Genomic DNA, 117573 nt, shown 5'->3' with positions numbered 1-117573 from the left:
AATTTTGTGAACAAAGACGCAAATTTTTTTTCAAACAGACTTCGTATTATAAAAATGGATGTACGTATGTACACTGCACAACAGAATTAAATGATCACTTTTTCGAAACTTCTTAATTGTCTTCCACTACTTCGCAGAAGTTTGAAATTTGGGTCAAGTGTACCTTCATCGTTCTCTGTAATGGCGCAAAATCATGACGCTCTGCGACATCACCCTCGGGTTCGACAACGCTTCTAACAGCAAGGTGTCAACACATCTAAGAAAAGGCCAGAGCTCAGAACTTCGTGTGACGTGTAAGGTGGAATAAGGATGTCATATTGGCCCCAAATTTCACTACAATTCTGTCAATCACAACGTTGGATGGGCCACACGTGGGAAGGTGGTCACATCCCTTTTTACCCACATTTCGCCCCTTCTTCTGACGTTCCTGTGAGGGAGTTCAGAACGGCAATACCCTGCGTTTAACTCACGTGGTTTTCTTACTGATCGCTGAGGAAAAGATTTCAGACACATAGCTGCTCAGAATCGGTCCAAAAAGGTTTCAGGCAATGGCATAAAGCACTCCGTCTTCAGGCCACAAGTGGCCCATCGGGACCACCCGACCTCAGAGTCATCCTCAATTGAGGATGTGGATAGGAGGGGCGTGTGGTCAGCACACCGCTCTCCCGGTCGTTATGATGGTTTTCTTTGACCGGAGCCGCTACTGTTCGGTCGAGTAGCTCCTCAATTGGCATCACGAGGCTGAGTGCACCCCGAAAAATGGCAACAGCGCATGGCGGCTGAATGGTCACCCATCCAAGTGCCGGCCACTCCCGACAGCGCTTAACTTCGGTGATCTCACGGGAACCGGTGTTTCCACTGCGGCAAGGCCGTTGCCTAACGGCATAAAGGGCGTCAACTAAATCATCTCTTTCCTCCGGGTGACAGTTCCCAGATATTTCGAGGTCGAAAACGATAGTTCTCAGTGGGATGAGCAACAGGACAACATTTTGGCAAACCTGTGACATTCCTGACACCCCTGGAGGCTTCATCCCCTCTCTAAGGAGATGTGGGGCTGCATCGTCGTTAAAGGTGATCACATCTCTTTGGGGTACAGTGAGCCATAATTTTTGCTCTCATGTACAGGTTGGAATCACTACGAACCATCCAAAACCATACAACGAAATTTAAACGTGACTGAAAGCAGCAAAGGGTGCATACATTTTTTCAGCCCTCCTGCTTCACGCTCATCTGCCACAAGATCACAGAGCAGTACAACATTGAAAAACACTTGAATCCAGTGGCATAGGGTCCCTATAAGACCTCTCTGTTCGCAGTACCGTCGGTGGCACCTGTTCACATTTGCTGATAATTTAAAAAATGTGCCTTTACAGAGAAAAACTGTGAAGTAGCCCTAGGTCCCTGCAGGTAGGCAACTAGCATTGTGGGGCTATCAAGTGGACCCTTTGCCGTTGCATTCACGTGTATGTCAGTGTCGCACACCTCTTAATCACACCACAGGACGTGAAACTGGATGGCTGAAAAAGCATAAGGACCCTTTGCTGCTTCCGATCACGTTCAAATTTCGTACAATGATTTTGGATGATCCCATGTAGTTCTAACCTGTACACGAGAGCAAAAATTGCGGTCTTGCTGCACTCCAAAGGGGTGAGTTCATGTTCAGTGGGGATGGAGCCCCACAGTATTCTAAGAGAGGGGTTTAAAACGACAAGGGTGTCAGGTTGTCAAGAATGTCATCCTGTTGCTTATCGCACTATGAACTATTGGTGTCGGTCGCGAAATGTTCCGGAATCAACCCCCCAAGAAATGGGATGGTTTCACTGACGTCCTTTAAGCCACATAGGTCAGGAGATGTGGCATCAAGTGCTGAAATGCGTGAAAAACTGTCGGATCATGTGTGATGTTTAAATTTAGTACGTATTTGCTACTAACTCTATTCCCAACACATTCTGCAGACATTACTTGTATATACCACTGAATATACATAGAAAAATAAATCATTTTATGACCTGTAGTTCAGACAATATGATGTCATGACTAGCATGAAAAATTTAAGCGTAATGCATGACGTTTTAATTTATTATTTCTTTACTACTAGCTCTGTGCGTAATGCATGACGTTTTAATTTATTATTTCTTTACTACTAGCTCTGTTCATAAAAATTTCAGAGGCAGAGTGGGGGAATTTAGACACAGATAGTGGGGATGAGGGATGGATAGAGAGACACATGGGAGAAATAGACAGAGAGAGGGGGAAGAAGGAAATGGACAGAGAAAGGCAAGAGAGACAGAGAGGAGGGGGGAGGAACAAATTGACAGAGAGAGAAGGAAGGAACTGATGCACAGAGAGGGGTAGGAGGAAATGAACAGAGAATGGAGAGAAGATGAGGAGAGAGAAGGGAGAGGAGGAGATGAACAGAGGAAGAGATGTACAAAGAGAGGATGGAGGAGGAGATGGACAGAGAGACAGACGGAAGGAGAGGATGGACTAACAGAAGACAGGAATATATACATACCTGGACAACGATGGGTGCTCCACTAGTAAGTGTATAATATCCAATGGGGACTATTTTGAAGAGGGTAACATTGATGTAGACGAAAATATAAAATTCTTTCTTTTGTATCTAAACCGGATAATCACATCTATTCCGCCGAGGAATTATCAGGGCAGCTCATGATGGTGGGGTTACCAGCGAGTCACCTCAGCATGCTACCTAAAGGCCATTGCCTTTATAAGCAGCTGCTGGTCATATCATTCGCCGACTGAAGACTGTACTTGTCATTTTCTAGACATACTATTAGAACCTTGCTACCTTCTACTAGACTAGACTCTGGATTGTTCTAAGGATTTTTTACTGCTGTCTAGATAACGACTTTGCGACGACTTTTGTACTTTCTTGTATAATTCTTCCACCACCTAGATTACTCACGCATGGCGACGCAGCTCATCCAGGTTTTTTTAGTAAACAGTAAACTGTCCTGTAGCTATGTTATTTTATGTTAATAAATGCAGTGATAGTTGGTCGCAGCGCATACAAGGATTTCCAAAGTACAAAAACTCCTGTTATTTTCTGCAAACATTTCGTATCTAAAAACAGAAAATTTCTCCAAAAAGAAGGGGTTTTTCATGGCTCCCCATGACCTCGCCATTGGATCCGTGCCATAGAGTTCCTCATGATCATCACATTTTTCAACTCCATTAACAGGCAAGTGTTGTGCCTCTGCTAAATAACTGGTCCATTTCTCTTCTGACACCATTCTCAAAAATAATAGAATCAATTATGAAGCACAGTCTTGAATAACTACAAAGTGTTAAGTTAATCACAGCTTGGTTTGCAAAGCTGTGGAAGTAAGGAATCAGCTGTAGTGGAATTCACAAAAGTTGAAAGGTGGCTACACTGAGCCACAGCGCCAGAGATTGCGCCAAAGAGTATTATTCAGCCGCCTCCACTGGCACTGCTTGGGTAGAACTCGTGGTAGTAAGTGCTTGATGAGATGTGGTAGTAGCTACTCGGTATGGTGATATATTGTAATGTTTAGAGTGCTTTTCATCAATATAAACGAAGGTAAAAAAAAAATTTTTTTTCTTTTCTCTCTCATTATTTCAGTGTCCTAAATAATGCGTCATTACAGGTTCAGTCAACAAAGCATCTGGCGTGTGTTCTTGTATTAGAGTGTAATTCTGGGTTTCTTGCGCAATTATAGTATTTCTAATTTTTTTTATCACGTCAGTATAAATGGTATTTGAGATTTCTTGTCTTGTTGAAGAAGAACCGTGCCAGATGTGTACGTTGAGTCACACTCCCACATACAGAACAATTACACTCGTGCTTTGGTTTCGTAGGTTTTATAGTTGCTGGGGACTTAATTAATTAATTGTGTTAACGAAAATTTTCATTTCATTGTTTGTTGTTGTTCTATGCAGTCAGATTGCGTAATAATACTAGTCAGGGCCTACCGTTTACGAGACACAGCGTAATCGGATATACAGTTATGGCTACTAAAAATATTTGCATTTTATAATAATTAAGCCCCCATGCACGTGGCGACCCTGCCAGGATCGTCCCTTGGAATTCTTCTGATTGGAAAAATAGTAGACAGTAGTATTGTTGTAGTAATTTGTAGTTTAGTAATTGTAGTCTATTTTGCATGTGTAGATTTGGTAATTAGCATTCTTCTAATGGTATTTTTCAAAATTTAATTTTTATTACCTTGTATACGCGTTTGACGATTTAGGGCAATTATTTCATTTGTTCGTTAATCGTGTTTGAAGGAAACATTTCGTGTGAATGGTATTGTTGGAGATAAAGAGTCATTGTGTGTAATTTTCGTATTGTGACGAATTTTTTATGTTTTGTAAAGGATTACGCGATAAATGAAACAGGCAAAATTGATGAATAGTCAGAATAGCGAAATTGTTAACATGGCGAACTCGCCAACACAGAAGAACAGTGTTATGAATAATGAAGTGGAAAACAATTTAATAAGTCGGGAAAATAGTCCGGAACCATTTCAAAATTTTTCTCAATCAGAAAATTCACAGAATACGAGATTAACGATAGAAGATTCTGTAATAGTATCGAACAAAGATAGCTTTACAGCTATGACGAAAGAAGTCGATTTCGTGGGAAATGTTAGGGGTGAAAAGAGTTTCGAACCAGTTACTATGGAGCAGTTGATGAGTGCTATATTAAATTTGGGATCACGAATGGAAACACTGTTAGATTCACAGTTAGGAACAATTAGAACTGAGATGAAAGCAATGACAACACGGTTAGACTCACGAATAGGGACGTGTTTCAAAAACATGAAAGATGAATCAAAGAAAGAAAGTAGAGAAGAAGTACAACCGATTTGAATGCTGACAATAATAGTTTAATTTCAACAGAAATTAGACAAGAGGAACAGGACAGAGAACAGGAAGAAAAAGATCGTGTGATAGTACAAAAATTTTCAGAATTAAATTTACAACGCGCACACGATAAGGAAGAAATAATTGAAAGAATCGAGGAATCCGTACCAAATGACAGAATAAATAACTTAACGCAACAGTGTGAACAGTTAACTACTAAATGTGACAATACCGAAACCCGAGTCGCGACACTAATGGAAGATGTAAATAAACAGAAAGAACAATTAGGTGACTCATCGGAAAGAGTTGAGAAGATTCTAAGAATGACATACATCCATGTGCATGGTTAGATCAATTTATGTACGCACTTCCGCCAAGTTTGCCACTAAGTCACAAACTGGAAATTATGTGCGGCTATTAAAGTCCTCAGGGGATTCACTACTCTAAGTGAATATGTGCCGTAGCGAGCATAGGGGCCCGAGCTGTAGTGGTGCTATTTCCCTTTTAGTTTTCTGCACCGCTGCCTACTCTTTTACTATTCTTTGCATCTGTCAAAACAACTCTTCGACTATCAATCTATCTAGAGAGTAAGTAAACAATAACCTGATATGACTAATTTACCCAAAAGTGACTTCGGAAATTACCGTTTGGACTTACTATATTTTCTGTAGCATTTATTCCTAGGTTAAACGAAATTTTACCTGTTTATCTTCGTGACAATATTACTTCATGTGTTGACGATATTCTTATTGCTAAACGTTCTTGCAGTGAGCATAACAAAATTTTGGATTCATTATTACGTATTTTTGCAAGGGTTGGCATTAAAGTGAACTTAGAAAAATCTGAATTTGGTCGTTCTCAGGTGAAATTTCTCGGTCACATTATTTCTACAGAAGGTATTCTTCCTGATCCAGAGAAATTAGATGCTATTCGTAATTATGCTGTTCCTGCCACAAAACGTGAGTTTCGTAGTTTGCAAAATTTTTGAGGAATGATATACTTTTGAAAAATTTTTGTGGAGTGACATACTTTAGAGAAACTAATAGCTAGATGTAAACATACGGAGGGTACAAGGATACCGCGCTGTGTTTTGGCGGCGGCATATACTCAAAGCAACAGTCAAGTCTGCGCGCCGCACAAGGCAGTCGTTGACCGCAAACAATTGCTTCCTACGTCACGCGCCTACAGCTGATCGAGCGCTCAGTGCGAATGCACTGACAGCCGTAAACAAACACACAGTCTAATTTCTCCGACTAAATTCAGTATAAAGCTATAGTGAGTTGATGAATTATGTTATTAACATTCAGTATTTTTCAGGATACGGTTGTATAAGATATTTAAGAACTTCAGGTAAATTCTGTGTGTCTCCGACGTTAAGAGGACTTGCTATCGAGAAAATTTCAGAAAGAATGTAATTTCCAAGAAGAAACTAATAAACTAAAAAGGTAACTATTAATTGAGTTCATTTTTCAGATAACATATTTCCACTTAGGTACGTACTTTAGACGTAATTTGCTGCTCGCGATTACGTGATTCATACTTTGTGCTAAATTTCATGTTCTATGAAATTACTTGTGAAGCGACGTGCTTGCGTGCGTTAACTGATTTTGACAATGATTATTAATGAACTGGGTTGTAACTTGTATATATTATGCATCGCTTGGCTGCACTGCTTTTTCACGGATGTCATATTTTTCTATTATGTGCATGCTGTGCTCATTTATTTAAATTATAATTGTCACCTGATTAGTTGTGCTGATATGTATGTAAGTTATACTTTGTGATTTATCTGCTTGCGCCTTCATGTTTACTTATTAAGATGACATATGAATACTTATTTGCTTATGCTGATATGATGCTAATGACCTGTTTATTACGTAAGATATATGTTTACTGCTATGCGTATGGATTGCATATTTTACTCGCTATTGCATGTTTTGCTTACGCTCAGTGCCTTATATTTTTAAAATATGAAAATGAACTGCTATAATTCGACATAAACGACGTTAGAACAAGAAACTTCATAGAAGTCACATGAGCTGGAGGTTTTATGGAAGCTGTATAAATTTATGCTAATAGGAAGGAAGCTAACGACATGACATACCAAAACTAGGTTTAGACCATTGACAGTTATTACACTGCATTTTTCGTGAGCAATTGAAATAGGAAGTGACACTTGACACAAGAAATACTCCACATGTTTGCTTCTGTTTGCCATAATTCTTGAAGTGGTGTACACACTGTGAAATATTATGATCATTCACACTCTGTAATCGTACTTAATTACTGAGAGTTATTCGAACTAAGTCTGTTAGTGGGCATGTATGCATTTCTTTGTTTATAATTCATAATGAGTAGAAGATTTGGCTCAGATGGATTACACAGGGGTTGTGTGTTGACAATGTGTCTTCGGATTGTATGGGATGATGAGGTTTGCATTAGGATTTTATCTGTACTTGTTCGAGGAGACTGACTAGAGGAAAGAGTTGTTATGGAAGTGAAATGATATTGGTGCTAAGGTTTATATGTATCGACGCATTGAAGAGGTATTATTGAGGTATTGAGATTATGTGAAGAGGTATTATTGAGGTATTGAGATTGTGTGAAGTTGATGATTATTGGAGTTTTTGTGGACAAGAGGTAAGGTAAATGATATTGATGAAGGTTTATATGTATCGACGTAAGAGGTATTATTGAAGTATTGAGATAATGTGATGCTGATGACTATTGGAGTTTTGGTGTATAAGAGGCAAAGTAAGTGAGGTGCATATTTTTTTTTTTTTTTTTTTTTTTTTTTGTTGGTCTATATGGAACAAAGAGGATGAAGATAGCAGACTAGAACACTCAAGTAGAAGGAAGATTGTCTACACACACTTTGTTAAATCACTAAGCAGTATATACTTTTTTTTTGAAGAGAGGAAGTATTTGCATATCTTGGCTCACTGACAGTTGTTCAGCAACAGTACATTTTGATCTGGCTTGGCAAATATTGGTCTTGACCTGATGACTATGACGTTGACTAACTATTATTGACTGTTATACATTGCTGCCACTACTACTTGATACACAAGATGAACATCAAATTTTGACAGAATTGCATTTACACAGTTAACACTATTCAATTACACAGTAGTACTTAATGTGGATGAAAGATGAGTGAGTGTGTTTTGTGTGTTTCCCTTTCCTAATCCCAAATAATTAGTCCCAACCTATCTCCTAAATATTATTTTATTTGTTTGTAGTGGCTTGCACTGACACCCATAAATATTATAGGTTTACTGATATTTGAGTATTTGTAATAGTTCATATGACAATTATCTGATATCATTTGTGTGTTTATTAGAATTTGTATGTTTATTGTAAAAGCATTTGTATGTGGATTCAAACTATTGTTCATGCCTGAACTGTCTGATTAGTGATGGTGAATATTATGAACTGTTACCTGCACTTGTTCAACATTGATGTGTGACACTTATAAATGTTTAATTTCTGCTGATGAACTGTGTGATTAGTGATGGTGAATATTATGTACTGTTACCTGCACTTTTTCAACATAATGGGTGCCACTTAGAAATGTTTAATTTCTGCTGATGAGCAGTGTGATCAGTGATAGTGAATATTATGGACTGTTACTTGTACTTTTTCTACATGATTGGTGCCACTAGGACATGTTTAATTTCTGCTTATAAACTCTGATGAACAGTGTGATCAGTGATAGTGAATATCATGGACTGCTCTCTGGACCTGCTCATCATTGCTAGGTGCAACTGATGGACTGCTTTTACTGAAATGAAGTCACTTGTTGGTGTCTGCACCTGTTCAACATTGCTGGGTGCCAATGATGAACTGCTTCTACTGAAATAATGTCACTTGTTGCTGTCTGCACCTGCTCAACATTACTGGGTGCCACTGATGGACTGTTTTTTACTGAAATAATGTGACTTGTTGCTGTGTGTACCTGTTCAACATTGCTGGGTGCCACAGATGGAACTGTTTCTACTGAAATAATGTCACTTGTTGGTGTCTGCACCTATTCAACATTACTGGGTGCCACTGATGGACTGCTGTCTGCATCTGCTCGACATTACTGGGTGCCACTAATGAACTGCTTCTACTGACATAATGTCACTTGTTGGTGTCTGCACCTGTTCAACATTGCTGGGTGCCAATGATGAACTGCTTCTACTGAAATAATGTCACTTGTTGCTGTCTGCACCTGCTCAACATTACTGGGTGCCACTGATGGACTGTTTTTTACTGAAATAATGTGACTTGTTGCTGTGTGTACCTGTTCAACATTGCTGGGTGCCACAGATGGAACTGTTTCTACTGAAATAATGTCACTTGTTGGTGTCTGCACCTATTCAACATTACTGGGTGCCACTGATGGACTGCTGTCTGCATCTGCTCGACATTACTGGGTGCCACTAATGAACTGCTTCTACTGACATAATGTCACTTGTTGGTGTCTGCACCTGTTCAACATTGCTGGGTGCCACTGATGGACTGCTTTCTACTGAAATAATGTGACTTGTTGCTGTGTGTACCTGCTCAACATTACTGGGTGCCACTGATGGACTGTTTTTTACTGAAATAATGTGACTTGTTGCTGTGTGTACCTGTTCAACATTGCTGGGTGCCACAGATGGAACTGTTTCTACTGAGATAATGTCACTTGTTGGTGTCTGCACCTGCTCAACATTGTTGGGTGCCAAAGATGGAACTGCTTCTACTGAAATAATGTCACTTGTTGGTGTCTGCACCTGCTCAACATTACTGGGTGCCACTGATGGACTGTTTTTTTTTACTGAAATAATGTGACTTGTTGCTGTGTGTACCTGTTCAACATTGCTGGGTGCCACAGATGGAACTGCTTCTACTGAAATGAAGTCACTTGTTGGTGTCTGCACCTGTTCAACATTGCTGGGTGACACTGATGGACTGCTTCCACTGAAATGATGTCAGTTGTTGGTGTCTGCACCTGTTCAACATTGCTGGGTGCCACTAATGGAACTGCTTCTGCTGAGAAATGTGACTTGTTGCTGTGTGTACCTGTTCAACATTGCTGGGTGCCACTGATGGACTGCTTCTACTGACATAATGTCACTTGTTGGTGTCTGCACCTGCTCAACATTACTGGGTGCCACTGATGGACTGCTTCTATTGAAATGATGTTACTTCTTGCTGTCTGCACCTACTCAACATTCCTGGGTGCCACTGATGGATTGCTTCTACTGAAAAGATGTCACCTGATGGTGTCTTTTTTGTATAAACTGATTTTTTTGTGTATTGTGTGAACTCTTATGTAAAGTCACATGTATGAAAAGAAGTTGTATTGCTTGCTGTATTTCATATATTAGGTTATTGAAAGGTCAGTGCAAAGCCAAAATTTTAACTAATTATGTGATATTTAGGTATTAATATTATCTTTTATTTTTGTCTGTATTTTTGTGGACGAATTTGGTGGTATTTTCACCACCAATGCTGGCAAAAATACCATCAAATTCTGGCCCATGGTGGAGGGGCATATGAAAGGTAGCTACACTGAGCCACAGCGCCAGAGATTGCGCCAAAGAGTATTATTCAGCCGCCTCCACTGGCACTGCTTGAGTAGAACTCGTGGTAGTAAGTGCTTGATGAGATGTGGTAGTAGCGACTCGGTATGGTGATATATTGTAATGTTTAGAGTGCTTTTCATCAATATAAACGAAGGTAAAAAAAAAATTTTTTTCTTTTCTCTCTCATTATTTCAGTGTCCTAAATAATGCGTCATTACAGGTTCAGTCAACAAAGCACCTGGCGTGTGTTCTTGTATTAGAGTGTAATTCTGGGTTTCTTGCGCAATTATAGTATTTCTAATTTTTTTATCACGTCAGTATAAATGGTATTTGAGATTTCTTGTCTTGTTGAAGAAGAACCGTGCCAGATGTGTACGTTGAGTCACACTCCCACATACAGAACAATTACACTCGTGCTTTGGTTTCGTAGGTTTTATAGTTGCTGGGGACTTAATTAATTAATTGTGTTAACGAAAATTTTCATTTCATTGTTTGTTGTTGTTCTATGCAGTCAGATTGCGTAATAATACTAGTCAGGGCCTACCGTTTACGAGACACAGCGTAATCGGATATATAGTTACGGCTACTAAAAATATTTGCATTTTATAATAATTAAGCCCCCATGCAAAGTGGTACTCGATACTATTGGCAAAGATGCTCGTGTCAAAGGCATATTTTTAGATCTTTGCGAGGCTTTTGGTACTGTTGGCCAAAAGATTCTACTAAATAAGGTAGAAGCATTAGGAATAAGAGGGGTACCTAATGCCTGGTTCCGAACACACCTAGCAGACAGAATACAAAGAGCAGAGATAACATACTTCAAGTAAGTCTAAAGATTTAGTAAAATGCTTATCAGAGCCTAAACACGTTGAAATATGAGTTTGTCAGGGGAGAATTTTAGGACCAACTCCACTGGTGTTAGTCATGGAGAAAAAATCTATATGTTGATGACACCAATTTTATAATCACTGAGAAAACAAGAGAACTTCTTGCAGAGAAAGCAAATCAAACCGTCAAGGCAGTTTACAATCGGTCAGCAAGCTATGAAGTGACACTGAACGTAAGGAAAACAAATGCCATGAATTTCAGTAGAAAAGAGAAAATGACCATATTCGTGGAATGCATTGTGTGTGTTCTTTCTGACATTTCCGAAAGAACAGACACCACGTGGAATCCGCAGCTGTGGAACATATTATGAAACGCATCAGGACTTTATGTAGCATCAGTGACGACGAGTGAAAATGTGTTTCAGACCAGAATTGAAACCTGGGGTCTCGGGCTCACTCTAGGCAGCTGCATTAACCACTGTGCCACCCGGACACAGTGTTTATCGCAACTGCACGGACTACCTCAGCATGCCTTCGGCCAACCCAAATTCCCACATAGCGCCACCTATCTGCAAGCCCTGTCCACCACTTTCAGTGCAAATGCATAATTAAGTCTGTTCCCCTGTGGGGATCTCAAAGTAGCGACCATGGAGAAAATGGAGAGGGACCGCAGATAGTTGGCACTAGATGGACACGTGAGTCTGCTTAGAACCGTGCCGAAATAGTCGTTGCAGTTGCGATAAACGCTGTGGTCGGGTGGCACTATAGTTAACGCAGCTTCCTAGATAGCAGGAGATCCCGTGTCCGAATCCTGGTCCAACACATCTTTTCACTCATCGCCGCACGCCACACAGAGTCCTGATGCAGCTGATATCAACAATCTCTTCCCTTTCCTTTCCTTTCATCCCCTCAGTATTCAACTAAATATAGATGCACCTCTATCGACGATTTAACAAATGCAAAATTTCTCGGGATTAGTGTTGTCTCTCAACTGCCGTGGTGTGAACACACAAAGATACTTGCAAACAGAATTTCATCAGCATGTTATGCCCATAGAGTCCTGTCATCAGTGTGTAATGGCCAATGTCTTTTGATCACACACTGTTGATATCTGCACTCAGTTCTTAGCTGTGGCATTTTTTTTTTTCTGGGAAGCAAATGCACAAAATATGAACACAATTATCAAACTGCAGAAAAGCGTCATAAGAATAAGAACCAAAAATAGTAGTCGAGCTCATTGTTAAGATCCTTTCAAAACACTGGTGGATTTTAATTGCAACACCTGGATACATTTACCAAACAGTCGTACACAAAAAAATAACATTTGTAATTACTGCACTAACAGCTCTGTCCTTGACTGTGGAACAAGATGTGAACTGAACTTATATTTATCAAGAAATAATAAACAAAATCTCAAAACAGTATATTCTGCGAAGAAATAAAACTGTACAATAACTTATTTATTTAAAAAGGTTATTTAAAAACTTATTTTAAAAAATTTATTTAAGAAGCTTATTTAAAAAAACTTAAAAAGCACCTGTCAACCCAAACATTCTATATCCTTCAAGGTTACTTAGATACACATAGTAGGGATGTGTTAAAAATGTAACACAAGTAATAATAAAGATAATAAAACATCTAACGTTCCACATAACACTTTCACACTTTACTATTTCCTCCCTTTTTTCCTATTCTGGAAATACTTGCTGCCAAAGCTATGCAATTTATGATATTAACATCTTATCCTCTTTCTGAACTCGGCATCTCAGTCATTATAGAGGGACGCCGACTCCGTTTTCCAGGCTAACAAATGGGAGGTTGCGGTGAACACTAAACATCAATTGATAGCGTGTGCCACGTTATGAAAATAATGTCTTACAGTGTGTGTAGTGCTTGCAGTGACTGGTAGTGAAAAGTGAACAGTGTAACCTGATCCTTTCATCATCATTAAATAACTTACTGGTAAAACCGTATTTTACTTTAATAAACAGAATTAGGTAGCACTGTTTTAAGCAAAGTGACCTTGTATTCTGGAGGGTGCAGGCTCTATTCTTCATCCAGTCTCCCTGATTTAGGTTTACCGTGGTTTCCCTACAGTTTGAACGTGGTGTTATAGTCGGCGCACGAGTGATGGGAAACAGCATCTGCGAGGTAGCGATGAAGTGGGAATTTTTCCGTACGACCATTTCACGTGTGTACCGTGAATATCAGGAATCTGATAAAACATCAAATCTCCGACATGGCTGTGGCCGGGAAAAAAATCCTTCAAGAACGGGACCAACGACAACTGAAAAGAATTGTTCAACGTGACAGAAGGGCAACCCTTTGGCAAATTTCTGCAGATTTCAATGCTGGGGCATCAACAAGTATCAGCATGCGAACCGTTAAACGAAACACCACCGATATGGGCTTTTGGAGCCAAAATCCCACTCGTGTATCCTTGATGACTGCACAACACAACGCTTTACGCCTCGCATGGACCTGGCAACGCCGACATTGCACTGTTGACTGGAAACATGTTGCCTGGTCGCACGAGTCACGTTTCAAATTTTATCGATCAGACGGATATGTATGGGTATGGAGACAACCTCATGAATCCGTGGGCCCTTCATGTCAGCAGGGGATCTTCAAGCTGGTGAAGGCTCTGTAATGGTGTGGGGCGTGTGCAGCTCGAGTGATATAGTACCCCTGATACGTCTAGACACGACTCCGACAGGTGACATGCGTGTAAGAATCCTGTCTAATCACCTGCATCCATTCGTGTCCATTGTGCATTCCGACGGACTTGGGCAATTCCAGCAGGACAATGTGACACCCCACATGTCCAGAATTGCTAGAGTGGTTCCAGGAACACTCTTCTGAGTTTAAACACTTCCACTGGCCACCAAACTCCCCAGACATAAACATTATTGAGCGTATCTGGGATGCCTTGCAACGTATTGTTCAGAAGAGATCTCCCCCCCCCCTCCCCCCTACTGTTACGGATTTATGGACAGCGCTGCAGGATTCATGGTGTCCAGCACTATTTCAGATATTAGTCGACTCCAGGCCAGGTTGTGTCGCAGCACTTCTGCGTGCTTGCAGGGGCACTACACGATATAAGACAGGTCTACTAGTTTCTTTGGGAACTTCTTTTCCGGCGTGAAGTCAAGCGCCGGCACGCCAGGCGGGAACATTAGAGCAGAAAGGGCTGTGAGACAACGTCAGCCAATTGCACGCTGACCGACCCCTCTCCAGGATGACAACGCGAAGGCAGCGCCCTCTACAGGAAAAGTACATAAGCGCTGCGCCACCTGGTCACGGCCCAATTCTAGACTACCAGATCTACAGCATCAAGACTATTCATTTCGCTTCTATGTTGCACTGTCTATACTGAAGAGATTTCTTGTTTTTTCTGTAGCCCTTTCCTTGCGACACATCTGTTTAACTTATAGTTAAGTATTGTAATCATTTCCTTTTGTAATAAAATTCATTAATACGGTTTGCTTGAATTGTCTAGCGACCCGAGACACCCCATATTTGACAGCTAGGCAGGATACAACTTCTTCAGTGAATATTTCAGTGCTTTTGAAACACCAGTAACCAGCTGTGTTTTGAACACCAAGCAACGTTTTTTTTGGATTCACATATATGAAATTTGTCAGGAAACTGCTTCCATGCACTGGCAGACACGTGACCAATTCAGTTTGTACTTGGAATAATATCGTGTTGATGAATCTTCGAATGTGAACTGTTATCATTAAATCAAGTTTGCTTTCATAATTCACTGGGCGCTTAATAAGCTTATAACGTGGTCATCGGGGAGAGGGGAGCGGGGGGGTAAATTAAATGCAACGGTGGACCCGCTTCCCTCAGCAGACAAGCCATCTGCTAATTTTAAGTTACTCACTTGCCTCTTAATGTTGGTTCCCGTCACTGGAGTTTCATAAGCTCAGCAAGTGTTTATTGATTTACGCCATTTACCCGGTATGTTGCAAGCTATACTCTGGTCATCTAGGTTGTACGATCGTGTAAACAACGGAATGATTCTCCAATTGCATCTCGTGTCATAAGACCGTTGGAAAGAGGCCATATATTATAGGTATTTTGTTGTTGTTCTTGCGCGAATGAAGCTCTTTGTCTTATCTTATCCTGAAACATTTGCAGCTAATTTTGATGCCAAATATAGGAGAAAAACAAGGGAACTGTTAATGAAACAGCTGCTTTCACGTTCCAGGTCAAAGAGATGATGAAGCGTGTTGACGGCTTCCCATTTGGATCCTCTGAATGTTTTCTCAAACTGTGGTTTAAGATATGCTTATCTAAATAGCGTTGAAGGTATTTGTGACTGTGGTGTCACCGCCAGACACCACACTTGCTAGGTGGTAGTTTTAAATCGGCCGCGGTCCATTAGTACATGTCGGACCCGCGTGTCGCCACTGTGTGATCGCAGACCGAGCGCCACCACAAGGCAGGTCTCGAGATACGGAATAGCACTCGCCCCAGTTGTGCGGACGACTTTGCTAGCGACTAAACTGACGAAGCCTCGCTCCTTTGCCGAGCAGATAGTTAGAATAGCCTTCAGCTAAGTCCATGGCTACGACCTAGCAAGGCGCCATTAGCCTTACATAGCAATTGATGCTTATCGTATAAAGCATGTCTCATCAAGAACGATGTATACTACAAGGATGGATTAAAGTTAAGTATTCCAAAAGCTAAGTACTTTTCTTTATAGCATTCATTACGTATCCTGTTTCAGACCTCACGCCATCCTTCGTGTGTTTATAGCGTGCATTGCGGTCCCCTCAACTCACACTGCGTTGGCACTTCTGTCGACACATCAGTGACAATGCCAGTGACTCCAGAATCTGGAGAACGCAATTTCGGGAAATTAAAGACTATAGATAAATTACTTAAAATCGAGTGCGTAAAAGTAGACTGTCAAATTTTATCTTGTCGACAGGAAAACATACATGTGCTAAATGTAATAATGAATGAGTCTCCTTCGCTCAAAGCAAGGAAATTCAATGTAACATTACTATGGAAACACAATTCCTGGAAAACATATTTTCTCATTCTTAATTACAGCCCTTTGAAGAGCGAATGGAATCTGTTCTCCGTTGTTCATCATAGAGTAGCTGTCATAAATAATAAGATATCGACTTTGCTTCGTTTTCAATTCTTTTAGAAACTTTATAGAGCTTGTAATTTACTTACTAAAAAGATACAATTAATTTTTTGCTTGCAAGTTGTTTCATCAACTTAGTTCAGTTAAGTAGTATTTTTCAGTAATGCTTCATTTTCATTACACATCCTTAAAAAGTCATGAAATTTGCCAAATCTGCGTAGAAAAAACAGGAGGGGGAGTAGCACGTTGGCAGTTAGGTTATCAGTGCAGGATCACCTCATTATACGACTACGCTCGTCACAATGCGAAACTCGTTGCATCCATCTGGTTAGGCCAGCTCAGTTAGAACACTTCTGTGCAACACTTTCAATAATTACACTGGAAAATGCCTTTGAACTTCGCGGAGAAAGTCGAGCCCAATTAGCATCAGAACAAAACATAGCAAATAAATAGACTGTAAATAATATTCTGTGTCCTAGCAGTATTGTATGTAAGTAAAGCGACAGATTTAATTTAAAAAAAATAAACTTAAAGTAAAATAATGTAATCATTTACTGTTACAGCTGGTCAGAGTCCTACTGGTAAGTTTTACACACTCACCTTTCGACGCCTTCTTGGCACTGAGTTCGGTGAGTTGACTCTAATAAGTTCCATAGATGCTCTGTAATCGTTGCACACGTAAGTCTTGGATATGACTGTTTCTAAGTAAATGGAATTTGCGAAGTTTGCAGTGGTACTGAAGAACATATCAGTAATTTTGATTCAATGCAGTTTTAGTGAAGATATAAATAGGATGTTTTTTTCTAACTTCAGACAACTAAATATCGTACGAATAAATGAAGTAGGTGAACAAGTTAAATATTAATAAAGGGGACATGTTCAAATGGGAAAACACCTTATTTATTGCATATTCGAAATCTACGAAAAAAAATACGTAATGTTTACTTGCACCATTACTTCCCATTCGTGGCAGATGACGCTGTAATTGACAAATATCAAGTGTGACTATTTTTGCACTTAAGAACCGATGCATCTGATTATACATTTCATGTGCGATGTTAAACAAACTTTCGTGTTCTGACGGTTGATACTGATGTTCAAACTTGAGTGTTGGAAATGTGATTGTTGTTGTTGTTGTGGTCTTCAGTCCTGAGACTGGTTTGATGCAGCTCTCCATGCTACTCTATCCTGTGCAAGCTTTTTCATCTCCCAGTACCTACTGCAACCTACATCCTTCTGAATCTGCTTAGTGTATTCATCTCTTGGTCTCCCTCTACGATTTTTACCCTCCACGCTGCCTTCCAATACTAAATTGGTGATCCCCTGATGCCTCAGAACATGTCCTACCAACCGATCCCTTCTTTTGGTCAAGTTGTGCCACAAACTTCTCTTCTCCCCAATCCTATTCAATACTTCCTCATTAGTTATGTGATCTACCCATCTAATCTTCAGCATTCTTCTGTAGCACCACATTTCGAAAGCTTCTATTCTCTTCTTGTCCAAACTATTTATCGTCCATGTTTCACTTCCATACATGGCTACACTCCATACGAATACTTTCAGAAATGACTTCCTGACACTTAAATCTATACTCGATGTTAACAAATTTCTCTTCTTCAGAAACGCTTTCCTTGCCATTGCCAGCCTACATTTTATATCTTCTCTACTTCGACCATCATCAGTTATTTTGCTCCCCAAATAGCAAAACTCCTTTACTACTTTAAGTGCCTCATTTCCTAATCTAATTCCCTCAGCATCACCCGACTTAATTAGACTACATTCCACTACCCTTGTTTTGCTTTTGTTGATGTTCATCTTATATCCTCCTTTCAAGACACTGTCCATTCCATTCAACTGCTCTTCCAAGTCCTTTGCTGTCTCTGACAGAATTACAATGTCATCGGCGAACCTCAAAGTTTTTATTTCTTCTCCATGAATTTTAATACCTACTCCGAATTTCTCTTTTGTTTCCTTTACTGCTTGCTCAATATACAGATTGAACAACATCGGGGAGAGGCTACAACCCTGTCTTACTCCCTTCCCAACCACTGCTTCCCTTTCATGTCCCTCGACTCTTATAACTGCCATCTGGTTTCTGTACAAATTGTAAATAGCCTTTCGCTCCCTGTATTTTACCCCTGCCACCTTTAGAATTTGAAAGAGAGTATTCCAGTCAACATTGTCAAAAGCTTTCTCTAAGTCTACAAATGCTAGAAACGTAGGTTTGCCTTTCCTTAATCTTTCTTCTAAGATAAGTCGTAAGGTCAGTATTGCCTCACGTGTTCCAACATTTCTACGGAATCCAAACTGATCTTCCCCGAGGTTGGCTTCTACTAGTTTTTCCATTCGTCTGTAAAGAATTCGTGTTAGTATTTTGCAGCTGTGGCTTATTAAGCTGATAGTTCGGTAATTTTCACATCTGTCAACACCTGCTTTCTTTTGGATTGGAATTATTATATTCTTCTTGAAGTCTGAGGGTATTTCGCCTGTTTCATACATCTTGCTCACCAGATGGTAGAGTTTTGTCAGGACTGGCTCTCCCACGGCCGTCAGTAGTTCCAATGGAATATTGTCTACTCCGGGGGCCTTGTTTCGACTCAGGTCTTTCAGTGCTCTGTCAAACTCTTCATGCAGTATCATATCTCCCATTTCATCTTCATCTACATCCTCTTCCATTTCCATAATATTGTCCTCAAGTACATCGCCCTTGTATAGACCCTCTATATACTCCTTCCACCTTTCTGCTTTCCCTTCTTTGCTTAGAACTGGGTTTCCATCTGAGCTGTTGATATTCATACAAGTCGTTCTCTTATCTCCAAATGTCTCTTTAATTTTCCTGTAGGCGGTATCTATCTTACCCCTAGTGAGATAGGCCTCTACATCCTTACATTTGTCCTCTAGCAATCCCTGCTTAGCCATTTTGCACTTCCTGTCGATCTCATTTTTGAGACGTTTGTATTCCTTTTTGCCTGTTTCACTTACTGCATTTTTATATTTTCTCCTTTCATCAATTAAATTCAATATTTCTTCTGTTACCCAAGGATTTCTACTAGCCCTAGTCTTTTTACCTACTTGATCCTCTGCTGCCTTCACTACTTCATCCCTCAAAGCTGCCCATTCTTCTTCTACTGTATTTATTTCCCCCATTCCTGTCAATTGCTCGCTTATGCTCTCCCTGAATCTCTGTACAACCTCTGGTTCTTTTAGTTTATCCAGGTCCCATCTCCTTAAATTCCCACCTTTTTGCAGTTTCTTCAGTTTTAATCTACAGGTCATAACCAATAGATTGTGGTCAGAGTCCACATCTGCCCCTGGAAATGTCTTACAATTTAAGACCTGGTTCCTAAATCTCTGTCTGACCATTATATAATCTATCTGATACCTTTTAGTATCTCCAGGGTTCTTCCATGTATACAACCTTCTTTCATGATTCTTAAACCAAGTGTTAGTTATGATTATGTTGTGCTCTGTGCAAAATTCGACCAGGCGGCTTCCTCTTTCATTTCTGTCCCCCAATCCATATTCACCTACTACGTTTCCTTCCCTCCCTTTTCCTACACTCGAATTCCAGTCACCCATGACTATTAAATTTTCGTCTCCCTTCACAATCTGAATAATTTCGTTTATTTCATCATACATTTCTTCAATTTCTTCGTCATCTGCAGAGCTAGTTGGCATATAAACTTGTACTACTGTAGTAGGCGTGGGCTTCGTATCTATCTTGGCCACAATAATGCGTTCACTATGCTGTTTGTAGTAGCTTACCCGCATTCCTATTTTCCTATTCATTATTAAACCTACTCCTGCATTACCCCTATTTGATTTTGTGTTTATAACCCTGTAGTCACCTGACCAGAAGTCTTGTTCCTCCTGCCACCGAACTTCACTAATTCCCACTATATCTAACTTCAACCTATCCATTTCCCTTTTTAAATTTTCTAACCTACCTGCCCGATTAAGGGATCTGACATTCCACGCTCCGATCCGTAGAACGCCAGTTTTCTTTCTCCTGATAACGACATCCTCTTGAGTAGTCCCCGCCCGGAGATCCGAATGGGGGACTATTTTACCTCCGGAATATTTTACCCAAGAGGACGCCATCATCATGTAATCATACAGTAAAAGCTGCATGCCCTCGGGAAAAATTACGGCTGTAGTTTCCCCTTGCTTTCAGCCGTTCGCAGTACCAGCACAGCAAGGCCGTTTTGGTTATTGTTACAAGGCCAGATCAGTCAATCATCCAGACTGTTGCCCTTGCAACTACTGAAAAGGCTGCTGCCCCTCTTCAGGAACCACACGTTTGTCTGGCCTCTCAACAGATACCCCTCCGTTGTGGTTGCACCTACGGTACGGCTAACAGTACAAATAATGGTTAAAATGGCTCTAAGCACTATGGGGTTAAACTTCTGAGGTCATGACTCCCCTAGACTTAGAACCACATAAACCTAACTAACCTAAGGTCATCACACACATTCATGCCCGAGGCAGAATTCGAACCTGCGACCGTAGCAGCCGCGTGGTCCCGGACTGAAGCGCCTAGAACCACTCGACCACAGCGGCCGGCCAGTACAAATAATATCACTAGAGCAGGCGCGGCTCGTAATTAAAGGCTCTGAGGCGGAGCCGCCCCAAAATATATGTTAAAGTAAATTTCGAAAGAACGTATTACATAATTTAAATTATCAGGACGAATTTCGCATATTTCCCATTCCGATTAAAATTACGACGGTCAACGTTTTTGGAATTCTTTGTATCGATAGATGTTTTCCGAACGGTTAGTAGTGTTTAGGCTGCGCCTTGGAACGTCCGTAAGCTGCATGTAGTATCGGTTTGGGGGCGTGGCTTCTACATAGCTGAGCTGAGGGAACAGCCAATTCTCTAACATCTCCAGATACTGTAGTCCAGTTACAGTAGCACCTTCGAAGAAAAAGGGACCAAAAACTTTATTGGCTGAAATGGCGAACAAATGTACAACTAAATGAAACTTTATAGCTCCCTTAATTCGCCGACAGATAGTGCTTAGCTCTGCCTTTTGTCGTTGCAGAGTTTTAAATTCCTAAAGTTGTGGTATTCTTTTTGAATCACCCTGTATATATAAAGAAAAGATGTTATGTGGACATGTGTCCGGAAACGCTTAATTTCCATGTTAGAGCTCATTTTAGTTTCGACAGTATGTACTGTACTTCCTCGATTCACAATCAACATGTGTGGGCTGACGAGAATCCGCACGCAATTGTGCAATCACGTCATCAACACAGATTTTCTGTGAACGTTTGGGCAGGCATTGTTGGTGATGTCTTGATTGGGAGCACGTTATCATGATTGCATACGGGTTACTCTACCTGTGCTGCTAGAACATGTGCGTTTACAAGTACGACACAACATGTAGTTCATGCACGATGGAGCTCCTGCACATTTCAGTCGAAGTGTTCGTACGCTTCTCAACAACAGATTCGGTGACCGATGGATTGGTAGAGGCGGACCAATTCCATGGCCTCCACGCTCTCCTGACCTCAACCCTCTTGACTTTCATTTATGGAGGCATTTGAAAGCTCTTGTCTACGCAACCCCGGTACGAAATGTAGAGACTCTTCGTGCTCGTATTGTGGACGGCTGTCATACAATACGCCATTCTCCAGGGCTGCATCAGCGCATCAGGGATTCCATGCGACGGAGGGTGGATGCATGTATCCTCGCTAACGGGGGACATTTTGAACATCTCCTGTAACAAAGTGTTTGAAGTCACGCTGGTACGTTCTGTTGCTGTGTGCTTCCATTCCATGATTAATGTGATTTGAAGAGACGTAATAAAATGAGCTCAAACATGGAAAGTAAGCGTTTCCGGACACATGTCCACATAACATATTGTCTTTCTTTGTGTGTGAGGAATGTTTCCTGAAATTTTGGCCGTACCTTTTTGTAACACCCGATGTATGGCGGAGAGTACTTGATGTGAGATGTTCAGAGTTTTTGAAGCTTTTTGTGTGGTGTCGGCAATTTAAGTGATGGCAGGCCTACCCAAGCGATACGTCAGCTTAATTAGTTATTTGTTAATGGCACCTGGAGCAACTTAATCCACAACAATATATGAATCAGTTTTAAATGATGAAAAGAAAAAATATTCCATTCAGCACATAACTAAATGAACATGTATAATGCTTGTTTTAACTTTAGCATACCCTCTGAGATATGTCTTCACTTACCCATGGGGGTAGGACTACCGTCTGACAGTACAAGGTAGCACTGCTTTAATTCAACTGGTGGAAGTAATGCAGGCTGGTATGACTCAGAAGAATGAATATCAGTCAGTTAAAGCACTAAAAACTGGTTTCATCTGAGACAATGACTGCATGGTTCAGCCAACAGAAAAACTACCGTGCTCACTTGAAAAAAAAGAATGAATAATTCAGACAATGCGCAAAGCTACCAAACTGTCGAACGACTTATTTGATTGCTCCTACACACTGCTTTTACACGAAGAAAAATGAATAATAATTCGACCAAAACGTAAAACTACAACCAACTGACTCAACTGTTTCCATTCGGTTGTTCCCACAGATTGGTTTCACTCAAAAGATGAAGGAATAATTCAGCCGATAAGTAAAATTACAACCGAATTAGTTGGTTGTTTTCCAACAACTGAATGAATCGTTTGTTTTCATTCGGTTGTTCCCATCACTGATCTAACCATCATAACCCTTGCGCTGGCAACTACTTGGCTGAAACTTCCTGGCAGATTAAAACTGTGTGCCCGATCGAGACTCGAACTTGGGACCTTTACCTTTCGCGGGAAAGTGCTCTACCAACTGAGCTACCGAAGCACGACTCACGCCCGGTACTCACAGCTTTACTTCTGCCAGTATCTGGTCTCCCACCTTCCAAACTTTACAGAAGCTCTCCTGGGAACCTTGCAGAACTAGCACTCCTGAAAGAAAGGATATTGCGGAGACATGGCTTAGCCACAGCCTGGGGGATGTTTCCACAATGATATTTTCACTCTGCAGCGGAGTGTGCGCTGATATGAAACTTCCTGGCAGATTAAAACTGTATGCGCGACCGAGACTCGAACTCGGGACCTTTGCCTTTCGCGGGCAAGTGCTCTACCAACTGAGCTACCGAAGCACGATTCACGCCCGGTACTCACAGCTTTACTTCTGGCAGTATCTCATCTCCCACCTTCCAAACTTTACAGAAGCTCTCCTGCGAACCTTGCAGAACTAGCACTCCTGAAAGAAAGGATATTGCGGAGACATGGCTTCTGCAAGGTTCGCAGGAGAGCTTCTGTAAAGTTTGGAAGGTGGGAGACGAGTTACTGCCAGAAGTAAAGCTGTGAGTACCGGGCGTGAGTCGTGCTTCGGTAGCTCAGTTGGAAGAGCACTTGCCCGCGAAAGGCAAAGGTCCCGAGTTCGAGTCTCGCTCGGGCACACAGTTTTAATCTGCCAGGAAGTTTCATATCAGCGCACACTCCGCTGCAGAGTGAAAATCTCATTCTGGAACTACTTGGCTACCAGCAGAATACAGGCCATAACCATTGTAATAAGGTAAAATGTCCTTGAAGTGATACTGACAGACACGCCTGCCATGGATGCTCACCGAAATCAAGCACCCCAATGGTGAGGGGGAAGGCGACTCATCGAAATAGAGCATCCTGATGGGAGCAGAAGTTATTGCATCCACGTCTTCGTTCCTGGATCACGCTAAATGTAGTTTTCAACTCGACGTTGAAAGGGCTAACCATATTATACCGCACAATAAAATCTGCAACACTAAAGCAAATTTTGTACATCAGCTTCGACCGTTAGAACACAGAGGTTTACTTTTACATTGTACATGGAATGTAGAATCAGATGAGCCGGTTCTTAATTCAAAAACAGTCACACCTGATATTTGTCTACTACAGCGCCATCTCCCATGATTGGGAAACAATGGTTTGAGTAAACCCTACGTATTTTTTGGCATAGAATCCGAATATGTAATAAAAATGGGAGTTTCCTACTTGAAAATATAAAGCTGATCCCGCCCATGCAGGAGGGGTGGTTAGGAGGTGGCCATTTGTAGCACAGGCATGTGTCCCATTTACTACACTACTGGCCATTAAAATTGCTACACCACGGAGATGACGCGCTACAGACGCGAAATGTAACCGACAGGAAGAAGATGCTGTAATATGCAAATGATTAGCTTTTCAGAGCATTCACACAATCTTGGCGCCGGTGGCGACACCTACAACGTGCTGACATGAGCAAATTTTCCAAGCGATTCCTCATACACAAATAGCAGTTGACCGGCGTTGCCTGGTTAAACGTTGTTGTGATGCCTCTTGTAAGGAGGAGAAATGCGTACCATCACGTTTCCGACTTTGATAAAGGTCGGATTGTAGGCTATCGCGATTGCGGTTTATCGTATCGCGGCATTGCTGCTCGCGTTGGTCGAGATCCAAAGACTGTTAGCAAAATATGGTATCGGTGGGTTCAGGAGGGTAATACGGAACGCCGTGCTGGATCCCAACGGCCTCGTATCTCTAGCAATCGAGATGACAGACATCTTATCCGCATGACTGTAACGGATAGTGCAGCCACGTCTCGATCCCTGAGTCAACAGATGGGGTCGTTTGCAAGACAACAACCAACTGCACGAACAGTTCGACGACGTTTGCAGCAGCATGGATTATCAGCTCAGAGACAATGGCTGCGGTTGCCCTTGACGCTGCATCATAGACAGGAGCGCCTGCGATGGTGTACTCAACGACGAACCTGGGTGCACAAATGGCAAAACGCCATTTTTTTCGGATGAATCCAGGTTCTGTTTACAGCATCATGACGGTCGCATCCGTGTTTGGCGACATCGCGGTGAGCGCACATTGGAAGCGTGTGTTCGTCATCGCCATACTGGCGTGTCAACCGGCGTGATGGTATGGGGTGCCACTGGTTACACGTCTAGGTCACCTCTTGTTCGCACTGACGGCACTTACGTTTCAGATGTGTTACGACCCGTGGCTCTACCCTTCATTCGATCCCAGCGAAACCCTACATTTCAGCAGGATAATGCACGACCGCATGTTGCAGGTCCTGTACGGGCCTTTCTGGATACAGAAAATGTTCGACTGCTGCCCTGGCCAGCACATTCTCCAGATCTCTCACCAATTGGAAATGTCTGGTCAATGGTGGCCGAGCAACTGGCTCGTCACAATACGCCAGCCACTACTCTTGATGAACTGTGGTATCGTGTGGATGTTGCATGGGCAGCTGTACCTGTACACGCCATCCAAGCTCTGTTTTGACTCAATGCCCAGGCGTAACAAGTCCGTTATTACGGCGAGAGGTGGTTGTTCTGGGTACTGATTTCTCAGGATCTATGAACCCAAATTGCGTGAAAATGTAATCACATGTCTTCTTGGTGTAGCAATTTTAATGACCGGTAGTGTAATATTAATACTTCACTTAAAACATTTTTTTCGTATGATGCTTCGTTTCCGAGGTATTTAATTGTGTGAAATTAAAACAAATAACCATCGTAAGGTATAAAAATGGAATTCTGAAACATCGCTACACTTATCCCAGCGGACAAAAAAGCCCTACCAGAAAGTCTTTGGCTTTACGTGCCCAGTTTTTAAAGGTGTTACTGGCTTCCTTCCCTGTATATACAGCATAAGAAACGGCAACCATTTTTATCTCCGACACTAACACGTGCACAGCTGTTCTAGCCCACGGTGTTACGAGACGGAATACGCTTAGTTTGTGTTTGACTGTCAAAGAAGACAGCGTGGCGAGTCGGCATGTGTGTGCGCAGCTGCTTTGCGTGACCTTAATTCAGCTGCTCCGACAGGTCGCCGCCCCGTGATGGCTCCCCAAACTTCATGTTGCATTCCACTCACTCTGCTAATCGTTCGCCACTTTCTGATAATCTCTGTTGAACCATCGTGAATACGAGACAGCGGCTGGTCAGATATTTACCAAAGAAAAATTACCAAACAGCCGTATGTTTTCAGAAGATAATATTTTATTTAGACGACCAGTGTCGGCATCTCGTGAATGCCATCTTCAGGCCACTACGCATATCATGTATAGAAAATCAGGTAAATCTATGGATGCGTGACTGGAGCCATCACTACCTGGATTCAGTGAATTTTTTTGTGGAATGTATACTTCAAAGACTTGACAACGGATACTGATGGCTCCAGTTATGCATGGATCGATGTATCTGATTGTCTATACATGGAGTGCATAGGGGCCTGAAGATGGCATTCATGCCATGCGGAAACTGATCTTCTAAATAAAATAACAATTTCTGAAAACATACGGCGGTTTGGTGATTCTTCTTTGGTAAAAGTTTTCTGGTAATGAAACCTTCTCTAGCATTTGTTCTAACACTCTATTCTCCCGAAAAACGATCTGACTGGTGGTCTTTCTCTCTGTTCTTAACTTGTTGTGTGATTCAGGTTAATACAAAAATGTAGTGATACAGAAGTTGCACAGTACCACAGGGAACGCTTGCACAGTGCGCCATACTGTCTATAATTGATCTAATGAGTTTATTATAAAGATATGTTTGTTTAATGCAAATTACAAAGTGTTCTATTTGTTTTTACTTGATACAGGTACGTCGGGGAGTTCTGCTAAGTGCTGAAAGCTGTACTTGGCGCGCCGCGTGTTAATGCGTCGCCGAACACAGGAGCCAGCTGGTCGACCACAGGCCACTGCAAAAAGACACCTAATGGCTGTACAACATTTCCTGTGGCGATTATGATCGGATAATGAGATAATATAGCAAATATTCACTGTATTGTGTGTATGTAAAATTGTGTTCGACGTCTTCTCGCCGCGCGGGATTAGCCGAGCGGTCTGGGGCGCTGCAGTCATGGACTGTGTGGCTGATCCCGGTGGAGGTTCGAGTCCTCCCTCGGGCACGGGTGTGTGTGTTTGTCCTTAAGATAATTTAGGTTAAGTAGTGTGTAAGCTTAGGGACTGATGACCTTAGCAATTAAGTCCCATAAGATTTCACACACATTTGAACATTTGATGTCTTCTCCCCCATTTTAGAATCAAAATCATTATTATGAAATTAGTTATGACTTTTATTACTGGCCTACCACTGTATAGCATTGGTGACAACAAACGATTTGAACGAGTTTTATGTGAAACAACTAACATTAATTGAATGATACATGATACTTGACTGCTAGCATAAGAAACAATGAGTCACCGATTTTGTTGAGTGCTTGTTTAAACTGCATCGTTGGTTGCCTGAGAGACGACGAAAATCAGTTTGTGACCATAGACGTAAAAGAATTCCGGATATTGGTCAAACTGACGATATGCAGTCACCTAGTATGAGACAAAGATGTGGTAGTGACGCGGCGTCACACGGTCAAAACTATATTCTTTGCCCGTTTCGTAAGCAAAATGTGCATGTTAGCTCCTTATCTGTATAAATCGTTACAGTCGTATCCACTTTTAAACGTTACCAGAGTAAAGGTGTAACAAGACAAAAAATCTCACAGTTTGAATTGGGCTCCAGGACCAATGTCAGGACCATTGTCCGTATGGAGGGAAGAGCGCCTAACGTTTTCCACATGCTCTGCGCAAAAGGTTCTAACATATTCATCTTGATCCCTCTTAACTATGGTGTGCGATGTGAAGTAAGCAGCCTTTTTTAAAAAAAAAAATACTTAGAGCTCATCATGGCAGAGCTGTTGTAAATCTTCCATCATTTTGTATTGTACACATACTACCCAATTCAATGTCTTGTTGTTTTACCTGACATTACTAACAGGAATATCGTTATCTCTCTTGAACACTCTTCCAATGAAGTCTAGCATTGACGTTTCCGCGATTCTCTATGCGGTTCTCAATTTCCTCTTCGCAAATTCACTAGCGCGGGTAAAAGTCAAACAGGAATGTAACAAATGGTGTAAAAGTCTTTCGTTCAAGTCCACTGACGTTTTGACTCCAAGACAATCAATTTTTTTTCCAAACGACGTTTATCCCAGTTTTATACAACAGCAAATTTTAGCTATTGTTCACTAGCTCACGGAGGTATACATGCTCTTCAATTGTCACTTTGTGCCGATTGTCACATTTCCACTCCCCTCAGACTTACTGAGCTTCAGTTTCGACTCTAAGATGTTTATCTTAATCTCAGGTTCTCCTACTTTTTAGGCCTGAAAGTACAGATTGCAGTTCCTTAAATAAAAAGAAATACAAACAAAATGAGACACTGAAACTGAGTAGTACGTATAGCGTGAGAGGTGGTACCTAGATCTGCAGTCAAGAAGATGAACCAGACCTGTATCGAACCTCACACTGGTTTAACAAGGATACCACCTAGCTGAGATTTCGAACCGTTTATCGAGACACATTTTGGCGAATAGTTTGCTGCATCTCAGAAACGTAACGCGCAAGCATTAAAAAAGGTGTTACTCTACAAAGTGGTCAAGGCCAGGACAAGAAATGAATTTCCATTAGTTAAAAGTATGTGAGGCAAAACTTTATTATAAAGTTTACATCACTTCTTTTTCTTTTCCTGTTTCAATTTCTTCTTTTCCTCTCGCCTCCTTTCCTTCTCCACTTCACGCTGGAAGATCTTATACGCGAGGAACACTGTAAGAAAAGAAAGGTGAATAATTATATTACATCAACTACAACAAAGGGTGTAAACAAAAGGAATGCTCATACTAAACCAATTGAAATTTTTTCAAAACTAGGCTGGCTAAACCAGCAGCAGAATTGTGTAATGTCAACTGCCACACCACATTTAAAAAGAATGTGTCCTTCAGAGAAGTTTTCAGCTGTAAACTGCTGTAAACATTTGGAAACCGGTGATTCGAAGATGCAAATCTGACAATATATTCGGTCCCAGCGGAGGTTCAAGTCCTCCCTCGGGCATGGGTGTGTGTGTTTGTCCTTAGGATAATTTAGGTTACGTAGTGTGTAAGCTTAGGGACTGATGACCTTAGCAGTTAAGTCCCATAAGATTTCACACACATCTGAATATTTGACAATATATTCGAAGTACCAATCGTGATTCCCTCCCCCCCCCCCCTTTGTTTGTTTTCAAAGCAAATCACCCAGGAAATTAACATTTTTGTAGGATAATTAATTCTCATATACAGGGTGTATCATAATTAGTGGCGTAAATGCATACAGTTGAAAGTACACAATACTAGAAGCAAGTAAGTCTCCGTAAACACACGGTCGAAGCAGCATACTTTAAGAGCTATGAGCACTTTTTCATCTTCGCTACTTTGAAACACAGCTCTTCTAATGAACAAATGCTAATAAATTTTAAGTTTTAAGGTATGCATTTTAGAGCACATGTCTACTGGACTTTTTTTCTTGTTTTGGTCCATACTGACACTTCCCAAAGTATGGAAAGCAAAGAGCTTGCAGTAGAAGAGAGATGTTTCACAGCATCGAAGATGAAAAAATTGCTCGTAGCTCTTAAGGAATGAATTTTCGACCCTATGTTTACTCAGAATTTTTTTGCTTCTAGTATCGTGTACTTTCAACTGTATGCGTTTACACCATTAATTATGATGCACCCTATAAACCCTGTGGCAACGGCCTTGCCGCAGTGGATAATCCGGTTCCCGTGGGATCACCGAAGTTAAGCGCTGTCGGGAGTGGCCGGCACTTGGATGGGTGACCAACCAGTGGTCATGCGCTGTTGCCATTTTTCGGTGTGCACTCAGCCTCATGATACAAATTGAGGAGCTACTCGACCGATTAGCAGCGGCTCCGGTCAAAGAAAACCATCATAACGACTGGGAGAGCGGTGTGCTGACCACACGCCCCTCCTATCCACATCCTCCACTGAGGATGACACGGCGGTTGAATGGTCCCGATGGACGACTTCTGGCCTGAAGACGGAGTGCTATATACCATGGCGTTCCACATGTAAGTGCGGACAACTGTCTGACAAAGGAAGTACATCAGATCGAATGGCGAAAACACAATACAACTGATTTTAAAATATCTGTTCCACTAACAATCAAGGTAATTTACTTTTTTAAACTCTACAGCTGTGTACAAACCAGGTTTGAAGGTCAACGAATCCACAGATTACACAAACCCAAGCTCCTGAATAAAGTGTACCATGTTGCAAACAATTATGACCAGCAGATTCTACAGAGTCATACATGAGGTATTATTTGGCACAAAGCTGAACATTTGCTCGATATAATATAGGATACGTTAATAAGAAGTACTGTCGGAATTATATTTCCCTAAACAGAAGTTGCTGTTTTGTTGTACGTTCTTCCCTTATTCGTTACCGAAATGTACAAGTGGTCGATGATGTACTCACTGAGGCTTTTGATATTGGAGTACCTCTGTGCTTATACACCAAAAATGATATGGCAATACCACATGTTTTCCTTGTCAAGGGTGCATAGTGTTCCACTCCGCTGCGTTATAAACACTTCACTGAAACTCCGCATTTGCATTTCCATGACGAATAAGGGAAAAACATACGATAAAACAGCATCTTCCGTTTTGGAAAATATGAGTCATACGTAATTTGTGTGTAAACACATCTTGTTTCAAACAAATCTTCACTTTTTTCCAAATAATATGCCATGTACGACTCTTGTGAGTCTGCTGGCCATAATTGTCTGCTATTGTTCTTAAGTAACTCGTATTTCTGTAGACTTCAGACCCGATAATCTTCGAACATCTATTGCTCTCAGATACAAGTTTACAGAGAAATGATCTTGATGCGTAACAGAACAGGTACATCTCCGTATTTCAAACTACTTCTCTTGTGAGAATGAGAAAGCCGAACAATATAATTGGTTTCCAGTGCCATTTATGTGTTTTCAAATCACTAATTTATGGTAATATTGGTCACTGCAGCTAAAAAAAAGCACCCAAGAATTGTATGGATTCAGATGTCTCAGATATTAAAATTAATCTCGTAAACTTCGGGTTTCAGTAGTGAACAGATTTATAATTGCCTTTTGGGCATGTCACCAAGTTTTGTGAATTGACGTATTCAGGCATATATGTTTGAGTAGTAGCAGAAAGCGACTGAAAGACAGGGGCGACCTTTTGAAGATAACGAAAGAACGTAGCGTAGCGAAGAACTTATCAGATCAAAGGAAAAGACAGATTTCGAAGTGCCAAGACAAAAGGACGATCATTCATACTGCAACGCTTAACTGGTAGGAAGCGATAAATGCTGGTTGTGAAGAACAGTGTTTAATAAATTCGGTAACGAACAAAGCAGACGATTAGCTACTCAATTTAGAAGGTTTCGTGCAATGTGAAATCGAACATATGCGAGGCCATAAAGTGGTACAGACAATTAAAAATGTTTACTTACAACAGATGGGAGTAACAGCACCTAGAGTCCACGGTTTAGAAGAGAGTGACGGCGGCAATACTATAAAAAAACTGTGGGTGTAATCAGCGAATGCTCTAGGATTTTTGGCGAGTAGTTTATGGAATCCTCAGACCCCAAGATCGCACCACACAATCAGTCAAAAGCACCTGAAAAGGGGATCCCGAATCCCTATTCGCCCCTCAGCCCTGTTCTGACAAGGTTGCTGGTAGAATGAGAGTGACTTCTTACTCCGGTAGTCCTCGGCTGCAATAGCTGATGATTTTTCTTCGAAATCTAAGCAATGGCTGAGATACAGAAACTTCGGATTGGTGGTCAAAGAAACTACCCCCCCCCCCCCCCCCTTACCAGGACCCCAGTTCCGAGAGATTCGCTTCAGTTTACTTCCAAAAATGAGGCAGTCGTCGGCGATGTCATTATAGAAAAGATATACGCTCCGAGTGGACGTACACGTGGAAGGAAAGGTCTTGTACTGTTTCACAAGAACCGTACTGGAATTCGCTTCACTCAACATTGGGAAACCATTGAAAACCTAAATCTGGTGGGTTGGACGGGGATTTGAATCTTGCTTCTCACGAAAACAGTCCAATAACTTATCCATTACGCCTCTTCCGCCGTCGGAAACACACGTAACACGGATGCGGTGACGAAATAAGGTGCTGGAACAGTGTGAAAGCACGAATTGTAGAATGCTGTCACAGACGGAAGTGCTTGTCTGGTTGGTAGAGGAAGTACACTTACACAAATTTGAGAAACTTTTACGTTTACATCTGCACTCCGTAAGCCATGTTACTGCGTGTGGCAGATGGTACTTAGCGTACCAAAGCTATTTCTCACCTTTCTTGGTACAGTTGCGAATGGCTTGTGGGAAGAACAGTTGTTGGGAAGTCTCCGAATAAACTCAGATCTCTGATTTTACATTCATGGTCTTTTCTCGAGAAGTAATCAGGAAGATATTGGTTGACTTTTCCAGAAAAGTAAGCTCTTGTAACGTTAAAAATAAACAATACTGTGACGCAATACGCCTCTCTTGCGGCTTCTGCCTCTGGAGTTGGCTGATCATCTCTGCGACGCTTTCGCGCTTACGAAATGAACTGTAACCAAACGCGCTGCTCTCCTTTGTATTTTCTGTTTCGTCTATCAATCTGGTACTGATTCCAGATCGACTGGTGTCTATATTACCTGAGATTAGTTTTTTGTGGTCGTTCCGCATTAAATCGGTCCATGAGCAACCTACTTGATATTTTATGGATTTGACTGCTTCCAATGACTGTTCTGCAAAAGTATAATTAATCGACAATGCATCTTTCTTCCTTTTTATCCGCAACACGTAAAGTTTGTTAATGTAGAGGGACAAATCCCAATCCCTGCAGCTTCGGTCTTCTGCAGGTCTTCTTTGCATTTCTGTACAAATTCCTATCGTGGTTACTTCTCTGTATTCAACATCACCCGCAAAAGCCTCAGGGAACTTGTGACGTTGTCCACTAAGTCATTTATACATATGGTGACAAGTAACAGTCCTATAATGCTCCATTGGGGTACGCCCCAAGTTACTTTCACGTCGGAAGATTCCCTCCGTTGAGAATGACATGCTGTTTCCTAGGACATTTTCAATCCAGTCACACGACTGACTGCTAATCCGTATGATATTATTTTGTTCGTTAAGCAGCAGTGCGGAATAGTATCGAACGCTTTCCGGAAGTCAGGCAACACGGAATCAACCTCGGTGCTGGCTGCTTTCTGAGGGTAATGGACGGACAGAGCGAGCTGAGTTTCCACAGTCGTTGTTTCTGGAACCCATGTTCATTTCCACAGAAGAGTTTTTAAGTCTCCAGAAACGTACATGGTAAGAAGAGCTAATACCCATGCAAAAAAGGGTGTGAACAGATGTGAAGTAATGCACTCAGCCTCGTGATGCCAATTGAGGAGCTACTCGACCGAATAGTAGCGGCTTCGGTCAAGAATACCATCATAACGACCGAGAGAGCGGTGTGCTGACCCCACGCCCCTCCTATCCGCATCCTCCGCTGAGGATGACACGGCGGTCCGATGGTCCCGGTAGGCCACTCGCGGCCTGAAGACGGAGTACCTGTAAGTAAGTGAGGAGAGCTGGAAACTCAAACACATTCTACGAATGTCCGAAAGAACAGACACCAAGCAGCATCCGCAGATGTGAAACATATTTCTTAAACTGAAGAAGGACGAGGGAGAAAGAAATGGAAAGGGATAGGATTACTGATGTCAGATGTATTGGGACTTTAAACGGAATCAGTTGCGACGAGTGAAAATGTGTACCGGACTGGGATCCGAATCCGGGATCTCCCACTGCACTATGGAGTCTGCAGCTGCGATAGATTACATGTAAATTGAAGTAGGAGGGGGAGAAAAAAAAGGAAATGGGAGGGATTATTAGTGTCAGATGCTCTGGGACTTTGCCGCGGAATCAGCGACGTAGAGTGAAACTGTGCGCCGGACCGAGATCCGAACAGATGATTACACGCGTAAAGCTGAAATACTAAACACCTTTTTCCAAAGCTGTTTCACAGAGGAAGACCGCATTGCAGTTCCTTCGCTAAATCCTCGCACAAACGAAAAAATGGCTGACATCGAAATGAGTGTCCAAGGAATAGAAAAGCAACTGAAATCACTCAACAGAGGAAAGTCCACTGGACCTGACGGGATACCAATTCGATTCTAGACAGTGTACGCGAAAGAACTTGCCCCCCTTCTAACAGCCGTGTACCGCAAATCTCTAGAGGAACGGAAGGTTCCAAATGGTTGGAAAAGAGCACAGGTAGTCCCAGTCTTCAAGAAAGGTCGTCGAGCAGATGCGCAAAACTATAGACCTATATCTCTGACGTCGATCTGTTGTAGAATTTTAGAACATGTTTCTTGCTCGCGTATCATGTCGTTTCTGGAAACCCAGAACCTACTCTGTAGGAATCAACATTGATTCCGGAAACAGCGATCGTGTGAGACCCAACTCGCTTTATTTGTTCATGAGACCCAGAAAATATTAGGTACAGATTCCCAGGTAGATGCCATTTTCCTTGACTTTCGGAAGGCGTTCGATACAGTTCCGCACAGTCGCCTGATAAACAAAGTAAGAGCCTACGGAATATCAGACCAGTTGTGTGGCCGGATTGAAAAGTTTTTAGCAAACAGAGCACAGCATGTTGTTCTCAATGGAGAGACGTCTACATACGTTAAAGTACCCTCTGGCGTGCCACGGGGGAGCGTTATGGGACCATTGCTTTTCACAATATATATAAATGACCTAGTAGATAGTGTCGGAAGTTCCATGCGGCTTTTCGCGGATGATGCTGTAGTATACAGAGAAGTTGCAGCATTAGAAAATTGTAGTGAAATGCAGGAAGATCTTCAGCAGATAGGCACTTGGTGCAGGGAGTGGCAACTGACCCTTAACATAGACAAATGTAATGTATTGCGAATAGATAGAAAGAAGGATCCTTTATTGTATGATTATATGATAGCGGAACAAACACTGGTAGCAGTTACTTCTGTAAAATATCTGGGAGTATGCGTGCGGAACGATTTGAAGTGGAATGATCATATAAAATTAATTGTTGGTACGGCGGGTCCCAGGTTGAGATTCATTGGGAGAGTCCTCAGAAAATGTAGTCCATCAACAAAGCAGGTGGCTTACAAAACACTCGTTCAACCTATACTTGAGTATTGCTCATCAGTGTGGGATCCGTAGCAGGTCGGGTTGACGGAGGAGATAGAGAAGATCCAAAGAAGAGCGGCGCGTTTCGTCACAGGGTTATTTGGTAAGCGTGATAGCGTTACGGAGATGTTTAGCAAACTCAAGTGGCAGACTCTTCAAGAGAGGCGCTGTGCATCGCGGTGTAGCTTGCTGTCCAGGTTTCGAGAGTGTTGTGACTTGGCAAGACAGCCAAGCCACTAAGAGGTAGCCGAAAGGCACGCGTTTAAACTCACGCAGGCTGGCGTGAGGTCTGGAACAGTTAAAGGAGTTGAGTCTAGTAAAAAAAGTACGCGCTTCTGGAATACTTAACTTTAATCCATAATTGGTGAACATCGGTCTGACGGTACATGCATCACAAGATAAATAGCAATTGATAATGGCGCCTTGCTAGGTCGTAGCAAATGACGTAGCTGAAGGCTATGCTAACTATCGTCTCGGCAAACTAGAGCGTAATTTGTCTGTGAACCATCGCTAGCAAAGTCGGCTGTACAACTGGGGCGAGTGCTAGGAAGTCTCTCTATACCTGCCGTGTGGCGGCGCTCGGTCTGCAATCACTGATAGTGGCGACACGCGGGTCCGACTTATACTAACGGACCGCGGCCGATTTAAAGGCTACCACCTAGCAAGTGTGGTGTCTGGCGGTGACACCACAGAGAGGGTGCGTTTCTGGATGAGGTATCGAATATATTGCTTCTCCCTACTTATACCTCCCGAGGAGATCACGAATGTAAAAGTAGAGAGATTCGACCGCGCACGGAGGCTTTCCGGCGGTCGTTCTTCCCGCGAACCATACGCGACTGGAACAGGAAAGGGAGGTAATGACAGTGGCACGTAAAGTGCCCTCCGCCACACACCATTGGGTGGCTTGCGGAGTATAAATGTAGATGTAGAACTTCCTGGGCAGTTGCGTTAACCACTGCACCACCCGGGCAAAGTGTTTACCAGAACGCGCTCACTGTTTCGGCATCCCTCTCGGTCGACCCACAGTCCCACCTAGTGCCACCTATCGGCAGTCCCTGTCCATGTCCTCTGCAGCATAACGGCGCACAGCATTTCGCGGCCAGGAGTCGAACGGCGTTCAGCTCACTGCCGATAGCTGGCGGCACCACCGCCGCTTAACAGCGTAGGCGCAACCATCCCTAAGCCGCTTCTGCTGTAACCCCAGCAAGGCTGGGCGGCGAACATACGGAAAATACACTCATGCTCATAAGGATAATGCTGATGCATGGTGAAAAAACGCTCTGGTGGGCTGTTCGCGGGTTTAAATCACCTCGGGGTATGACCATGCAGTGCATTTGACCTGCAGTCGTCGCACGGTGGCGCTGGCAGCAGTCCACAAACACAGAGGTTTGTTGGTGCAGCGAGTTAGTGTGAAGACGTTTTCAGACGTGCTAGTTGTGACTGTGTGTTGAAAATGGCTCAAAGAACACACATTGATGACGTTATGGGGTAGAATACTAGGGCGACTGGAGGCTGGTCAAATACAGCACGGGCCCTCTGTGTGCCACAAAGTGTGATCTCAAGATTATGTCAAGCAGACAGAAAACGTGTCCAGCCGCTACAGTAGGGACGTCCACAGTGTACAACACCGCAAGAAGACCGATATCTCACCATCAGTGCCCGCAGACGGCCACCGAGTACTGCAGGTAGCCTTGCTCGGGACCTTACCGCAGCCACTGGAACAGTTGTCTCCAGACACACAGTCTACAGACTACTGAACAGACATGGTTTATTGGCCCGGAGACCTACAAGGTGCATTCCACTGACCCCTGGTCGCAGGAGAGCCCGTAAAGCCTGGTGTCAAGAACACAGTACATAGTCATTGGAACAGTGGTCCCAGGTTATGTTCAGGGACGAGTGCAGGTATAGTCTGAACAGTGATTCTCGCCGGATTTTCATCTGACTTGAACCAAGAACCAGATACCAACCCCTTAATGTCCTTGAAAGGGACATTTATGGAGGTCGCGGTTTGATGGTGTGGGATGGGATTATGATTGGTGCACGTATACCCCTACATGCCTTTTACAGAGGAACTGTAACAGGTCAGATGTATCGGGACGTCATTTTGCACCAGTATGTCCGCCTTTTCAGGGGTGCAATGGGTCCCACCTTCCTCGTGACGGATGATAACGCCGGCCCCACCGAGCTGCCATCGTGGAGGAGTACCTTGAAACAGAAGATATCAGGCGAATGGAGTGGCCTGCCTGTTCTCCAGACCTAAACCCCATCCAGCATGTCTGGGATACTCTCGGTCGACGTATCGCTGCACGTCTTCAAACCCCTACGGCACTTCAGGAACTCCGACAGGCAATGGTGCAAGAATGGGAGGCTATACCCCAGCAGCTGCTCGACCACCTGATCCAGAATATGCCAACCCTTTGTGCGGCCTGTGTACGTGTGCATGGTGACCATTTCCAATATTGATGTCGGGGTACATGCGCAGGAAACAGTGGCGTTTTGTAGCACATGTGTTTCGGGACGGTTTTCTCAACTTATCACCAATACCGTGGACTTACAGATCTGTGTCGTGACTGTTCCCTATGTGCCTATGCTATTAGCGCCAGTTTTGTGTAGTGCCACGTTGTGTGGCACCACATTCCGCAATTAGCCTTAATTTCTGAGCATGAGTGTAGCAAGTTACCGACTACGGGCCAATCATTCCATGCCACGCCACCGCGGGCTCAACGTCGACTTGTGTACTCCTGCGTCCCTGGACTAAAAAGCGCACGCCCCGCTGCGAACGGCAGTGTGAATTTAGGCTGCGCGAAGTGTTTGGACTCGCCGCTTGTAACTACGGGCATATACAGACTTAAGTGTCAGTGTTGCATGACAGTGATAAGCAGTCAGTGTACATTTCCGTCTGACAGTTTTTGTATCCGAACGAATAGAAAAATTGGTAGAAGCCGACCTCGGGGAAGATCAGTTTGGATTCCGTAGAAATGTTGGAACACGTGAGGCAATACTGACCGTACGACTTATCTCAGAAGAAAGATTAAGGAAAGGCAAACCTACGTTTCTAGCATTTGTAGACTTAGAGAAAGCTTTTGATAATGTTGAATGGAATACTCTCTTTAAAATTCTGAAGGTGGCAGGGGTAAAATACAGGGAGCGAAAGGCTATTTACAATTTGTACAGAAATCAGATGGCAGAGTCGAGGGACATGAAAGGGAAGCAGTGGTTGGGAAGGGAGTGAGACAGAGTTGTAGCCTCTCCCCGATGCTATTCAATCTGTATATTGAGCAAGCAGTACAGGAAACAAAAGAAAAATTCGGAGTAGGTACTAAAATCCATGGAGAAGAAATAAAAACTTTGAGGTTCGCCGATGACATTGTAATTCTGTCAGAGACAACAAAGGACTTGGAACAGCTGTTGAACGGAATGGACAGTGTCTTGAAAGGTGGGTATAAGATGAACATCAACAAAAGCAAAACAGGGATAATGGAATGTAGTCGAATTAAATCGGGTGATGCTGAGGGAATTAGATTAGGAAATGAGACACTTAAAGTAGTAAAGGAGTTTTGCTATTTGGGGAGCAAAATAACTGATGATGGTCGAAGTAGAGAGGATATAAAATGTAGACTGGCAATGGCAAGGTAAGCGTTTCTGAAGAAGAGAAGTATAGATTTAAGTGTCAGGAAGTTGTTTCTGAAAGTATTTGTATGGAGTGTGGGCACGTATGGAAGTGAAACATGGACGATAAATAGTTTAGACAAGAAGAGAATAGAAGCTTTCGAAATGTGGTGCTACAGAAGAACGCTGAAGATTAGATGGGTAGATCACATAACTAATGAGGAGGTATTGAATAGAACTGGGGAGAAGAGGAGTTTGTGGCACAGCTTGACCAGAAGAAGGGATCGGTTGGTAGGACACGTTCTGAGGCATCAAGGGATCACCAATGTAGTACTGGAGGGCAGCGTGGAGGGTAAAAGTCGTAGAGGGAGACCAAGAGATGAATACGCTAAGCAGATTCAGAAGGATGTAGGCTGCAGTAGATACTGGGTGATGAAGAAGCTTGAATAGGATGGAGTAGCATGGAGAGCTGCATCAAACCAGTCTCAGGAGTGAAGACCACAACAACAACAACAGTTTTTGTATTTATATCTTGTGTGAACTTCAATTGAGAGATTAAACTTGGTTTTCCGCTCACGTCTCCAGCCTTCGTTGTTCCGCACTTTCCGGATACATCCTCCAAGCTCACTATTTGAGATTCCCACAGGATGTCAGATGAAATTGTACATCCGCACTGAAGAAAGTGAATTCATTGCCCATTGAAGTGAATCAATTAGATGAATGCATAGTGTCTGTTCTTTCGGACATGTAAGAAACAACAGACACCACGAAGAAATGGCAGCTGTTACACATTATATGTAAACTGAATGAGTGTGGGTCGCACCGCCTAGTAAGTGGGAGATCCGGTTTCGGATGCCGATTTGGTGAAGATTTTCACTCGTCGCCGCTGATTCCCAGTAAAGTCTCGATGCAGTTGACATCAGTAGTCCCTTTCCTTCCCTTTCCTTTCTCCCCCGACCACCTCTACTTTCAATTTACATCAGATACATTCTATTACCACGTACGGGAGAGCCGATCACAGTGAGCAGGCTGTGGTATTACTATTTTTTTAAACTGAACAGCAATAGACGGAAAGGCCTAGAAATGAGTATTATGATCTAAAACCACTGAAGTAGAATATGGAATACAATGAGATTTTCACTCTGCAGCGGAGTGTGCTCTGATATGAAACTTCCTGGCAGATTAAAACTGTGTGCCGGACCAAGACTCGAACTCGGGAGCTTTGCCTTCCCCGTCCTCACAACTCGCAGGAGAGCTTCTGTAAAGTCTGGAAGGTAGGAGACGAGGTATTGGCAGATTTGGTGAAGGACGGGCCGTGAGTCGCGCTTGGATAGCTCAGTTGGTAGAGCGCTTGCCCGCGAAAGCCAAAGGTCCCGAGTTCGAGTCTCGGTCCGGCACCTGGTTTTAATCTGCCAGGAAGTTTCGGAATATGGAATAGTTTAAGCACCTATGTATCAAATTATATATTTTACAAAATTCAGTTTTCACAAAGTGGAAGAATGGCCCCTTCATCTGACTCAAAAATAAAGGGTAAAAAACTAAAAAAGAACTGAACAAACTTTATTGTGAAACATGATTAGAATTAAATTATTTACACTTTTCACAAACAAAAGCCGAACTGCGTTCCTCAATTTTAGCACAGAGTTCGTCGCCCAGAGGGAGCACAGGTGGCACTTAATGCACTGCTGGTCTGGCCTTGCAGTTGAAAATTTTTCTTCGCATTACATGCACTTTATGCGTTCACCTTCATCGTTAGCGCCAAAAAGAGCTCGACTAGGGTTGTTTTCTGCTATCTCTAATTTTTTTGTTGTCTTTCTTCTCTCCCTACTTCCTTCTTTTTATTTTATTTTTCTTCTCTTTCTTTATTTGCCGCTTTTAGGTCACTGTTGTAAGGATTTCGACTTAGTATCGCCACAGACACCATCTTTTCGGCCGCTGTTGTTACGTTTTGCCCCTACACAAAATCGCCAGAAGCCACCGATGAGATGGCCACTTTGCCTGCATTGACGCTATTACACAAAAGCTGCAGTACCTTTTAATAGCATGACCGAACTTTCAATAACTAGAATAAGATTATGGAGTTAAGATACGATAGTTTCAACACAATTTCATTAAAAAGACATAGGTCACATTCTCTCTCCACACTAAATACTCAAACTGACCATTTACCTTAAATCCGAACAACTGAAATCCACAAAAATTATTATAACCCCGAATAGCGGCGCAGCGAACAGGTTAGACTTCATGGGGTGATTGGACCCTACACGGATAATTAGTGAACGAATTTCTAGCTCCATGCCAGCACCTCATAAGCTTCCGGGACCCCAGTAGCCACTTTGCCTGCCATGACCACAATGCCTGATGCTCCCCTAATTTCGGATTTGTGGTTGATGGCAGGAAAATAAGTCCAAAATGGAATTAAAGAACTTCTGAAGGTATGCTCTACAGTACAGAAGTAAACATCAAACAATACTGAGTTTCGTTTAGTTCTGCGTCGCATATCATAAAAGTTTATCTCGTTATCCAATTTACAATTTAGTTCTGTGTGCTTGACAGTGGGTACTTTTTATAATATGCGACTGGCCAACAAGAGTTAGGTTTCCAGTGATTTCCCTAAATCGCTACAGGTAAATGTCGGTTGAAAGGGCATGACCGATTTCCATCGCCATCCGAGCTTGTCCTCCGTCTCTAATGACCTGGATGTCGCCGGGACGTTAAACGAAATCTTCCTTCCTTCCTTTTTATAACACCTTAGAGCTTCTTCTTATTCCATCGTGGAGTAAGGAAAGAGTAATTATTTACATGCATTTGTCTATGCCCGTATTAGTCTAATTTTATTTTCACTCTCCCCATGGAGACGAAAGGGAATGAATATTGTTTTTAGATTCTGTTCTGTTGGCCTGTTCTCGAAACATATTAACTTGACAATACTTAAACCGAGTTATAAACTGGTATGCAAGTGCAAGTTCTAATGGTGTAATATTCCTTGTCTCTTTCTTCTTTACCTACTACCATCTCCCTTTACCTTAACTTTTTAGCCTCAATTTAGTTTCAAAGACTAATAATGGTCATAAGAGACTCATGACTAACTGTTGGACGATTTTCCCTCGTCTCCACTTTATTTGTGCTGTAAAGGCACTAAGTACATTATGACATATGGTGTATTGGTATCTAGTCAGAACAGTTTGCTAATATGCCGTAACTTAAGCAGCTCGTGAGAATAAGTGAAGTCACTTTCCACTTTTCGTGAAGAAAATTCAGGTATCGGCAATTCTCATACTCAAAGACGTCATTCTCGACCGTAAAAACGATCGAATTATGATGATCATAATTATTCACAAATCTAAACGGACTGATACCATCATAGTCAAGAGCGGGGCATATTAAGTGGCACTAGCAAAGGGGACAGAATTGGATGACAATCAAGTAAGACGAAGACCTTTGTCCACCATACATTACATGTGTGTTTTAGTGTGTTTGATAAGATGATCAGAACATTCATAGCTGGATGATGAGCTATTCCGAAACCAGGTGCTGTATTATCTGAACACTGCCGTAAAGTGTGTCGAATTCAAGTAAGCCATAACGATTAAATATAACAATCGCTGTCTCAGATCCGCAGAAATGGATAATAACATTAAATTTCATCTGGCATTGTGTCAGCGTACAGCAGACCCACTTGAAAATACCGTATACCGCAATCAATGGAGGAATGAGTTGTTAGTTAGTTACATGTTCCATACATCATTTGAACAATTTTTTATCCAGACGATGTGGAACGAGTCGGTTTACGGGATATGTATACATGATTAGTTTTAACGTTAATGACCATACTGTTTTTAGTCTTACGAATGAAGCTACAAATTACACTTAAAAGTAGTTTTTTTTCTTTTTCGTCTATGAAATAGAAGTTTTTCAGAAGAAATGATTTTAGGTTACATTTAAAACTTGCTTTGCTTCCTGGCAAGTATTTTATGTTGTTGGACAAATGATTAAAAAATCTTGTTGATGCAAATAGAACTCCTATCTAAGCAATTTCAAGGTTTAATAATGGGTACGTAAAGGTCATTTTTATCTAGTGTTGTAGGTGTGGACATTACTATTCTTCTCAAATTATGATGGATAATTTATGAGGCATTCCATTAGCACACACACACACACACACACACACACACACATATATATATATATATATATATATATATATATATATATATTATATATATATATGTTCAGTTTAAACACCTAACACCCTGAAGAGGTACCTACAGTATAACTGTGGGTAAACACAACATATTACCCTCACTAATCGCTTCAGTGCAATTAATACTTTCTTTCTAATTGTAAGTGATGGGTTACACTAGAAAATTATTCTAACACAAATTATCGATTGGAAATAGGAAAAATATGTGAGGACGTTGATGCATTTATTTCCAACAATAGCAATTGTACGAATAGCAAAACTATTTGAACCTAATTATCTGAGCAGCAGAGTGATATGTTTCTTCCAGTTCAAGTTTTCATCAATAAGTACACGCAAAAATTTGGAGTATTCTACCTGTTTATTGACTCCTTTTCATGTGCTGCATCAGTTGTTGGTATGACTATTTGTTGTACAGAACTGAATATAGTGTTATGATATCGAAAACTGCCATTTTGAGACCATAGCTATGTACAAATTGTAAACTGATTCTTTCAAAGAAAAACACAGCAACCATCCGCTATTAATAATGCTGTTTATTGCAGTTTGTTTGAAGTTTACATAGGTTTTTTGCTCTTTTTGTTGTATAAAAAGACCTACGTAAAATTCAAACAAATGTGCATCTTGTGAATAGCCTTCTGGAGATGAACCTGTCGAAAGGTGCTAGTCATTGAAATAAACAGTATTATTAATAGAGGCTGGTTGCTGTCTTTTTCATTAAAAAAATTAACCTATACTAAGACAGTATGCTTTCTCAAAATTTAGGAAGTATCGATTGTCAGGGAAATATTTAATAATTCCTTGCTAAACATCATAAACAATTTCTTCTGTTGCTTTCTGTCTAATGGTATTTATTAAACCACTAGTATCGCTATATAAAATACCAACACGGTTCCATGAATGTTAAGAGGAAGGTCATCACACACACTGAATAGCCAAAGAAACTGGTACACCTGCCTAATACCGCGTAGGGCCCCCTGAGCACGCAGAAGTACCGCAACAGGACGTGGCGTGGACTTAACTACAGCCTGAAGTAGTGCTGGAGGAAATTGACACCATGAATCCTGCAGAGCTATCCATAAATACGTAAGAGTACGGAAGGTGGCGATCTCTTCTGAACAGCACGTTGTAAGACATTCCAGATATGCTCAATAATGCTCATGTCCCGGGAATTTGATAGCCAGCGGAAGCTTTTAAACTCAGAAGTGTGTTCCTGGAGGCACTCTGTAGCAATTCTGGACATGTTGTGGTGTCGCATTGTCCTGCTGGAATTACCAAAGTCCGTCGGAATGCATAATGGACATGAATGGATGCAGGTGATCAGACAGGGTACTTACGTACCTATCACCTGCCAGAGTCGTATCCAGACGTATCAGGGGTCCCATATCACTCCAACTGCACACGCTCTACACCATTACAGAGTCTCCACCAGCTTGAACGGTCCCCTGCTGACATGTAGGGCCCATGGATTCGTGAGGTTGTCTCCATACCCGTACACGTCCATCCGCACGATACAATTTGAAACGAGACTCGTCCAACCAGGCAACATATTTCCAGTCATCATCAAGGGTACATGAGTGGGCTATCGGTTCCGAAAGCCCATATCGATGATGTTTCATTGAATGGTTCGCACGCTGACACTTGTTGATGGCCCAGCATTGAAATCTGCAGCAGTCTGCGGAAGGGTTGCATTTTTGCCACGTTGAACGATTGTCTTCAGTCGTCTTTGGTCCGGTTCTTAGAGGCTCTTTCTCCTGCCGCAGCGATGTCGGAGATTTGATGTTTCACCGGATTCCTGATATTCACGATACACTCGTGAAATGGTCGTGCAGGAAAATCCCCACTTCATCGCTACCTCGGAGATGCTGTGAACTATCGTTCGTGCGCCGACTATAACACTACGTTCAAACTCACTTAAATCTTGATAACCTCATTGTAGCAGCACTAACCGATTTATCAACTGCGCCAGACACTTGTTATCTTATATAGTCGTTGCCGACAGCAGCGCCGTATTCTACCTTTGTACATATCTCAGAATACGCAGGCCTGTACCAGTTTCTCTGGCGCTTCACGTGTACAGAGAATAGAAGTGGACACAAAATTACATCCTGTGGGACTCCCTGATTTCTCCTTAGTCGCTAAAATTTTTTTCTCCTTCCAACATTGCCTGAATTATTTAGCACAATTCTATGTATTCTGTTTGTTAAGTATGAGTCAGACCAACTGTTTGTGAAGCAATTAATTCTATAAAACTTAGCCGCGCGGGGTAGCCGTGCGGTCTATGGCTCCTTGCGACGGTTCGCGCGGCTCTCCCCGTCGGAGGTTCGAGTCCTCCCTTGGGCATGGGTGTGTGTGTGTGTGTGTTGTCCTTACTGTAAGTTAAAGTTAGATAAAGTAGAGTGTAAGCCTAGGGATCGATGACCTCAGCAGTTTGGTCCCACAGAACTTACCACAAAATTCCATAAAATTTAAGGTTTTCCAAAGAGTGACATGGCCTACGCAATGAAGCGCCTTGAAAAGACGAGCAACCCTTCTAGAATCCAAATTTTGATGTGCTGAGTAAATTGTTTGTTCTTAATCGTTAGCCTCCTGTTGAGTATACAACCTTTTCGAATATTTTGGAAAAAGGTGTCGGTCAGGATGTCATATCCCTGTCTGGCAAACATGTTGACATTTCAGTAGATACTTGGTTCAGATCCAGCTGGCTATTACTACAAAGTTTATCAACCAAAGTGCGTTCGTTCTGCGCATCTGACGTCACAAAACACAGTCAGCCAATGAACAGAGAACGACGTTGCCAGAGCTCCACTGCAGTGCAGATCACGGACGAGTGTCTTCAGTTTTAGAAACGTTCAGTCATAAATAAAGTAATTGAACAAAAGCCATGTCTTGATAGCAGACTTACTTTTATAGAAAGTTTGGAAAAAGCATTCTTTATACCAATTGCTTCATAGTCTATTAATTAACTAAACCAAACAAGCAATAAGCCTAATTCAGGCGATAGCAAGGAAAGGTGTTTTTATCATTCCCACTAACCGCCTTTTCGCAATAAAGAACAGCGGTAATTGTTTATTTCCTATTGTACTTCGACGAAACGTCAGTAATTCATAGTCATACCAACAGTGTTTGTAGGTATTTTGCGTGACATTATAAAGTCCTCCGGGAGATCTATTGGATAACGAGCTGCGTTAGCGTAATGGTTAAAATGTTTGGCTATTAAGCAAAAGGTTCTGAATTCAAACCTTGTATGGTGCTTAATATTTTCTTTATTTGAAAACAATATCGAAGTGTCTTACTTCATGAATTTTATTCGTTTGAATGTAATTTTTTGAAATTTCTAATGGCAACTAAAATCGGTCATACGGAAAGTATACGCTATGGACTTTTACCTCTGCAAACTCTTGAAAATTTCGTGCAATGGTTTACTACATCTAATGCTGCACAATAACTGCGTTGAACATCGAAACAAAATTAAGTTATTTATGGGGGGAAGGTATCAGTCAAGAAGATTTGTAAAAATCAAATTTTTGGGCCAAATAGTTTTTGTGAAATCGAATGATAAAGTGTGTCAAAGACGTCGAAACACCATGTTTCTGCACAGGCGAGCAGTGCAGTGATGACAAAATCGATCACAGCGCGGAATGCTGGGAGCACGTCTTTGTAGCAGCGAAAGGGTTAATGCGGCCGTGATGGCTTTACTTCATAAACTGTGCGCTCCCCCCTAAACGTAAGTTTGCGTACTATAGCGCTGCTTCTCTTGGCGCGTGCAACTGGCAACGCAGCAATCTTCCGCGTCTGGGCGGGCATGCGCGAACCGCCAGGATAAAAGAATTGAACTATAATACTTTAGGACACACAACAGCGTCATTCTGTTGGAAGTCACATTTTTGCATGTCAAGTATAAATAAGATCACAGAGGCGTGGGCGAAAATGGAAGAGCTGCTTACGGAAGATCATGAGGACGATGGTGATGGCGACGATGACGAGGGTGTAGGGGGAGAGCAGGATGGCCCAGACGCCCTCTGGCTGCGCCTGCTGGTCCAGCAGCGACTTGAGCAGTTTGGCGCGCTTCTCGGCCGGCATGTCGGCCACCTTGGTGATGAGGTGCTTGAGCCGCTCCGCCAGCTGCTCCTTGTCCAGGTTCAGTCCTTCCAGCCCTTCCCTCGTCGCCTCTCCCAGCTCGTCCAGCGGCACGTCGGCCATCTCGTCCATGGTTCGGCGTCGCTGAAGCACAGACAGCCGCCCATTGCACCACACCGGCCACTAGGACTGTCGATATTTTTAAAAATATCGGGATTCCGACGTATCAGTTTTAAAAGAATATCATTATTGGCTCTCGATACATCTAGAAAAAAAGTCGATATATGGGCGTATAAAATAACGAAGTACCTACCTATAAAAATATACTGCCGGTTTTAGAGCTGTATTTTTACACTACTGGCCATTAAAATTGCTACACCAAGAAGGAATGCAGATGATAAACGGGTGTTTATTGGACAAATATATTATACTAAAACTGACATGTTATTACATTTTCACGCAATTTGGGTGCATAGATCATGAGAATCAGTACCCAGAACAACCACCCCTGGCCTTAAAAGGGACTCGATACGCCTGGGCATTGAGTCAGAGCTTGCATGGCGTGTACAGGTACAGTTGCCCATGCAGCTTCTACACGATACCACAGTTCATCAAGAGTAGTGACTGGCGTATTGTGACGAGCCAGTTGCTCGGCCACCATTTACAAGACGTTTTCAATTGGTGAGAGATCTGGAGAATGGGTTGGCCAAGGCAGCAGTCGAACATTTTCTGTATCCAGAAAGGGCCGTACAGGACCTGCAACATGCGGTCGTCTATTATCCTGCTGAAATGTAGGGTTTCGCAGGGATCGAATGAAGGGTAGAGCCACGGGTCGTAACACATCTGACATGTAACGTCCACTGTTGAAATTGGCGTCAATGCGAACAAGAGGTGACCGAGACGTGTAACCAATGGCACCCCATAACATCAAGTCGGGTGATACGCCAGTATGTCGATGACGAATACACGCTTCCAATGTGTGTTCACTGCGATGTCGCCAAACACGGATGCGACCACCATGATGGTGTAAACAGAACCTGGATTCATCCGAAAAAATGGCATTTTGCCATTCGTGCACCCAGGTTCGTCGTTGAGTGCACCATCGCAGACGCTCCTGTCTGTGATACAGCGTCGAGGGTAACCGCAGCCATGGTCTCCGAGCTGATAGTCCATGCTGCTGCAAACGCCGTCGAACTGTTCGTGCAGATGGTTGTTGTCTTGCAAACGACCCCATATGTTGACTCAGGGATCGAGACGTGGCTGCACTATCCGTTACATCCATGCGGATAAGGTGCCTGTCATCTCGACTGCTAGTCATACGAGGCCGTTGGGATCCAGCACGGCGTTCCGTATTACCCTCCTGAACCCACCGATTCCATATTCTGCTAACAGTCGTTGGATCTCGACCAACGCGAGCAGCAATGTCGTGATACGATAAACCGCAATCGCGATAGGCTACAATCCGACCTTTATCAAAGTCGGAAACGTGATGGTACGCATTTGTCCTACTTACACGAGGCATCACAACAACGTTTCACCAGGCAACGCCGGTCAACTGCTGTTTGTGTATGAGAAATCGGTTGGAAACTTTCCTCATGTCAGCACGTTGTAGTTGTCGCCACAGGCGCCAACCTTGTGTGAATGCTCTGAAAAGCTAATCATTTGCATATCACAGCATTTTCTTCCTGTCGGTTAAATTTATCGTCTGTAGCACGTCATCTTCGTGGTGTAGCAATTTTAATGGCCAGTAGTGTAAGTATTGATTCATTACTAGATATTCTGCACAAGCTAGCAACCCGCCAACCCCCTTTCGAGGAAGAACCGAGAGGAAAACGATGTGCGTTCGTCCTTGACGATAACCACTTTGCTAACAATGGTATAACTGCATGTAAGTGGCACAATAAAAAGGTGTCCAATGGGTCCATCGTTCGGTATCGTCACATATTGAATTTGTCTGGAACACTTCGTGCTGACTTGCCTGTTTTTTTTTTCTCATTTCTCCAATATCAACGACTTAGTAGCTGCAGTGTCAAAATTGCTTTGGTGAAGCTAAACGTTGCAGTTTCTGTAGGGTAGCGCCCAGCGACGATTACGTCAGCATTTCCCCTCACACGTCTATGGCCACCGCAAAGACCAAGCTCATCAGTGAGATTTTTTCTCATCGTTTGCCGCATCTGTTTTTAAATAATGCCAATGTGAAGAAATGGCATACCAGTTGCGTTAAAAACTGTTTTGTTTTCCATTTACACCGCCACCCCCCGCCCCTCCAACCCCTAGTGCAATCGGACTACTTCTGTTGTACCACACACAGTTGCTTCACAAAGTCAAAGACAAAGACTGGACGTCATGAAATCTCAAAAAGTCGTTGGTCTCCTCCACACAGTAAAACTAAAATTATGTTCTACTACAATTTCAAAAGAACAACTTCAAATATTTGTCGAAAACTGTGAAAAACTATAATATAAAATAACAATATCGGCACTCCATATTACCACTTTGATATCAATATATCGACATATCGGGGGAAAAATGACGCCGGTACGTATAGATACTTTCTGGAAGAATATCGCTACGCGCAGCGACAGTTTGTAAGCGTATTATACCTACTGAGGCCAAGTTTATTGGACACTTTTAAGTGCTGACATGTGGGGTTCCTGATTCGAACTCGTCAACATTATCGAGTCGTTAGAACCAGATAGAAGGTGAATGTAGTTCGAATTTTGAGGACCGATGTTATGTAGAGTATCAATAAATATGAACTGACAAGTGAAGCCATTAAAATGTGATGATAGGAAGAATATCAACTATACGAGGCCTGTTGAAAAAATCGCAATTTTGCGCCAATGGTGTGTTGGAGCGAAATGCTATTGTCATCCCTGCACACACGCCTGTCTTCAATGTGTGACTACCGGCGGTTTCATTCTTATATGTCTGTTAGTTATTGTATTGTAGTGAGTAGAATGTTGTGTCGCACAGTTTGCGTATCTCTAGATGGTAGAGTTAGAGGAGCACCGCGTCTGCATTAAATTTTGCTTGAAGCATAAGAAAACCTTTGCAGACGTATACCAAGTGATAAAGGAAGCCAGTGTTGATTACTCTGTGTTACGAAAGATTCACACGGTTCAAACATGGACGGACGGAAGTTAAAGATTACCCTCGTTCAGGACGCCATTCGACATATGCCGACGACGCTCATGTCAGGAACGTCAACGACATTACGCGTGCCTATCGAGGACTGATTGTCAGAGAGATTGCAGAAGAATGTAACATTTCAGTTGGATCACGCCACGAAATCCTGACACAACATCTGGAATGGATCATCTTGACGCCAGGTTCGTACCACGGCTCATGAGTCGAGACCAGAAAGACCTTTGCCTCGCAATATGTGAAGAGATTTTGGGTCGCGCGAATGAGAACGAGATGTTCCTTAAGAGAATCATAACTGGTGATGAGGCGTAGATCTACGGTTATGATGCTGAGACCAAGATTCAATCTTCACAATGGGTCGGGAAAGGTTCTCCAAGACCAAAAAAAAGCTAATCAGGTCAGATCAAATGTCAAAGCCATGCTAACAGTTTTCTTAGAAGAATTTGTTCATCACGAATTCGTATCACAGGGACAAATTGTTAATCGACGGTCCTATAAGGACATGTTGCGACGCCTGCTAGAAAATGTGAGGAGGAAACGGCCCGAAATGTGGCGAGGCAATTCATGGCTCTTGCATCACGATAACGCACCCGCAGTTTCATCCCGTTGGTGCGTGACTGTTGCACAAAAAACGAAGTCACTGTGATGTCTCAGCCTCTGTACTCATCGGACCTAGCCCCTGCGGACTTTTATTTATTTCCAAAGTTGGAAACCCCGTCAAAGGACGACGACTTGGAGCGACAGACGAGATAGAAGAAAATTCGCTGACAGCGCTTCGCCCGGTTTAACAAGAGTCCCACCAAGACTGATTCCGGAAGTGAAAACGGCGTTGGGAGCAATATATCGTTTGTGGAGGATAGTATTTCGACGGAGACCATGCACAGTAAGTAAAAGGTAAGCGTAGAAAAATTTTGTGAACAAAGTTCCGGATTTTTTTGAACAGACATCGTACCTGATAATAAAACAGTGATTGACAGCTAGTTGTTTACAGGATCGTTACAACAGCAGCAGCCAATCAGAAATGACCTTGATAAGTCACTATATATTGCCCACTGTTGTTATATCTGTCGTGTCACCGCCAGACACCACACTTGCTAGGTGGTAGCCTTTAAATCGGCCGCGGTCCGTTAGTATACGTCGGACCCGCGTGTCGCTACTATCAGTGATTGCAGACCGAGCGCCGCCACACGGCAGGTCTAGTCTAGAGAGACTCCCTAGCACTCGCCCCAGTTGTACAGCCGACTGCTAGAGATGGTTCACTGTATACAGACGCTCTCAATTGCAGAGACGACAGTTTAGCATAGCCTTCAGCTACGTCATTTGCTACGACCTAGCAAGGCGCCATATTCAGTTACTATGATTGTATTCTGAATAGATAATATTGTGAATCATGTACCGTCAAGAGCGACGCTCATCATTAATGGATTAAAGTTAAGTATGAAACTAATTACGTCCGCTTTCTGAATTCTAATTCCTTGTCATGTTCCAGACCTCACGTCAGTATAGTCCTTCCCTCCTCACGCCAGTGGCCGGAGTGGCCGAGCGGTTCTAGGCACTTCAGTCTGGAACCGCACGGCCGCTACGGTCGCAGGTTCGAATCCTGCCTCGGGCATGGATGTGTGTGATGTCCTTAGGTTAGTTAGGTTTAAGTAGTTCCAAGTTCTAGGGGACTTATGACCACAGCAGTTGAGTCCCATAGTGCTCAGAGCCATTTGAACCATTTCCTCACGCCAGCCTCCACTAGTAACACGGTGTTGGCTCGTCTGCCAACACAACAATATCTTCTCACATCGCTTTGCTTTCTCAGGAGCCAGTTGCAACAGTCAGCTGGAGACGACGCTTGCGGCTGGTAACGTAACAATTGTAATTCCTTTACGTTGTTTGCATTGTTTCGCGAGCAGCGTGTTTGTCTGTGCCACAGATAAGACCATTACCACATTGCTAAGTAAACCCAAAGCTGCATGTTTACGGGCAGCGTGTGAATGCATCTAAAATGGGACCGCCCAGCTGTTTCAACTGCAGCCATATTGTATGCCCAGACAACTGTCAACCGACAACATCACCCTCTGTTGTTCAACTATCGATCACTTTGTTATTTTGATCGAGGTATAGTCATATTAACTAGTAATGTACATGAAAAGATGGTAATAAGAAATAAAAGAAGTAATGTTCTAGTTTAAAGGGATTCACAAGCGATAAAATCAACATCTATATATTAATGATGAGAAACAGTAGCGTAATTGTCATACAGAATGATTCTTCCAAATATTTGTTCTTTTTCGTGGGGAACAATCTAGAATTTCACCGACCACAGTGAAAATGGTCCTGTAACAATAATGATCTACATCTACATCTACATAGATAACCCACAAACCACCTTACGGTGCGTGGCGGAGGGTACCCTGTACCACTACTTGTTTCCTTTCCCGTTCCACTCGTAAAAAGAGCGAGAGAAAAACGACTGTCTGAGCCCTCATTTCTCGTGTCTTATCTTCCTGGTCTTTACGCGCAATGTATGTTGGCGCCAGTAGAATCGTCCGACAGTCAGCATCAAACGCCGGTTCTCAAAATTTTCTAAATAGTGTTTCTCGAAAAGAACGTCGCCTCCCCTCCAAGGATTCCCATTTGAGTTCCATCTCCGTAACACGTGTTGTTCGAACCTACCGGTAACAAATCTAGCAGCCCGCCTCTGAACTGCTTCGATGTCTTCCTTCAATACGACCTGGTACGGATCTCAAAAGACTCGAGCAGTACTCCTTTACAGGTGAACTACTCTTTCCTAAAATTCTCCCAATGAACTGAAGTCGACCATTCGCTTTCCCTACCACAGTTATCACATGCTCGTACCACCTCAAATCGCTTTGGAACGTCACGCCCAGATGTTTAAACGACTTGGCCGTGAGACTAGGGCGCTAGTTCAAATGGTTCAAATGGCTCTGAGCACTATGGGACTCAACTGCTGTGGTCATAAGTCCCCTAGAACTTAGAACGACTTAAACCTAACTAACCTAAGGACAGCACACAACACCCAGCCATCACGAGGCAGAGAAAATCCCTGACCCCGCCGGGAATCGAACCCGGGAACCCGGGCGTGGGAAGCGAGAACGCTACCGCACGACCACGAGATGCGGGCAAGGGCGCTAGTAATACTGTCATACTGTACTGTAGTAATACTGTATTCGAACATTACTCATCCGCATTAACCAGTTAGGGCCAGCTGCCACTCATCACGCCAACTGAAAATTTTGTCTCAGTCGTCCTGTATCTTCCTACAGTCACTCGACTTCGACACCTTACCGTACACCACGGCATAAGCAGCGAACAACCGCATATTGCTGCCCTCCCTGTCCGCCATATCATTTATGTATGTGGAGAACAACAGCTGTCCTATCACACTTCCCTGGGGCACTCCTGAGGAGACCCTTGTCTCTGATGGACACTCGCCGACGAGCACAATATGCTGGGTTCTATTACTTAAGAAGTCTTCGAGCCACTCAAAAACCTGTGAACTTATTTCAGATGCTCGCACTTCGTTTTCAGCTTACGTTGGGGCACCGTGCCAAATGCTTCCCAGAAATCTAGAAATATGGAATCTGCGAGCGAGCGAGCGAGAATGCGGACTGAAACTGTCAGGTTTGAAATGTTTGACGAATAAATGGTGAGTATATTCGCGTATTTGTTCGTTCTCAGTTATATAAACTAAGCGCATAGTAGTGTCTAACTGAATTAAAATTAATAGCAATCAAACTTCATTTAAATCGAGTAGAGAAATGGGATGGGTAAAATGTGCACGAAATAACTTGGTCTGTATCTGCAGAGATAGCAAGGCATGGGAGGGGTCAGGAGGGGTCAGTGGCCCAGTGGCAGTGATGGTGGAGGTGGAAAGGGGGCGGGGGGGTTCCATTGTGGATGGCCATGGAGCTGCAGAGGAGGCGCAGTTCTACAGCTGAAGTCTGTGCACAAACTCATTTCTCGCATAACTTGTGAGTTACAGCTAACAAATCAGGAAATGATCATATTAAAAGATTATATCAGTACAGTCTACTATTAGACAAATAAAGATCCTCAAGCTCAATAATGTCACACTTGAGTACCGAATATAAGTAGTGAAATAAACAAAGAATCAACCAAAGCAAAAGGAATCCCACCATGCGCTGCAAAAGGGGAGTCTTCTCAAAAAAGTGAAGCCTTAGGAAGTACAGCTACTCACAGAGTTTCAGTGTGGGCTGTAATTATCGTATGGCAGCGAAACTTGGTAGATACGCTAATGCGTAAATGCGGAGCCATTTTATGCTGGAAAAACATTAGTTCCATTTGTGATCGCCAGGTGCAATCTGGTGCCGTACGCTGTTCGTATGACAGTATACATCCACGCTGTCATTTGACAAGCCATAATGTGAGTGAACAATATGGCTATCGAGAAGAGAGACCATGCGTTGTCAGCGAAGCCGTTGTTTGAATGTGAACGACAGCAATTACAGTGCTGCAGTGAGAGAGCGTCGCTGACTGAAAGGCTGGAGGACAGGCGTGAGGTCGTTAAATGGCTTAAAGAAAATGATAACGAAATTCCAAATCAAGGCTGAACTTGGTGCGGCATCTGGAAGGGGTAGGTGTCCTATCCGAGTGGAAGCTATTAACAAGGTTGCTGTTGATGGAAATGACCATTCAGCACAGGCTCAGGTAGTGCTTGTGCTCGTGTAGTGGCACGAGAATTGTCCATCCCTTGATCAACAGTACAGAAAGTTTTGCTGCCTATTTTACGAGATCCAGATGGTGCAGTAGCTGAAACCTCATGATCCGCAGCAGCGTTCTGAATTTGCTCTCCAGTTTCTAGCACGGATCGAAGCTGACGAAATGTGGCTGGGCAATATTCTATGGAGTGACAAGACACAGTTTATACCACAGGGTATAGCGAAAACACAGAACTGCCGAATTTTGGGATACTGTTAAACCATGTGTTGTGCACGAAGAGTCATTGCACTTGCCATATGTGACTGTGTGGTGTGGATCCAAAGGAAGGAAGAAAAAAAATTCCCTAATTCTCGGTCTGTTCTTCTTTGAAGGGAATACACGCAGGGCCTGCCATAGAGACCTCCCTGCACCTTTGGAACAGGGCACCTGTGTGGAAACCTCTGTTTTCATACAAGCTGGGACAACAGTTTCATGTCGCTCGCCCAGTGAAAGGTTTGCTTAATGTTGCTTTCCACAAATGTATTATCTCCAGAGGCTTCTAGGTGCATGGCCTTCAAGATTACCTGATTTGAATCCACGTGAGTTTTAACTCTAGGGATATGTAAAACAGCGCGTTTACAAGGAATACGTTCGGTTCCTACTTGATCTGAAGGACAGTATACAGGAACACATGCTCAGATTCCATCAGAACTGCTGCGAGCAACTGTTGATCACGTCGTTTTACGAATGCAGCATCTCGTTGACGTCTCTGGTGCTCAGAATCAACAAACTGTGTAAGTGGCAGTTGATAATTATGTCAAAATTATGCCTTTATCTCTTGTTTGACCTTTTCTGCCCACATTCCGCTCCTAATCCACTACATATGGAAACATTTATATGTGTCTTTCTTGCTTTCATGGCATCAGAGTTACATCTGGTGGCCAAAACTGGGACTAAGTTTATCCATCGTAAATCGATTCCGCATTAACGCATTAGAACATCTACCAAGTTTCACTGTCATACGATAATTACAACGCACACTGGACCTCTGTAAGTAGCTACATTTTAATTACAGCCAACCAGTACCTGCACTATGTTTCTCCCCTCCTTTCTTATTCTCTTTATTGTGCGACTTGAACAGGTAGCTGCTCTTGCAATCCTCTCAAGCACTATTTTTAATGAGATTTTTGTTACGCTGTCTGCCTCTTCTGCCCAAAACTTAATGGTTTTGCATACAGTCCCATATCCCTTACTGAGAAAAAGTTTCCCTGTATTTACGGTGCGTGAAGACTGTGATGCCACACTATGTGAGAAAGAGATGCTAACGATTGCGGTGGAAGCCCGCAGGTCGTCGGCGACAGTCAACCGTGCGGCCGCCCCTTCGGAACAACAGGATGGACTCGCCCAGCTCTCAACACGACACTGCGTTACTGTGCAACTGCCACGGTATTTTGTGTCAGAGCGCTATTAGGCACACAGTCACAGCTCTTAAGCCTTCCATGTTTAATCCAATGAAAAAGATTCCTGTTGCTTTAATTAAAACTGCGACTGGCAATGTGAATTGCGGTGGATGCTTACAAGTTTTGATACATACTACTGCAACACTGCCAACCACAGGAAAGTGTTACTCCTTTAATACTTATCAGCTGCCACCAGTTATTACTATGCAAAAATATTAATTATCCTCTAATAACTGGCTATTCACTTCCCAACCTACACTCCAGAGAAGTTACAATACTAGTTACTGGTCCAAAGACTATCGTTACTTAGTGGAGCTATAGAAAGGGTGACCCAAACCATTAGAGTCAAAATTACACTGCCAGTAAAAGGTAGAGGATTCAAAACAGAGTATTTTGAGACAGGGTAGCAGTGGTCGTCAATGAATACACTATCTGATCAGATGTCTCAAGATACCTATTAGTGATCATTAATATGTGGTGTCACCACCCTTTGCCTTTATGACAGCTTGAACTATGCTGGAAAAACTTTCAGTGAGGTAGCCATTGTGCTTGCTGTAATAATGGTAGCATTCAGAGGATGTCTGTTCACGAATAACAGCCCATTCTTCATCAAGAGCCGAAACTAGAAAAGGTAGTGATCCAGCAGCGGCAGACTAAAACTGCGTGCAGAACCGAGACTCGAACTCAGGACCGCTGCCTTTCGCGGGCAAGTCCTCTACCGTCTTTTTTTTCATTTTGTTCGTTGTTGATCGTTATGTTTGATCGTTGCGGACGACACATGACATCCGTTCAAGTTCGTCTGTTGATCCTTCCTCTCAGTTTTTTTATTACAGAGGCCAACCAGTTCTCTGACCGAACACGCTGAGCTACCGTGCCGCCATCCGAGCTACCCAAGCGCGGCTCACGGCCCGTCCTCACAGCTTTAATTCTAGCAGTACCTCGTCTCAGGCTTTCCAAACTTCACAGAAGCTCTCCTGCGAACCTTGCAGAACTTGCGCTCCTGTAAGAAAGGATATTGCGGAGGCATGGCTTAGACACGGCCTGGGGGATGTTTCCAGAATGAAAATTCTCACTCTGTAGCGGAGTGTGCGTTGATATGAAACTTCCTGGCAGATTAACACTGTGTGGACGGCTTCTGAGTCGTGCTTAGTTGGCTCAGACGGTAGAGAACTTGATTGCAAAAGCCAACTGTCCCGAGTTCGAGTCTCGATTTGCCACACAGTTTTAATCTGCCAGGAAGTTTCATACCAGCGCAAACTCGGCAGCAGAGTGAAAATTTCATTCTGGAAACATCCACCCCCTGTGGCTAAGCCATGTCTCCCCAATACACTTTCTTTCAGGAGCGCTAGCTCTGCAAGGTTCGTAGAGAGTTTCCGTGAAGTCTGGAAGGCAGAAGACGAGGCACTGGCAGAATTAAAGCTGTGAGGACGGGTCGTGAGTCGTCCTTGGATAGCTCAGTCGGTAGGGCACTTGCCCGCGAGAGGTAAAAGTCCCAAGTTCGAGTCTTGATCCGGAACACAGTTTTAATCTGCCAGGAAGTTTCAAACGCTGGCGTCTGAAGCAAAGCCAACGTTCTAACCCCTTCCAAGGGCGGCCCAGTGGGTTCAGGCCGGGACTCTGGCTAGGCCAGTACATTTCGGGAATGTTATTATCCACAAACCAGTGTCTCACAGATGCTGCTTTATGACAGGGTGCATTATCATGCTGATATAATCAATCATGCTCCGCGAAATTGTTCCTGTACTGTACTCAGTACACAGTACTGTAAAATGTGATCGTACCCTTCCGCATTTAGCGTTTCTTAAGCGCAGAAAGGGGACCACACCGCAAACACGAAAAATATACGTACAGTAACGCCATATCCTCCACACTTCTTATTTCACTATTGGCGTTACGTATAATGGCACGTAGCTTCCTCCAGGCATTCGCCAAACCCATATTCTCCCATCCAACAGCCACAGTCTACAGCGTGATTAATCGCTCCGAATCACTTTCCAGTCATCCACTGTCCAACGGCGTCATTCTTTACAGCACAAGTATCGCTTAGCACTGACTACATAAGCTATGTGATCAAAAATATCCGAATACCCCCAAAAACATATGTTTTCCATATTAGGTGCATTGTGCTGACACCTACTGCCAGGAACTCCATATCAGAGACTTCACTAGTCATTAGACAACGTGAGAGAGCAGAACGGGGCGGTCCGTGGAACTCACGGACTTCGAACATGGTCAGGTGATTGGGTATCACTTGCGTCATACATCTGCAAGCGAGATTTCACCACTCCTAAACATCCCTACGTCCACTATTTCCGATGTGGTAGTGAAGTGGAAACTTGAAGGGACACGTACTGCACAAAAGCTTACAGGCCGACCTCGTCTGGTGACTGACAGAGACCGCCGTCAGTTGAACACGGTCTATCCAGACCATCATACAGGAATTCCAAACTGCATCAGGATCCACTGCAAGTACTATGACAGTTAGGCGGGAGGTGAGAAAACTTGGATTTCATGGTCGAGCGGCCGCTCATAAGCTACACATTACGCCGGTAAATGCCAAACGACACCTCGCTAGGTGTAAGGAGCGTAAACATTGGACGTTTTAACAGTGGATAAACGTTGTCTGTAGTGACGAATCATGGTACACAATGTGGCGATTCGATGAGAGGGTGTGGGTATGGCGAATGCCAGGTGAACGTCATCTGCCAGCGTGTGTAGTGCCAACAGTAAAATTCGGAGTCTGTGGTGTTATGGTGTGGTCGTGGTTTTCATGGAGGGGGCTTGCACCTTTTATTATTTTGCGTGGCACTATCACAGCAAAGGCCTACATTGATGTTTTAAGCACCTTTTTGCTCACCACTGTTGAAGAACTATTCGAAGATGGCGATTGCATTTTTCAACACAATCGAGCACCTGCCTGTGGCGGAGTGGTTACATGACAATAACATCCCTGTAATGGATTGGCATGCACAGAATCCTGACCTGAATCCTATAGAACACCTTTGGGATGTTTTGGAACGCTGACTTCATGCCAGGCCTCACCGACCGACATCAGTACCTCTTCTCAGTGCAGCACTCCGTGAAGAATGGTGTGCCATTCCCCAAGATACCTTCCAGCACCTGATCGAACGTATGCCTGCGAGAGTGGAAGCTGTCATCAAGGCTAAGGGTCGGCCAACACGACACTGAATTTTAGCATTACCGATGTGGGGCGCCACGAACTTGTAAGTCATTTTCAGCCAGGTGTGTGTGTGTGTGTGTGTGTGTGTGCGCGTGTGAGTGTGTGAGCGTATGGCATTGGTGGCAGGGAGACCCCTCGCGGGGCGGTTCGGCCGCCGCTCCACAAGTTCTTTAACGCCACTACGGCGACTTGCGAGTGAATGAGGATGAAATGATGATGAAAGTCACACAACATCCAGTCATCTCGAGGCAGAGAAAATCCCTGCCCCAGCCGGGAATCGAACCCGGGACCCCGTGCGCCGGAAGCTGCGGACTTCAGCCAGGTGTCCGGATACTTTTGATCACATGGTGTATATCTATTGCTTATGCGAATATGCTCGACCATTGCGCCCCACTCATTTTAACTTCCCAGATACAGTCATTATGTAAGCTGGACTGCTTGCAGCACTTTTGAACTCACGAGTGATTCCTCCCGCTGATTTCCTGTTCAAATGTGTGTGAATTCCTAAGGGACCACACTGCTGAGGTCATCGGTCCCTAGATTTACACACTACTTAAAGTAACTTACACTAACTTATGCTAAGAACAACACACACACACACACACACACCCATGCTCGAGAGAGGACTCGAACCTCCGGCGGTAGGGGCCACGCAATCCGTGCATGTCGCCTTAAACCGCGCGGTTACTCCGCGCGGCGCTGATTTCATGCGAGCTTTCATAACCTCCCTCATTATGCAGTGAGTTGCAGATTATTGCAAACATTCCCGGATCATCTCGTAGATGTTAACAAGGCTGTCCGGACCATTGCTCCATTTCTTCAGCCGTATCAGTCGGACTGCTGTACACCTCAATTTTGAGATGACCGCGACAAAAAATGGCAAGGATTAGTGTTAAAAAGAGTAAATCTCCATTTGACTGTGTGTTACTATATTTATCTTTTATATTATCTAGATTTCGGCTTTTATGCCCTTATCAGGTACAATACTAAAAGTTGTTAGATCATCATGAAGTCATATCTGTTAAGGCAGTCAAAAACAGGTACACAAGAATAACACGTGTCAAATTCTTTGATAGTCACATCTTAAAGACATGTGTTAGTCTTGTTTACCTACTTCGGACTGCCTTAACAGATACGACGTAATGATGGTCTAATAACTTTTAGCGTTGTACTTGATAATGCTATAAAATCCGAAATCTAGACAGTACAAAATATAAAAATAGTAATACACAGTCAAATGACAGTTTACTCTTTTAAACAATATTGCATGACTGTGGCTCGACATCAGCGGAAATTTCGTAAGGATTGATGTCAGGTGACATTGGAGCCCAAGGTACAACCTCTCTCTCTGACATAGCTATCTTATACCACACTGGTGCGTCAGATGTCGGCTTAATATCGATACCAAATGTTCCTGTGTTCCATCATGCATGTACCACATTCACATTCATCAAATTTCGCAAGGTAATGTAGACCACGGGTGACATGTGCGCACAATTAGTTGGAGACTTAATTGGAAGCTTACATTCCAAATACACTTGTACTAACTAGGACAATATTTCATACTGAAGTCAGTAGCGGTCACGTAATCATTTATTCGCAATTATCCCGCAAACGGCTTGTTTGCTATCGCAAATGTTACCAAAACATTTTTGTTTCTAGGAGTATTACCGTATATTTGCATCCGTGTCAGTTTCCGCTACTAATTATGGTACACGATGTATACAAAATTTGCACTTGGGGGCCCGTGGGGTTCGTCTCATCTTGACTCCCAAAGCGGTCGCTTGGCCCTTAAACCGAATCTGCGCACGCACAGACACGCACGCATTGTGGAATAGTGGTAATCAGCTTAACAGTCGCAATCGGAATTCACCTTTATCGACTACCGCGTAATGAAAATCAAAGACAAAATCCTACCTAAGAAATGAGCAGAGTTTTTCGGTCTGGTCGTAGCTACGCGCGCGCAGGAGCTTGAGGCAGACACTGGACAGACTGCTGTGGCGACACTGCAGGACGGGACCTTTCAATATGGAATCCGCTGCATATGCAACAGCCACGTGGACCGTCTAGCGCGGGACCCGTATGTACCAGCTCCACCTTGACTTCCTTTCATGTCTGTCCGTTCAACAATTCATACAGAGGTGCACGTAAAGTGGGGAACAACTTTCTACTCTTATTTTCGGAAATTATTTGAAGGCATTTCATACTCTTATGCAAGGTGTTTCAAAAATAGAGTGGTGATTTCAGATACGTGTTTCCCATATACGAAAGTCCATTGCAACATGTGTCCGGAAATATTTGGTTTACAAGTTAAGGCCTTCAAAACAGTGATATTCACCGGCACGTTTTCCTTGCCGCGCGTAGCTGCCGTGACACAAGATACTAACAGCACAGTTGATTCCGAGGCGGAAGATAAATTCAGTGTTCTGTTCGACGTTCGACATGTATTAAAATCAGGAACCAGTGCTCTCTATGCAAGGTAAAGATAATTGCAGAATGTGGTGCCACACAACGTGGCACTGCACAAAATTGGCGCTAATAGCATAGGCACATAGGGAACAGACACGACACAGATCTGTAAGTCCACAGTATTGCTGATTATTTGACAAAACAGTCTCGAAACACATGTGCTACAAAACGCCACTGTTTCCTGCGCATGTACCCCGACGCCAATATGGGATATGATCACTATGCACACATACACAGGCCGCACAACGGGTTGGCATACTCTGGATGAGGTGGTCAAGCAGCTGCTGGGGTATAGCCTCCCATTCTTGCACCAGTGCCTGTCGGAGCTCCTGAAGTGTCGTAGGGGTTTGAAGATGTGCAGCGATACGTCGACCGAGAGCATCCCAGACGTGCTCGATGGGGTTTAGGTCTGGAGAACAGGCAGGCCACTCCATTCGCCTGATATCTTCTGTTTCAGGGTACTCTTCCACGATGGCAGCTCGGTGGGGCCGTGCGTTATCATCCATCAGGAGGAAGGTGGGACCCACTGCACCCCTGAAAAGGCGGACATACTGGTGCAAAATGACGCCCCGATACACCTATTACAGTTCCTCTGTCAAAGACATACAGGGGTGTACGTGCACCAATCATAATCCCATCCCACGCCATCAAACCACGACCTCCATACAGGTTTCTTTCAAGGACATTAAGGGGTTGGTATCTGGTTCCTGGTTCACGCCAGATGAAAACCCAGCGAGAATCACTTTTCAGACTATACCTGGACTCGTCCGTGAACATAACCTGAGACCACTGTTCCAATGACCATGTACTGTGTTCTTGACACCAGGCTTTACGGGCTCTCCTGTGACCAGCGGTCAGTGGAATGCACCTTGCAGGTCTCTGGGTGAATAAACCATGTCAGTACAGTCGTCTGTAGACTGTGTGTCTGGAGACAACTGTTCCAATGGCTGCCGTAAGGTCCCGAGCAAGGCTACCTGCAGTACTCCGTAGCCGTCTGCGGACACTGATGGTGAGATATCGGTCTTCTTGTGGTGTTGTACACTGTGGACGTCCCGTACTGTAGCGCCCGGATACGCTTCCTGTCTGCTGGAATCGTTGCCTTAATCTTGAGATCACACTTTGTGGTACATGGAGGGCTTGTGCTACGACCTGCTGTATTTGACCAGCCTCCGGTCGCCCTAGTATTCTACCACTCACAACGTCATCAGTGTGTGTTATTTGAGCCATTTTCAACACAGTCACCATTAGCACCTCTGAAAACGTCTGCACACTTAACTCGCTGCACCTTGCTCTGACATGCACCAACAAACATCTACGTATGTGGACTGCTGCCAGCGCCACCGTGCGACGACCGCAGGTCAAATGCACCGCAGGGTCATACCCCGAGGTGATTTAAACCCGCAAACCGCCCACCAGAGCGTTGTTTCACCATGTATCAGCATTATCCTTAATTTATGAACATGAGTGTAGTTTGTGCCAGGAGAGGTATCCACAGAGAAAATGTCCAGGTGGGAAGACATCTGAGCGTCTCAATCGCCGTGTGTCCGCTCATCCGAAATTTACATCTTCTGGTTTGGGGACGGGACGACCGAGATCCACAACACCAGATGTACTGAAAGCGATTATGGATTTTGTGCACCCGACTTCGTCTATCAACATATATAGGTCAAGTTAATGTTGCTCATACAACTGTCTGGAGACTAGCGAGGGCAACAGTTCTACATGGCGGTTATAATTAAACTTTCAATATTTGAGATGTTAGTGTCGTGACTTGCCGTTAGGCGCCGGAACTGGTACGGTGACGTAGTACTGGAAAAATCAGTGTGCATTACAGTTGCAGCCACTCAATATGGGTCAGTCGAGGCAAGATACGCAGTGCTTTACTCGTAAAGCTGTTTCATCAAAACAACAGCAGTAGTGTTGCTGCAGTTGCCGAGTATCGACGCATTAAAGGATTACGGAGAGGTCCTCTTTCAGCACCGTTGTCTAAGAACACGATCCGGAAGTTCAAATTAACTGGCGTTTTCCGCATAGCTCCTGGGAGAAGCCGACGGCCAATTGTACCACAAATTGTTGAAGAAGTTACTGTTGCCATGGCTGCGAATACTTAAAGTAATGTGTTTATCTTCAAGCAATGCACGAGCTTTGTCACGACAGCTGACCATTCCAAGGTCCATCGTTCCAAATGTAATGTTTCAAGCAGCTGTAGAGCAATATCTAGAACAGTTTCAAGCTATTGTGGATGCAGATGGTCGTCACATTGAGCAACGTTTGTAACCTGGAACGTAAACATGGAACGCGATTAACGAATGTTTTCCTCTGATATGGAAATGGTTTATTTGTTATTTCTCTCCCGCACGTCCTTACAAATGTTTCCACGAAGTTTCATTGCCCTACGATCACTCGTTTCTCATGGGAGCTTTCTCAAGCAGCGAAAATGTAATTACAACCACCCTGTATTCTTATCATTTGCAACATCTAGAGGCTCTTTCACCAGCAGAGTACCCGGCACGAGTTATGTTCTGACAGTGGTTCTGCCAGCAGTGTGCTACAAATCCGAAATTTGCTGCTTAGAATTATTCGCAGATGAAGCACAGCTCATGCGATATGGTATTACGAACTTTCATAATCGGCATATATGGGCCTGATATGGAATGGAATCTAATGTTGGTGTGTTGTGCAGAAATATGCAGCACTTTTAGGATTGAGGATCGTGTTGATAGAGCCACGATATGAGAGATGTATTCGAGTAGGAGGTGGACATTTTGAAGATCTTTTGTAAACCACCTGTGGGAAGAAAACTGATCTGGTGAATATCACTGTTTTGAAGGCGATAACCCGAAAACCAAGAATTTCCAGACGTGAGGTAATCAACTTTTTTTATTTTCTATATATGTGGAACACATACCCGAAATTTGTGCTCTCTAATTCTGAAACGTCCTACATGAGAGGTAGCATATAATAATAATAATAATAATAATAATAATTATTATTATTATTTATTCCTGGTATATGTATCAGTCACTTTATAGTGATATTACTTATGGTTCAAACTTTTCATTAATGATGAGAGCCATAATTTAGCCACTGAAAATAACAAAGAGAATTTCTTGCAGAAGACGAAAATGTAACCCCCAACGAAGTTTACAGTTGCTCAACGTTTTGACGTTACATTGAGCATAAAAAAGACAAATACCACGAATTTCAGTGTGAAAAGGAAAAAATGACACGCTTTTGTGTGTACCTCTGTAGATGGCGTAATAAAATCAAAATTTCTGGGAAAGAATATTGATTATCAGTGGTATGAACACACATAGATAGTTGTCAATAGTACGTCATCAACACTTTATGCTCTTAGGGTTCTGTCATCAGTGTTTAACAGTCTGTTGGTTACATAATGTTCGTACATAAACTCAATTCTTAGCTGTGGTATTCTTTTGTGGGAAACAAATGCAGAAAATATGAACTCAGAAGCAGTTCGTAAGAGCAATAGCCAAAAGTAGTAATCTGTTTTATTGTAAAGATCGGTTTAAAACATTTGAGATTTTAACAGCGCCATGTGAGCACATTTCCCAATCAGTTGAGCTCGTAAAAAAACAGACAATTACTGTATAAACAGCCCTGTAGGTGGCCACGCAACAAGATCTATGCTGAAATTACATTTACTAAGATAGAATCTCGAGACAGCACCCTCTATCATGGAAAAAAAAATTAACAATGCATGGAATGTGAACATTTTGGCTGTGATAGGAAATCTGTAAAAGGAAATTCAAAGGCTTATTCTTGATTCAGTAGGAGTCACTGAGGTGAAATGGAAAGCACATAAAGACTTCTGCTGAGACTAATATAGGGTAACATGAATAGCAGCAGAAAATGGTACAACGGCAGCAAGATTCGTTATGAATAAGAAGGTAGAGCGGAGAGTATGGATAGGGATGTTCCAATCAGCTGATCGACGAAAGAAGGAAGTACCAAAATGTTTACGGAAAGATAAGAATACGGCAATATAAGACACTTAGGAATGAAAGAGATAGTATCTGCAAGGAATCAAAGGCGAAATGGCTCCAGAAACCCGGCGAAGAGATCGAAAAAGAAACAGCCGTCGAAAGAACTGATTCAGCATATAGAAAATTCAAAGCAAGCTTTAGTGAAATTAAATGCAAGGGAGGCAACATTAAAAGTGCAATACTAATTCGATTGTTAAACTCAGAGGAGAGAGCGAATAGATGGAAAGAGTGGGTAGCATGCCTCTGCTATGTGGAAGACTTGTCTGATGACGTGTTAGAAGATGAAATAGACGTTTTTAGAAGATGAAATAGACGTCCACTATTAAAGCCAATTTGACAGAGACTTGGAAGCCTTGCAGAGTTTCTAAAATCATTGGGAAAGCGGCAACCAAATGACTCTTCAAGTTGGTGTGCAGAATCTTTTGAGGAATGAGACATGCCATCAGACTTTCGGAAAAATATCATCCACACGATCCCGAAAACAGCAAAGGCACATGAGTGTGCGAACTATCACACAGTTAGGCTAACAATTCGTACATTCAAGTTTCTGACAAGAATAACACACAGAAGAATGTGAAAAACTGAGGATCTGTTAGACGACGATCAGTGTGGCTTCAAGAAAGAGAAAGGCACCGCGGAGGCAGTTAAGACGTTGTGCTTGATAGTGAATACAAGACTGAAGAAAAATCAAGACACATGGATAAGATTAATCGACCTCAAAAAGTGTTCGATAAAGCGAAATGGTCCAAGGTGTTGGAAATTCTGAGAAAAATAGGAGTAAGGTGTAGGGAAGACAGGTGATATACGAAGGCAGTTCAATAAGTAATGCAACACATTTTTTTTCTGAAACAGGGGTTGTTTTATTCAGCATTGAAATACACCAGGTTATTTCCCAATCTTTTAGCTACACAACACTATTTTTCAACGTAATCTCCATTCAATGCTACGGCCTTACGCCACCTTGAAATGAGGGCCTGTATGCCTGCACAGTACCATTCCACTGGTCGATGTCGGAGCCAACGTCGTACTGCATCAATAACTTCTTCATCATCCGCGTAGTGCCTCCCACGGATTGCGTCCTTCATTGGGCCAAACATATGGAAATCCGACGGTGCGAGATCGGGGCTGTAGGGTGCATGAGGAAGAACAGTCCACTGAAGTTTTGTGAGCTCCTCTCGGGTGCGAAGACTTGTGTGAGGTCTTGCGTTGTCATGAAGAAGGAGAAGTTCGTTCAGATTTTTGTGCCTACGAACACGCTGAAGTCGTTTCTTCAATTTCTGAAGAGTAGCACAATACACTTCAAAGTTGATCGTTTGACCATGGGGAACGACATCGAACAGAATAACCCCTTCAGCGTCCCAGAAGACTGTAACCATGACTTTACCGGCTGAGGGTATGGCTTTAAACTTTTTCTTGGTAGGGGAGTGGGTGTGGCGCCACTCCATTGATTGCCGTTTTGTTTTAGGTTCGAAGTGATGAACCCATGTTTCATCGCCTGTAACAATCTTTGACAAGAAATTGTCACCCTCAGCCACATGACGAGCAAGCAATTCCGCACAGATGGTTCTCCTTTGCTCTTTATGGTGTTCGGTTAGACAACAAGGGACCCAGCGGGAACAAACCTTTGAGTATCCCAACTGGTGAACAATTGTGACAGCACTACCACCAGAGATGTCAAGTTGAGCACTGAGTTGTTTGATGGTGATCCGTCGATCATCTCGAACGAGTGTGTTCGCACGCTCCGCCATTGCAGGAGTCACAGCTGTGCACGGCCGGCCCGCACGCGGGAGATCAGACAGTCTTGCTTGACCTTGCGGCGATGATGACACACGCTTAGCCCAACGACTCACCGTGCTTTTGTCCACTGCCAGATCACCGTAGACATTCTGCAAGCACCTATGAATATCTGAGATGCCCTGGTTTTCCGCCAAAAGAAACTCGATCACTGCCTGTTGTTTGCAACGCACATCCGTTACAGACGCCATTTTAACAGCTCCGTGCAGCGCTGCCACCTGTCGGAAGTCAATGAAACTATACGAGACGAAGCGGGAATGTTTGAAAATATTCCACAAGAAATTTCCGGTTTTTTCAACCAAAATTGGCCGAGAAAAAAAATGTGTTGCATTACTTATTGAACTGCCCTCGTACAATATGTACAGGAACCAAGAGGAACCAATAAGGATGGAAGACCAAAATTTTGTTGGCGCAAACCTACATTGGGAGAAACGATAACCATCATAAAATAATCAGAACTCACACTGAAGTATATAGATGTTCGTTTTTTCCGCGTGCCGTTCGACAGTCGAATAATATAGAATTAGTCTAAAGGTGGTTCGATGAACCTTCTGCCAGGCACGTAAGTGAGATTTGCAGAGTACTCATGTAGATGTAGATGTGCAGAGATGTGGCGAAACCTTATGACTGCCTGTTTAATAGCTTGTCTGTCCGTCTTTGGAACGATATGCATCACTCATTCTTCCTATCAGGGATCCAACAATTTGTTGGTAGTTTTTTGGGGATATGCGGCATTGGATGTCTGCGCGCAGGTCATGCAAAATGGTTCAAATGGCTCTGAGCACTATGGGACTTAACATCTCAGGTCATCGGTCCCCTAGAACTTAGGACTACTTCAACCTAACTAACCTAAGGACATCACACACATCCATGCCCGAGGCAGGATTCGAACCTGCGACCGTAGCAGTCGCGCGGTTCCGGACTGAAGCGCGTAGAACCGCTCGTCCACCGCGGCCGGCCAGGTCATGCAATTCGCGTAAATAACTGGCCGCTGATTTGCGTACGCGGTGATGGCGCCCGTTAACGACTTAGTAGGGTTTAATGGGATTTACATCAGAGCAATTTGGTCAACGAGACATCAACGTGAGTTCACCATTACGCTCCTCAAACAACTGTAACACGGTTCTGGCTCCGAGACAATCACGATTATACTGCTGAAAGTTGACATCGCCGTCGGGGACACATCAAGCATGAAGGGATGCAGGCGGTTCACAGCTGTTAACGTGTCTTCGATTCCTAGCGTAGGTTCAATGCAAGCGCAGGAGAATGTCTCATAGCAAGTGCTCCCACCAACCTGCGTCCGTGGCGCGCTGCACGTTTCAAGCCACCGTTCACCTCGATGACGACGTTTGTGGAGGCGACCATCGACCTAGGGTAGCATAAATGTGATTCACCCGAAGTGCCGACACGTTTCTAATGTTCGTCGATCGAATCCCGATGGTCTTGCGCCCACTACAGTTGAAACTGACGATGTCGTTGGGTCAACGTGTGAACACGTAGGGGTGGTCTGCTGCGGAGCTCCATGTTCAACAATGTAGGATGAACGGTGTGCTCCAAAACACTTGTGCGTGCTCCAGCATTGTGCTCTTTCGGCAGAGATGTCATAGGTCACCATCTATCCTACTTTACTGAGTAGACAAGCATCCGAACCCCACGTTCAGTGAAGAGTCGTGAACGTCCAACTATTTAGCACCAAGTGGTAGTTTCACTGTTCTTCTACGGGGTGTTCAAAAGGTCTCTCCGCAGTGCCTATGATTGTTAGACGCGCGTGCCGTATGTCGCAGTGAATATACCGAAATGAAACTCAGTGAAATACAAGTTCTTAATTTATTGAATATTAATTTTTACTTACAAATTTTCACATTAAATTTTGAAAGTCCCCCCCCCCCCCCCCCCGCCTGTTGTTGAATACATAATTCAATTCTTCGAATCACGTTTCCAAACACAAGCTGTAACATTTCTTCTGCAACAGAAGCAGTGAAAGTGGATATTGCAGTTTTCAATTCATCAATGGATTCAGGACGGTTTTTATAGACAGCTGCTTTCGCTGCACCCCGGATGAAAAAGGGCAAGTGGTGTTACGTCAGGCGATCGTGGAGGCCATCACCAAAAACGTCAGCAAGCAGTGACATTGAAACGCGAGCTGTATGCGCGGTTGCACCATCTTGTTGAAAATAACCGTTCAGTATTTCACTTAACACAAGTTCTGCTATGAATGGGTACAGAATATCAGTGCAGTATCGTTGTGCGTTTATTGTTTCGTTGAAAACTATGGGACCCACAATCCGACGTCTAGAAATTGCAATCCAAACTCCTATTGTCACAGAATGAAGTGGTTCCTCATGAATTCACAATGGATTTGCAGTACTCCACATGCGAGAATTTTGCGAGTCCGTGTACCCGGATAAATGAAACCACGTCTCATCAGTGAAAAATGTTTCATTAAGAATATCCTTCCATTTTGTTGAACGAAATTTTTGAACCATTGACAATAATGCAGTCTCTTGCCCTGATCAGTATTTTTAAGTTTTTGCACGGCTGTCACTTTGTATGGGAAAAGTTCTAATTTTTTCCTTACAGCTGTGTGAGCCGTTCCGACGCTAACATCGATTTCCTGGGCGAGTTTTCTTACTGACTTGTTCGGATTCATGGACATTTTATCGGAAATATCGAGCAGTTCACCCTCAGACAAAACGCTAGGACGACCACTCCTCGGTGCATCTGTCACTGAACTTGTTAATCAAATCTCGCACAGCATCGCGATGTGGGAATGTTGTCTCCGGGAAAACTGAATTAAATGTTTGACGAACTGAAACTGTATTTACAGCCAGCTTCGAGCACTTGTTCGACTAAAGGCACACGTTCTTCAGTGGTTAGCATTTTAACAGTGACAAAAACGAAATAAACGAACAAAGGAACTAAACTTAAACGTTCACGTCAACACGTAACGACACACACCAACGATACTACTGACGCTGGCTGAGATAAACGAAACAGTGGAATGTTGAGAGAGTCCACTTGAAGGGAAGTAGCCCAGACAGGCCAACAATTACAGGGCCGCGCGGCTAACAGTCACACGGCACTGCGCTGAGACTTTTTGAACATCCCGTATCTCTTTCCGTAGATGCTCACGACAGTAGCATGTGAACATTCGACCAGCTTCATCGTTTTCGAGATATTCGATCACAGGCTCTGCGTAATAAGAATCTGAAGAATCTGCCCTTTGTCAAAATCGCTTATCTCAATGGATTTCCCCGTTTGCAGCCCCTGTCTTCGCTAGACTGACCCTCCGTCTGTCTCTGCTCCGCTTATATATTTTTGCTACGGCGGCACGTGCCCGCAACGTCACCAGGCGGCATCCACCGTCATAGTGAGCAGTGGTCATAATGTTTTGGCTCATCAGTGTATAAGCGCTCGGATTGAAATGGGTGTAAGACAGGGATACACTGTTCGAAGAAGTAACGACGGAAATAAAAGAAGGTTCAAATGGCTCTGAGCACTATGGGACTTAACATCTATGGTCATCAGTCCCCTAGAACTTAGAACTACTTAAACCTAACTAACCTAAGGACATCACACACATCCATGCCCGAGGCAGGATTCGAACCTGCGATCGTAGCAGTCGCGCGGCTCCGGACTGAGCGCCTAGAACCGCTAGACCACCGCGGCCGGCAGTAAAAGAAGGGTTCAGGAGCGAGATCACAATACATGGTGAAAGGGTATAACTGATAAGACAGGCAGAAATGAGATCAAAGTAGAATTTTACTATTTCATTGGTTAGTCAGTCCTTTTCCCATAGTCACCATCCCCTTGGAGTCCCCTTGACGATCCAAATTGGGCTAATCCGAAATCTTTTTTGTGACCTTAATGCAGAAGTTTTTAGTTAGTTAGTTAGTTACGTGTTCCATTGCTCAACAACACTGAAAACCGTTATGATGTGGAACGTGTCAAATGCACAAGAAATGCGCACAGGAAACAAGTTTTTTTTGTTTACATTATAGTGTTATACCTAAATATTTCTATTATCTATCCCATTCCCTTAAATGGCACAAAATGCATATATTATATCTCCAGATTTATTTATTCATATTCAAGAATTCATCTGTGGTATAGAAGGAGTTGTCAAGGATGTATGATTTCAATTTGTTTTTGAAACTATTACTGCTGTCTGTCAGACATTTTATTTCATCTGGTAATTTATCAAAAAGTTTTATAGCAGCATATTTTACCCCATTCTGTGCCAAAGATAGTTTAAGTAAAGGATAGTGTAGGTCTTTCTTTTTTGTGGTATTGTAATCATGGATGTCGCTGTTGATTTTAAACTGGTCCATGTTGTTGAGAAAAAAATTCATTACTACGTAAATGTACTGTGAAGCAGTTGTAAGAATTCCTAACATTCTAAACAGAGACCTACAAGATGTGCGACTATACACCCCACACATTATTCTAACTACTTTCTTTTGAGCAGTGAATACCTTTTGCCTAAGTGTTGAGTTGCCCCAGAATATTATTCCATATGACATCAGAGAGTGGAAGTATGCAAAGTATGTTAGCTTACTAATTTATACATCCTCAAAATTGGCTATTATTCTGATTGCAAAAGTTTCTGTACTTAGTCGCTTTAGGAGATCCAAAATATGAATTTTCCAATTAAGATTCTCATCAATATGTACACTCAAAAACTTAGTATGCTCTTATTCTTTTTGCAGCAGAAAATTGGATGTACTGTGTTTTTTCGAAGTTCAGAGAAAGCCCATTCGCAGAAAACCAATTAATAACTTTTCCAAAGAACTTATTTATATCACTTTCTATCGGAATTTCTTTTATTGGATTAATAATTATGCTTGTATCATCAGCAGTGTCAGTTCAGCATCTTGTTTCACATAAGAAGGGAGGTCATTCACATATATCAGGAACAGGAGGAGATCCATGATCGAACCTAGTGGAACACCTAATGTAATTTCACCCCAGTTAGATGAACTGTCAAACTCCTTTGAATCACTTGAAGCATACGAAGAGACTTTTTGCTTCGTGTTCTGTACATATGACTTAAACCACTCATATGCTGTTCCATTTATACCATAGAATTGTAATTTCCTTAACATAATGTCATGGTCCACACAATCAAATGCTTTGGATAAGTCACAGAATATTCCTACTGTTGACATTTTACTACTTAAAGACTCTATTACGTGGACAGTGAAATTATGCATTGCTGTCTCAGTGGAACAGCATTTCTGAAATCCGAACTGGGATTTATTAAGTATCCCATTACTGTTGAGATGGCTAACCACTCTTATTTGAAAATGCTGTAAGCCAGGATATTGGCCGGTAATTATTGACATCTGTCTCCTGCACCCTCATGTCGTTGATCACAGCTGATTTTGCCATATTTTAGGGTCAGTTTCCCACTCTAACGGGAAAGAGGGTAACTCCTTAATCCAGGACTCTTAAGCAGCCTTTGCTGATGATTATTATTCAAAATTCAATCAGTGTATGAGTCTGAAGTCAGGATTCAGGACGATTTGACTACTACTCAAATGCGCTACCGTTAGACCATGAGCATTTTCGATTTAGCGATTCGAAATGACATCTTCGTGCGTTTAAATTCAGCATCTCCCACTATAAAGGAAATAAAACTGGAAAGTATTCACTAAAGATATTTTTACTGATATATCAGTAATGTTATGTTGATACTGAACGTTCAAAAGTCTAAAAAATAAAATAGCCTGAGAAAACCCTGTTGGCTGTCAACAAAAATAGCCATAAAAATGATATTTATTAATACTCTTCAAAGTGGAGTAAGCGGGAATAAAGTTTAAAACACGTTTATTCAACTTTGTTGCCAACTACAACAGCCCCAACACTGCTTGCTTGCCGAACTTCGCCTCTAACTGTGTTAACGGATTAATTACATTGCTTTCGCACCATCGTTTTTTAATGTTCTCTGAAATACTTAATGCTGAAGAAAATAGGTTTTCAGTGCTACTTTTTTCGGTTATTTGCGTAAAGCGCACGCCACTGACCGCAATCAAACCTCCCACAACAAGCCTCAAATTAACCGATAGAGCCGATTGCTTGGGACTATTCAAGACAATAATCGTCTCCCCAGTTTGAGACGTTATTGGAGAATTCGTTACTGTAGAATTCGTAACTCTAAACTACGCTGTGTTCAAGCAGACCCCAACTCTTGGAGAGTTAATTTTTTCGACATTGAAAACTCATGCGTTTTGTTTCTCTGTTCTAGACAAATGACAAAATACTGCGCATTAAGTTGTGTCAACGACCGTGCCTAGATTGATACACAGGTTTGCGACAGATCACCGAAGTTAAGCACAGTTGGGCCTGGCGAGTACTTGGATGGGTGACCTATCGGTACGCTGCGCGCTGTTGACAATTTTCCCCACGCCTTTACGGCGGAGGGGACAGGAGGGGTGGTGGCGTAAAGTCCTCGATCATCAGTCCTTGCGTCAACGCCCTGGATGAAATTCCAAGTCTCTGTGCAGTGTCTCATGAAATGAGGGCATGCGACAGTGTAGATGGTGATCTGTCTCTCGGATGAGGACGTCGACTTTGGTGTTCAAATGGCTCTGAGCACTATGGGACTTAACATCTGAGGTCATCAGTCCCCTAGAGCTTAGGACTACTTAAACCTACCTAACCTAAGGGCATCACACACATCCATACCCGAGGCAGGATTCGAACCTGCGACCGTAGCGCACTTTGGTGTTCTTCGAGAGGAGCAGGCTATGAGCCGGCTTCGGGTTTCACCCTCTCCTTTCTCATCATCGTCTCCAGCACAAACATGACGATATACACACACCCAACACAGTCGCCTACACGTAACAAATACCTTTACGCACACAGTTTTTATACTTCGCTAAGGAAAGGACCCTGCGAGCGCTAAGGGTACGAAATATCTTTCCAGTTAGACGGCTCGGTGTCTCCCAGTCATTCGTGCTATACGACTTTACTTTACTGATTAAGTTGTATTACAAGGGGAGGGGGATGGATACCCTGGTAGGAATTACGGACGGGTGTCGGGCAGTGTACTGCAACCGTGTTTATTTCATGCGCCAGTGTGGTGGAGCGATCTCTATGAGCAGCTAGATAAGGGCTATATGTGGGAAAGAGTAGGAAGAGAGGAAAAATATTGGAGATTCTATTTCGGCAACGCTCTGCGAAGGTTTTCATCCGCTTCGACCCTTCACCGTCTCAAGGAAATTGTGTAATTTCACGTGAGCGACTGGATAAGCAAACAAAATCAAGTTATATAGCTACTGCTATGAGCACAGCATTTCTGTCTACTTTTTTTATCTGAATCAAAGAGAGTCATTATCGGAAATACGAGAGAATCCCGTAGGGTGCCTAGGAACACGTGATGCTCGATGGCTCGTGTTTCAATCTAGTGACCGATTTTAGAATCACGTGGAGGAACACGTACTAGACGTCGCCGTAAGCAGTTTCCGGCATTTTCTACTGATTTGTTGTTGTAAGACATGAAGTTGTATTTTGTGCATCATTCGTAAATATTTTTGGTTCTACATTTTTAACTGCTATACAATATATCTAAGCTATTTGGAATGTATCGTTTCTAGCGAAGCAGGGAAAGTAGGAAGGGGGAAGGAGTATATAGAGGATCTATACAAGGGCGACGTACTTGAGGACAATATTATGGAAATGGAAGAGGATGTAGATGAAGATGAATGGGAGATATGATACTGTGTGAAGAATTTGATAGAGCACTGAAAGGCCTAAGTCGAAGCAAGGCCCCGGGAGTAGACAACATTCCATCAGAACTATCGATAGCCTTGGGAGAGCCAGACCTAACAAAACTCTACCATCTGGTGAGCAAGATGTACGAGACAGGCGAAATACCCTCAGACTTAATATAATAATTCCAATCCCAAAGAAAGCAGGTGTTGACAGATGTGAAAATTAACCGACCTATCAGTTTAATAAGTCACGGCTGCAAAATGCTAATACGAATTCTTTACAGACGAATGGAAAAACTGGTAGAAGTCTACCTCGGGGAAGATCAGTTTGGATTCTGTAGAAATGTTGGAACACGTGAGGCAATACTGACCCTCGACTTATCTTAGAAGATTAAGGAAAGGCAAACCTACGATTCAGAGAAAGCTTTTGACAATGTAGACTGGAGTACTCTCAGATTCTGAAGGCGGCAGGGGTTAAATTCAGGGAGGTAAAGGCTATCTGCAATTTGCACAGGAACCAGATGGCAGTTATAAGAGTCGAGGGACATGAAAGGGAAGCAGCGGTTGGGAAGGGAGTGAGACAGGGTTGCAGCCTATCCCCGATGTTATTCGATCTGTATATTGAGCAAGCAGCAAAGGAATCAATAGAAAATTCGGAGTAGGAATTAAAATCCTTGGAGAAAAAATAAAAACTTTGAGGTTCGCCGATGACATTGTAATTCTGTCAGAGACAGCAAAAGACCTAGAAGAGCAGTTGAACGGAATGGACAGTGTCTTGAAAGGAGGATATAAGATGAACATCAACAGAAGCAAAACGAGGATAATGGAATGTAGTCGAATTAAATCGGGTGATGCTGAGGAATTAGATTACGAATGAGACACTTAAAGTAGTAAATGAGTTTTACTATTTGGGGAGCAAAATAACTGATGCTGGTCGAAGTAGAGAGGATATAAAATGTAGACTGGCAATGGCAAGGAAAGCGCTTCTGAAGAAGAGAAATTTGTTAACATCGAGTTTAGATGTCAGGAAGTCGTTTCTGAAAATATTTGTATGGAGTGTAGCCATGTATGGAAGTGAAACATGGACGATAGGGTCCGCAGCTCGTGGTCGTGCGGTAGCGTTCTCGCTTCCCACGCCCGGGTTCCCGGGTTCGATTCCCGGCGGGGTCAGGGATTTTCTCTGCCTCGTGATGACTGGGTGTCGTGTGCTGTCCTTAGGTTAGTTAGGTTAAAGTAGTTCTAAGTTCTGGGGGACTGATGACCACAGAAGTTGAGTCCCATAGTGCTCAGAGCCATTTGAACCATCTGAGCCATGGACGATAAATAGTTTATACAAGAAGAGGATAGAAGCTTTAGAAATGTAGTGCTATAGAAGAATGCTGTAGATGGGTAGATCATATAACGAATGAGGAGGTACTCAATAGAATTGGGGAGAAGAGAAATTTGTGGCTCCATTTGACTAGAAGAAGGGATCGGTTGGTAGGACACATTCTGAGGCCTCAAGGGATCACCAATTGAGTATTGGAGGGCAGCGTGGAGTGTAAAAATCGTAGAGGGACCAAGGGATGCATACACATAACAGTTTCAGAAAGATGTAGTTTGCTGTAGGTACTGGGAGATGAAGAAGCTTGCACAGGATAGGGTAGCATGGAGAGCTGCATCAAACCAGTCTCTGGACTGAAGACCACAACAACAACAACAGCGACATCGTTAATTCTTGTTACAGAATTTTACCGTGAGTAAAATTCTGTACAAACTAGCTATATAGTGTGTGAAGTCAGTTACGCAACAACTTGTTCTTTGAAACGAAAGAAAGTCTTCTACCATGGAACGTGATGTTCACAAGCGACCTAAATTTCTTTAAAGCCTTAACCATTTTACTTGTCTTGGAAATGGATATTTGCGTTAGTTTTTATAGGTAAGTGTTTTTGACTTGTAACTGGTTTTTGATAATACATCTGCTTACACTGCGCTGACAGAAGTCTTGAGATTCCTCCTAACATCATGCCGGACCTCCTTTGCCCAGAATAGTGCAGGAACTCGACGTGGCATGAAAGTCTTTGGAAGTCCCCTGCAGAAATACTGAGCCATTCTGCCTCTGCAGCTGTCCATAATTGCAAAAGTGTTGCCGGTGCAGGATTTCGTGCACGAACTAAACTCTCGATTATGTCCCCTAAATATTCGATGGGATTCATGTCGGGTGATCTGGATGGCCAAATCATCCGCTGGAATTGTCCAGAATGTTCTTCAAACCAACCGCGATCAATTGTGGCCTGGTGACATGGCGTACTGTCATCCGTAAAAATTCCATCGCTGTTTGGGAACATAAAGTCCATAAATGGCTGCAAGTGGTTTCCAAACAGCCTCAGTCGAAGATCGGTTCAGCTGGACAAGAGGACCAAGCCCATTCCATGTAAACACTGCCCACACCGTTACAGAGCCACCTCCAGCTTGCACAGTGCCTTATTGACAACTTGGGTCCATGGCATCGTGTGGTCTGCGCCATATGCAAACCATCAGCTCTCGCCATTTAACCAGGCCACGGTTTTCCAGAGTGCCTTGACAGTCGCTGCAGGCGATATCGTGCTGTTAGAAAAGGTACTCCGGCCGGTCATCTGCTGCCACAGCCCATTAACGCCAAATTTCGCCGCACTGTCATAAGGAATGCGTTCGTCGAAAGTTCTACATTGATTTCTGCGGTTATTTCTTATGGTTTTGTTTGTCTGTTAGCTACATCGCTACTTTCGGTCGTTAAGTGGAGATCGTCGGCCATTTTGTTCTCCGTGGTGAGAAGTAATGACTGAAATTTCTTATTCTCGGCAGTCTCTTGAAACTGTGGATCTCGGAATACTGAATTTCCTAACGATTTCCGAAATGAAATCTCCCAAGCGTCTGTCTTCAACTACCATTCAGCGTTCAAAATCTGCTAATTCTCGCCGTGCGGACATAATCATCCGAGCGCAAATGACAACTGCGCCAATGCACTGCTCTTTTATACCTTATGCACGCGGTACTACCGCCATTGTATGCGTACATACTTTTGTCACCTCAGTGTAATACGCTTTAACTTCGTGATAATGTAACATATTAAATACAGTATTGACAAACTGCTCTCGATTGCAGTGGTTTTAAAAATTCAGTGGAATATTTCATCCAAGGTGCATGACCGTGTTGCACCTTGGAAAATTGTTACACATTTGGAAAACCTTACTTTTACGTAGTAACTATTGTAATTTCAGAAAAAAAACTACAGCACACAAAAAGTGAATTCTACCATTTAAAATGGAATAAGAGAATGTATTAAATATCTGTTACAGAGTTGGCTAGAGGCGGACGGCTATATCCATTATTACTAAATAACAAAGATTTGCCCACAGCGTTGCTAATCCCACCATTCTACCAACTCCTCGTTACAGCTGCCATTGCTTTCAAAATTTCCCGTTTCCCTGTGTCACACTGTAGCTAGTATTCTACGGAGTTGTAAACAAGTCTTGTCAGTGTTTAGCGTCCACTCAAGGTTTCCGAGCACTGACATAGACTAACGATGTAAGTCTGTTCCCGGGTTCGATTCCCGGCGGGGTCAGGGATTTTCTCTGTCTCGTGATGGCTGGGTGTTGTGTGCTGTCCTTAGGTTAGTTAGGTTTAAGTAGTTCTAAGTTCTAGGGGACTGATGACCTAAGATGTTAAGTCCCATAGTGCTCAGAGCCATTTGAACCATTTGATGTAAGTCTGCAGGCTTTTGTCGCTGTTATAAATTAAGGTGAAGTCTTGTAGGTTGTTAGAGCGCTTCATGTTCCTCTTCAGTTTCTTCTTACATGATCGATGTTTCGATTCCTCTGCTGGGATCTTCGACACGATCTTCGAGTTCCTAGTTAACTTAAGACTGTCAAAGACAAGTGTCGGGTTCACTTACAAAATAATGTTTTCAAGCGCTTAATCTGCAGAATCGTTGGCCGGCCGGAGTGGCCGCGCGGTTAAAGGCGCTTCAGTCTGGAACCGCGCGACCGCTACGGTCGCAGGTTCGAATCCTGCCTCGGGCATGGACGTGTGTGATGTCCTTAGGTTAGTTAGGTTTAAGTAGTTCTAAGTTCTAGGGGACTTATGACCACAACAGTTGAGTCCCATAGTGCTCAGAGCCATTTGCAGAATCGTTGTTAGCTGGTGAAATTTTGCCAGCTACTATTGCTGGCTCATGTTAGACAGCGAAACAGGCGTAGCAAGAGAGAGGAATGTTTAAGTACTATTATCGTGGCGCAGTGTGAACATTTGGGGAACTGCGCCCAAGATAGAGATTTCAACAGTGTGCGAGTGGTAGCTAAGGAGAGCAACATTTGTAGAAGGAAAGATCGAGAAACGTCTGAGATTTCTAGGAATTAATGTAATTTCATTAGACAAAATGGTTCAAATGGCTCTGAGCACTATGGGACTCAACTGCTGAGGTTATTAGTCCCCTAGAACTTAGAACTAGTTAAACCTAACTAACCTAAGGACATCACAAACATCCATGCCCGAGGCAGGATTCGAACCTGCGACCGTAGCGGTCTCGCGGTTCCAGACTGCAGCGCCTTTAACCGCACGGCCACTTCGGCCGGCAATTTCATTAGAGAAGACAGATAGGAGTACAAACTACGGCCAGGATGCTACCTATGCGCCATTCCCCTCTTTTCTGTTTCTGTTTCGCTATCTATCCAATGACGATGGCTCATCAATAATAGTTTGAAAAATTTCACCCAATAAAACTAGTTCCTCAGAATAAGCACTGTAAAACTCGCTTTCACAAGTGAACGCAACACTGATCTTAACTGTGTTCAGCTAACTGCAAACACTAGATTCCGAGGAAGATCTGAGCAGAGTGGCCCAAATGTCAATTTTGTAAGAAGAAATTGAATGTGATGCGGTCTAACAACCTAGAGGATTTTACTTTCATAGACTAATATTTTTTAAGAAAACGGACGGCATTTCAAGACTGTCACGAGTGGAATTGTGCAAAACGAATGCAGCAAGAGAACCGGTTGTGGATCTCGCTGTGACGACACGTCACGGCCGTTGAATGCAGAGTAATGCGCTGTCGCAGCTGTTGTGTCGTCAGCGAAGTCGCAAACAAAGCGTGTACAGACAAAACACGAACGTCTCGCTCTGCTGTTCTCGGCCGCGTCGATGCGGGTTTGTCGCTACTCGCAACTACTTTCCGTTTGGTCAAATATACAGGTTTCAGCGCACAAATTACGGACTAAATTCTACAAAATTTAGCGTTACTTATTTGCCCGTAACTGGTATTCGACCCTACTGGATGCTATAACAAGCCGTTTTACATACATTGCGATTTTCAAGCAACTGTATACTGCCGTTACCTAAAGTCATTTTGATGCAATCGGACGTGTTTTACGTTAAAATTTTGGATTAAAACAGCCTAGTTATTCTTTTATTAACGTATTTTTTGCTCTTTATGTCGACTTGCTGAAATGCTTAAAAATTACCATGTATTACTTTTTATGTCTAGGGCCTATACATTTGATACTGAGTCTGGATTGTTGGACGGAAGTATGAATGAAGTTCACAAATTATACAAAACTTAAAGGAAATCAGAAACAGGGTAGCCATAGGATAAGTCCGTGTCATCTTTGTTATGTTGACATGTTAGCCACACTACAGGGAACAGACTACACATGGAAACTACGTAGATCTAAAAGACATTATCGTTTGCGAAAACTTCAACAATATGAAGAAAAATAGCAAATTATATAAAAAATGGTTCAAATGGCTCTGAACACTATGGGACCTAACGTCTAGGTCATCAGTCCCCTATACTTAGAACTACTTAAACCTAACTAACCTAAGGACATCACAGACATCCATGCCCGAGGCAGGATTCGAACCTGCGACCGTAGCAGCAGCGCGTTTCCGGACTGAAGCGCCTAGCACCGCTCGGCCACAACGGCCGGCAAATTATATAAAACTTAAAGAAAATTCGAAGCAGTGTAGAAGAAGTAAGCGAGTACAATGAAAGAGTGGCAGCTTCTGCGGACGTTGATAAGCCTCTTGTGAGAGGTCGTGTAAGGCAATTACGAGCATATAAGGGACAATGGAGGAGTCATTAATTTTTAAGTAGCATTTCCCATTTGTCATAAACATCGAATAAGAGGACGGTCGCTAAATCTCGTCGACTACGAATGACGACATTACAGCATGTTAAAGAAAATACGAACCTAGCGGCATTTAAACTTTGGTGCTATAACATGACACTAAAATAGTGAGCAGATAATCTACGAAGTGATGAGATTATACAACGAATGAGAATGGAAGAAGTCAGGCAAAATTTCTTAAGTTAGAGAACTCGACGGCGAGTGTTCATTAGAGACAAGGGCATCATCAGGAGTGCCCCAGGGAAGTGTGATAGGATAGCTGGTTTTTACATATAGATACATGATGTGATGGACAGGGGAAGCAGCAGCCTGCAGCTTTTTGCCGAAAAAGCTGTAGTGTTCGGAAATATGTCCTCGTTGAGTGACTGTGGGAGGGTACAAGACGACTTAGACGAAATTTCTAGTTGGTGTGACGAATGGCAGCTGGTTCTAAATGTAGAAAGTTGATGCAGATGAATAGGAGAAACAAACCATAGTGTTCGAATACAGTATTGGTAGTATGTTGCTTGACACAGACACGTCGATTAAATATCTAGGTGTAGCGTCGTAAATCGATATGAAATAGAATGAGCATATAAGGACTGTAGTAGGGAAGGCGAATGGTCAACTTCGGTTTATTGGGGGAATTTTAAGGAAGTGTGGTTCATATGTAAAGGACACTGCGTACAGGACACTAGCGCGATCCACTGTTGAGTACTGTTCGACTGTTTGGGATCCGCACCAGGTTAGATTGAAAGAAGACATCGAAGTAATTCATAGGTGGGCAGCTAGATCTGTTAGTAGTAAATTCGAAAACATGCAAGTAGTATGGAGATGCTTCGAGAACTCAAATGGGAATCACTGAAGTGAAGGCGACGTTAGAGCACTATTAAGAAAATTTAGAAAACCGGTATTTGAGGCTGACTGCAGAACGATTCTACTACCGCCAACATACATTTTGCGTAAGGACTATGGAGACAACATTAGAGAGATCAGGACCCTTACGGAGGCACATAGACAGTCGTTTTCCTTGCGTTGTGTGCGAGTACCCAGCGCCACGCACCGTACGGTGTTTGCGGAGTATGTACGTAGATATAGATGTTGATACAAGTGCGCGAGAAGGGCAGCGATAACACACTTGAAAAAGAGGAAGACTAGGATTTAAAGTCATGTCCGTGAGGAAGGCATTAGAGACGAACCACCATCTCGGATAGAAAAGAGATTTGAATGAAATTGGTTGTTCCCTTTTGGAGGGAACAATCTCGGAATTCGCCTCGATCGTTTTAAAGAAACGAAGGAAAGCCCAAATCTCGACGACCTGTCGGAGATTTGTTCCACTCTTCTCTTCAGCGCCTTAATCACAGCTATCTCCATTCTGTTGCACTGGGGAGAAGAGGCATCCGCCCATCCACACACATTTGGGTATTTCGTGAGTCCCCAAATCTTTTAAGGCAAATTTCGCTATGATTGCTTTGCACTTAAGGCCCAAAAGTTAAGGTAGTGAGCAGGATTAAAGTGTGTAATACAGATTATCAACATATTGGGTGTATTTATCTACAGACGAAAGGTACATGGGGGGATGTGATCGCTACTAAACATGAACTCTTCATCGAGACCACCCCATGTAACATTTTGTCCATAAAAAATGTATCAAACGTACACTGGCATAGTAAATGTCGTGGGATATTGGACGCAGGTGTGTTGTATGCGCACCACACGCCCCCTGTGCCAGCTGCAGTTGTACAGTAGAACTTTCGAGAAGTTGTTGTGCGACTGATTCGTGTAACATGCAACGTAATCGTGAGCTGACGCAATTCAAACGGTGGTACGGTTGTCGGTGGCCGACGGATGAGAATTTCGACTTCCGCAGTGGTGCAGAAATTCAGCTTCACACGTTCAATAGTGTCCAGGGTGAATGGTTGAATGAGGGAGTCACAGTCCACGACAGACGAACTACTGGACGTCCTGCCACCCTCGATGACGCTGACCGGTGACTTCTGAGACGGCTCGTTAATATTGGTAAAAGGACAACAGTGCAACAAATCACAGCTCAGTTCAACACAGGACGTGCTAGAGTTACATGGGGTATGGGAGCTGGCGCCGCACACAGATGGCACTGTCAAACTAACGTCATCAGGCACAACGATTTGGATTTGTCGTCAGTCACGAGGGATGGACACCGGAACGAAGGCAGAACGTGATGTGGTCGGACGAATCAAAATTTCAACTACTCTATGGCGATGGGAGGCACGGTGTGTGGTACAGACCACATGAATCGATGTATCCCGTCTGCCAAGTAGGTGCGGTCCAAGGCGGTAGTGTCTAGGGTGCATTTTCCTGATATGGAATGGGCCCCCTACTTGTTCTAGTAGGCACTTTGAATGGTCCGCGGTATGTTGAGCTGCTTGGGGATAATATTCACCTATTTTCGCTCTCTCCTTACGGTCTTCTTACGGTCTGCGGTGTTTCAAGATGATAACGCGCCGCCACACCGCCCCACGTCGCCCAGCAATTGTTCCAGGAACATGCACGGGAGGTTCAAAGACTGAGATGGTTACGCCGGAGCCCAGATTTGAACCCCATCAAGCATATCTGGGAAGCCATAGAACGCAAGCTCCTTGCGATGGATCCTGCATCCACTAATACTGAATTCAATTGGCTGCCGCTCTGCAAACAATTTGCTGCCAACTGCTTCCAGAGGGCTGCCAGGAACTAGTAGAATCCTGCAGTCCTCAGGACCAGAGGAGGCACCAAGCGATATTAGATGCCTATGCGATGACATTTGCTAAGTCAGTGTATATTTCGCTTTTTTTAATGGAACTTCAGCAAGTTCTGCTGCTAATATTGTATATTTCAGAAGCGAGATAGGAGGAGCAGAAATTACGGCAGTTGTAAGTGAAAAAGCGAAATTTATACCGTTGTCCTTATAATTAACGTAGGTATGAAAAGAGACATACATACACTACCTGACAAAAACAATGAAGCACTCAGAAGACATTCTCAGGTGTCAACGTAACTTCGTACATGTACACACCTTCGGCGGGTATGTAAATTATTAGAAATGCAAACCTCTGAGACAGGTAGAACGGCCACCAGAGTTAATTGGTGTTGTTCGTATTTAGTGTTTGTTACCAGGCCTGGAGGATATGTAAAGGGCATGAAGAGCATCAGACATTGAGTCATCACCGTAAAGCACACGGAGATGCAGCGCACTCGTGTGAGACAGCGTTATCAGCAGCTGGCACACACTGAAAGGGACCTCCTTGTAGGTCTCAGTTTGGTCGGCTGGTCGAATCGTGCAATACCCAGATTTGTGGGGTATTCGGGAGTGACAGTGATCCGATGGACTGTACGGGGACGAGGAGGGGAGGCGTACTCATACTCAGGGTTCCGCTGGACCACACCTGACCACCATAAGGCAGGATCGCCGTATTGTACACCAAGCACATCGTAACCCGTCACATCTGCCTCTCCCATCAGAGAAAAATTAATGGACTGCCTGCTACATACTAAGAGGGGTGTTCGATAAGTAATGCAACATATTTTTTTGTGAAATGAGGTTGATTTTATTCAGGATTTCAATACACCATTCTTCTGGCTACAAGACCCTATTTTTCAACATGACCTCCGTCCAATGCGACGACTCCTCGCCACCTTACTGGAAAGGCCTGTAGGCCCGCATGGTACAACTCTATTAGTCTAAGTAGGATCCAGCATGTTGCTGCATCAATAACCTCTCCATCATCCACGTACTGCTTCCCAGAGTGCACCCTGACAGATGGAAGTCGTTAGATGCGATATCTGTGCTGTAGAGTGGATGAGGAAGAATGGCCCGGTAAGTTTTATGAGCTCCTCTCCGATGCGCAGGTCCGTTCATCACATCGAATGAAAGTGTTCTCATGTTCCAACATTGCATGCAAGAACGCGGGCGGTCGGGCAGGTTCGCGACCTTGTTGCGATGATGACAGAAGCCTCCCAAACGAGTCACCGTGGTTCTGTTCACTACCAGGTCTCCGCGACATTCTGGAACCTACTATGAATATCTTCGATGCCTTGGTTTTTCACCAAAAGAAACTTGACTGGCAGTTCTCTGCCAGTTATATACTAAAGACTCGATTCTGAAGGCTACGTATAGCGCTGCCACCTGTCGGAACTTCATGAAATTATAGGGGCTGAAGCGGGATTATTCCACGATCTCTCACAACAAATTCCGCTTTATTTCAACGCAAACTGTCCGAGATAAAAATGTGTTGCATTAGTTGTAGAACGCCCCTCTTATGTGATCCGGTACCATTGGTCGCAGAGCAGTTGCAGCCATGCTGAAATGTTATTCGCCTTTACGCCTCTCAGTGTTAAGCATGCATTTCCTTCCGATTCACATCCAAGTGAGATAGACAGCTCTTATTTTCAGGTGCACGTGTTATTTATTGATTTCGACTCGCTATCGCCCCCGTGAAGTGCGTATCGACCGGCTTGCGAAGTAATAACGCAGATAACAGCTTCTGAAGAGTATTTTTATCGTAGATATCTACATGTCTGGCGATTAGCGAAGCTACTACTTTGCCAGCCCTGGAGGCTCGCCTTTGATAACTGTTATAGTTTTCAGCGTCTCTTACATGTGTTTTTAATTTAGCTTATATCCGAAAGAGTACTCAAGCCGGTCTAAGAAGAGAGCTCTACGCTCCCGCACACTTTGAACGCCTAATTTAGGTATGAGATATTTAGTTTCGGAGGTTCTGCCGTAATGAAGTTTGAAACCTTGGAAGGACAGAAAGAAATTAAAGAATGGGAATACTTGCGTGCTTCGCTTACAAGTAAAACAGTAAGATATTGAAACTTCCTGGCAGATTAAAACTGTGTGCCGGACCGAGACTCGAACTCGGGACCTTTGCCTTTCGCTGGCAAGTGCTCTACCAGCTGAGCTACCCAAGCACGACTGACGCCCCGTCCTCATAGCTTTACTTCTGCCAGTATCTCACCTTCCATACTTCACAGAAGCTCTCCTGCGAACCTCTCCGCAAGATTCTTTCTTCCAGGTGTGCTAGTTCTGCAAGGTTCGCAGGAGAGCTTCCGTGAAGTCTGGAAGGTAGGTGACGAGATACTGACAGACATAAAGCTGTGAGGACGGGCCGTGAGTCGTGCTTGGGTAGCTCAGTTGGACAGCGTGTTCGGTCAGAGGGTTAGCTGCCCTCTGTAATAAAAAAACTGAGACAATGGATCAACAACGAAAGGAAACGGGTGTCTTGCGACATCCGCCCCGAGCAGATACAACGAACGAAGACGAAGAAAAAAAAACATTTACATTTTCCCTCTGTAATAAAAAAACTGAGTTAATGGATCAACGACGAACTGAAACGGGTGTCTTGCGACGTCCGCCCCGAGCAGATGAAACGAACGATAACGATCAAAATGAGATTAAAAAAAAAAAAAAGGCTGGTAGAGCACTTGCCCGCGAAAGGCAAAGGTCCCGAATTCGAGTCTCGGTCCGGCACACAGTTTTAATCTGCGAGAAAGTTTCATATCAGCACACACTCAACTGCAGAGTGAAAATCTCATTCTGCAGTAAGATATTTCTTACCATTTATTAACATGTTTTCAGTTGTTTCATCAGAACATTACAATTTATCAGTCAGTTTTAAATGTAGATGTCAAAAATTAGGCCTAACTAGTTATTTACACGTCCAAAAACTTTTATTTTTGTTTTACGACATGTTCCGACTGATTACACCTTCACGATCGTGTGGACTGAACAAATTGTGATACAAAGAGGAAATTGTTTTCTACACTATTTATGGGCAACCAGGTGGCCTTCTTGTGATCGCAAGTTGTTCATCCAAAAACGTGCGAAAATATATGTTCCAGTCGTTCAGTCTATTTACTACCTGTAGTTGTTCAGTCTATTCACCTGTAAAGATAATATACAGGTATTGTGATGTGCTAGTCGATGCCATATGTCAGTCTAATAACCGAAGCAAGAAGTTGTAGCTGATTCCGGCAGCGACTAGACGACAGAGTTCCTTGGTCACCCATAAGCTTCTGCATAAAATTTGCTTCCACTGAGTAGCATCAGTACAGTAAACTTGAGGTGGAGACGCAAATTTGATTTGGCATTAGTTAGTTTCATATTCTGCGGATCATTTACACGATAAATCTTAATGGTGTCTTGTGGGTATTTTTGTTCTGTCGTTGCAACTACAAAAATGCGTGGTTTTTTTCACCAGACGCGTTTCGCTTTATTGATTTTTTGTAGTTGCAACGACAGAACAAAAATACTCTCAAGAATTGTAAAGCAACTACGGAAAACATGGCCACACAAATGAAGAGCTTAATTGTGTAATTTTACACTAAATTGTAAATATAATACATGTTGGACATTTATAACTTCTACATCTACAATTACGTGATTACTCTGCTATTCACGATGAAGTGCCTGGCAGAGGGTTCAATGAACCACCTTCAAGCTGTCCCTCTACCGTTCCACTCTCGAACGGCGCGCGGGAAAAACGAGCACTTAAATTTTTCTGTGCGAGCCCTGATTTCTCTTATTTTATCGTGATGATCATTTCTACCTACGTAGGTGGGTGCCAACAGAATGCTTTCGCAATCGGAGGAAACAACTGGTGATTGAAATGTCGTGAGAAAATCCAGTTGCAACGAAAAACGCCTTTGTTTTAATGATTGTCAGTCCGCTTCACGTATCATGTCTGCGGCACTATCTCCTGTACTTCGCGATAATACAAAACGAGCTGCCTCTCTTTGTAATTTGTCGATGTCATCCGTCAGTCGCATCTGATGCGGATCCCACATCCCACTGCAATACTCCAGAATAGGGCGGGCAAGCGTGGTGTAAGCAGTCTCTTTAGTAGACCTGTTGCACCTTCTAAGTGTTCTGCCAATGAATCGCAGTCTTTGGTTGGCTCTACCCACAACATTATCTATGTGATCGTTCCAATTTAGAGTATTTGTAATTGTACTCCCTAAGTAAGTAGTTGAATTTACAGCCTTCAGATTTGTGTGACTTATCGCGTAATCGAAATTTAGCGGATTTCTTTTGGTACTCATTTGAATAACTTCACACTTTTCTTTATTCAGGGCCACTTTTCGCACTATACAGATATCTTATCTAAATCATTTTGCAATTCATTTTGGTTATCTGATGACTTTACAAGACGGCAAATGACAGCATCATCTGCAAACAAACTAAGACGGCTACTGAGATTGTCTCCTATGTCGTTAATATAGATCTGGAACAATAGAGGGCCTATAACACTTCTTTGGGGAACGCCATATATTATTTCTGTTTTACTCGATGACTTTCCGGCTATTACTACGAACTATGACCTTTCTGACTGGGAATCACGAATCCAGTCGCACAACTGAGGCGATATTCCATAGGCACGCAGTTTGGTTAGAAGACGCTCGTGAAGAACGGTGCCAAAAGCCTTCTGGAAATCTAAAAATATGGGATCAGTTTGACATTCCCTGTCGATAGCACTCATTACTTCATGAGCATAAAGAGCTAGTCCTGTTTCACAAGAACGATATTTTCTGAATCCGTGCTGACTACATGTCATTAAATCGTTTTCTTCGAGGTACTTCATAATGTTCGTATACAGTATATGTTCCAAAACCCTACTGCAAATCGACGTTAGTGATATAGACCTGTAATTCAGCGGATTACTCCTACTTCCCTTTTTGGGTATTGGTGTGACTTGAGCAATTTTTCAATCCTTAGGTACGAATCTTTCTGTGAGCGAAGGGTAGTATATAATTGCTAAACATGGAGCTGTTTTATCAGCATACTCTGAGAGGAAGCTGACTGGTATACAATCTGGACCGGAGGCCTTGCCTTTATTAAGTGATTTAAGCTTCTTTGCTACACCGAGGATATCTACTTCTATGTTTCTCATCTTGGCAGTTGTTCTTGATTGGAATTCAGGAATATTTACTTCGTCTTCTTTGGTGAAGGAGTTTCAGAAAATGGTGTTTAACAACTCTGCTTTAGTGGCACTGTCATCAATGACTTCACCGTTCTTGTCGCGCAGTGAAGGTTCTGACTGCGTCTTACCATTGGTGTGCTTTATGTATGACCAGAATCTCTTTGGGTTTTCTGCCAGATTTCGAGACAGAGTTTCGTTGTGGAAATTATTAAAAGCATCTCGCATTGAAGTACGCGCTATATTTCGAACTTCTGCAAATTTTGCCAGTCTTGGGGATTTTTCGTTCTTTTAAATTTGGCATGCTTTTTTCGCTGCTTCTGCAACAGCGATCTGACCCGTTTTGTGTACCATGGGGGATCAGTACCATCACTTATTAATTTATGTGGTATATATCTCTCAATTGCTGTCGACACTATCTCTTTGAAATCGTTCCACAATTTTTCTACGCTTACATGATCAGGTCGGAAGGAGTGCAGACTGTCCCTTTAATGGCGTTAAGAGCATTTTTATCAGCTTTTTTAAATAGATATATTTTTCGTTTGTTTTTTATGGTTGTAGGAGTTGCGGTATTCAGGCTAGCAGCTACTGCCTTATGGTCACTAATCCCTGTATTCGCCACGATACTCATTATTGTCCAGGATTATTTGTTACTAAGAGGTCAAGTATGCTTTCGCAACCATTTATGCTTCGAGTGGGCTCATGAACTTATTGTTCAAAATAATTTTCTGAGGGAGCACTCAGTACAATTTTGGATGACGTTTTATGCCTGCAGCCGGATTTAAACGTACAATTTTCCCAGCATATCGAGAATAGATTAAGGTCACCACCGACTATAATTTTTTTTTGTGTACAGATGTGAGTTAGTAATTCCTACCCACCACCTTTTACACATTACAATAATAGAAATTTTTTCACGGAATAGGAGAAGTTGTCAAGGAGAAACGTTTTCAGTTTGTTTTCAAATTGTACTTTGGTGCCTCTCACACATTTTACTTCACTGATCAAAAAGCTTTGTAGAAGCATTGAACACGCCTTGTAGTGATAAAAACAACTTTACTATGGAGAATGAATGTCATTTTTTCATCTGGTGTTGTAATTATGTACATCGTCGTTCCCTTTGAACTCAAGTGGATAATTTCAAGGAACTTCACGAGGGAATTAATATACTCTGAAGCAGTAGTCAGCATGCTAAAATCCTTAAGCAGATGTCTACAAGATGATCGTGGGTGAGCACATTACTCTTACAGCAAGTTTTGATCAGTGAAGACTTCCTTTTTTAAAGATGAATTACCCAAGATCATTGTTCCATATGACATTACTGAATGAAAATAAGCAAAATATGTCAACTTCCTGATTTGTTTCTCGTCTATTCTTTTAGGAGTTCCAACGGGCGCTTTTCCCAGTTTAAATTCCTATCAGTGTGGATAAATAAAAATTTTGAAGTTTCTACCTTACTTTATTATTTCCTCACCATGTGTGAAGCTTATCGTTGGTGTAGTACCTCAAAATGTGCAGAAGTGAATACGTTGTGTCTTTCTAAAACTGAAAGTGGGACCATTCTCAGAAAACCTGCCAGTGACATTCCTAAGAATATTGTTTACTACCGTTTCTTCTTTTGTTGCATGTATGCTTTGATTATAATACTAATGTCATCCGCCAGAAGAACTAATTCTGCTTTTTGTATTTTAGACGGAAGATCGTTTACATACAGGGTGTCGCAAGCCTTTTGGGTCAAAGTGAAACAGTGGATCCACAACCGATTATACTGAGGTAGGTAATCAATGGGCAGAAATGTATATTTATTGTGTTATGGGCATACACAGTGTACACCACATATCAACAACGTAGCTCATAGTAACTGTTCAAAGTGACGACCGCCAGTCTCAGTGCATGCACGGCAGAGCCGCTTGAAGTCCTGGCGTACTCTCAAAGATCCCTGGTGTCTTTTGTACCAGGCGACAGACAGCTTGGCCATAGAGAGCAGGTTTTCATCGCGGTTTCCATTGACCAAGTCTTGAGGTAACTCCAGAGGATAAAGTCTAGAGGTGAGAGATCTGAAGATCGCGGTGGTCTTGGGAGAGGATCTCTCCTTCGTCCAACGATGAGCGTACATGTTGTTCAGGTGCACGTGGACATTAATATCGAAGTTGGCTGGCACACCGTCGTGTTGAATACACATCCTTTCGCGGAAAAAAGGGGCACTGATCATCTCCAAGTGTTTCGCTTGTATACATAACAAGGCATAATCCTGTTTCTGTGGGCTCTATGTAACGCTGCTGCCTCGAAAACCGAGAATGGTTCAAATGGCATCTCGGGCATGTGCCGATATTCTGTACACTATCGGATCAAAAGTATCCAGACACGTCCAAGTAATGCGAAATTGATAATTAATTGAAACCCTCAGCTGCCGTCAGATGTTGTTGGTATACCTCGATGGGGACAGCTGAAAATATGTGCCCAGACCGTGAGTCGAACCCGGGATCTCCTGCTTACATGGCAGACGCTCTACCCGTCTGAGCCCCCGAGGACACAGATGAATAGCGCGACTGCAGGGATTTACCCCTTGCACGCTTCCCGTGAGACCCACATTCCCAACTGTCCACAATCTGCATACGTAATGTTCCTACTACATATTTGCCCATCCACTTATTATTCGCGCTTACTTAAGTTGACGATTCCCGTAAGAGTTCGGGCAACCTGTGCGCATTCGCACGAAGGTTAATGGCTCGGTAGCCTTTAACTATATATATGAAGATAGTAACTGTTCTCGAAAGAACAGTGGATGAGCAAATATCTAATAGGAACATTATGTATGTAGATTGTGGGCAGCTGGGAATGTGGGTCTCACGGGCTGGGTTGCCTTTATCTATATATATGAAGATAGTAACTGTTCTCGAAAGAACATCGAATGTGGTGACCTGCTTAACAAGTTAGTAGGGATACTTTAGGCCTTTTCAAGCTGCCCAAGTCGACAATTGGTGATGTGATTGTGAAGTGGAAACGGGAAGGAACAATCACAGGTAAACCAAACCCAGTTGGAACTCATGTACTGATGGACAGGGAACATGTACTGATGGACAGGGAACGTCAAGTCAGATGGGAGTTCCTAAGTTCTACCAGCAGTTCAGCTAGAACAATGGCGATACGTAGGGAGCTAAAAAGAATGGGATACAGTGATCGAGCAGCTCTTCAAAGACCACACATTTCTGTAACTAATTTTGAGCGACGCTTGAGATGGTGTGAAGTGTGACGCCTCTGGACAGTCGATGACTGGAAACGAGGGATTTGGTATGATGAATCACGCTATACACTGTGGCTATCCGAAGGAAGGGTTTGGGTTCAGCAATGTCTGGAGTGCGTTACCTGCTATCGTTCATAGTGCCAACAGTGAAGTGCAGAGCTGGTGGTGTTGCGTTACGGAACCGTTTTTCACGGTTATTGCGCTTAAGAAAACGCTAAATGCGGAAGGACACGAACATATTCTACAGCATTGTGTACTGCGTTCAGGAGAGGAACAGTCAGGAGACACTCATTGTTGGTTCAGCATGACAATGCACAGTGTTATAAGGCATCATCTTCGAAGCAATGGCTCGTGCACAGTAACATTCCTGAAATGGATTGGCCTGCCTAAAGTCCCGACTTGTAGCCAATAGAACATCATTGGTATGAGTTCGCAAGTGGACTCCAAAATCACTATCTTCTCCGGTTTCGGCTCTTGAGGAAGAATGGGCTGCCACTCCTCGGCAAACATTTAGACACCTCACAGAAAGTGGCCCCAGCAGATCTGAAGCCGTCATAAAGGCGCAGGGTGGACACTTCTCATATCAGTGCCCGTTAATAGGTGCTCAGATACTTTTGATCACATATTGTATGCGAGACGGAGAATTTGAACATAAGTTTGTTAATTATAATGAGTTATATGTTAACACATAAATGGTTCAAGTGGCTCTGAGCACTTTGGGACTTAACATCTGAGTTCATCAGTCCCCTCGAACTTAGAACTACTTAAACCTAACTAACCTAAGGACATCACACACATCTATGCCCGAGGCAGGATTCGAACCTGTGACCGTAGCGGTCGCGTGGTTTAAGACTGAAGCGCCTAGAACCGCTCGGCCATACCGGCTGGCATAAATCGTTCACTTCAAAACGAATGTCCTACCTGTGCGGCGTATAAAAACCATACAACAGATTTTTAAAGAAGTAGTAAAACTGATCACTGTTAAGCAAATAGGCGCAGAAATTGCGAGAGACTGATTAAAGCTTTTCAGTTCAAAAGCTAAACTGTCGTAGTGGGTTCTTCAGCCTCTAACGCCTTTGAAGTCTTTCGTATCATGTATGGGATTCTTGAAATGCTCAGCACTAGCTCATGAGACAGACTCCAAAGCTCCTTCCAGTGCTTATCAATCGGCTGATGTCTATCTGCCACATTCAAGTGTCTGTCATTTTTCAACGTCTCTCGATAATTGCCTTTCATGAGCTCGAATAATATTTAACCATAATTCTTATCTGCGTCTCTTACACATTTTATTCGTAGACAAAATACAGTTTACTGGGACTGTTAGAAGAAAATCCGGGTACTATGCACAGTTTTGATATTTTGTGAATAAAACCATCCGGATCGATTGATATATTACATTATTTGTAACGTTGTTTCGGTAGCCGGCTTCATCATCAGGTAAGACATCATTCTAGCAGTCAATAAAAGCTATGCCTAGGCGGGACATCGACTCTTTATAAATAAAATAATATATTAAGCAATCTAGACGGTTTTATTCACAAAATATAAACAGGCTCATTCAGAAAATTTATTTCCTTTAGTAAGAAACTGTGCTGATTTATCGGGTAGGTCTACACAAGGTGTAACTAATATAAGAACGTAGGCTTCCGCAGCCGGTGTCATAGTGATCAAAATTCTTCTGGGTATTATGCCGCGTCATTGCTAAAAACTAACAACAATAATAAAGTAATACGACGTTTCGGCCGAATTGCCCTAAGGAAGGTCGTTGTTAGCTTTTACCAATGACGCGGCATAGTACCCAGAAGAATTTTATTCACTAAGGTGTAACTCGTAAATTCCTTTTACAGACGTTGACGACTTGTAAAGGGGAAAATAAAATTGAGGATGTATTAGATGAAGACCAATTTGGCTTTAGGAAAGGTAAAGGCACCAGAGAGGCAGTTCTGACGCGGTTGATAATGGGAGAAAGACTAAAGAAAAATCAAGACACATTCATAGGATTTATCGACCTAGAAAAAGGGTTCGATAATGTCAAATGATGCAAGATGTTCGAAATTCTGAGAAAAATAGGGCTAAGCTATAGGGAAAGAGGAATATACACAATATGTACAAAGGACAAGAGGCAACAATAAGAGTGGGAGACCAAGAACGAAGTGCTCGGATTAAAAAGGGTGCAAGAAAGAGATGCATTCTTTCGCCCCGACTGTTCTATCTATATATCGGAGAAGCAGTGTTGTAAATAAAACCAATGTTCGAGAGTGGAACAAAAATTCAAAGTGAAAGGATATTAATGATAAGATTCGCTGATGATATTGCTGTCCTGAGTGAAATTGAAGAAGAAATATGGGATCTGCTAAATGCGATGAACAGTCTAATAAATACAGAATATGGACTGAGAGTAAATCGAAGAAAGATGAAAGAGATGAGAAGTAGCAGAAATGGGAACAGCGAGAAACTTAACATCAGAACTGGTAATCACGAGACACATGAAGCTAAGCGATTCTGTTACCTAGGCAGCAAGATAAACGACGACGAATGGAGCAAAGGGGACATTAAAAGGAGACTAGACAAAGAGGGCATTCCTGGTCAAGAGAAGTCTACTAGTATCAAACATTGGTCTCAATTTGAAGGAGGAATTTCTGAGAATGTACGTTTGGAACACAAAACTGTATGGTAGTGCAACATGAACTGCTAGAAAACAGGAACAGAGGAGAATAGAAGCATCTGAGATGTGGTGCTACAGAAGAATGTTGAAAATCAGATGGACTGATAACGTAAGGAACGAGGAGGTTCTCCGCAGACTCGGCGAGGAAAGGAATATATGGAAAAAATTGACAAGAAGAAGGGACAGGATGGTAGGACATCCGTTACGACATCAGGGAATAACTTCCATGGTATTAAAGGGAGCTGTAGCTGGTAAAAAAAAGTATAGAGGAAGACAGAGATTGGAATACATGCAGCATATGATTGCCAGTGCTACTCTGAGATGAAGAGGTTGGCACAGGAGAGGGATTGGTGGCAGGCCTCATCAAACTAGTCAGTAGACTGATGACATAAAAGAAGTAAAAAGTGGGGACCATGTTGGTTGTTTAGCATAGGAACTCATACCTGTAAACGTGCTATTTCCCCGCTACAATCAGAATAGCATAACACACGTTCAAATCTCTTGCATTTTCGGGGCCACTGGCCAGGATATTACGTTCAACATTCACCAATCACCTGATGTCCCATGCCCATTGACGGTTTGCTTGCATACTATTCAGTTGAGTTTGTGATCTGCCGAGAGGGGTTTGCACCTGCTGTTGTGCTTGCACTAATATAGAGTAGTAACTATTAACTACAGTATAGAACGCAAGCTGTATGTGCGTTTCGTTTTTTGTATGTTGCTATTGACAATAGTGAACTACTCCTTTGTGGAAAACGCCTACACGATGTTATTGTACGACAAAGCTCGGTGCAATGGAAACGTACTATTTCTGTAGGTTTGCTTAGACGTGGAGAAATAGATTAGAAATATATTGCAACATTAGCATTGGTCAGTGGACTTGGTCGGCTGACAAGTGGCGTAAGAGTTGCCGACCCTTACGCTGCCTCCTGTTTCCTATCGTAGTATCGCACTTGGATTCGAATCATCGGATTCTAGACGGAGGAATAAGATTGCGCTATCGGTGGAAATCTTTTACTCACTCTATAAAACAATATACTCGTGAATACAGAGATGTTTATGTTTAACGTTAAAGTAGCCCATCTATTCTTCTTATTCGAGTAAAACTGCGTGGAACTACTTTATATTATATTATAAACAAAAATGGCATATAGACATCTCAGAGGTAGCATATAGAATGAAGTTCGACAACTACCAAGATAGATCCTTAAACAAGGACACGATAGATTTCATCCAGCATTCTAGTTAAGACAGGCAAGCTCTGTCTCCAATCTCGGTGGAGACGGGATGCTATACGCTTACCTACCTCCATCCAAAAAATCAGCGTTCTTTAAGCTAAAAATGTGATGTATCACGCCAGAGTAAGACAAAACAGTTGAGTAATTCTACAATGTTGTATTTAAATATAGCAAACTCACCTCCCGCAACTAAAAGATTCTTAAATTTAACGGATTATTGACAACAGAGGCTATCCGTTCAATCTTAACAAAGCAGAACAACTTGTTTTCTCTGTAGATAACATTAAAAATATTTTCTTCTACCAGTATCGTTGTTCAAAATGACAGTAAATTGTTTTTTCTTAGTACACAAATATGTATTCCAAATCCTTAGGGACTAGTTCACTTATTTACCTTCCTCTTCTCTAGCTTACTTTTTTTTCCTTCTTCCGTTTAACCAACCAATATTAATTGTTCACTGTGAGAAGAATTACGCTGAAATGGCTGACAGGACTAGCTATTTCGCAAAAAGTAGAAATAGTCTGTATGACTTCAGGCCTATATTCAATTGTTTCCATTAGCGAGCTTGCAACACTAAGTGCAAAGAGGATCTTCATTGAATAGAACAATAAATTTAAATGATTTCATGTTTAATCACATGTCAGATTCCTGTGATCTCTAACTGTATACGCTATGTGTGCGCTCTTGTTTATTAGTACATAGCCGCAATGACCGTACTGTTGTCTGCTAACTATGGTTGCCTAGATTGGCTGCGCCGAAACTGTCGGTATCGACCAAGGACAGTCGACTTCTGTCGATACAGCTGCTACCGTACTTCATCACGCCGTAACTCTTCTTATTGTTTGTAGTTAACATACATGTTGAGGTAAATGGGATTCAATAATAGTTTCCGCACCCTTGTGGCCGTGTGAAGCTATTACAGAACAAAGTCCATTCACCACCCCCACCCTAAAAAATTCAATTGTTTACTGGAGTCTTCGTTATATATTTGAACTTCAGGTTCAAGTTGATTCCTTCCTTCTTCCTCTAATGAGCTACTATTTAATTCTTTTATATAAACTGCGTTATGTTTGTTTAATAACCCTACGGAATGCTTAGCACATTCATGCTAAACAATTTCAGTCTTGTTTAGTCACACAGAAGTTTAAACTAGGAATAGTACTTTCAGAAACTGTAATCAAAATAGAGCTTTGACCATAGATATAGTTTTCGGGTGTAAACAAAGATGTCGGGCATCAACATGGCGGATACTGCACTGTTTTTCTGCCAGAAGCAAGTGGAAAAGTGCTTGTGCCACACCTATAAACGCGAAAATCGGAGTAACAACAAACGAAGCAGAAGCTAAGTACACCTAACCAGCAGTATAACGTAAATATACAATTGAGAAGTGTAGTAGCTAAGCAAAATTGTTATTTGCACAGGGCAGCTTCAGTATCCAATGTGTGGTCGATGTTTTAGCGATGCAATTACTGAAGAGTCAAAAATGTATTGCGCTAACTGAAGATTGTTGTAAGCCCGAAACGCTTATTATCTTAAATAAAAATACATTAAAATGACTGGTTGCTGTAATTCTTAAAACAATATAAAGTTATTACAAATGATGTATGCGAATGTTACTATGACACCACATATGTCAGTTTTAGAAGTACTAGGTCGAAATCGTAGCGGTGTCACTGACGGGATCTCAGTGGTATTCCACCATTTTCAGGGAATCAACGGAGAACTGTAGAATCAAGGTAGATAGAGAGTTGTTTTAATCTGTGTTGTCCCGATTAAGAGTCTATCGACTTAACCTTCCAGCAGGCTCGCTGCGATAACACTATCAGTCGACATTTTAAACAACTCAGTACACTGTACATAAAAAATAAAGAAACAAAAAAAAAAGAAAAGAGAGAGAGGGAAGTGTGCCCCAGAGAAATGTGATAGGACCGGACCTTGTTTCCTGTATGCGTAAACGGTCTAGGGTGAGCCGCAACCTTCGGCTGTTGATGCCGACGTAGTGTATGGGAAAGTGTCGTGTTGTCTATGAATGATTGTAGAAGAATACACGATGATTTAGATAGAATTTGTGTTTGGTATGACAGATGGCAGCTTGCTCTAAATTTTGGAAAATGTAAGTTATGCAAATGAATAGTAAAAACTGCTATAATATTCGAATGCAGTAACAGAGGTGTAGGCCTACTGCTTGGATCAGTCACACCTATTAAATTTCTGAGTGTATCGTTACAAAGCGATATTAACTGGAGGGAGCACGTAAGGTCTGTTGTACGGAAGGTGAATCGTCGACTTAGTTTTATTGAGAGAATTCTAGGAATGTATAGTTCATATATAAAGGAAAGCGCATACAGACTCGCACGACCCGTTTTTGATTACTGCTCAAGCTTTTGGGATCACCACCAGGTCAGGTTAAATGAGGTCATCGATGCAATTCAGAAGTGCGCTGTTAGGTTTGTTACCTTAAGTTCGATCCGTATGATAGTATTAAGGTAATGCTCCGTGAACTTAAACAGGAATCTCTGGAGACCAGATTAAATTAAGATGGGTTGTAGGTTCCGACCAAAATCACATGAAAACACTCCTTGACCAGCATTGTTTAGCATTTACTGTCGGCTTTCAGACAATTGCAGATCGCTTGTAAGTGATTCAAAGTGTGAAGAGCACTAAGCAGTATAGTGACAGCCTATTGTTAATAGAATATAATGTCTTTTTTCTCATGTGAACGTTCGTTCCATGTGACCGAAAGTTCTCCTTCTTGATGATATCTATGGAACACAATGCACGAATGTGTAAATGAATGAAGACATACTTTTCGCGAATCACTATTGAAAAGCTTAGAGAACCGCCATTTGCTACAAATTGCAAAACAATCCTACTGCCACCACTCGCTTAAGTGTCGCAAAGAGAAATCAGGGCTCGTACGGACGCACATAGACTGTCGTGTTTCCCTCGCTTCATTTGCAAGTGGAACAAGAAAGGGATTGAATATCGGTGCTTCAAGGTAATGTCCGCAAAGTGCCGTACGGTGGCTTGCGAAGTATGTATAAATATGTAAATGTTAATGGAAACGATAGAAAATACATTCATCCTGGCCGCAGTGATGTAGAATTTCCACGAGCACTATCCAATCGTCAAAGGTTGTAGGTTCCGACCAAAATCACACAAAAACACTCCTTGACCAGCATTGCAGAGCATTTACTGCCAGCTTTCAGACAACTGCAGATCGCTTGTAAGTGATTCAAAGTAACGTGGGGTACTATTGCCATTCAGCGCGGTCGACTTACCTAGTGGTTCGGTCGCAGCTGCCGGTACAGCACACCACGTCGCGGGTACTGCGTAGCCACCGGCCGGCACGTTCGGGAACGCCTCGTCAACACGCTATCTATCGGCAATACAGTCGCTGACGGCGCGCTCCTTATCTGCTGGCAGTCGCAGGCGAACGCGTCTCTACGAGGCGATACGTGTCTGCCGCCGTCTCCAGCGCTGGCCGGACCACGTCAGCACTCCCGTGGCGCTGCCGGTAACAACTAACGTCCCAAATTTCTGCGTCCTACTCCTAGTTTCGATTACCCCCCTCTGTCTATGAAGTTTTCAAGGTAGGAGGAACAAAATGTAGGGTGTCAAATGTTATCTACAACTTGTATAGAAACACAAGTAGTTACGAGAGAGTCGAAAGACATAAAAAGTAACACAAAGTGAGAATGGAGTAAGAAAGGGGTGCGTAGTCTATCTCCCATATAATTCAGTCTGTACACTCAGCAAGCAGTAAAGGAAATCAAAGACAAATTTGGAAAGAGAATTAAAATTCAGCGAGAAGAATAAAGAACTTTGAGCTCTGCCAACGAATATTGTAAATCTTCCACAGACGGCCCGATACGGTCGCAGGTTCGAATCCTGCCTCGGGCATGGATGTGTGTGATGTCCTTAGGTTAGTTATGTTTAAGTAGTTCTAAGTTCTAGGGGACTGATGACCTCAGAAGTTAAGTCCCATAGTGCTCAGAGCCATTTTGAACCATAAACGGCCAATGACTAGTTTGAGCAGTGTAACGAAATACGTAATCTCTTGAAAAATTGACATCAAAGAAGTAAAACAACGATGATGGAATGTGATCCATTTAGGCTATGCCCGGGGATTAGATTTGGAAATTTATACGATTCTCATCTCTATACGTTTTTCGCCCCTATACGTAATACACTGAAGAAGCCAAAGAAACTGGTACACCTACCTAATATCGTTTAGGGCCTCCTTGAGCACATAGTAGCGCCGCAACACGACGTGGCATCGACTCTACTAATGTCTGAAGTAGTGCTGGATGAAACGGACGCCATGAATCCTGCAGGGCTGTCCATAAATCCGTAAGAGTACGAGGGGGTGGAGACCTCTTCTGAACAGTACGTTGCAGAGGCATACCAGATAAGCTCAATAATGTTCATATCGGGAGTTTGATGGCCAGCGGAAGTGATTAAACTCAGAAGAGTGGTCCTGGAGCCACTCTGTAGCAATTCTGCACATATGGGGTGTCGCTCTGTCCTACTGGAATTGCCCAAGTCCGTTGGAATGCACAATGGGCATGAATGGATACAGGTGATCAGACAGGACACATCTACATCTACATGGATACTCTGCAGATCACGTTTCAAGTGCCTGGCAGAGGGTTCATCGAACCACCTTCACAATTCTCTATTATTCCAACCTCTTATTGCGCGCGGAAAGAATGAACACTTATATCTTTCCGTACGAGCACTGATTTCCTTTATTTTATCGTGGTGAAGGTTCCTCCCTATGTAAGTCAGTGTCAACAAAATATTTTCGCATTCGGAAGAGAAAGTTGGTGATTGGAATTTCGTGAGAAGATTCCGTCGCAACGGAAAACGCCTTTCTTTTAATGATTTCCAGCCCAAATCCTGTATCATTTCTGTGACACTCTCTCCCGTATTTCGCGTTAATACAAAACGTGCTGCTTTTCTTTGAACTTTTTCGATGTACTCCGTCAGTCCTATCTGTTAAGGATCGCACACCGCGCAGCAATATTCTAAAAGAGGACAGACAACCATAGTGTAGGCAGTCTCCTTAGTAGGTGTCACACGTCACCTGTCAGAGTCGTATCTAGACATATTAGGGGTCCCATATCACTCCAACTCCACACGCCCTACGCCATTACAGAGCCTCCATCAGCTCGAATAGTTAACTGCTGACATGCAGGGCCCATGGATCCATGATGTTGTCTCCATAATCGCACACCTCCATCCGCTCGATACAATTTGAAACGAGACTCGTCCGACCAGGCAACATGTTTCCCGTCATCAACAGCCTAATGTCGGTCCTGACGGGCCCAGGCGAGGCGTAAAAGCAACGTGTCGTGCAGTCATCAAGGGTACGAGTGGGCCTTCGGCTCCGAAAACCCATATCGATGATATTTCGTTGAATGGTTTGCACGCTGACTCTTGTTGATGGCCCAGCATTAAAATGTGCAGCAATCTGCGGAAGGGTTGCACTTCTGTCACGCTGAACGATTCTCTTCAGTCATTGTTGGTCCTGTTCTTGCAGGATCTTTTTCCGGCCGCAGCGATGTCGGGATTTGATGTTTCACCGGATCCTTGATATTCACGGTACACTCGTGAAATGATCGTACGGGAAAATCCCCCTTCATTGCTACCTCCGAGGAATCGTGTCCCATCGCTCGTGCGCCGACTATAACACCACGTTCAAACTCACTTAACTTTTGATAACCTGTCATTGTAGCAGCAGAAACCGATCTAACTGCACCAGACACTTTTTGTCTTATATAGGCGTTGCCGACCGCTGCGCCGTATTCTGCCTGTTTACATATCTCTGTCTTTCAGTGCGCATGCCTATACCAGTTTCTTTGGTGCGTCAGTGTACATTGTGCACTTTTTCGATTTTTCATGTAAAGTTAACCGGCTTTCAATTTTTCCATTTATACGTTTTTGCATTTTTATGCCATTATTTTTACTCCCTCACAGTCATTTTCGCTGCACTTATAAAAACCAAGAAATGGTCGCGAAACGTTTCGTGGTAGTTCATGATCTTGTGGCTGTTGATTTCAGATAATGGAAGTGGGTGCGGCCCGCCGTCCAACATCAATAATCCATAGCAGTGGCATATAGCTGCAGTTGACGGGAGTGTGAACAGTTGCAGAGCACAATGAGTTAAACTAGGACCGTTTTGCAAAGGGTGGACTTAGTTAACTTTTTAGGGTAGTTTCCAATTTTAGTGCATGCGAAAAAGATGAGTTCGTCACAAAACAAAATGTGTTTTATGAAGATGGTATCTGTTCTTTCGGACAGATGCACACGTATTGCTCGAACTCTTACGGGACTCGGTAACTTTTGTCTGCCGCGAGTATTGAGTGTAATGGGCAGGAGCACTACGAATGTAATGTGTGGACATTAAGTTGGGAATGTGGGTCTCACGGAGAGCCTGCACGGGATAAGTCCCTGCAGTCGCACTATTCTCTGTGCCCTCGGTGGCTCGGATGGATGCGGGCACGGTAGCTCAGCGTGTTCGGTCAGAGGGTTAGCTGCCCTCTGTAATAAAAAACTGAGTGAAAGGATCAACAATGAACTTGAACGGGTGTCATGGGACGTCCGTCCCAAACAAATGCAACGAACAATATCGGACAAAATGAGATTTTAAAAAAATGGATAGAGCGTCTGCGATGTAAGCAGGAGATCCCGGATTCGAGTCCCGGTCAGGGCACTCATTTTCTACTGACCCCGTTGATGTATATCAACGCCTTCGGCAGCGTCGGGTCTCGATTTAATTATCATTTCAAAATGTGTTTTTCAGTTTTGGAGAAAACAAACACGATTGAAGTAGTGCAAGGAAGGCATAATGCACTTAAAGTAAGCATCCCAAAGTCCACAAAATGGTTCAAATGGCTCTGAGCACTATGGGACTCAACTGCCGTGGTCATAAGTCCCCTAGAACTTAGAACTACTTATACCTAACTAACCTAAGGACATCACACACATCCATGCCCGAGGCAGGATTCGAACCTGCGACCGTAGTGATCGTGCGGTTCCAGACTGTAGCGCCTTTAACCGCTCGGCCACTCCGGCCGGCCCCAAAGCCCTCATTGTTGCTTAATTACCATACTGGCCAGTGAAAGGCACATAAGATCCAGTGCTTCGAAAGCCGGGCCAATGAGTGAGAAACGCACCCTTATTCAGGGCTGAAAGGTTACGGACATAGAAAAATGCATACAAACTTGGTGATGCAGCAGCGTGAAGCTAATGTGCCTATTTCAGGAACAATACTGAAAAAAAAAGGTTTTAGAATTCGCAAAAAAGTTAAATTAAAACTTTCATGCTTCTTCTTGAAGGTAACACAGCTTCAAATTGCCGTCCGAAGTGGCCGTGCGGTTCTAGGCGCTGCAGTCTGGAACCGAGCGACCGCTACGGTCGAGGTTCGAATCCTGCCTCGGGCATGGATGTGTGTCATATCCTTAGGTTAGTTAGGTTTAATTAGTTCTAAGTTCTAGGCGACTGATGACCTCAGAAGTTAAGTCGCATAGTGCTCAGAGCCATTTGAACCATTTGAAGCTTCAAATTACAATGTGACATTTGAGTTGGTGGGGAAGCTAACAGTGTTGATAACGTCAACGCAGAAAGTTAGAAACAGCGTGATGTTCCAAGTATAACTGCAGTCCGAAAGGTACTTACAACACAGACGTAAAAGAAGTTTTTTAACTTATTGCCTGGCAAAACGTTGGCATTTAGATGGAATTTATATATAATTGATTTTAAATGATAATTAATTGAAACCCTCAGCTGCCGACAGGTGTTGTTGACATACCTTGATGGAGACTGCCGAAAATGTGTGCCCCGACCGGGACTCGAACCCGGGATCTCTTGCTTGCATGGCAGACGCTCTATCCATTTTTTTCTTTTTTTTTTTTGTCTCATTTTGTTTGTTTTCTTTCGTTGTATCTGCTTGGCGCGGACATCGAAAGACACCCGTTTCAGTTCGCTGTTGATCCATTAACTCAGTTTTTTTTTCTTTAAAGAGGGCAAACAGAAAGGTTCATCTCTAGCAAGAAGCCATATGCTGGAATATTTATGGTATCTCAACTGCAGATTTTTCAGCGCTACTTTAGGACTCTGTATCTCAAAATGAACAAAAATAGGCTTGTACCGCTATTGGAATAAGCCCTTCATATTCTTCCAGTACTTGAGACAACAAACTTAACACACAGTGTCAATCCTTCAAGAAACTTTTTCTCGCCGAAACAGCACACAAAATGATGGAAGGACAAACTTTAGGTATCGCTTACTACAGTTTCGTTGTTCTTGCAGTAAAACTTTCGAATAAGGCATGACGTTTTAATGTATTACTTCTTTTCCACTTACCCTATTCGCAACGTATTTTGCTGACGATACGCACGTATATCACTGAATGTGCCTGCAAAATTATATCATTGTAGGACAGTTAGTTCAGGAGATATGACGTCGTAAACACTGAGTAGCCTGAAAAATTAGCTTTCGCTTCAAACGAAGCGTAAACCACCGATCTGTACTCATCCAGTGTTCAATAATGAGAGCACTTACAGACTTTCAACAAACTTTAGATATGATTTCAAACCTGTCCTAAGCTATTTCTGGTTTACATATATCTAACACACTAACTCATTTGTAAGGTAAACAGAAGTTTGAAGCAGTTTCATATATGGCAGCTCGATACTTTAAAGAATCGGGGCTTTACTGGTGTTTCACAAAAAGGTTTGGATGAAATCTGCTATTTCGGTAGCATAATAATTGATTATGGCTGAAGTAATAGCGCGCCAAATGAGTCTTCGGACTGTTAGACGACACAGTTCAGGTACACACTAAATTTATAACATATTGTAAATTTTATGCTGAGTCAACAGTCTTTCAGCTGATTTCTATTTTGTTGTAATCTCGTTGCACGTTTTATAGCCAGTATCATCAATTACCTCTCACATAGTTTCATTCTTCTCAGACTCTGCTACTACTTTTAGCTGCAACTTATGTACACTTCCAGAAAAAAAAAATCTTTAATAATCATTCAGTTCATCGACCACTGAAGATGGAGATATTACGCCTCTCATGGTAGCGGATGTATTGTTGGGTGTCTAAACAGGTTTTCGGTTTTTCATTCAACTGACAATATTTGAGTCACTGTCCTCAGTTTGTCATCAACTGTTTCATAGGCTACAGTTGAGACAGCGTAATAAGATCCCTGACTGCTCGCAGCATTGTTGCCACCTTTCAACAGTGAAGCGCTAACGGCAACACGCGAAAGCAGTAACTGTATACAAAGCTGAGACAACATTGAGGCGTTTGCCACAGAGGTTTACAAAATGGCCTTACGATATTGGTTGAGGTAGGCCTGTGAAACCGCCGCGCCCAGCCGACTGCAACTGTCAAGGATCAACCTAACGCCAACTCAACCAATAGGCATATTGCCTGAACATAGCGACTGCCTTGGAATAAAATTATTTTAGCGGTTTTTACCAGCCTCAGGTTACACATATGGTATTATAACCATTTTCGCTAATTATGAAGTCGCCAGCAGGTAATCTGTTGAAAAGCAAATAAAAAAGGGGAACAGTAAAGTACTAAGAAACTAAACTACCAACCCCTTTATACTGCAACACAAACCTGAACGTTACATTGGAACTCGTCAAATAACGAAGGAACAGGTCGGGAGAAGCTATGTATAAGATGAAATGTAGCTTCTGCACGAAATTTCTCACGGATCCATGTCAGTTGTTAAGTGAACCTAACAAATTCTATAACAGAGCTTTTTTGCCCCATTTTCTGATCAGTTACTGTGTCTCTGCTGTGAACTTTTATATGTTGCGCTACCTTTCACTGCTGGTTCACTTAATAGAAGTTTCATACAGCCTGTTTGACGTCATAGGCGTCCTGGAAGAGCATGGGGTGGGGGAGGGGTAAAAGTGAGGGCACTTGCCCCCCTCCCCCCTGGAATCTGGAGTACAGTGTTTTTATTCAAATACTGATTGGAAAAACCATCAGTTTTCTGGGATATGATGAGTTTTTAGTGTCACCTATAAGATGCATACTTGCAGTTGCGGATATGGATAACCTTCAGCTGAATAATGGATTGATGACAATGAAAATTTGTGCCAGAGCAGGACTCGAACCTGGATTTCCCACTTATAATGAGTGGTCACCTTACAATCTGGCTATCCAAACATGACTCAGGGACAGACCCGACCCAGCTAGCACTCAAGCTTATTTCAAGGTGGATATTGAGTTTAGGTTCAGTTGAAAATTCAAGATTGAAAAATCAACCTGTTACATAGCTTATTTCAGGGTGGATATTGAGTTTAGGTTCAGTTGAAAATTCAAGATTGAAAAATCAACCTGTTACACAGTTTACATCAAGCTGTAAAAATTGAACTTGAATTAAAATAATTTTCCCAAGCTTGAAATAAACTGTAATTTCCCTGGAAGGCTGTACAGCAGATGCGCGTGCAGCATAGCTTCCATAGATGTCCACGGGAAGCGCCACAATCGTTTATAAGCCTTGCACTGACTCTGCTCGGTTTACGGGCATTTTACTTTTGTGACGCGCGTTAATGATTGTTGACTGTTGTGAAGTTTGTTTTATACTGGAAAATAGTTCGGTAAGTGTGTGGCGTCTCGTGCCTTACTGCTACACCAGGTCTGAAGAGGACATACAGTGTATTACAGGTATGTTGGTGCATTTTTCTCTAGTGGTACGTTAATATTACAAATGTTAAATACTATTACGTACGTTAATATTACAAATGTTAAATACTATTACGTAACATAAAGAAATATCATATTCTTTTATGTAGAAAAATTGAGCCTGGATGAAAGTGAAATGGATTACCAGCTAAGAATACATATTACAAGTTGTTCAGCAAAAAGAGATCATTTTAAACTAGCTCTCTAGTAAGTGGCACCAATAAATTAAAACTTAATGTTATTTTTAAAATCTCGCCTTTTAATATATATCGCCCTATTACATTTGTTTACTTGTAAGTACTCGCGTGTGTCACACCATGAATGAATAATCGTGAAGTGCGAAAAGTTTCTTTGTGAATACAAATAGTAATGACATGGTGAACGGGAAAAAGTACATCAAGAACCAGACACTACATAGGTGTCAGTCTTTTATATTTACGTACCTTTGACTGCTCTTCAATTGGGGTAATATGAAATTTCTTCCCGTTAGTATGACACTCTTGCACAAAGTAAACATGCTCAAAAAATTCAAGTCAAAGAAGTCTTAAAGTTGGGGCAACAGTAAAATCAGAGTTGCAGTCTGTTATTACGCCATCAGTCTTGAGAGATTTTGTTGAAGCTATTAATTCTTTCTGTGGTGATGGACACAAAATTTCTTGTGACTCATGCTTGGCAAAAGTTAAGCATATTCATAATAAGCGTAACATACTTTTCGTATTTAGGTTGATCAGTTTCAACTTTTTACATTTGTTATGTTTAGGTGTGGCTAACATTTTCTTTTACCTGTTACAGGATCATTATACCAACAGAAGTCAGCGAAATTTGATCCTGCTCTGGTCTGTGTGCTGGGGCCGGAGGGGCGTCAGAATAATTAAATTTTGAAATAAAACAATTTTAAACACTTTGAAAATAAAAAATTTTGAACATAAATGTCTTGATAATTTTTTCACACCATTTCCATTCTGATATTTATTTAATTAATTAGGTTCAATAAATTCAGATTAATAACTATATAGCTTAAAACAAGCTGTAAATACCAGGCTGTATTCCATGTGTGTAGATACAGCTGGTGCCAAACTTGATAAGTCAAGCTTGAAATATAGCTTGAACTCTGCCAACTTTGATGTTTGTTTCAAGCTTGAATCCAACTAACAGGCCTGAATATTCCAGCTTTGATCAAGCTTATATACTTGAACTTTACATCTGGAAACAAGTTTGAACCTGGCTTACTGTGCTATCTGGGGAACTTCCATATGTCGTCAACCATCTGTCTGCAACCTGTATTCGTACATCCATTATGTATATTCCCGTACAGGGAAGAAATTTTATTTGAAAGTTGCTTTCCCGGAGTCGGCAGAAAAATACGATGTTGCAATTCCTGTGTTATTCCGTATTACGGTGCAAAGTAAGAAGCAGTAAAAGGTACAGGAGTCAGTCACTAATGATATTTATTGCACATCTAGATTTTGGTCACTGTGTGGCCATCTTCAGTGCAGTTAATGTAAATTAAAACATTAAACCACTTGTATGCACATAGTCCAATAGGGTACAGTATTTGACTGTTTTCTGGAAACTGTCTTAAATCATTCATTATGTCATTTTATGTACGTAACATGCTTTTTTCCCCTCTTGAATTTCAATGTTCTCTTATGAAAACGGAAATGAAATTCAAATAATTTGACAGCTCGCTAAAACGCTCCATTCGAGTTAGGTGATGCCTGTGACTTCACAGGCTAGCTCGCTGCTCCTACTGTCATAATGATAATGAACAGTGACGTATTGTTTTGAAATTTACGTTTCGGAAAACGGATTACAAATGGTGTGTAGTACCGTAGTGTACAAATACCTCTATAAAAACTCCTGAAAAGTTCTTTTTGAGTGTTGCCAAAGAATGAGAAGATGCGTAAAATGTAGTTGCGCTGTACTGGCAAATTGTCACCACCTGATGCACAAGTTCCCTAACTTAAATAAAAATGTTTTTCAGTGTGAAATTAACGTTTATTTACATCGGAGATATGCTTTCCCACTGTTACAAGGAAGAACAGCGTCTTTCAACGAAATAAAACTCTCAATGAAAATTGTTGTATTAAAGCTATTTACATTATTTATGCGGTAGTTCAGTCGTTAGAGCGGTAGACTGTCGAATTTTGTAAGATAGTGTCCATAGATCGCTGGTTCCAATTTAACCAGAAATAATATTTATTTGTAAAACGACTCGACAGTCCTCTCATATGAAAACCAAATAATAATTACAAAACTTCACCATACGGATCATAAACAGAATATTATTGTGTTTTCCTTGCTGTTCACATGCGCTTGCATTTGCAATCGCTGTTCACACACGTCAAGTTCAAAAAGATATTTTCTAATTTATGTGACCACACACGTTTTACTTTATTAGGAACAATGTTCTTTATTTATATTTGTACTGTCCAGCTAGTATCCTTAGTGTTTAAACTTTTTAAGTTTCATCAGCTTACATAAAGATGAAGTAAGACTGTTTCAGACACTCGTTAGTTTACACTCACAAACATCACAGGCCTTACTTTTGTGTTACCTGCATGTTGCGCATGTTATATATCTCTCCGTATAGGAAACTTCATCGTCCTAATCCTCGATATACTGTGGGCTTATGGTGATATCTTCACAAATAGGAAGTCTTTCCAAAAAACTGAATTGCTTTTCACTAAGTAAATGCATTTATCCTCTGTTGTCCGTTTTCAGACTAAGACTAATGTTAAGCTATATATAACGCTTTCCACCATCGAAACACCTTCTGCAATCAGTTCTTGCTAACGCTATTTTCGTATTTTGGGTAAAACTTTTAAAATGTGTGACTGTTCCAGGATTCGAAAATGTGACCTCTGTGTCCTCAGTAAAATATGCTATCAATTGCGCCACCGAGCGCCTGCTGAGCCTGATATCTGAGTGTCTTTTATACAGGAAATTAGCACTAAGATTTCTCAAGAATAATAATATTGTACCTTGAGTTGTAGCTCGTGACAGATAGTCGACAATCTAGTTATAATATACGCACTAATTTGCAAAAGTTCCTCAATTCCTTAGTCTTGAGCGAGTTTAATGATGTTGCTTGGAGCAGAGACAACAATGTCCGTCGTTGCACATATCGTTGCTCTAAATGGGCGGAGTATTGACGTATCAAATTTCGCAAGGTTTCACTATCAGCGTTCACTTAATTCCTTTCTGTTGTTACTTAAAAGTTGTAATTGCGTTTCCATCACTAAACATCTAAACTGTTTTGTGAAAAAGTACGTAAAAACCTCGTCATTTCGGCTAACAATCCCTGTGACACACGTTTAGCTTCGTCTTACTCCTAGTCTGTGACGTCGGCACAGCTTCAGCCAGTAACAGATCGTTTTCGATCACGTGATGAAATCTTAATGTTTAACGATTTTTCAGCTTTAATCACATAAAAATAACAGATATTTTGTTAGAATATTGAACATAAATGCTATTTCAGTGTAATAATCAATCAGAATAACAACAATCCGAACCATATTTTTAATATAGTAAAATAGCATGTTGAACTATTCATGTCAGAGGTTGAGTTCACACTGTTGTCGCTGTTTACAGTTGTAAATACAGCTGTAAAATAGCGGCCTCAGTGTGAAGTCAACCTTCGACATGAATAGATCAGCTGCGGGTATGTGCATATACAAATGGTTGTAATATTTTTGTGACGGAATAACCCGTCACCATGCGTACGAAAAGTTTAAATTCCCGTGGTTGCTCGCCACGTCTGGAGAGCGCGCGACTGTAAACTGACACCTGAGCCGCCGAAATGCTGGTGGCGTTGTGGTGCGACCTGGAACGGCGTCGGTGTGTGGTCAGCGACTTGAAAATATGGCTTCGTAGACGGAGGTCGAGCGGACAGCCTGGCGAAGCAGCGACCAGGTGCTTGTCTTCGACGGCGCTGGGGGCCGTCTGAATTTCTCTCTTAGGTCAGTACCGTTCTAAGAAGAAGCCTTAAGATTGCTCGTGCTGTCGGCTACGACTAGCTGATGAAGATTTGTGGCCTATGGGGGGACAGGCGGTGACTGTCGAGTTAAAACCGCTGTGTCTCTCAACCCACCATCAGCCGTTTGGGTAAGTGGGCCAATATGAGCTGCGATTAGTTGTATCTCAAGATTGTCTATACTTTGTTTATGTGTGGCAGGAGTTGGCTCCCATCTCGTTCCTTGGTATTAACAGTAACTGGATCTGAACGCAGAACAGTGTCCGTCAGCAGCTCGCGGTCGCCTTCTCGCTTCCCGAGTCCGAGGTCCCGGGTTCGATTCCCGGCGGGGTCAGGCATTTTCACCTTCCAAACATCGTCATCAAACCTGGTACCTTGAATTAACTAGTTGTGGCTGAAGCTGGAGTTTGACTGGCAGTTGTGTTTCGAAAAATTGATATTTGCTTTGGTAACTAAATTTTTACGTCAACAATTTTGAGTACAGTAGGCACCTTCAATGCCAGTTTGAGGTTAACTGAAGCTGAAGGTTGACCAGCATCGTGTTTTGAATCTGCTAATGGCCTTGTTTCTAAGTAATAGAACATTTACGTAAGAATTTTGAGTGGGCACCTTCTGTTCCGGTTTGATATTAACTGAAGCCAGAACTTGACCAGCGTTATGCTTTGAATTAAATCTGCTAATGTTCTTGTTTTTAAAAGATTACATTCTGTGTAAGATTTTTGGGTGGACACGTTTAGTGCCATTTCATGTTAATTGAGGCTGTAGCTCGGTTGTTTTAGACTGAGTTGCATTTGTGTCTTGAAATTTTGTTATTAATAGTGTCGCTACTGTTTGATCAATGGGGTGGTTATATTGTGTGTACTTGTGAGTGGGACTGGGACTCACCCTCTGACAAGAATAGTCCAGTAGAGACTATCTGTATATTGTGCTTGTCGAGCCGCACGGGATTAGCCGAGCGGTCTCAGGCGCTGCAGTCATAGACTACGCGGCTGTTCCCGGCGGAGTTTCGAGTACTCCCTCGGGCATGGGTGTGTGTGTTTGTCCTTAGGATAATTTAGGTTAAGTAGCGTGTAAGCTTAGGGACTGATGACCTTAGCAGTTAAGTCCCATAAGATTTCACACACATTTGAACATTCTTTGCTTGTACGAGTGCCTATAACGCTTTTGTGGCCGTACAGCCCGTCACCACGGGCGCGGAAAGTTGAAATTCCGCTGCTGCTCACCGTGTATAAGGATTTTTTTTTCATGCGATGGCCTTTTGGAAAATAAAGATGGTTTTGAATATGTGTGAGCATCTGAAGATGTCCACCCAGTGACCGAAATCTAGGTGTGCAATACACTTCATTGGCGGCTGATTGCTGTGCCCTTTACTACATGAAACGAATACAGTCGCTGGGCTCAGCTATTACCCTATGGAATCACACCTAATACAACTCATTTGTGTCGAAAATGGCATTTATAGAGCCTAGCCCTCCTGCTGGAAAAATGCCTGCGGACGCCCATATTCGATACTCACTTGCGATGCCTGAAACTAGTCTACATGTACGTATCGCTTCTCTAGGAGCCGTCATCTAAGTTGCTTCTAGCTTACGTCTGCCTTATCTGCACCAGTAGTTACGTAAGCTTTACTTTTTTTTACTTTCTTAAGAGTGGGGCATATATCGCACCGTCAGTTTTCTATTGTGAATATTTTTAATTTTACACGCACTAAGACAAATTAAAAAAAGCGAGAACTGCGAAGGATTTATCAAAACAGGACAGAAAACGATAGATGTACTGTACATGTACAGACAAACAAATGATTACAATTTCCCAAAAACTGGATGATTTATTCAAGCAAAGAGCTTCACAAATTGAGAAAGTCAGTGACGCTTTGCTTCACCTCTCGCCCTTATGCAAGCACTTATTCGGCATGGTACTGATTGACAGAGTTGTTGGATGTCCTCCTGAGGGATATCGTACTCAATTCTGTCCAATTCGAGCGTTAGATCGTCAAAATATCGAGTTGACTGGGGAGCCCTGACCACAGCGCACCAAATGTTCTCAGTTGGGGAGAGATCTGGCGGCATTTCCGACTAAGGTAGGGTTTGACAAGCACGGAGACAGGTATTGGAAAACCTCGCCTAATGTTGGCGGACATTACTGTTACGGTGCAAAGTAAAGCGCCGGATCGTCAGTCGGGAACGAATAGAGAAGAGATGGCTGTGAGAAGACGTCAGCCAATTGCACGCTGACCGACCCGTGTCCAGGACGACAACGCGACAGTAGCGACCCCTATGTGAAGAGGACATAAGCGCCGCGACCGACTGATGACGGCCCAGTTCAATAGCAGCTTCAAGACTAGTGACTTGGATAGAAGCGTCAAATCTAGCCAATTCGCTCGTACGCTCTGTGTAGCACAGCCTTGGGATAGTTTATTCTTAACAAGATTGATTATTTCGTATGTCGCCATTCGCTTGAGACACATCTGTGAAATTGCAAAAGTTAATTACTGTAATTTTCTTATTGCAATAAAACTCATTAATACGATATGTTTGAATGTTTGCCTACCGAACCGAGTATTGAGGCTTCCTAGACACCAAAATTATCATGCTGAAATATAAGCCCAGAATGGCTTGCAATAAAGGGAAACAGAACGGGGCGTGTAATATCGTTGACGAACCGCTGTGCTGTAAGGGTGCCAGGGATGACAACCAAAGGGGTCCGCTGTAAAAAGAAATGGCTCCTCACACGATCACTTCTGGTTGTCGGGCCATAAGGTAGGCGACATCCAGGTTGGTATCCCACAGGTGTCAGGATGGCATCCCGAGACACGTCTTCGTTGGTCATTGGGGCTCAGTTCGAAGGGGAACTCATCACTGAAGACAATTCTACCCCAGTCAATGATATTCCAGGCCGAAGACGTGTCTGGAGACACCCTAGAAAAAGCGATGGGTTACCATTCTGACCGTCACCAGCCTTACGGCCCAGCAACCAGGAGTGATGGTCTGGGGTATCATTCCCTTTCATAGCAGGACCACTTCGTTCATCATCCACGGCACTCTTGCAGCACTGCGCTACGTCAAAGATATTCTACGCTCCATATGGTATCCCTTCATGGCAAGGCATCCTGGCTTACATTTCAGCAAGATAACGCCCGACCGCTTATGGCGAGAGTTTCTAATGCTTATCTTGGTGTTTGCGAAAGCCTGCTTTGGCCAGCAAGGTCACTGGATCTCGTCCCAATTGAGAACGTTTGCAGCATTATGGGCAGAGCCCTCCAATGAACTCTAGATTTTTGCGATCTAACGCGTCAGTTGGGCAGGATTTGGCATGATACCCCTCAGGAACACATCCAACAACTCTGTTAATCAATGAGAATTCAAATAACGGCTTGCATAAGGGTCAAATGTAGGCCTATTTGCTCAGTTTGTGAAGCTCTTTGTCTTGAACAAATCGTCCAATTTTTCTGAAATTGTAGACATCTGTTTGTACATCACATCTATCGGTTTCCGTCCCATGCAGGTAATTCCTTCGTGCAGTGTTTTTTTTTTTTTTTTTTTTTTTTTTTTTTTTTTTTTTTTTTTTTTTGTTGATGTCGAGTGTATTTGCGATTTAAGATTTACTAATGTTATTGTCGACTTCAGTTTCGCTACTCATTGCACTTATAGGTTTGCACTCACAGATCTTCTCATGGTCCGTTCGGTTGTATGTTGCCGAGTTAAAAGGGGCAATCAAAACGTTTCTGCTGGAAGGCCGTACGATCCAGAATCGGTATGCTAGTCAGGCAAAATCGCCATGAGCGAATCCAGCGACGCACCAGTTTGAAGATACACGTTTGGTAATACACCTATCTCCTGCTGCATGAAGAAGTCCATAACTGCTTGCTGCACATTCTTGTCCGACAGGAATCGTCGACCCTTCAAGACCTATTTTAAGAGACCGAGAAGCGATAATTGCATGGAGAGAGATCGGGACTATAGGGCGGGTGTTCGAGTATCTCTCACTTGAGTTGGCGCAACTTTCGCGTTACGACATTTGCGATATGGGGACGTGCATTATCAAGGAACAGCAGCACCCCTTGCAAGGAACTTGGTGTACCATTACACAATAGTGGTTTTCGACAGACATTCTTCATTCTCCGATGGATGTTATTGATGTTTGTCCTTGGGCAGCCTAGAAAAGAGCAGCATCATCTGTTTGGACGCATTTGATAATAATGTCGCTACAGTTCACGTTTCAATATTTGCCACATGCACGTAGGAAAGACGCGAACGCTACACTAATCCCCTTGCCCACATATCAGTGCTATATACCCACATTCGAGTCGTGCTGTTTTGCATACACACTGCAGCAATACCCTCAGACGGAAAATTTTTGATTGCCCCTTATAATAAACAGGCAAGGGTACGTTGTCCAACAACTTAGGTAGAAATCTAGGCACCAACCTCAGGTAGAGGTGGCTATTCAGACGGCCGGGTAGAAGATATAGCCCAAGGAGATTTTCGCCTACAATGCCGGCCCAGATATTCACAGCAAAACGTACGTGATGATGTGACTCTACTACAGCGTACGGGTTTTCCTCGTCCCACTCATGGTTGTTCCTGCTGTTCGAAATATCATTACGACCAAATGAGGTCTCGTCAGTAAACAGCACGATTTGGAGAAAATCTGGTCGATTAGCCCGTTGTTGGAGCAACCACTGACGCAATGCGATCCTTAGTGCAAAGTCAATCACAAGCATTGCATGGACTCCTTGTGGGTCATATAGATGTAATTGTCGTTCGTGGAGTACTGGTCACACGATAGTACGTGCAGCGCCATTTCACGTGCAGTACGATGAGTACTGGGGTCCGCTGCAACACTTTTCAGCGCCTCCTCTTCAAAATCTGGTATGCGACTGGTCCTGATATTGTCAGGTCCCGCGTTTCTTCTTTCCAGTGAACCAGTCTGCCGCATTCGTGGACAGAGAGAAATAAACACTAGTCATGACGAATGACGCCTGTTAAAAAATCGTTACCTGTACAGCCTTTCAGCAGCGAGAGCATTGCAACGTGCGTCCCCAAATACGAGGTGCATGTCAGTGAGTTCTGCGAAACAGTAGCGGTACTGCTCCATGGTATTGTACTGTACGTCTCCGAACAGCACTGAGAAATGAATGGGTTTGTCGTTAATTCATAGCACGTTCTGTCATGGGACGATGTAAGTACGATACAGCAGAGCCACCATACGAACAAGTAAACAAAACCTGCATCAGGACTTTCTAGTAATCAGGCTCGTCCTTGTTTCCTTGCAGGAAATAAAAAATGTAACGTAAATAAAAAGCACAGTGCGTGTAAACTTGTCTGCATGGTAGTTGTAAATAACATGGAAAACAGTAATATTAGAGAAAGCGGTAGACAAGTTTACGTCCATGTCTCCTTAAAGCTGGCTTTTCCGACCCCAGGTTCCGTACCTCAAATTGTTCAATGGGGCAGTCTCTACATCCTGTTACATTTTTGCATGCTCTTACGGAAACACCGTGTATAACATACTGGTTTAGCGCCCGCTGCTCCCCTCACGTAGGCTGTATGGGCCGCACAGACTTTTTTGTTTTTCTTTAATCTAGTTTTTATGTTGTTCACAAATTGCATACCTTCTAAGTTTTCACGCTAATTAAGGCCATAGAAGAAGCATAATTTCTTCCGAATGTACTTCTGAATCTAAAAGCGATTCTGGTAGCTGGAGTCCAAGGTTTCTGTTAACCGTGCTTTTTGCGCTCTTGTGGCGATGTTTCCATAGAAACTTCCATCAACTAGCACATATTTCTTTATATCCAACCGAGAAGTGAAATACCAATTTTTATAGATATACCTTTTTTTCATATAATGAAATATTTTCTTCAGGATTTTAATCCCATATTTCATCCCCTTGGGGTCTGAATTTCCAAAAACAGTCAAACACGTTTTTTTTTAATTTCTAAAGAGAAACCATATACAAATCCTCATGG

The 117573-nt window shown here is 42.8% G+C and overlaps 1 protein-coding gene across 2 annotated transcripts; it reads right to left on the bottom strand.

Moving 5' to 3' along the window:
* Window positions 1-28807: 28807 nt before the first annotated feature.
* LOC126455467 (uncharacterized) lies at window positions 28808-100346 on the bottom strand. 2 transcript variants are annotated; one of them, XM_050091220.1, is made up of 3 exons: window positions 100192-100346; window positions 47128-47404; window positions 28808-28942 (listed from the first exon to the last, which is right to left on the bottom strand). In XM_050091220.1, exons 2-3 carry the CDS (start codon window positions 47390-47392, stop codon window positions 28848-28850), a joined length of 360 nt encoding a protein of 119 aa, XP_049947177.1. In that variant the 5' UTR covers window positions 47393-47404; window positions 100192-100346; the 3' UTR covers window positions 28808-28847. The 2 variants fall into 2 exon arrangements, with proteins under 2 accessions (XP_049947177.1, XP_049947178.1); XM_050091221.1 differs by lacking the exon at window positions 100192-100346 and adding an exon at window positions 61637-61717.
* Window positions 100347-117573: the final 17227 nt, after the last annotated feature.

Source organism: Schistocerca serialis, chromosome 2 (assembly GCF_023864345.2).
Source record: "Schistocerca serialis cubense isolate TAMUIC-IGC-003099 chromosome 2, iqSchSeri2.2, whole genome shotgun sequence".
Taxonomy (NCBI): Eukaryota; Metazoa; Arthropoda; class Insecta; order Orthoptera; family Acrididae; genus Schistocerca; species Schistocerca serialis.
The sequence above is the reverse complement of the archived record's forward strand: the minus strand, read 5'-3'. Positions and strand labels throughout refer to the sequence as shown.

Coding starts and splice junctions, on each gene's coding strand:
- LOC126455467 (XM_050091220.1), bottom strand. CDS start 47,392: ATGGACGAGATGGCCGACGTGCCGCTGGACGAGCTGGGAGAGGCGACG. Junction 28,943..47,127: donor CATCGTCCTCATGATCTTCC/GTAAGCAGCTCT, acceptor CTTTTCTTACAG/TGTTCCTCGCGTATAAGATC.